Here is a 126,076-nt window from a genome sequence, read left to right on the forward strand (position 1 = left end):
TGTCAGGCTCTGAAAAATGTGGGTTCTCTTCATCTTGGACTTTCTGAATGGGTCTTTTCTTATGGTTACCAACTGTCCCTGTTTGTCTGAGGTTCTCCTCATTGTATAAATGATAATTCCATTCCCAGGAAACCCCTCAATGTTAGTAAAGCAGGATGACTGGTCACTTTAGTTTCTTAGAGAAATGTCCACCTAGATTACCTTGTAAAAGGAGGAATCACTACAAGTGCTCCCTACCTGCTAAACTCGCCTTCTCATCTATTTGGAAAAAGCTGCACAAAGTGCTTCTCCTCATAGCTTGCCAGTATGTGCCCTCTCCCCCTCCCCTTTTTTTCTGGACAGGTATCATATCAAGAAGAAACCATGACAACAAGCCAGCAGGTCCCACAGTCTGAGCAAGGTTCTAGAAATGGAAACACAAAGGCTTCACTGAGGACTAAGCCCTGGACTTAGAAAGCAGAGCCAAAAGGAAGTATCAGCTGCCAGATTCACAGGGTAATAGAAAAGAAGACATATAGCATCACCATGACAACCAGCCTCCAAAGGCCCTCAGCACCTGCTTCTTTCTACACAAGATTTCCCCAAACAGGGACATTTCTTACTTCCTTGTTTTCTTTTCAATAAAGATGTTAATTTTATTTCCCATTTGTGCTTAATGTTCCAGAGGCAATTTAGCCTCTCCTTACTCTCCATCCCTTGCCCATCTCTCCCAAACCTTTTCCCCCCTGTCTCCCCATCCCTCCTTCCCTCTCTTTTGTTGATTCTGCCTGTCCCCACAACTTCCTGTCCCCCTCCTCTTGAGCAATTTTTCTAAGCATCATCTCTCCCGAAACTAAGCCCTCCCCCAGGATGTTTTATTGGTTGCAGTTCTAACAACCTAGTAAGCTTTGATCTTTGCTCTCTGGGTGAGCATTATATGATACTCCCTCCAAAGTCCACATTTTCTGTTCTGCTATCCCCAAGCTGGGGTGGGGGGGGGACACAAAGCAGTAAAACCACTTCAGTCCAAAGAGCAGATGAAAGGAAAAAAGGGCTCCAGAGTCAAGAATACTCAAAGTTTATCACATGCTGACTGTGCCAGGTTCTATTACCACATTTAATCTTCATGACAACCCTGATGGCACAAGTCTTATCTATTATCTCACTTAACAGACGGAGAAACTGAGCCTTAGACTGGTTAAGTGTCTTGTAAGAGGTTACACAACTAGTGAATGATAGAGCAAGGATTTAAACCCAGATAGTCTAGCACTGAAGCCTATTCCTTTTATGACTACTTTCAGAAGAGGTTTAGGGAGGAATTTCCTATCCTGACTCATTGAATGGGAATAGGGTCCAGGAAAACCCTATAATCAGAATTTTTAGAAGGTGTCTGGTAAAAAAAAAAAAAAAAGAAAGAAAGAAAGAAGGTCCTAGACAACAAACACATGCCTTTCTGCTTAGGGGCATGGGAACAGTGGAGGAGAAAAAGGAGCAAGGGAATTGAGGACCCCTCATCGTGAACCTCTTCTCTCTTCAGACACTCAGCTCATGCATTTACTTTCCTTTCTTCATCCAACACACATTCAGCAAGTATGTCTGCTCCTCCTAGCCATGGACACCTTGTTGTAGAAAGACTAGCTCTCCACTTGCCATATCTGAGCTTGTTTCTAAGGATAAAAATACTTGAGAGCTGATTAAAATCATGGTTATAGAAGTACCTGACATGGTGCCTGACACAAGAAGGGCCAACTTTGTAGAGGCCAAATCGCTGCTACACGGGAAAGTTCCACCTGAAACAACAGGGCGGGCATGGAATTCTAGAGATGGAAGGGGTCTGGGACTTCTGAGCCCTGTACCAACTCTCGTAGGAGTGTTCTTTCTCAAAACAAGAGAGACAGTGGGCTTTCATGACCTGTATCTACTTGCCTTTTGTAGGATGCAGCTTCCTCTTTCCAAATTGCTTACTTCTTGTGGTTGAAGAAGAGACCCAGCCATCTGTAGAACACAGCATTTGGTTCTGACACCAATCTTCTATGCTGATGAAGTCTCTGGATAAATAAAGACACTGCTGAGGCAACATCATTTTTTGTCATTATCATTATTATAAGGGGACAACATGTGCCCAAGGGAAGTTGGCCTCACATAACAAGGATTAAAGAAATTGAGTAAAGAGGGGTGGGTAGCAAGATATTCTAAGGAAGTGCATTCATTTCTATTTCTCTTTCTTGCTCTCTCCTCTCTTCTTCTCTCATTTCTCTCCTTGGCTCTTTTTTGGAGGATGGTGGAGGAGAATGAGTTACTGAGTAAACAGTGGAGGAAGCAGTTTGTATGTGCATAACTTAACTGACTTGTGGGTTAATATAAAGGGACTCCCTTGGCCCAACTGCTGAACCCTTACTGCAAAGTAGCAACTCAGGAAGGCCAGATCACTCAGGCCTGTGCTTTGCTGAGAATTCATGGCTACCAGGTGCAGTGCATAATGTAGGTGTGCACATACTTGCCTTGTGGAGAGAGACATAGGGGAAATGTCACACAGCACAACACAAAGGACTGGTTTGAGCTTATGGTAGAAGGCAGTGATGTTATGGGGAACAGCGGCCTTGAGAGCCAAAGTTTCTGAGATCTACTCTCAGCTCTGCACCAAATAGCTAGATTATTTAAGCCTATTGTTTCATTCTTTTTGTCCTTTCTTTGGCTTTCAAAAAGAGGGTATTGGGTTTTATCTCTAGTATACTAGCCATTTCTTTTTCTCTTCTTTTCTTTTCTTTCTTTGTCTCTTCTTTTTAGAGAAAGAGAGCATGTGAGTGGGGGTGCAGTGGGAGGCAAAGGGAGAGGGACAGAGAATCCCAAGCAGTCCCCACACCCAGTGCTGAGCCTTATGTGGGACTTGATCTCATGACCCCGAGATCATGACCTAAGCCAAAATCAAGAGCATCTGCTCAACTGACTGAGCTCCTCAGGCACCTCTATCCTAGCTACTTCTAATATTCAATGACTTGGTGGTTGTGCATGAGATTTTGAGGAGAATTCCAGCTTTTCTTCTTCATTTGCCGCATGCAAATCTCTCTTGTTGGATTTTAGCCACCCTTCCCCATTCTTCACCACACTAATACATTTCAAGCACCAAATGGAAGCCACAAGGCACTTCAAACCACCTGAGAAGGTGGTCAAGGCTCCTACCATCTCTATTCATGGCAGGCTGGGCCAAGCTTCTGCATGAAAACATTAGAAGGAACTTGGGTATCAACTACATTTTCCTTCTACTCAATTCAGGCACAGAGCACGGTTAAAGAAGATAGGTGGCAGGAGGCAGTGGAGCATAGCAGAATCAAGCCCTTTGAGAAAAAAAATAACTGCTGTATTAATTTCATCCATGATTCTTCTGGTAGCTGAAAAGATCCCTTTACCACTTGGAGACTACTTCATCACTAACCACAGCAAAGTTTGATTTGGAAGGAAGTACACTGATTGTGGATTGATTATCCACTGTCCATTAATGTTTTAAGGATCCAGTTTGTTCTCACTTAACTAGAGCAACCACTCGAGGGATAGGCCTGCTAGGCTTTATCTCCTGGCTTTGTGGCAAATTTGTTTGGCCTTTGGGAAAAAGAGCCTATCCCATGGCCAAGCTCTGTGAAAGGCAAGCTGGAAAAAGTGCAGATTTTTTTCCTACAAAGGCATCCAGAGTGTCCTTTGATTCCTGGGAAACCGAGATGCTTGTCCTTCTCTACTCATCTCTAGAGACCAGGGGGTACTGCATGGCAAAATCAAGTCCCATGATGAATTAATCACTGTACTTCCTATTTCCTCCTTTCCCAAATGAAGAGAACTACCTTGATCTTCAGTGGGTATCAGTAAACTTCAGTTCATTTCTGGAAGATAACACTCTGAACGTGCAGGTGGGTAGACGTTTGAATAGATGCAGAGCATTAGAGAGGCCAGAGACTAAATATAGGATTAGATGTAAGATAGGCATCTAAACATTTCCTGGCTACTAACTGCAAAAACAATCCCAGTGTTATCTCTGCTTCAGGCTGTCTTATTGGTTGGCTTGATTTTCACCAACTTGTAAACATAATATAGTTATGTTGGGAAAGTAGAGGCAGAATGAGAGTATGGGTGCAGGATGTCAGGCAGAGAAGACAGAAATGAACAGTATTGTGGGTCTTCATTTTCCAGTCTGTAAAATGGATCTAGGAAAGATCAATAATAGATTAGATTGAAACTAACAGTTAAAGAAACTGCAATGTGCCTAATTATAGTTATGAATCCCATCAACTTGGAACAAAGAATCTTCTCTACCTCTGACAAGTTGAAAGCACTTGAATGCCAGAAACTTTTCTCCCATAGTAATGAGAACTTTTTTTCCAGTCTCCATGGGGACAAAAAAAACTCTCTCATAGTAAGGAGATGAGGAGGGTCCTTTGTGTCATTAGAGTTTATGATAGATTCAGTTCTATCCTAGGATTCAGTTGATGCAATTAACTTGAGCTAAGATTCCCCAAGCACTGGCTTTTTTTTCTGCACTGATTAACAGTACCTTCTCCAAGGTATAGTTTCTGGTCTGAGGTATATCTCTTTAGTTCAGCTTTCTCTAAGAATCTTCTGACTGCTGCTAGTTACTATCTGATCTTGAATAGAATCTCAGCAAACTTTTTTTGCAGGATCTGAGCCACCAAAAAAGAACCACTTCAAATTCTCTCCCTCTAGTAGCTCAGATAAGCTGAGTTCCCCTGTCCATGCTTCCAGTTTCCTCCTGGATGCTTCTCCAAGGCACAAAAATGTTCATCCTTATTCAGTGAACCTTCTAAATGGTTCTCTTCTACTCCATTTTACCATTTCATAGACCTGGTTCTGAACACGGAAAGTAATTCGGTCTCTCAAGTGCCTTTGCTTACAGTGATGCAACAGAGTTGACTTCCCTGGCGCTGTGCCACTGTTTGCCTGAAAATGTCAAGACCTCAGCATCCTATTGGTCTCTCCTGAAACTGGGCCATAATTGATGCTGGTTGAACTGGGTTTGCAGCTGTGAAACAGCACCTGCCTTTGACTCAGCAGTGGGCATACTGCTGTGGAAAGTGAGGGGATTATAGAACACATGGGATAAAGGCAATGTGAAGGTTACAGAAAGAAACTGACAATGGGCAGGAAAGTGAAGTCAGAGTTCTCAAAGCACTGCTCTCTCAGAGTTGGACGATGATGTTGCTGACAGTGCAGGAGTGGGTGTCAGCAAAAGCTGGTGTATGTGACCTGCTGAGGCTTAGAGTAGACTTTTGTCTGATTAGCATCTCTGGTGACTCTTTGGGAGTGACTGCCATTGATTAGAATCTGTTGTTTTGGGCCATATGCAGCATAAATATTGCAAAATTAATTAACTCACTCTGTACAAAGACACGTAGTTCAATTTGGCACCTTACCTAGGGATTCCAATTATTCTGCAAAAATGATTGTGTCTAAACAGGCTTCATTAGTACAGTACACATAGAAGCCATGGCCACAAAGCAATGGACAAGATTCATCTGCACTCAGGATGAAAAGGACTACTTATCACATCCCAATTTCATCATACCCCACAGTCACACTTTTGGATAATAACTGCTGGTTGCAAGGGCATCATCTTCAGATTTTCAAGAAGAGCTCTGTATGTATGTGTGTTCATCTGCATGCACACATGTGTACATATTCAGATAGGAGTGCAAGATTAAGCTAGTGCATTTTTCTTTTTTTTAAGATTTTATTTATTTATTCATGAGAGACACAGAGAGAGAAAGGCAGAGACACAAACCAAGGAGAAGCAGGCTCCATTCAGGAAGCCTGATGTGGGACTCAATCCTGGGACTCTAGGATCACACCCTGGGCCGAAGGCAGGTGCCAAATCACTGAACCACCCAGGGATCCCCAAGCTAGTGCATTTTTCTAATGTTAAATTTCGAAGTCTTGCCATATAAAATTTTCTAGTTTAACTATAACTATATAATTGGTATCATTAATGCAAATTAAGCTTTTTGCCTAATTCTATGTAGTCACCAACTAAACTTTTCCTTACTTCAGTATCCAGGGTCCTATTGCAGCAGACATTGAATTTATTCATGGTAAAACCAAAAAAAGGAAAGACAAAAAAAAAAAAGACAGGAAGGTGGACACAATAACAGGCTAAGGGAAAGAAAGGAAAGACAAAGGCAAAAGAGAGGCAGGGAAGAAAGAGAGAATCCTAAATAACTGGAGGCTACTTGGAGAAGCACCACAACAAGAGTCCTAAATGTGCTGTTAATTCCCCTATCTCTCCTAGCAAGGAGTACACTTATTAGCTAGCAGTCACGAACAAATATGTATGCACCATCAAAGATACTCATGGGGCTTGGACATGTGTATTCTGTTTAGGGTTGGATTATGGGAGGATAAGCTTCTTGGTGGTGGGGGGGGTGTCAAGCAGGTGATGACCTATGTGATGTTACTAGAAGACTGATTCTAGGATGGATGGAAATGAAGTTCATTCCTGTCTGCTGAAAAGTAGTCTCTCTTTTTCCCAGGACATGGAATAAATGCCGAACTCAAATGCTATGAGAGGTACTCAGGCCCTGAGGCACTGCTGATGACCCATGCAGAACCATCTTTGGGAAGTAATTATATTACTACCCCATTAGGATGGAATCTACATAAGGGCATAGACTTCATCTGCTTTGTTCACTGCCGTATGTCCAGTACCTAGGACATCTGGTGTATGATTTGCACTCAATAAATATTTGTTGAGCACATGTATGAATTGGTGGGAATGTAATCTATCCCAAACAGTAAATATTTATTCATCTTTCCAAGTTCTGTTGCTTTTATGTTATGTAAAGGCTTTACAGCTTAAATGGCATGGGTGGTCACAATTTCCGAATATGTGAAGTAAAATATTCATGAACTTGATCACAAGCAAAAACCAATTTACTCTTGAGGAGAGGCATGACATGGTCCTGTTGTCCCTAAAAAAGAATGTTTCAGAGTTATGAGAGCCAAGAGACAAGGAGAGTCAATGCAAACTCTATGGAAACTTTAATGAAAATCTCCTGTATGCCTAGTGAATTGCTCTCAAGTGGCTGGTTGGGTGAGAAATGATTCTGAGGGTCCAGCAGGGGATAAATGGTGCCTACTTGGGTACCAGTCAATATACCTTCCCTGGCTGGAGCCCCACATCTCTGTTATCCCCTGGACACTAAACAGAAAGCCTAGCACAGAGGTGGTACCATTGCTCACTGGTGCTATCTTGGTGTTGATACCTGGTTTTCTTTGAGAACTAGGAGGAGCTCAGTAAACCTCTCTACAGGCTCCCTCCAAGGTCAGATACCTCAGGCTTTGTCTGTAAAACTCATGTCTAAAATATTCCATAAAAAGAAGAAAGGCTAATCTTTGAAACATCAGACTTACACCCTCCAAAAGCCTTAAGAGAGCACACAACATGTCTAACACATCTGTATTTTGTTCTTCCTTCCTCCAGCTGAGTCAAGGACTGTGAAACTCCCAGGGCTACTACTACCCACATACACTATGCAAGTCTCCTTGAGTCTGAGGGTGAAAGGGCTTCCAACCTCGCCGACAGCGCTCCCTTAGCACCAGAAGGTGAGCCTCCACTTTTGAGTAAGCTGTCACATACTTGGAGGTTGAAAATGACCCTGAAAAGTAAAACTCACACACAGCAAAAAGATGCAGGCTTGCTCCTTGGAGATCCAACTGAAACACCCTGGTCCTTGTCAGCAGATTTTTAAAAAGGCATGTTTACCTTTTATTTCACACACACACACACACACACACACACACAGAGCACTACCACCACCACCAAAAAAACTTCTTCCTTCAATGCTTCTGAGAAGTACCTAATGCTCAATGTGAGTTTCACCAGACTGGAGACAGATCTTGCCTTTTGAGGTACCCTTCAAACCAGTTTCTACTTCAGTAAGTAGGACAGGCATTGTGAGGGAGTTGGGTCCAGAAAGGTATGACAAATGACTCTCCAACTTTGTGTCCAAAAGTAAGCCCTAGAAATCACTGAATTAACCAAATAATACACATCCCAACAGATATGCTGCCACTCAGACTGAGGTTTCAGGAAGCCTGCTTGTCAGGAAGGCACAATTGCAATTTTCCTTGCATAGGGCTGAAATGTGACAGACCTTCCCTGGAATGAAACATTTATGAAAATGTGCTTAATCTGTTTTTAGGAGCTCAGTAGTTTTTTCATGATGAAATAATATTTTTCATCCTGAGAAGCATTTTGCCTATTGTAGCTTCTACACAACCTCAACATGACAGTACAGCCAGTTCTCTGGGCCAATGTGGCTGTCAGTTGCAAAACAGAAAAAGGATGTAATACAGTTTGGAATGTGGAGAATCATATCCATCATAGTTTGATGATGAGAAGAGAAAAGGATTATGGAGTAAGGCTGAACACAACTTTGTACCCTTCCAAGGCCAGGAAATGCTGAGGTCATCTTCAGAGAGCATGGCTTCCTGTTAGTGCAAGAACTCTTAAGTGGGCATCTCCCCTGCCTCTTATCAATTCCTAGGAGAAATTACCCAATTCTTTGCCACCTCTTCCTCTCTTCTTCTCCCAAAAAGTTTGTTTCCAGAATCCTAGGAAAGCTGTGCCCCTTCATCATGCCAGTCAGACATTTGATCATCACTGCAGCCTCTCTTAAGAAAGGATCTTTCCTCCCAGCAAGCTGATCCTGCTATGCTCTCACCATTCAGGGATCCCATGGGGCACACAAGAGGTGAGACTGAGACAATGCACCAGTCCCAAGGGGCCTATGACTTCCATTAGCCAAGAATTTCAGACTGAAATTCAGACTGAGTATGAGGCCACAGGCTAAGGGGCAAGGGAATAAAAACTGCTTCCTTATTTCTCATTATTACCATTATCTCATGCTGGCCCTCTCTCGGAGTGTCAAACTTATCATTCTAGTTTGACAAAGATGCAGAGGCACTGGCTCAAGGAAGCATCTCTGAGTGCCCAGGATGCATCTTGTAAGAAACATACACTAATTGCCTATAATGTGCCATGGTATGGGGTGAGCCCCAGGGAGTTGGTGGATAATATGCCTCTGCCCTCAGGGAGCTCATGGTACAACAGGGGAGGGAGGTAAGTAAGCAGGCAACTGTAACTAAGTGTGACGGGTGCTGTGAAGGGGGAAGGCCAAGGTCCTGTGGGAACACACTGGAAGGTCTCCTAACCCAGACTTGGGGGAGGGTGGGGCACTTCAAGAAGTCTTTCTTGAGAAAATAACAATAAAGCTTAGTTTACAGGAATTGGTAGGAGCAGCAGAAAAGTGCTTTGGTAGAGGGAACATGTGAAACTACCTGGAAGCTGGAGAAACAGGTGACTCTAGACACATTAGGACAAGCAGAGTCACCAGATCATGCAGCACCTTGAACTTCAGCCTGAGAGCAGTAGGAAACAGGTGAGGCAGGGGAAATGACATGACTAGGTTTAGCACAAAGAATGAATTACACAGAGGAGACAAGTGCCTCCCCACACCCCACCTGCCCTTAGCTGCCTAATCAGGAGCTCTGCCAGGATAGGTTCCATAAGGCTTGCTTCTGGCCTGCAGCCCTCCATTGGGCATTGTGATGCTTATTAGAAACAAGGAGGGGGATCCCTGGGTGGCGCAGTGGTTTGGCGTCTGCCTTTGGCCCAGGGCGCGATCCTGGAGACCCGGGATCGAATACCACGTTGGGCTCCCGGTGCATGGAGCCCGCTTCTCCCTCTGCCTGTGTCTCTGCCTCTCTCTCTCTCTCTCTGTGACTATCATAAAAAAAAAAAAAAGAAACAAGGAGGGAGGATGAACAGGTGAAAGGGCTGCTAAAAATGTTTTTAGGAAAATTAGTATTTTGGTTTTTGCACTCACTGTTCATATAAACATAAGTTGAGGTTTATAATATCCCTAGTCCCAATTCCAAAAGCCCAGCATCCCTGTCAACATTTCAGTGTGTATTGTTTAAAATAATCTTTCCCTGTCATTTGTAATTTCAAAATTCCTCCTCTTAAAAAAAAAAAAAATTCCTCCTCTTGAGAATAATAAACGCAGCCAAAAGGAGATGCAGTGCAAGTTCTGCCCATTGCTACCATGTCATCATTACTCCCTCAAGCAACACAACAGGCCTCTAGAAGAGCTTGTGACCCCCACAAAACCCTATCTGGTGATGCTGGGGGGGATCATTGCAGTCAGCTCTGGAACTGATCCCTGTAAAGTGTCACCAACTCTTCCCCTGTACACACTCAGAACTCAGCAGAGCTGGTGTGAGAGCTTCTGTTGAATTAAAAAATGAAACCCCTTAGCTTCTCACTGTTGTGATTTAGAAGAGAGTTAGAGAATGGAGCTAACAGGGAGGTTGAGAGATAAACTGGGAATGGAGAGAAAGTGAGGGCCAAAGAAGAGGAGGAAACAGACTCAGAAGGTGAGACACAGGGAAGAAACAAGGAGGGAGGTAGAGATGGAGAAAGGCTAGATGGAGGAAAGTAACAGGGAGAGGGAGGAATAGAGTGGAGAAAAAGTGAGAGAGAGAGAGAGAGAGAGAGAGAGATTAGGGGAGGTCCCAGAGCAGTTGATCTGCTGCCTGGGCAAGTTTGGGGAAGGGTCTAGCAAGAGACCTGTTGCTGCTAAAGCATCTAGATGCTATAAGAAAATGAGCAGAGGCCAGGGAGGAGATATACTTACCATCCTGGGCTCTTTCCTCCATCCAGGGCTTGGTCACCAGGTCATTGCTCTTGGACCCCTTGACTCCTCTGAAGCTTGCAAAGCTTGTTGTGTGCCAGTCCTGCTCTGGCCCTGCCAGGGACACCTATCCCTTCCCACAGCCAAGCTGGGCTGGGGAAAGGGTATCAGGGAAAGGAAGTTTCCAAGAGCTACAGAGGACTGGCCAAGCTCACCAGAGACAACCTGAGAGAGGAAAGCAGGCAGGGAAAAGGATGTGCAACTACAAGGATGAAGGAGATGGGGCAGGCAGACAGATGGACAGACAGACTGACAGGCCGGCAGACCGCATATGAGGAAGATTTTGGAGTTCCTCTGTTTCATCCATGTCCTGCGCCTCCATCCAGAGGGTTGAGGAAAAGCTGCCCCAGCTCTTGGCCTCCCTCTTGCCTCCTGTCAAACCTGAAGCTGTGGGCTTGAGAAAACCCAGTGGCTCTGCCTAAATCCTCTCAGGTCTTTTTCTCCCTCACAAAAATTATTAGGACATTATAGCTCTGGCCCCAGCTTAGCTCCAGGCTAAAAGAGATGCTGCTGGGGAGCTGAGAACAGCGCAGCCTGCATGCACTCCTCCAACTGGAGAGTTAGAAGCTGGACAGAACACCTCCAGCCTGCTCCAAGTGGCAGCCCAAGCTCCTCCACAGCACACACAGATCCCAACACGCTCTGAACCCCACTCCAGCTGTCTGCGACTGTGCCTTTAAATTGCTGCTTTCTGAGGGTGCATCTGGGGGGGAGGTGGGAGGGAGGGAAACTTCTTCCTACAAGTCTCCCTCCTCCCCTCCAAGACTCTCCAGGGTTTGGAGAGTGCTGCCCAAAGAGAATCTCCTTCAGCTCCCTAGGAGGCAGGCTGAGGCCCTCCAGAACCCCAGGCGAGCTAGAGCAAGAGCCGGTAGGGTAGGGTTATCTGTGTCAGGATCATTTCCAGGGGAATAGTTCTGGCCCCTGACTGGTGAAAAGAGCAGAAGAGGAGAGAGAGCGCACAACTCTTAGCCCAGCCCCACGGGCTCCTTGTGAGCAGACCAAGTTGGAGGAAGGCTCTGTATTTTCTGCAGCGTTCCCCTTTGCTGAGATATCCCTCTCACCTTGGCAGCCAGACTAAGAAACTGCTCCAGAGTCCCTGCGGAATGACAACTCTCGTTCCTGTAACCCTCTCCTTCCTTCTCCTCTGGACCCTGCCAGGGCAGGTCCTCTTCAGGTGAGCTGAGTTGGGGTGAGAAGGAGGTGCATGCAAACACTGGCTGGGGGCAGCAGGGGCTTCTGGTACAGTTTCCTCTAAGTTTACAAAAAGCCCACAATCTGGAGGGCTCCAGGTCAGGCACACCCTCCCCCAGTCAGGACCCAGGGAGCCTTTCATGAGGAATGCCAAAGCCCCAGAGCTGGTGGGAAGCCTTCTGCATGGGTGAGAGCTTCCTGGGCCTGGGTAGGGGCTAGGTAGCTGAGCCCCAGAACGGACGCCATCTGTCTTGCCATCCTTTCCTGTCTTCCCACCAGCATGGCCACACACTGCTCAGATTCCTAAAAATGACACCAACATCTGTCAGCTGCCCACCAAAGAGGCTTCGGGTAGCAGGGGTTTGCCCTAAACTGTATCAGAATGAACCTGGGCTGAGGAAACCTTGTCTCCTGTGCAGTCACCCTGCCTGTGCACGCCTGGCTGCTTTCTGTCCTCAAAGGGGCACTGAATAGAAGTCATATTCTGGGTTTTTGAGGGCAAGATATGCTTTGGGCTCCCTGTAAATGTCCCCCTACCCATTCCCACTTTCTCATGAGACCAGGAGCCAGTCTGGGTGGATGGGGTGAGTTGAAGAGGAAAGGTGACTGTGGTTTGGGCTGAACTGGTCTTAAGAAGAGTGCTTCCCAAGGTTGGGCTAGGTGCCACTGCAATATCCTCTTCCTCCTCTTAATTCAAAAAAGCACACCAGGAATACTTGTCTCCGAGGCACCTCCTGCCTCACAGCTTGCGAACACATTGGCTGGCAATATGTGTGGGGCAGCGAACTTCCTAAGAGTGAAAAGTAGCCCAAAGTAGAATGGCAGCTCAGCTGGAGTCAATAGGAGGATGCAGGCAGAGGGGGGAATGCAGCTGGGGCTCATTGGCCCTCCTGGAGGAGAGACTACCTCAAGGCCCTAGCTTTGGTGGTAGAATTCCCACCTGAGCAATTAGAGCAAAACAGGACTTTAGAAAGTCTGGAGTCAAGGTCCATCATTGTAAATATGGAAACTGAGTCCTAGAGATGGGTAGTGACCTGTCCAAGGTCTGCACCCACTAGCAGAATCAGAATTCTCCCCTACCTCACCCCAGGGCCTTGCATGAGCAAGATTTTCAGCTCCAGAACCTCCTGGGTCCTGCCAGTATTTGGGACTTCCCAGGAATGAAAGGGAGGAAAAAGGGGCTGCATCCAGTGACTCTCTTCTCAGGTCCACAGACAAGGTAGCCCCAGAAAAGCTCTGTGACAGGAATTGGGGCCCAAGACAGCTAAGCCCACAGCCTGTTACAGGGTCCTGGGGCTGGAACTACTGGGACAGGTGACCTGAGAATGGGGCTGAAGATGGTGGCAAGAAGAGTCTGGCTGCCCCATGTACAGCGCCATGTGGTCTCCCAGCAGGCAGGTGGCAGGCAGCCAGGAGAAGCACCTGGCCAGCAAGGACACCCTGTGGTGAAGTCACAGACTTCTGCTTGCTCTAGCACCACTGCCAGCCTCCTCGGATTTTCAGAGCCTGCTTAAGCCACCTGCTCTGGCAGCCCCTGCTTGGGGCCACAGTGGCCTCTGTTCCCAGGGTAAGGGCTTCTTCCTGTTCAGAGGATTCAAGGAGGCAGGATACTAGGAGGTCAGAATGTGGTTTCCACTAACCTTCCAGACTCTGGTTCCCTGGCAGCCCATGCTGGGCTGCTTGCATCATAGCATTGTGATAGATGGACTTAGTATTGAAGTTAATAGCTCTGGGTTAGAATCTTGGCTTTACCATTTACTAGCTATGTGATCACAAATGTCACTTTACTTGCTGACCCTCATCTATATAAGAGGGATCATAATAAGCCTTATCTGAGAGGACCAACATGAGGACTAAACTAGATAAGGTAAATAAAGTGTATAGCATGGTGCCTTAGCTATTTTTATTATTTTATTGCTCCTAGTGCATATGATCTATATGGCATGGTATATAGATGCATTGTTAATCAGGGGCCCATTGGCTCAAAGAGCGCTAGACCCAGAAGGACAGCATTAACCCTGCCTCCCAGCCCCAGAGTGTGGCAACAGTAGTGGCAGTGGGGGAGCTAGCTCTAGTGACTAGCATAAAGATGATGGCAGGATGGAGCAGGAGGAGTGGACCCAGCCAGGAGTCTAGCCTGAGCTTAGCCCTGAGCCCTATCCCACCATTCAAGGCTGAGCTCCTGATGCCTAATCTGGCTATTGGCTGGTAAGCAGATAAGCATGTGGAAGGGACTTTGCTGCTCTTAGAAGGAAAATTGTCAGGGAAAAAGGGGCCAGCCTCTAGGTTAGGCCAAAGCACACTGGCCTCTTCCTCAAAATCAAGCTGTTGGGGGGAAAAGATGGAATTTGACCTTCTCAGCATAACCATCCTATTGGAGTCTTTCTCATACTCCTAGAGCCCTGCTTCCTCATCTATTTTGTTGCCAAAGTGAGTTTACAAGCCTGCTGCTGCCCCAACCATGAACTAAGGTCTAGGCCAAAACATAGCTTCCTGCTAGAGCAAACACCAGAAGCCAAGCTTCCCTCTCTAGAAGCTGGATCCCTATTTGCTAGCAGTTCAGTATGAAGGCCAAGCAACTGAAACCAACTCTCAGAGATGCAAATTGTCCTTGAGTCCTTCCCATCTTTGGTTAAGCCAAAATATTACAGCAGCCACATGGAACCCAGAGTCCCATTTTCTCCTATCTTCCTGCCTGATGGGGAGACCAGCCAGAGGTGTGTGGGGACAGGAAATGAGAGGGTCTGTGATAAATGTAGAATACAATTGTCCTCAGACTTCCTTATCTCTCCTGTCTAGGGTGGCCTTGGCAAAAGAGGAAATGAAATCTGGGACCAAGGGACCCCAGCCCATGTCCCCCTCTGATTTCCTGGACAAGCTTATGGGGCGAACATCTGGATATGATGCTAGGATTCGACCCAATTTTAAAGGTAAGAAGCAGTCCTCCTACAAAAACGCTTTCTTCTCCACTTCTTTTGGGAACACACTGCCATGCCAGGCCCTATTGGCTACCCCAAGGACAGGAGGCTGGACATACAGGGATAACGCTAACAGTTCAGGAGCTTCCCTTCCCTATTGCTTATGGGCCTATATAGCTGGCACTGTCTTCTAGCAGTGCCCTGGCCTCAAGCTCAGGGAGGGAGTCCTGGAAACTGCTTGCGGCCTTTTGGAGTGCCCTGCTGATATGGCTGTGTTCTGCGACCCTTAGGCCCACCTGTGAATGTGACTTGCAACATCTTCATCAACAGTTTTGGCTCTGTCACCGAGACTACTATGGTAAGAAGTCTCCCTATTCCCTGTTTCCATTCTTGTGTGAATGGAAGAAACCCACCAGATATCAAGACTTTCCTCCCTCTACTGTCCTCTCCCTGCTTTGTGGTCATGAGATGTCTGAAGTTGGTCACTGGGAGATATCTTTCCCCAGCCTGGGGTTTCAGTGGCTAAAGGCAGACTAGCCTAATGAACAGATGGTCAAGCATAGGAAGTGGCTTGGTACAGAACACAGACTTCAGAATCAGACAACCCTGTGTTCAAATTCTGACAACCATCTAATAGTTGTGTAACAGGTTGTTTAAATCTCCCCTTGTTTCAGTTTCCTCATCTGTAAAATAGGGACCATAACAGTACCCTCCTCACAGTGTTGGTGTAATATTTAAATGAAATGATGCCTATAAAGAAAGCCTTAGCAAAGAACCCAGCTCATAGTAAGTGGTTAATAAATGCTTTCCCCCTTTCCATCTTTGCCATATCAGCACAAAAGCAGGCTCCTTCTCCAGTGAAAAATGCCTACTGCCTCTGAGATGCACTCCCAGCATTTCTTCCTCATGGTCCTCCTTCCCATGTAGGCTTGCTGGGCTCCTGGAATAGTATTGCCTTTGATGGGCCCATCTGTACACCCTCCCAGGACTATCGGGTGAATGTCTTCTTGCGGCAACAGTGGAATGATCCGCGCCTAGCCTACCAAGAATATCCTGATGACTCTTTGGACCTCGATCCCTCTATGCTGGATTCTATCTGGAAGCCAGACCTGTTCTTTGCCAATGAGAAAGGGGCCAACTTCCATGAGGTGACCACAGACAACAAGTTACTGCGCATCTTCAAGAATGGGAATGTGCTCTACAGCATCAGGTGCACCTGATGAGGAGAGTTTGGGTCAAGGGGAAGCAGCCAGATAGAGGCTGAGGGGTGGGAAAAGGATCCCCTGTACCATACCAGGTCCCAGTAAGTTGATGTCATTTCTTTTTTACTGTCCTTGCCAGGCTGACCCTCATTTTATCCTGCCCAATGGACCTCAAGAACTTCCCCATGGACATCCAGACATGCACCATGCAGCTGGAGAGCTGTAAGTGTCTCTAGAGAGTCACAGAGCAAGGTCTGGAATATCAGGTAGTTAACCCCATCCCATGATGTTCCAAATGAGAAAAGGGCAACCCAGAATCAGGACTTATCCAAGCACACGCAGTCAACTGTTGGCATAGATGAGACTAGGAGCCAGGACTCACTAACACCCAACCCAATATGTTTTTCCATCCTCACACTATTTACTGGTTTGGCTATTCTGCGGGCCTGGGGAATGGGACAGCACCAGCTTTACATACAAATGTGCTTGTGCTGGTTGTTAGGGGAGGGGCATTTGAAGGACACCTCCTCTGCCTAAAGATATCCCCTCTCACAGTGCCTGAGATAATTCTACCTTTACTCTCTGTGAGTTAAGACATTCAAAACTACCTATAAAAATGCCAGAGTTGGCAGAGGGGGTACTCTTGAACTCTGGTTCCACATGAACACAGATAACTTTTGTAGAGAAGTGGGAGAAGACAGTTCTACGTATACAACAGTGCCCAGGGTAGCAAAGTCAGCAAAGGGCTACTCTGTGGCAGGGCTGCCAGCTTATGGGGGCTGCCCCAATTGCAGAGAAGTCAAAGGACAACAAGGCTGGACCATCACCTATGTGTACTCTTACCCCATCTCCTGCGTAAGGTGAGACTGTGAAATCAATACACATCCACTTAATCCTCAGAGATTTGTCAGGCTGTTTCCAACATATAATAATAGTGATGGGTAGAATGTGTCCCATGTTGTCAGCTCTTTCGAATGCATAAGCCACTTTCACATTCAGGTTCTTTTTTTTTTTTAATTTATTTTTTATTGGTGTTCAATTTACTAACATACAGAATAACCCCCAGTGCCCGTCACCCATTCACTCCCACCCCCGCCCTCCTCCCCTTCCACCACCCCTAGTTCGTTTCCCAGAGTTAGCAGTCTTTACGTTCTGTCTCCCTTTCTGATATTTCCCACACATTTCTTCCCCCTTCCCTTATATTCCCTTTCACTATTATTTATATTCCCCAAATGAATGAGAACATATAATGTTTGTCCTTCTCCGACTGGCTTACTTCACTCAGCATAATACCCTCCAGTTCCATCCACGTTGAAGCAAATGGTGGGTATTTGTCATTTCTAATAGCTGAGTAATATTCCATTGTATACATAAACCACATCTTCTTTATCCATTCATCTTTCGTTGGACACCGAGGCTCCTTCCACAGTTTGGCTATCGTGGCCATTGCTGCTAGAAACATCGGGGTGCAGGTGTCCCGGCGTTTCATTGCATTTGTATCTTTGGGGTAAATCCCCAACAGTGCAATTGCTGGGTCGTAGGGCAGGTATATTTTTAACTGATTGAGGAACCTCCACACAGTTTTCCAGAGTGGCTGCACCAGTTCACATTCCCACCAACAGTGTATGAGGGTTCCCTTTTCTCCACATCCTCTCCAACATTTGTTGTTTCCTGCCTTGTTAATTTTCCCCATTCTCACTGGTGTGAGGTGGTATCTCATTGTGGTTTTGATTTGTATTTCCCTGATGGCAAGTGATGCAGAGCATTTTCTCATGTGCATGTTGGCCATGTCTATGTCTTCCTCCGTGAGATGTCTGTTCATGTCTTTTGCCCATTTCACGATTGGATTGTTTGTTTCTTTGGTGTTGAGTTTAAGAAGTTCTTTATAGATCTTGGAAACTAGCCCTTTATCTGATATGTCATTTGCAAATATCTTCTCCCATTCTGTAGGTTGTCTTTGAGTTTTGTTGACTGTATCCTTTGCTGTGCAAAAGCTTCTTATCTTGATGAAGTCCCAATAGTTCATTTTTGCTTTTGTTTCTTTTGCCTTCGTGGATGTATCTTGCAAGAAGTTACTATGGCCGAGTTCAAAAAGGGTGTTGCCTGTGTTCTTCTCTAGGATTTTGATGGAATCTTGTCTCACATTTAGATCTTTCATCCATTTTGAGTTTATCTTTGTGTATGGTGAAAGAGAGTGGTCTAGTTTCATTCTTCTGCATGTGGATGTCCAATTTTCCCAGCACCATTTATTGAAGAGACTGTCTTTCTTCCAATGGATAGTCTTTCCTCCTTTATCGAATATTAGTTGCCAATAGGATCCAACAGTACATTAAAAAAATTATTCACCATGACCAAGTAGGATTTATCCCTGGGACACAAGGCTGGTTCAACACCCGTAAAACAATCAATGTGATTCATCATATCAGCAAGAGAAAAACCAAGAACTATATGATCCTCTCATTGGATGCAGAGAAAGCATTTGACAAAATACAGCATCCATTCCTGATCAAAACTCTTCAGAGTGTAGGGATAGAGGGAACATTCCTCGACATCTTAAAAGCCATCTATGAAAAGCCCACAGCAAATATCATTCTCAATGGGGAAGCACTGGGAGCCTTTCCCCTAAGATCAGGAACAAGACAGGGATGTCCACTCTCACCACTGCTATTCAACATAGTACTGGAAGTCCTAGCCTCAGCAATCAGACAACAAAAAGACATTAAAGGCATTCAAATTGGCAAAGAAGAAGTCAAACTCTCCCTCTTCGCCGATGACATGATACTCTACATAGAAAACCCAAAAGTCTCCACCCCAAGATTGCTAGAACTCATACAGCAATTCGGTAGCGTGGCAGGATACAAAATCAATGCCCAGAAGTCAGTGGCATTTCTATACACTAACAATGAGACTGAAGAAAGAGAAATTAAGGAGTCAATCCCATTTACAATTGCACCCAAAAGCATAAGATACCTAGGAATAAACCTAACCAAAGAGGTAAAGGATCTATACCCTCAAAACTATAGAACACTTCTGAAAGAAATTGAGGAAGCCACAAAGAGATGGAAAAATATTCCATGCTCATGGATTGGCAGAATTAATATTGTGAAAATGTCAATGTTACCCAGGGCAATATACACGTTTAATGCAATCCCTATCAAAATACCATGGACTTTCTTCAGAGAGTTAGAACAAATTATTTTAAGATTTGTGTGGAATCAGAAAAGACCCCGAATAGCCAGGGGAATTTTAAAAAAGAAAACCATATCTGGGGGCATCACAATGCCAGATTTCAGGTTGTACTACAAAGCTGTGGTCATCAAGACAGTGTGGTACTGGCACAAAAACAGACACATAGATCAGTGGAACAGAATAGAGAATCCAGAAGTGGACCCTGAACTTTATGGGCAACTAATATTCGATAAAGGAGGAAAGACTATCCATTGGAAGAAACACATTCAGGTTCTTATGGCTGCCTCAAAACAACTTTGAAAAGTAGGTGGAGCATTTTTCAGAAGGAAGAATGAGTTGCCCCGAGTCACATAGCTACTTTGAGTCAAGGCCCTACACTGGACATCTGTGAGCCTCAGTGTTTCTTCTCCCATTTCTACTTGACATGTGTGAATATGGTCATAAAATGGTAGGAGCTTTGACAAACTGCTAGCTATCTGTGAGCAACTTGGCATGTTCAGATGTTAACTCTCAATCTGCCCCAGTTCAGGGCCCTGGCTAGGAGTCTGTGGTGTGCACATTGTCCCATGCGTGACTGGCAGGGTATAAATAGCTCTTTCCTCCCTGGGGTGAGGTTGCAGAAGCCCTGACTCTGAGGCTGGCTCAGCTCAAGACATGTGGCCAGTACACATGCTTACTCCCCTGGATTTGAGATATGGCAGGAGGTTCCCAGCTGGGTTCCTTGACATCATTCCAACTCTTTCGACCTGCTTTCCTAGGTCTGCCAGAATAATTTCTCTCTGTGCCTTTTTAAAGCTTGAGAACTAGGTAGAAGAGGAGTCTGGAGTCTTTCTGATTTACCTACTTAGGATGGGTCCACTTGACCAAGTACCCTCTTCAGAAAGATTTCCCCTTCCAAGATGGGCATGAAGTTCCTAAAACCTAGGCCTTACCTCCTCATCTGTTCTTTTCTGCTAGTTCTAACCCTTTCCCTACCCCCACCCAGCACCACATTCTGCAGCCCTCTGCCATCTCTGTCACTTTTAGTTGGCTACACCATGAATGACCTCGTGTTTGAGTGGCTGGAAGATGCTCCCGCTGTCCAAGTGGCTGAGGGGCTGACTCTGCCCCAGTTTATCTTGCGAGATGAGAAGGACCTAGGCTACTGTACCAAGCACTACAACACAGGTAAAAACCAGGATCTTTACTGACTGTGAGCCACAGAAGGGCCTCCAGATGGGAGGGAAGGGGGCAAGACAGCCAGTTTTTATTGAAAGTGCCAGATGTGCTAAGTGCTTTATATGCCTTATCTCATCATGGTAGGAATTATCAGCCCTATTTTAAATCAATTGCCCAAGTCACACACCTAGAAAACGGCTGACTTAGAATTCAAATCCAGATCTAATTCCAAAGCCTGTATTTTAGTCCCTTTCACATGCTGCAGAGGAAATGGGCCTATCCCAATAAGTGGCAGGAGTGTCTCACCTGTCCTGGGCCCAGCCTGTGGAAGGTGGGGAATCTACATCTGGGAGTAGCCAATGGCTGAGCTAAATCACGAAGCATTAGACTTTAGGGCACTGGCAGGTTTACTATCCACATCTCAAACCACAACCACCATTGCCCAATTCTTGAACTGGCTGTTTTCCCAGGTGTGAAATGTGGGCCAGGAAGTGGAGAAAGGTTGCTTTTCCAGCCTAAACATCTGCTCCCTGTAGCTTCCTGAAGAGCTACTTGTTCCTCAGTTCCCCTGGCAACTTGGAAACAAAGTGCTATGACCCTGAGATAGAAGCCAGAGGCTCAAGAGGGGAGATCCTGGATACCTACTTCCTATGGCATGCTGACATGCTTTGGGTGCCACCCTCTCAATATGTGTGTTGGTGTATATAGTGTGTGCAAAGTAGGGAGAGGAACAGGCCATGAATTTAGAAATGCTGGTGGGAGTGGAAATTGGTAGAACCTTTATTGGGGAGAAAAATGGCAATTTGTATATAGGTCAGTGGTGTTCAAACTCTGCTGTGCATTACATTTTCCTGGGGACCCTGTTAAAATGTTGATTACTAGGCTCTGCCTCTCAGAGATTCTGATTATATGCACTTGGAGTGATGCCCAGAAATCTGCATTTGAACAAGCATCCTTAGGATTCTGATGCAGATGGTCCAGGGGGGCATACTTTGAAAAACTGTAAAAGCTAAAAATTTTTCCCCTACATGTTGATCTAGGAATGTTCATCCAGGAATCCCACTCCTTGGAACTTATTATAAGGAAGTATTCCAAAATACTAGATCACTGCTTATACTAGCAAAAACTTGGCACTGTTCTAAATATCCACTAACAGGACGGAGGTTAAATAAATGACACAGTGTGCTTGGTGGAATATTATCCAGATGTTAAAAAGGATACTTGCAAAATGCTTATATCAACATGGAAAGTACAAGTGGAAAAGGCTAAGATTCACACTTGTATACACAGAATCATTATATTGTGGTAAAAGAAAAAAAAAACAAAAATATGTGTTTAAAATCCTGGGAGGAAATAGCACTAAATGTTGCTAACTTTGAGTGATACAATGGATAAAACCAAGAACTTTGGAATTAGATAAAGCTGAATTTGAATTATAGCTCCACTATCTATAAGTTGGGTACCCTTGAGAAACATAAGTTAATCTCTTTGAGCCTCAGTATCCTTATATGTAAAATGGGAAATAATGATTTCACCTGCTCCAAATAGTTGCTATGGAATTTCAATAAGATAAACTATATAAAGTCAGGGCACTTAGTAGGGCTTGATAAATGTGAGCTTATAAATATCATTGAACTTATAAGCATTATTTTTCTCTAATTCTCACTTTTTTCTTATACTAAATAAGTTTTAATTTTGTAATTAAAATAAAACCACCATAGGGTAACTGTGTGACAGGCATTAAGGATGGCACACAATAAGATGAGCACTGGGTGTTATACTTTATGTTGGCAAGTTGAATTTAAATAAAATTTAAAAGATAAATAAAATAAAACCACCACTACCAAAAATAGATAGGTAGATAGATAGATGATAGATAGGTAAAATGAGGGAAGGAAGAAAGGAAGGAAAGAAAATATGGATACCTAGCAAAGATATGTCATAACAAGAAGCCTGGAGTGAGGTGGACTCAGGGAAGAGTAGGAGATCACAGCATCACACAGTATGTAAAAGCCATAATCAACCATTGATGAAATTACTAGCCTTGAGGAATCAGATCTGATAAGAGTAAGCCTAGCCCAGAATAAAATAGCAATATACACATTCTCTGCTTTTGGCTTTGGTTATCCTATACCCCTGCCATGGGGAGAAGCTCTGAGCTAGGTTTTCTTAGCCTCAGGGCATAGGAATCTAGGTAAAATGAAGATGGCTGGCAGAGGAGGCAGAGCACTGGTACATGTGCTTTGGACCAATGCACTTTTTGGTGGTGGAATAGAATGCTGCTGTCTCACATTCTCTGGGCACCCTCTGCCCACTGTTGAGATCTGGTCTCTGTTAGACACTCCAGATATTTCCTATCCAGCTTTTATTGCTTGCTTGAGACACAGGCCGTGTTTATTTCAGTGAATCATTGTTGCTAGAGCTTCTGGGGTAGCAGCAAGCTCAAGCAAGGCTGCTGAGATTTAGGCAGAGTCTAAATTCATTGCTTTATTAATAATGATAGTATCAACTACCTAAATGTTCAACATCCCAGATACATTATTTAATTCCTACAATGATGGAGTTGATATTGTTGTTGTTCTGTTTTACAGACAAGGAAACTGCAGCTCATATAGCCTGGGTGTTTGTCTGTCACACAGCTAGTGAGTGGAAGGTTTCAGGATTCAAACCCAGGCAGTCTGGCTCTGGAGCCCTTCTGTTCTTAATCCTCTTGCTGTATGGTCAAGTGGAAGGCACTCTGCTGGAAACTAGTGTTTAGAGCAAGAGGTCAAGTCTGAGAGCTTCCTCAGAACGTACATCTGATGCTCCCTGGGGCCATTTTGAAAGGCCCTTTTTTTGCCCAGTTGAGGTACCCAGAGGCTAGCCCACAGAGATAGGGATGCCCTAGTCAGTCCTGCCCCTCGTGCTCAGCTCCAGGCTGGGGACCTGAGGCCTGATATCTCACCTCTTTCCTTGCAGGGAAATTCACCTGCATCGAGGTAAAGTTTCACCTGGAACGGCAGATGGGCTACTATCTGATTCAGATGTACATCCCCAGCCTACTCATCGTCATCCTGTCCTGGGTCTCCTTCTGGATCAACATGGATGCTGCCCCTGCCCGTGTGAGCCTAGGCATCACTACTGTGCTCACCATGACAACTCAGAGCTCTGGCTCTCGGGCCTCTTTGCCTAAGGTGAAGAGACATGCAAGGAACTTGCTTGCTATAGAGCTTCCCATTTCCCATTCATCCTTTGTTCTCTTCTGCTATTTGCCTTAGATTTAAGGTAGAGGAGAGCCACTGAGCAAGAGAAGGTGGCCAGAGTTTTCTCTTCCCCTACAGTATACTGCTAATGATATTGCTAATGTTGTGGAAGCTGGGGTTGTGGGTATTGTCTGGCTAGGGAATGACGGAGACAGTGTCTGACTTACTTTGACTTTCATCAGGAAATGCTAGCATGTCCAAATCAAAAGACTCTTAGCAAGTAGAAAGTCCCATTCTCTCATGGTATTGATGAGGTGAATACAGCCCAAAGGGCATGACCCATAGGAAACAAAAAAAAATACATAAGGATTTTATTTTATTTTATTTTATTTTATTTTATTTTATTTTATTTTATTTTATTTTATTTAAGAGTTTATTTTTGCAAGAGAGAGAAAATGAGCACAAGCCAGGGGAAGGGGTAGAAGAAGAAGCAGAGTCCCTGATGCAGGACTTGATCGCAAGACTCTGCAATCATGACCTAAACCAAAAGCAGATGCTTAACTGACTGAGCCACCCAGGCACCCCAAAATATAAGGATTTTATTTTTTTAAAGATCGTTTATTCATGAGAGACACACAGAGAGAGGCAGAGACATAGACAGAGGGAGAAGCAGGCTCCAACACAGGGAGCCTGATGTGGGACTTCATCCTGGGACTCTGAGATCATGCCCTGAGCCAAAGGTAGACACTCAACCACTGAGCCACTCAGCGGGACTTATAAAGGCCCAAATATAAGGATTTTAAACCAACATCTGTCTCTTATTATGTCAGAAGCTGGACACTATTATGCTCTCTAGAGATCTAGAGATAATGCCCATTCTTTTGGAGTGAAGAAATGGCAGTTAAAGTCAATGGATTCTAAATGTCTGTGGCCTGGCGATGCTTTGATTACACAGAGAGATTTGTGCTTATGAGACTGGGCCCAGATTCTCCCTGCCTTGTGTCTTCATGTAGGGAATTTAGAGGTCACCTCAATGTCCTTACAGTCAGCAAGGCTCTGAAAAATTAGGAGTAAGCTGATTCACTCATTTAATAAATACTTATTGAGCATATACTATGTACCAGACACTGTTCTAGGCCATGGAGAAATAATGGGAAGCAAATGCAACATAGTTACTTGTGGATCTTACTGTGAACATATGCCCTCTCATTTTGATTTGATGGGAACTAGGCCCTGTGATCTCCCATCTCCCAGTGTTTATTCCTAAGAAGATATTTACAGGGGACTTAAACAGGAGGTAATGGAGCATCCATGGTGAATTTACAAATTTGCCATGCTGGTGATGTAGTGGTTAAGAGTAGGAGATAGGAGTCAGGCAGATTTTGGTTTAAGTCCCAGCCTCATCATTTACTGATGGCAATCTTAGGTAATTCCTTAACCTTTCAGTCTCTTTACCTGTGACATGGGAATAAGAATATTATATCTTCCATAGGGTTATTGCAAGAAAAAAGATAATGTATTAACATAGACAATTATAATTGTTAGGTATCTGGGTGAAAAGAATGGAACGGTGGACCTAGGGCTAAAACAGCCAGTGATGTTCCCAATTGTTTTTGAGTTGCTAGAAACCTTTTGAGGTAATCCAAAGGCCTTTAGTGATAAACGATGACAAAACTCTGATTAGAATCAGGTGTCTCAGGGGAAGTTGTCAGAAAGTATTTCCTATAAATGTGTTTCCTAAATGGACAGGCATATTGGAGAGGCTGTGTAAGACAAATGGAGCAAAGGACCAGGGGGGCTGTGATGGCCATGTTGTGGTAGTAGCCTTGTAGGAAGACCAGAGGCAGGAAAGTAGTTCAGACCTTAGAAACCTGCCCTAGTTTATTGCAGCTACCATGCAAGGAGATTCTTCTCTAACCCAGGGAGGTTGCAATTAGTGCCTTATTCTTGCCAAGAGAACTTCCTTTTCCAATCCCCTCCTGTGAGCAAGTACAATCTGTCTGCTCCTAGGACTCACTTAGTGTCCTGATTTGGAAAAAAATGGACTTTGTTGGAGGGTTGTTTGTTTGCAGTATTTGATGTCTTCTCATCAGATTTTGATGACTTTTTGTGGCCTCACTGGCTAGTAAGCAAAATATGTAGGCATTTACCCCAAACTAGACTCATTGGCCAGCCCACAAAGCAATGGACTGAGAAAGCTCCCTTGAGTTTGTGCAATGTTAGATTTAGTGGGAGCCCTAAGGAAAGAGATGGGACAAATTCAGGGGCTTCTAAAAGGCACAGCAATTTCACTCCCAATACAACTCTAGTGTCCAGGATGAGAGAAGCAGAAGCTCACTTGTAATGGAACTCAGCAGGGATGGTCAGTCCTCATGCTCCCAGGTAAACCACTCCTTCCTTGCCTTTATGGGGGCTCCCAAAGGTATTGATGACTGTCTCTTTGGCAGCTCTTAGTCTACACAACTCTGGGTAGCTCAAAACAGGATGGAAGGGCTCAATGGAAGTTTCTGCCAGAGACTGACATATTAGACCTAAAGTTGCAGCAGGGAGGAGGGACACAATTTTCTTGAGAACCTATGCCCTAAATGGCCCACTGCTTCAGGGGCAGGTCATAGTGAGGAGGGCCAAAAGAGCAAACTGAAGCCCACAGAGACAAATACATTGCTAAAGCATCCACTCATCCATCCATCCATTCAAAAAATATTTGCTATGTGCCGGCCACTCAACTAGGCCTGGGGATAGAAGAGTGAACACAGTAGAAACAGTCCCTGCCATCAAACAGCTCACAATCTAGTTAGGGAAATGGCCAAGTGTATTTGATGGATGCTAAGAAGGTGTAGGTAACTTGGGCAACCAACATATAGCAAGGGCAACCAGTCCATACTGGTATGATTAGGGAAGGATTCCCACAGGATGTGGTATCTAAAGTGAACATTTAAAAGTTATCAAGTTAAAAGAGACACACAGAGAGATTGTTTCCTTGGGAAATTACGGAAATAATTTGTCATGGCAGCATACAGACTGCAAGAGGCAAGATGAGGCTGAAGAAGTAGGCAGGGGCTAGAGGTCATGCTAAGGGGAGCATAGACTATATCCTAAAAATAATGGAGAGCCATGAAGGGTTGTAAACAGAGGAATGATATAATCAGATTTACATTTTGAAAACAAAACTCTGACTGCTGTCTGGAGAACAGATTGGAGGTGGCAAACATGGATGCAGGGAGACCATTTGGGAAAGTGTTTGAGTCATTCAAATGAGCTAGGATAGTGAGTGGACAGATTCCACAGATATTTAAAGTGCATTATTGACTCATTCCACAGATATTTAAGGTGCATTATTGACTCATTATTAATAAGGTTTTATTCTTGCAGCTCAAGGTGTCCTTTTCTTTTGATGGTCCAAAGCCTTTATGGACCTCCCTTGTCATTACCTCATTATAGATTTTCATAGCACTTACTCGAAATCCCTGGGGACACAGTGGGACTGGGAGATGGTGAATGAAATAGGATGCCCTCTTAATAGGTGGCAAAGTGGAAACACTAAGGGATACTTAATCAGGGATTCCTAGAAACCCACCACTACCACCTAACTGGAATTGCCTTAAAAGAGATAGATAGGGCAGGTTTTCTCAACCTTAGCACTATTGCCATTTTAGACCTTATAATTGTTGTGTGTATGTATGTATATATGTGTGCCAGGGGAATTACTGTGCATTGTAGGATGTTTAGCAGCGGATCTGCCCTCCATCCACTAGATGCCAGTAATAACCCTTGCCAAAATTGTGCAACCAAAAAATGTTTCTAAAAATTGCCAAATGCCACTTAGGTGAGGAGGTGAGGTGGAAGGGGGCATCACAGGTTAAGAACCACTAAGGTTATCCAGTGAGACCTGCTCCTTACCTGGAAACTGTAGTACCCTCACTGTTCAACAAAACTGGTGAAAGAGGTTGTCTGTCATGAATCCTACTCCTACTGGGGAGCCCTATGAGGTGGGCTCAGCAGCTCAAAACTATGTAAGGAATCCATCTGGCTGAGGTGGTGATAGGACTTCATAAACCTAAGTTCTATACTCCTCCCAGCCCCATCCAGCCAAAACCCCACTCTAGGAGAGGTAAGTGTTCAATCTTTATGAAGGAAATGGGAGGGGAAAGTACTTAAAGGCTTCCAAGGCAAGTAGTGGGAGAGCCCTAAGAACTGGATAGGTAGAGGCCAACAGTACCTTGAAAATTAAAGAAGTATCCATAGCCAGGGGTTGGATTGTACTTCCTTGGGCCACTGAGTTCAATTCTTCAGCAAGGCCTCTCATAAAGATCAACAGGAAAAACCATAGCCAAGAGAATTATGGAGGTGGAGGAAAAGGAAGGAATTCCTAGTTGGATATTGAGACTGCAGCCTAGATGAATGGTAGTGCCACAGAATTGAAAGCCCAGAACCTCCAAATCCTACTGCCACATTCTTACTGGGTAATCTTGGTTATGACTTTTCTTCTTTAGGTTTCAAGTGTCCTCACATGTTTCATGTGGGAATAACCAACCCTACCCAGTTTCCATCAGAACTGTGAGGACCCTAGGAGATAACAGAGGGCAAACAAATACACTGTTCATGTTCATTACTGTTTATTGAAGAAGAAAATTAGAAGAAAATAAGAATGAAAAGAATAATAAGCAGAATCAGGAACAGAAGTATGAAAAGAATAAAGAAAGAAAGGAAAAGAAGTATAGGGAGGAAAGGCAGATAGGAGTGGAGGGTGGAGAGTACAGAGAAGTGAATGATGATGGGTAGCCCTATCTCCTTGATATGGGCCTTCAGGCAATGGAACATATTGTGGAAATCTTCTTTAACAACCAGAAGAAATTCAGGATAAAACTGAAAAATAGCAGGCAGTTGATATGGGCTGGCAAACCACTGGATAGGCCATAGAAGGACTCCAAAAAGATTGATTGTTCTGTTGGTGGATGTTGCAGGTGTCCTATGTGAAGGCAATTGACATCTGGATGGCTGTGTGTTTGCTCTTCGTGTTCTCTGCCCTCCTGGAGTACGCTGCTGTCAATTTTGTCTCTTGTCAGCATAAGGAATTCATACGACTTCGAAGAAGGCAGAGACGCCAACGCATGGTAATTATAACTAGGGAGGGGCCCATTTCCTTTCTCCTTTGGACTCCTTCCTCCCTACTACTCCTCCCATAAACCAAGACTCCATATAGGGCTACAAGGACTAAACAATGATTGTCTAGGATTGTCTAGGATTGCCTAGTCCAGGCAATCAGGAACCCTGGATTCTAGTCCTAAACTGATCACAGATAGGCTAAGTACTTTACCCTCTTTGATTCCATTTCTTTATATGTCCAATGGGACATTAATCCCTGTAGAGCATTCTAGTAGAGTGATTAAGAGCATGGATACACAGGGCCCTGGCTGGCTCAGTCAGAAGTGTATGTGACTCTTGATCTTGGGGTCATGAGGTTGAGCCCCATGTTTGCTATAGAGATCACTTAAAAATAAATAAATAAACTTTAAAAGAGAGAACATGGGCACAGTGCCTGATACATAGTAACCACTGAAAAAAAGGTTAGCTCATATTAGAATAATATCAATTTAGTTAATATGAGATTATTTTGAGAATTAGTAATGGCTGCTCCTGGCTCTCCCCTCACCCAGGAGGAAGATAACCCAGATTGCCATATTTTGATTGGTGGTTAAGAATTCAAGAGTCAGGCATGGGGGCCTTTCTAGGGGACCATTATAAAAGGGTTCCTATAGCTAAGCTGGAATTGAAAAAAAAAAAAAAACACAACACTACTTGCCTCTTCTGGCTGTTGGATTTCTTCACCTTGCTCTTCTTCTTTTTTTTTTTTTTTTAAAGCGGGCTCCATGCAGGGAGCCCGATGTGGGACTCGACCCTGGGTCTCCAGGATCACGCCCTGGGCCGAAGGCGGCGCTAAACCGCTGAGCCACCCAGCTGCCCCTTCACCTTGCTCTTCAATGGGTGCATCAGAGTTGTTGGATGTATCAGAGTTGTTGGGTATAAGCTGTTGTTCTCCCTCACTCTTGTTAACCCCATTTCTTCTACAGTAGAATGATCACCTGGGGGAAATAGAGAGCTTGCGGCCCTGCACAACAGGTCATTTGCCCCTCCCCATTACCCAGACAATGGGTGCTAGATACATGGTCATGACAACAGGGGTGCTTAGGCTACTCTCAAAGAAGCAAGTGCCTAATTATGAGCAAAGTCAAAAGCCTTTGCTGAGCCACATACTGGCCCCTTAATCATCAGACACAGTTCTGGTCTACCTTGAGCTCTGACTCCTTGTTTTCTGCCCAATCTGGGGGATCTAAAGCCAGAGGAGATACACTATGACCTCTGAGGGGAGAGAAAATGATGATCTGACCCCAGTGGCTCCAGCCTACCTAGCACTAAGTCTTTTCTCTCTTTGTAATAACTATCCCACACCCCCGCTGCTCCTGGGGTGCCCCGACTATATGTCCACACTAAAAATATCTTTAAAACTACCTCCGGGATCTCATATCCCTGGGAAGATCCCTTTCTGCTAAGAGCAGGGCTCCTGCCTTATCTATTGGTTTGTCGGAATGTATCAGTTCTTGCCTGAACTTTAGTCGGGCTCTGGGAAACACGCCCTCTAGTGGATTGATCCACAACTGCATCTCTTTGAGTAGGATTCCTTCAAGAGACTTAAAGCCTTTCCTATCCCATTACTGAGGATTAGAAAAAATATACACACTTGGCAGAAGGGAAAGAAAAGGAAATGCTCCCTTGGGGACCTGAGTGGCTCAGTGGTTGAGCATCTATCTGCCTTTGCCTCAGGTCACGGTCCTGGGGTCCTGGGATTGAGTCCCACATCAGGCTCTGCAGGGAGCCTGCTTCTCCCTCTGTCTATGTCTCTGCCTCTCTCTCTCTGTGTCTCTCATGAATAAATGGATAAAATCTTTTTTTAAAAAAAGAAAGAAAATGCTCCCTTTTCTAAGCAAACTCTCCACCTCACCCCCTTTAGCTGTGTTAAATCTGCCCGCAAGTACCAAAATCTTATTTTTGTAGGGACTTTGATTTTGATGCCTTCTGAATTCCTACCTTGCAAAAATATTAAGAGCAGGCTGCCAACCAGTTCCAGTGTCCTTTTGCTAACTAAATTGCCTGTGTGGATGTTTCAGCAACAGAAGACTGCTGTGTTTACTGTAGAGCTATTCCAGGTTGACCCTAGTCCCGTCCGCTTCCCTGCACCTCTCCAGCCCCCAACTGCACAGCCCGTCTCCTCCTGGTCATATATAAGTTGATCCTGATGTCATAATGGAGTCTGTCATAACCAGTGCTCAATTATTACAACGTTGTAGCAGCAGCCTAGGCCCTGCTTAGGCTCCTGGATCCTGCCAGAAAGTGGGTTGGGCTTAATATTAATGTAAATAAAACCTGAAAATCAAAACCTGTGCCTAAATTAGCCCATGTCCCTTTTTGAGTTCCATAAAGCCATTTCTATCCCAGCAAAACTGGAGCAAGAATCCTGGAGGTCACTGAGCAAGCTGAAAAAGTTGATGCAGTTTATATATTTCCAGAACCTCTCTCTGCGCCCTGCCATTGCAGGTAGAAAAGCAAAGGCCTTTGGTCTAAGAGGAGTCCTCTTAGGGAAGGGGAGAGCATCCATGATTTTCCGCGAGCCCTTAGCCAGGAGCAAGTTAGGAGTATTTTAGGAGCCAGCCAGCTCCTGGTTTAATCGTGTTCTTCTCTAATCTCTCCTCAACCACCCATCTCTACTGCATGGTGGTTTCCTTCCATGTCACTGTCTAAAGTAGTTTAATTTCTTTTCCATATATTTCTACTTTGTCTTCCAAGCTAGGCTTATACTTCACAGAGAAGAGCCTTTCTTTTTTATAACCTCAACAGGACCTAGTACCAGGCTCTGGACATAGCAGCCACATTGCCCATTCCACCAACATTTGCAGGCTGATTGGAGAGGGCTCTTTTTCAAGCTAGACAGAGAGGAAGCCTTGCCATTATCCACAGAATAACTTGAGAAATTGAAGAAATTTCAAAATACTGCCAAGTCCTCTCAGGGGTTTGGTCCTAGAACCCTACTTGCCTCTCTCCATCTCCCAGCACCCCCATTCTTCAGTCTCTTCTTTTTATTCACTCAATTATATCACTGAATACCTATCACTTTTTTCCCATCTACACACCTTACCTCCCACACTGTGTATTCCTTCCCCAATTTGGTTTTGGAATATCTTTACTGTCTAGTTCCCCAGCCCTCCTCCCCTATAGATAGCTGCAACAAAAATATTCTATTTCAACAGCCATGGAAGCCACAAAGTGATGTTTAAGTCTCTATTATCTCTCCCAACACACACACACACACACACACACACACACACACACCACACACACACATACACACTCCTCATAATTTGGTTTAAATAGATAATATTCATATTTGGGACCCCCACCCTTGGATTTTAGGCCACTTGTCTTTGCTCCCCCAACTGCAAGTGGTACAATATGTTAAAATCAAAAAGAGCTAAGGGCAGCTTACTCTAGTAGTCATATTTTTTATCCCATGTGAGATGACTTTTTTTTCCAGCCTGGGAAATATATCCAAATAATTCTCTTTAGATTTACTATGATTGGAGAAAAGAAAAGGTAATTAAATCTATAGAAACAGAAATAGCTGTTGGATTCAACTTTCTCTTTCAGAACCTTTTGCAAACAAATATATTCTACCCTTTATCATCTAGCTTAGGGGCTGAGGAGAACAGAATGAGTAGTAGAAAACTGGGGGTGTGAGGGATCCTGAAATGGAAAACAAAAGAGCAAATAATTTTATTTACTCCCTCATTTTTCAATTACTTGGAAGATGTTTTGTTTACCTCTGGTTCTTCATTTCTAACATGGGTCCAGCATACACTATGCAGGAAAAGCGTGAAAATGAACTAGAAAATACAAGTTAGGTGAGCCAAGGCCTTTGGTGACAGGTTATGGAGGTAACTTTGAGCAGAAAGCTAAAGCTGCCCCACTATAACTCAGGGTCAAAACACAGCCACAGAAGTGAATTGCCTCTGGCTTATACACCTATAACTCTCTCCACAGAGACTGCAAAATTAAAAATTGAGTAGCAAAGCTCTCTGGTTGGCTGATTTAGAGAGATTCTTTCCTATGCCAAAAGTGCCACTTTTTCTAGACGCTGACGGGCATCAGGCCATTGTGCAGGGGTGGGGCAAGGAGTGATCATTTTTCCTGCCAAGCACTTTGTAACTGAGTAAGACTCTCTTCTGAGTAGACTCTTCAGTTTGAGACCCTGAAAGGATGCTGGCTTCATGAGAACAAAGCTATTTCCTGTCCTATATTCTGAAGCATGTGGCTCATCTGACCATTCATTCATTCAACTGATATCTACTGGGTGCCTACTAGATGCCAGGCACTGTGCTGGGGACATGGCAGTAAATAAGACCAATGCCCTTTCCGAGGTTTGTCCTATGAGCCCACAGGAAGCAGAGAAATATGGGATCTGTTGGTGAATCTGTGGCCTGAGGTTGCCTGCCCCTGATGCCCAGTGACAGGCTCAACTTTCTAGTGATGTAATAATCAAGGGCTACTGGGACCCACCACACCAATATCTCACCTACAAAGTCACTTTTCAATGTGTTACCAAGTTGTAGAGATCCCATTATAAAGACCCTATGATGTCTTACTAACTGTACAATGTGTGTAAACCTACTTCATCCACATTTTATGTGTATTGATGGTATATCTATTCAATAAACATGTACACTATTCTGTTTTAGCCCTGAATGTCCTGAGTCTCAGGAAGACCTCAGTCCTGGGCAAATCAAGAAGGTAGTTGGTATCATCCCACAAGGGGACATTTCACTTCAGGTGATTTCTTAGATAGCAGAAGCTTTTACTCCTGTGAATATCAACACTTTCAAAAATTGTAACCATCTTTGATTACAGTATTTTTAGGTTCTGGTATATACTTACCTGTCTTCTAATTTCCAGGCTGCAAACCGTCACTTCTGATGGCAATGTGTGCTTTAGAAGTAGACAAAATTAGGCATGTCTGGGTTGTATATACACTAAGAGTAAATAGGTTCTGAATGGGGGCCTAAAGGGTTCTCATATGAGTAAAGCTCTCTCTCTCTCTCTCTCTCTCTCTCTCTATTGATGACTTAGGGGCTTTGGTCATTTTTTTCCCTCTTTATTTCCTTCTATGTCTCCCTCTCATTCTCCCTCTATTTCTATTTCCAGCTCTCTCTTTCTGTCCTTACTTCCTGGCTCTTCAGCTGTTACAGCTACTTATGGTTCTCAGCTGACTATTGGATAAATGAACGTTGTGTAGTCTGCTACATTTCTTTTTTTTATAGTTTTTTTTTAATTTTTTAAAATTTATTTATGATAGTCACAGAGAGAGAGAGAGAGAGAGAGGCAGAAACACAGGCAGAGGGAGAAGCAGGCTCCATGCACCGGGAGCCCCATGTGGGATTCGATCCCGGGTCTCCAGGATCGCGCCCTGGGCCAAAGGCAGGCGCTAAACCGCTGCGCCACCCAGGGATCCCGCTGCTACATTTCTTAATGCTGATATAAAATTTACTTCCCCAGTGGGAACATGTTCGTCATAATGCATATATTGTAAATAAATGGAATGTGCACTGGATAATAAATGTTATCCTAGATGTACTGACCCTTTGTCAAAATCTGCTGATTTGCAGAGAAGCACATATATTTATAATAATCAATTTTACCCTAATTTGGATGACCCACTAGGTTATTTAAAGCTTTTGTAATTTTCAGCTTTGAGTTGAGATAAACAATTTTTAAAGGTACTATATACAAGGAGAATTAATTTTGCAGCTTTTGAAAGTCATTAAAGTCAAGTTCACCAAGTCTAAATATCTTAGCTATCCATTCTAAAGGTTTTATTGTTCTATTTATTCTGTTGATTACCAGTCAGAGATAACTTGACATTGAGATATCCTTCTCACAGTGGGTTGGCACGTCACTGGGTTTTAAATGACTCTAAATAATTCTATACATTTTAAAAAGGCAGCTTGGGGTTTGTCTGCAAATGGAATCATAATATATACCATATATACTGTGCATAGCTGCTTAGCATACATCTATCTCATGAATAGTATTGTGCCCATAAAAAAGCATGCAGTGGGCCTGTGTACCCATCCACCTGTCTGCATAGCATCACCTATGAGATATCTGTGTGTGGCCTAGTCTTTATTCCTCTGCCTTAGAGCTATAACCTCAAATTCTGTGTTTCATGTAATTCAGGAGGAAGATATCATCCGAGAGAATCGCTTCTATTTCCATGGCTATGGCCTGGGCCACTGCTTGCAGGCAAGGGATGGAGGCCTAATGGAAGGTTCTGGCATTTACACCCCCCAACCTCCAGCCCCTCTTCTAAGAGAAAAAAAAACCATGCGGAAACTCTATGTGGACCAAGCCAAGCAGATTGACACCATCTCCCGGGCTGTCTTCCCTTTCACTTTCCTCATCTTCAACACCTTCTACTGGGTTGTCTATAAAGTGCTATGGTCAGAAGATATTCACCAGGCACTGTGAATAGGGTGAAGGCTAGAGAGTGCAGCTGTTGGCTTCCTGCTTCCTCCTGAGTGGGCCTTCTCCCTCCATTAGATTCCATCAGGGGCTTGGGCAATTCATTTCTGATCTCCCACTCAAAACCTCAATGGCCAATCTCAAAGCTATGTGGGTCTACACTGCATGATGCCAATGGTGGCTGTACTTAGAAAGATGGCTTCTCTGCTCTAATCTGGTTCTTCTCCTTGTTATCCTATTTCTCACAAGAGTAAGATTTGGCCATGTTCCTGGGGCAGGGATGGTATTCTTCCCTTGCTGGAGCCTCTCTGTTTTCCAATTCTCCAATGGAGAATATTCAGACCATTGCTGCTATATTCTGGCATTTGTTATCTTAACTTGTATGATTCTTTGCTCTGCCACCTTCCACCCAGACTGACCTTTACTCTGCCTTCTGTCCCTCCCACCACAGACTCAAATAAGGAGTCTTTCCCATCCACAAGTGATGCCCTGTGTGACCCAGTTTTCCTTGACTGTGGGAGGAAAGCAAGGTGATAGGTTCCCTACCTCTCAGCAAGGTTGAAACAGTCATGGACTACTCTGAGGTAAGGCGTTGCTATATGACTCAACAGAGAGGTCTTCAATCTCACAGGATGCGCAACACTGTCAGAATTGGGGAAGGAATCTTGGACTCTCAAAAAAGCCACCATTCCAGATCCATCTGAGCTTCCAGTTCTCAGAAATATTTGTTTTATTCCCTAACTAGTATGGTGGCAAAGTGTGTTTGGCTTCTTGGGAGTGTAAAAAAAGAAAAATGCTTACTCTTTAAGAAACTTACTCAACGATGCTAGAAAACTTTCAAGAAAAGTGAGATTCAAGGTAGTAGGACCCAGTAGATGTAAAATATAGAAACTATTCTCAGAGAATCTTTTGTTGCCTGGGCTTTCATTTGTTTCTTCTTTTTCTCCAAAGTCTCTTTATTTCCCAGGACTCCTCATTTTCTGCTTGCTCCTTAATCTTCTTTCAGTGAGCAAATAATAGTGCCATCCAACCTTGCCTAGGATAAAGTAGGCTTCAAGCTTTCTGGAAAGAAACTAGGCATATAGAAGACCCCTATCCTGGACAAAACATTGGCTCTGCCAACCTCACGGTAGTAGTCGTAAAAGTTAAAGAGTTACAAGTTGTAGTTATTTCTTAACCCTTCTCTTATTCCCTTCTCATTCCACAGTGAAGAAGGGTAGCAGTCAGAGCTACCAGAAATGTCAGAATAGAGAAGGTATGGAAGAGCCCATTTCAGGCCTAAAATACCACTGGGACATGGGGAAGCATGGGTCTGGTATTCTGAATCCTTTCAAGTGACATGAATATGAAGAATAAAAAGGGAATATTAAAGTACAGAGCTAACAGCTGGAAGACAGGTGATCAAATGACCTCTTAAATATCTTGTCCTTTTCTCTGGACCTAGAATAATTAACTATGTAAGTCCAATCTTTCTCCCTCCCTCTCCCTCCCTGTTTCCTTTCTCCATACCCTTTCTTCCCTCCCTCAATTTGTCAAAATGGTGTTCCAAATTGAAAGTCAATAAATCTAATGACCAAAGTAAATCCTATACTCAAAGCGAGAGCTCATCTTTCTTTCCCCCTTTTTCCTATTGAGCTTGTCTGCTCTTTCCTGTTCCCTGAGATACTCTTCTTGTCTGTCTCTTGGCTTTGAGGAGAGCATTCTGAGCTGACCAGGGCAGCTGGACCAGGAGTTAATCTTGCTGATGGTATTAATGATAACTCTGGTGCTAATGAGATTCAAAACTAAAGGACTGGCTTAAGGCAGGAGATTAAATTAAGAGGGCAGAGAGTTCCTGTTTTCCCATTTCTGTCCAGGTAGTGCCCATCAATGAGAGGCTACAAGCAATACCCCTTTGAAAGGAGCAGAGAGTATCTCTTTGATACTCTCCATGGCAGGGCTGGAGTGTCAGGCTACTGCAGCCCGAAGGCGGGGGTAGCGGGGGTGGACTATGGAGATGAGCTTACTGCACAGAGCTCTACTTGTTAAAGATCTTGTCCAGATGGGCCAAACTGCACAAATCTGCCCTGTTGGAAGTCTCAAGAACAATGCCCTGGAGACAGCCACAGCACTGAGCAATAGAGCCTGCCCAACTGGGACTCAGATCAGGCATCAGCTGGTGCTGGGAGCCAAAGAAGCCAAAGTACCAACCAACATAATAGCCCAAAGGAGTCCACAAAGCTACTCAGAGGCAATGCCAGGTGGAAGGTACTGTCCCTCTCTATCAGAGCCCCCAAGTGGAGAAGGGAGACACATGGTGTCAGCAACAAGTGCAAGTGGCTTTCATTTTCCTCACCCCTTCCCACACATATACAGAGGAAGGAAGAAGGGAAAATCGGGTCCCACTGGAAACATCTGACACCTAGCAATCCATTTAATCATGACATTCTTGAACTTGGACTCTTTTCACCACAGTGAATTGGCAAGAGGTGATAGAAGAGACTCACCTGAAGGTCACTTCCTTTTACCCTCATAGTACTTACTCCTCCAGAGATCTGGAGGAACTACTGGATCCTACTTTCTGACTGAACCACATATGAAAGTGATTTTAAGTTTTAAAACAGCATTTTTTTTCCTTTTTTTAAAAAGTAAGCTTCACACCCAACATGGGGCCTGAACTGATGACCCTGAGATCAAGAGTCATGCTCCACCGACTAAGCCAGCCAGGTGTCCCAAAACAGCATATTTTCTAAAGGAGAAAAAACTTCCTACATAAATAAAGTGCTTTGGTGTTTCATTAATTCATTGTTAATCTTTAATGTCAGTTAAATATTTTATACATATATTTTTCCAGAGAAAAGGCTTTATTCAGTTGTGGTGGCTATCTGCACCTCCATTTACCCTTCAGTTTGCCCTGCTCTTTGGAAAACCAGTGTTCTGTCTTCCTCTTTTCCCTCAATCCACTAACAGGGTCTCTTGCTCTCCCAGAATTCACAATCAAATCAAAAAGAGCTTTTCACATGGAAAAAAAGTAGTGAATACAATTTATTTATTTTACTTTTTCCTATAAGCCTTTTCCACCACCTATCACCAAAGATCTGACACTCTTTTAATTGAAATAATGACTCTTGAAATTATATTCTCTTTTCACTGAGCCATGCAAATATCACAACTTTGTCCAGAACCTTATCTCCTGGGAATCTTTATATGTATCCCCACTTGCCTCTCTCTATTCTCAATTTACTATTATCAACATTATTATTATTATTATTAATCTTATTTCTGGCTGTCAAAATCTTAAATTCAATCCACTGTGCTGATATTAAAGATCTTCATAGGCTCCACTGCTGATGAAAGACAAATAAGCCAAGCATGCGAACTATCAAGGGATTAGGAACCCAGGTAGTATTATCACTTGCTGGATGGAAGAAATGTAGAATAAGCTCTCTGATGGCAGGGACTGCATTTTACACAGCTTTTTAGTTCACACAGCTCCTGATATATAGCAATACTCAATATGTATATATATAATTGAAAGCATGACTTCTCACATGGTTTGTTATAGGCTACATTTTTTAAAAGATTTTATTTATTTATTAATGAGACACACACACACACACACAGAGAGAGAGAGAGAGAGAGAGAGGCAGAGACACAGGCAGAGGGAGAAGCAGGTTCCACGCAAGGAGCCGCACGTGGGACTGGATCCCAGGTCTCCAGGATCAGGCCCCAGGCCAAAGGCGGTGCTAAACCTCCGAGCCACCTCAGGAGCCTATAGGCTACATTTCTATTCATTCCCTTTCCATTAACCTATTGAATGCAGAAAAGTAGACCTGGAAGGGGACTTATCAAATCACATAGAGTTCACACACACATGGGCACACACACACATACACACACACCCAAGCTGGTCTTTGGGTATAACGGAACCAAAGTTAAAAAAAATAAATAAAAATAAAAACAATGCAACAAATTGCATTGTTGAATAAAGAATGATAATGATCTGATTAAACTATTCCAAATATGAAGACTAGTATCAAGCTATATTTCAAAAACCAATCATCAGATGAAAACTGTCAATGACAAGTGAGTACAGAAGTGGGGATTTGGGCAGTACAATAATATGCCTCTCCCAATCCACATGCTGTTCCCACCAGAAAGCCAGTTATCCCTGAAGGGATAGCAATTAGGCTGTTCTTCCTAGCCCTACACTGCTTGCTCCATTATACTTGATATCTAGGATAACATTTACAACCTACAGACTTGGGCTAGTGGCATCAGAACAGCTTGTTAGTGAATCTCACGCCAAGAGGAAGAAGGATACCTGAACCAGGAGCTTTCTCATTCAGAGTATTCTCTGCATGGAGGGACAAAGTATGCCTGCTGAAAAAGTCACATGGAAACTCAGCTGTTGCCATTCTGCCTGAGTAGTTGTGTTGTTGTTGTTGTTTTTCCCAGTCTCTGCTTTCACCATGAGGCTTTCTATAAATGCCCAGGCTACATTATACTGTGTGATGCATTATTAAAAAGTACTTACTCTCATCATCAATTCCCTGGAATAAGGGCAATTCTTAGTACTACTTAAATTCGAGGAACATTTTTGCATCACAGAGCTGGATCTAGAAATATTCTCTGTTTAATAGCTTCCATTCATAACAGCATAGTGATTAAAAGCATGGTTTGGTACCAGACAGAGCCTGGGTTTGCATTACAGGTCCAGTTATCAGTAGATACGGGCTCTTGGGCAAGTGACTTCACCTCTCTCAGCCTCAGTTTCCTCCTCTAAAGGGTCATATGAAGGCTCTGAAAGATCCAGGACACAATAACTATGTGGCCTTGAACAAATCATTGAACTGATGATTTGTGATTCAATGTCCATGCCTGTTAAATGAAGGTGATAATAGTATCTACCTCATAGGGTTGTTGTGGGAATAAAAATGAGATAACTCAGGCAAAGTGCTTAACTTAGTGCTTGGCACATAGTATAAGTGCTTAATAAAGATTAGCTATTACATGATCAGACCACATCATCACATTTTGTCTTTATACCTGTTAAATTCCTAGCATACGAACCAGATTGAAACTTCAGATTTCCATTTTGTGTGTCTCATTTTACTGAGTCCACACTCACAAAAAGGGCCAAGTTAAAATCACCTCTCTTTTATATTTTCTTTTTTTTTTAATTTTTTTTTTATTTATTTATGATAGGCATGCAGTGAGAGAGAGAGAGGCAGAGACACAGGCAGAGGGAGAAGCAGGCTCCATGCACCGGGAGCCCGACGCGGGACTCGATCCCGGGTCTCCAGGATCGCGCCCTGGGCCAAAGGCAAGCGCCAAATCGCTGCGGCCACCCAGGGATCCCCTCTCTTTTATATTTTCAATCACTCCACTGTCACTGGGTTCTTCCTGCATACAACACGCTTACAAATTATGTATCATGACCAAATGCTTAACCTCTTTCTGAGCCTTAGCTTTTTCAGAGAGAAAGAAGAAGGAAGAGGAGGTGGAGTAGAAGGAGGAAGAACAAAGGGAGGAGAAAAGTAGGGATGAGAGGGAAAGAGAGGGCTGGGGAGGGAGGGAAGAGAAAGAGGGAAAATCTCTCCCATTTACAATGAAAAACAAGGGGGCACCTGGCTAGCTCAGTTGGTTAAGCACCCGATTCAAGATTTCAGCTTGGGTCCTGGTCTCAGGGTCATGGGTTTCAGCCCTGCATTGGGCTCCCCACTCAACAAGGAGTCTGCTTGAGATTCTCTCTCTCCCTCTCCCACTGGCCTTCCCCCTGCTCTTTCTCTCTAAAAATAAGATAAAATAATCTTTTTTAAAAAATAAAATAAAATGAAAAACAGGGGCACCTGGGTGGCTCAATCCGTAAAGCATCTGGCTTTTTTTCATTTATTTATTTTTTTTAATTTTTATTTATTTATGATAGTCACAGAGAGAGAGAGAGAGAGAGAGAGGCAGAGACACAGGCAGAGGGAGAAGCAGGCTCCATGCACCGAGAGCCCGATGTGGGATTCGATCCTGGGTCTCCAGGATCACACCCTGGGCCAGAAGCAGGCGCTAACCTGCAGCGCCACCCAGGGATCCCTCATTTATTTATTTTAGAGAGAGAGAGAGAGAGAGAAAGTAGAGGCCAGGGCGGGGGGGGGGGGGGAGCGGTGGTGGCAGCAGGACAGAGGCAGAGAGAATCCCATTGAGCCTGACACAGGGCTCAATCTCACAACACTGAGATCACGACCTGAGCCAAAACCAAGAGTTGGAAGCTCAACTGATTATGTCCCCCAGGTGCCCCATGCATCCAACTCTTGACCTCAGGTCAGGTCTTGATTGCAGGATTGTGAATTGAAGCCCTATGCTGGGCTCCACATGGGGCATGGAGGCTACTTAAAAAAATATAAGGGCACTTGGCTGCCTCAGTCAGTGGAGCATCTGACTCTTGATCTCAGGGTTGTGGGTTTGAGCCCCACGTTGGGTATAGAGATTACTTAAAGATAAAATCATTTAAAAAATGAAAAATTTGGGTGCCTGGGTGGCTCAATAAGTTAAGTGTCTGCCTTCAGCTCAAGTCATGATCCCAGGGTCCTGGGATGGAGCCCCATATCTGACTTTCTGCTCAGTGGAGAGTCTGCTTCTCCCCTCACTCTATGCACATGCTCTCTCTCTCAAATAAATAAATAAAATCTTTTTAAAAGTGAAAACTAAAATCAAAACCACCTTCATTTGACCCTGAATTTCCCTATAACCATCGATCTATTCCTCCATTTCTATTCATCACCAAGTTTCTTAAAAGGGGTATCCTTATTAGATGTTTCCACATGCTCATGACTATCATTTACACTTTAACACACTGTAATTTATCCTCTACTTCCTTCCCTTAACTCCCTCCTAAAAGTACTTTTCCCATGTTCTTCACTCTGTCTCCTTAATTGCTATATCAAGTCAATACTTTTCTGTCATAATCTTTCATGATTTCCTGTAAGGTATGTCAGAGTTCTCACAGCTTCTTTGAAATTCTTCTTCTGGCTTTCATTCTCCAGTTTCTTCTCTTCCTTCTCTGGTGACTGTTTCTTGCTGTTCCTTATTCTCCAGGATTTCAACTTTGGCTTTCACCTCTCCTTGTTGCCCACTTACCACGTGGCTGTTCTCAACTATTTCCTTGGCTGTGATAACCTGTATGCAAATGATTCTTGAATTTCTGCCTTCAGTTCAGACTCTCCACCAATCTAGTCCTATTTTCCAATTCTCTGTTGAATCTTTCCACTGGATATCCCACAAATACCTCAAATTCACATGCCTACAGCCAAACAATTCAAAATCTCTTTCAAATTTCTTCCTCCACTCACTCTGCCAATCTTACCAGTCTTGATCAGTGGGACTTCCACCTACCCAGTCCCTAAGCCAGAAACCTGGAAGTTGTCCTTGACAATCCCTTCTTCCATAGCCCTCAGATAAAATCAATCACCAAGTCCTGTTGAGTCCAACTTTCAAATATTTTGAAGTCTGTCCCTCCTGTATTCTCCTTGACTTCATCTTGGTTCAGTTTTTGATTCCAGTATGACTTTGTATCTTTCACACTATTGTCAACTTGACCTTTCTAAAACACAAATTTATTTATTCCTTGCTTTGAATCCATCAATAGTTCCTACTCTCTTCAGAAAAAGTCCACATTCCTTAAATTGATGTCCAAGATATTTTCTGCTCTGGCCCCTGCCAGTTCCTCCAGCCTCTTCTCTCATCAATCCTCTTGCTCCCTAAATGTACCCTGCATTGGGCCATGCCGACTTACCCAAAGATCCCTGAACCCAATAATTCATTCTGTTTTATGTTCTGTGCCTTTACTGTTCCCTAGGCTTTTATTTTTTATTTTTTTTTTTAATTTTTTTTATTTATTTATGATAGTCACACACAGAGAGAGAGAGAGAGGCAGAGACATAGGCAGAGGGAGAAGCAGGCTCCATGCACCGGGAGCCCGACGTGGGATTCGATCCCGGGTCTCCAGGATCGCGCCCTAGGCCAAAGGCAGGCGCCAAACCGCTGCGCCACCCAGGGATCCCTCCCTAGGCTTTTAAATGCCCTCCTATGACCTCTTCAACCTGAGCTCCTTACTCATATGTCAATACTAACCAGATAATCACATTCTCTGTGTAGCCATCTCAAACCCCTGTTACTCCAACATCCAGACAAATTTGGGTTCTCCAATAACACTCTGTATATATTTACAGTAAGATTATATATAGTATTTTATATACTTTATTTATATTATTTATTTATAGTAAGATTATATAGGGTTTTTTTTTGTCTGTTTCCCTCATATATAAGTTTGAGGTCAAGGATTATCATGTATTTATCTTACAACTTTCAGAAGTAATTCGTTTAACAGGTCAAGGCGTGTTACAACAGTATTATTTGGATATTAGTATATAAGAAGACCTTGTTTTTTGAAAATAGTCCAATATGAAGGGCAGTCATGACAAAGAAATTGAGCAATTGCGTATCTTTCTGACTCTATGCTTGCCTTCAAATTATCAACCCACAGAAGTCCTGAATCTCTATTGACCTCCCTCCCCTTTCACTTACTGACAAGGCTTTGTTGACTGATCAGCCTTCAATTGCAGTTTTATCAGTCCTCAATATAACACTAATCCCTAACTACTTCAGGCAGTGAGAATCATTGTTATAAAGACAGCCTTGAACATCAGAAGGGCATGAATGCTTGGGAACTTTGGTCACAGTACACATTTGCTATTTTGACTGCGTTCACTGCTATTCCCACACAGAGAAACAAACAATTGGCTCTTTTAGAAAACTAATCTCTCATGAGATTACCCATAAGGCAACTGGGTCAATGGATCACAATGTCTTAGAATCCTAGAACCTGCACAACAGACCTGGAAGGGCCTTCCTAGATCATTTAGTCTGATCTGCTCATCAGACAACATGGGGACACTGAGGGCCCCCAGGCCCTAGGTGTAATTCCCTTTTATCCCCAACTTAGTTGAAGCTAAGAAAGGAAATAATGGAATAGAAAGGGAAGGACCAAAGTGTGTCATAATGTATCAGCTTCAGAGGCTCATTTCTGAGACTGCTGTGACACATAGACTACAGAAGATATAAAGGCCAAAGGTAATCTGTAGTTGAGGAAACTGTCTTTGTGATGACCATTCAGTCCCCAATCTCTGCCATGTTAATCATTGGCTCATACCCATAGTACATATCCACAGTCCCCATAGAAAGAGGATAGCACAAATCTTGGCACAGTCAGAATATTACAGGTATAAAATGGCCATGCCAATGGGCACCTGACTGACTCAGTTGGTAGAGCATGCAACTCTTGATCTTGGGGTTGTAAGTTTGAGCCCCACAGTGGGTGTGGAGATTACTTAAAAATAAAATAATTTTAAAAAACGGTCATGCTGGGACACCTGAGTGGCTCAGTGGTTGAGTGTCTGCCTTTGGTTCAGGGTGTGATCCCAGGGTTCCGGGATAGAGTCCCTCATTGGGCTACCCATGGGGAGTCTGCTTCTCCTTCTGCCTGTGTCTCTGCCTCCCTCTGTGTGTCTCTCATGAATAAATAAATAAAATCTTTTTTTTTAATGGTCATGCCAAGCTCCAAATTCTATAAACTCATTGTCCTCTACGGTTCCCTTGTGAATTTATTAGTGAATCCCTTAGGCTTATACTTGTTTTAGCTTTTCCCTAGAAGAAACATAACTTGTTATCACCATTTGAATTGCCTAAGCTTCAGGTTGGTCTTTTAAGGAAGGATACAATATGGTTTCAGAATACATTGTTGTCCTTCTGTGAAATATACTCAATTGATTTCTTCCTGCTCATCTCTTAGGATTTCAATTCCAGGTTTATGAACCATCTTCACTCAAGGCCACCTAACAGAGTAGAGCAATGAATTATGGACATTTACATCATTCATGTCTATCTGCTACTTATATATTCTCTCTCTTTGATATCCTGGTAGTGGATTCATGTTCATGGGAAAGGATTTAAGGGAGAAAGAGAGGGTCAAAACTAATGAATGGGGGATCCCTGGGTGGCTCAGAGGTTTAGGGCCCGCCTTCGGCCCAGGGGTGATCCTGAAGTCCCAGGATCAGGTCCCACGTTGGGCTCCCTGCATGGAGCCTGCTTCTCCCTCTGCCTGTGTCTCTGCCTCTCTCTCTCTCTCTCTCTCTCTCGAATAAATAAGTAAAATCTTTTAAAAAACAACTAACGAATGTATCTTCAAAATGTCACTGATACCATGCTTGATGTTATTCCTCAATCAAGAGATAACAAGTTAGGACTATAGCTACAAAACAGTATCCATTTCTTCCTTTTACTCTTCCTTGGAGCAAAGCAGAGGCACACAAGGATATCCTTTCTGATGTCCCCATTTGCTATCTTCCTAACCACTTAGGAGATGAATCTAAGGTGAAAAGAAACCACCCCCTGGCATTAATGTCTACCCTAAGGTGAGGTAGACATTTCTGATTATCTTTGGAAGGTTTCTTGGAGCCACATTTTTGTTTCAGCTTCTCTCAGGGGACAGGACAACTCTTCGATTTTTATTGAAAAATCTAATTCTTGGACTGCCTGGGTGGCTCAGTGGTTGAGTGTCTGCCTTTGGCTCAAGGCATTATCCCAAGTTCTGGGATCTGCATCAGGTTCCCTGCAGGGAGCCTACTTCTACCTCTGCCTATGTCTCTGCCTCTCTCTGTGTGTTTCTTATGAATAAATAAATAAAATATTTTTTTAAAAAATAAAAATCTAATTCTTTTTATTGTCATTCCTTGAGTTCCTCCACTTTGGTTTGCTCTAGGGGTACACCCTGAAGATCTGTTTGCCTTTTTAGGCCCAGTGTCATAAGGTTAAGGAATGGCTATTCCCTGAATGCCCTTCCAGACATACTCCGCCTTGCCATTTAACCTCCTTATGGAACGATAAAAGTCTACTGTGAGTCAGCATAAGGAATCCATTCTGAGGGATCCCTGGGTGGCACAGCGGTTTGGCGCCTGCCTTTGGCCCAGGGCGCGATCCTGGAGCCCTGGGATCAAATCCCACGTCAGGCTCCCGGTGCATGGAGCCTGCTTCTCCCTCTGCCTATGTCTCTGCCTCTCTCTCTCTCTCTGTGTGTGTGTGTGTGTGACTATCGTAAATAAATAAATAATTTTTTTAAAAAAGGAATCCATTCTGAGTCCGACTCCCAGTTTTACAAAGGACCTAACCCTGAGATTCAGGCTCCTAGTGCCCTGAAAAAATCTCCCTAGTTGAGTGAAGGTAAAGCAAAATCCCTCAGTAGAAATTTGTAGGTATCAAGTGAGTGATCAGTATGGAGTTCAGTTGTGAACTCCATTAAGGTAGGAATACCTTCTTCATCTGTAACTAAGAGCACAGTGCTTGAAACAATGGAGGTGGGCAATAAATACTAGCTGAATGAATAAATGAAAGTGCTAAAGTAAGTGCTTTTGGCTCTAGTGCCAAATCTCTCTGGTTGGAGTAGTCAATGTGTAAGTTTTCTTGTGTTTTTGGAGGAGTAAGTAGTAGTGGGAACAGGTATGAGAAGAAGATGAGTCCACAAGATAATTGGGAGGCTAGAGCTTGTGGGAAGCTGAGGTTGGAGCTCTTTGGGTTTTGTTTGAATAGTTTTTTGGTTGTTTTTTAAAAGTCAGTGTTATGTAATTCTTTCCTCATTCCAAAGCAAAAACTTTTAAAACTTTCTCTTTGCTCCGAGATGTAAGAACAATCTCTTTGGGCTGGCTTTCACCTACCAATATTGCCTCATCTCCCTTGGATTCATTCATAAATGTTTGTGGGGCACCTACCACAATATCCCAGGCATTGTGCTAAATATATGTGCAACACAGTGAAGAAGAAACATAGCCCCTGCCTCAGAGGGCTTATATTCTGGTGGAGGAGACAAATGTGGACTAAGTTATTAGAGAATAATAAAATGGAGAAAATGTGGAAGTATTATGGAAATATTTAAGAGAGGGACTTGATCTAGTTGTGGTCAAAATTTGGGGAAGGGATGTCCTAGAAGGCTTCCCTGAGACAGGGACATTTAAGATATGACTTAAAAGAGAAGTAAGAGAGATGGAAGGAGGAAGGACCTAAAGAGAGGCAAAAGAAAAGAAAGGGTCTGGGAGGAGAGTTTTAAAGAAGGAAGTGATATAACAGATTTGCATTTTGCAAAGAATATTCTGAGTGCAATGTGGGGATAAAATTGTAGGGAGACAGGAGTAGGTCATTAGTTGAAAATAATCATGGCGTAAAAAGTGGAAAATAGTGGGTGCTAGAGGAACATAAAGCAAAGATACTTAACCTGGAGATCAAGAAAGTCTTCCTGAAGACATAACATTTCAAGTGAGACCCAAAGTCTGGGTTAGCTATGGTGAGGAGTTTGGGGGTGAGGAGTTGAAGAAAGTCTCTGACACAATGACCTTCTGCTTTAGCCAAAGAAGCTATCATTTTTGTAATACTTTGGTCCCAACTTGGAATGCCAACTGCCTTTTTCTTCTAGGCAAATCATGTCTATCTTTCTAAGGCCACCTTTCAAACCCACCTTCTCTGATCATGCCCAGATATGGCTTCTCTTGCTTCTAAACTCCTATTCCATGTTTGTCACTTAGCATTTTAAAATACACTATTTAGTATTTTTACTTTACACATATCCCTGTAAGATCCTTGAATTTACAAACTGTCTTCTATTCTGGCATCATCCTGGATACCTAGCCCTTAAGTTACTCTCATTAAATGAATAAATGGCTGGCTCAGTTGGTGGAGCATGCAACTCTTGATCTCAGGGTCATGAGTTCAAGCCCCATGATAGGTGTGGAGCCTGCTTTAAAAAAAGGATGATGCATGAATGAATGAATGAGTGAATGAGTGAGTGAATGAGGCACTATAGTCCCACAGGCCTCCTTTAGTAACTATTACCTGTGAAGCTGACAAGGAAAGGAGTCTGCTTTCTCTAAATGATTTCTGTTAACTTGCATCCAAAGACCTAAAATTTGAAATCGACAGCTCCTTCCCACTGGTCACTGCTTCTCACCCCCTTCCAATCCTGCACCCCTCTCACCACCACCACCACCTTCTATTGTTTCTTCTGTCTTCTGGTTCTCAGCCAGGATGAGAAAATGGTCTAGCTGTCCTCAGAGACTTACGCCAGCCTGGACGGCTCTGCAGTGCCATGAAGGGCCAGGACTTTTGTTTACAGCTGGGACCATGGTGAGGTGGTGAGCACAGCTGACAGCCCCACTCTGGAGTAAACATCAATCTTCCTCTGTCCTCCCAGCCAAGTTTCACAGACCAGCTCTATTGAAAGCTGGCAGCACCCGCCTGGGTCTCACTGACATCCCACCCACAACTCTGGCCTAGGAGCAGCTGAGTGAATCTCGGCTTTGTACCTTTTTAGGAACTTCCCTTGCTCTCTTCTCTGTCCCCAGTTTCTAATCATGTTACCTCCACCTTCAGGGCCTTGAAAGAACATGTCCTCCTCGGTCCCCACACCCTAACAATGCTCCACCTCTCCGACCATATCTCACTTCCAGCAGTGTACTAACACCCTTCTTTGCTCAGTGACACAGTAAAAACACAAGAACCCAATCACATAGCTTTCAATATGCACCTTATGGAGCCTACCTTTCCAAGCTCAGCAGACAGGCTTCCAGGTTCTTGGACAAGAGTGCATGTATGTGTGCGTGTATGTATGTGCCTGTATGTTTATATACTCTTTGCCTTCAGATGGCTTTCCCAAATGTTTTAAAACCTGCAAATCAGATAGGGCCTAGAGTCTTCAAAGAATACTTTTTGAGATTCCAAGTGAGATCCTCTTCACCACATATTCTGCTGCCTGGCTCCCTCCTTCCATAGTAGCTTTGGCCTCTCCAGTACTCACCTGGGATATGAAGACTTTTTACACTACTAGCTGCCTCTTGCCCCCAAGTTCCCTTTGCCCGTGATTCTCTGCTGGCTAACAGAGCTTTAATCAATTACCTGATACCAATTTCCATGGTTTTCAAACTCCCCTACTCCCAAATGCCCAAGAGATATGATATACCTCTTTCACTAATAGTGGTTCATTACAACAGCTTCTTCAGGGGTCTGGTAGAGGGGGACTGCAGTCCCTAGGAGATTCTCCTTCTAGGAGACCTTATCAGAACTTCTGATGCACAGGCGTTTTCAATTTAAAATCTCCCCTCTCCATATTTTTACATGGCACATCACAACTAAAGGGATGTACATCCCTAGGTTAATTAGTACTCTTCTAAAGAGAAACCTATGTGTGTTCTCCTCCCCATGACTAATGAAACACTTTTTGTTGTTGTTGTTTTTAACTGTTTTATTATGGAAGACTTCAAAAAATACACAAAATTAGAAAGAATGGTATAATGAACCCCCATGTACCCATCATAAAGCTTCAACAATCTGAAGATGTACCACTCTAAGTACTGCTGGTTTGTCCTCTAATATGTCAGCTGAAGTCTCAAAAGACATAGCTTTTGTCATTCCTAATAAAATGGGGACTGTGGGTGCAGGTTATAAGCATAAACAAGTTATCTTTGGGAAACTGGCTCAAGGCATTTTGTTGAGGCAATGATCAGATTATAGGAGTCAACCCACACTGGTGAAAATCAGTCCCCATTTCTGTTGGTTGCTGTGTAACAAGGATTACTTAACATGATGATTGCAAGTAAAGCCTGTGGTTCACAAAACCGCAAATTTCAGGATATTGCATGCTAAGCTACTGACTCAGGAAGGGGAAACCAAGGCTTTATGTGCAAGCTTGGCATTCCAGGGTCACCCAAGGACTACATTGATTAGATTTAGGGTCTCAGTCATCTGAAGCAAACTCTTTCTACTTAAATGGATGGATCAGTTGAAGTAGGGGAGGCTTGATTATAGGAGGAGAGAGGATCTAGAAGAGAACAAATACCTTAAAAGGATAAAACATTCCCATGACTATTTCCATCCTTTGCCTTGTCATTGGCTAGCAAACTAGACTAATACAGACTAATCTGCTGAATGGTTTGTGAAATCCCTATATAATGAGGCAGGTATAAATGGATAGGAAAACATTATTTTTTTAAAGATTTTATTTATTCATTCATGAGAGACAGAGAGAGAGAGAGAGAAAGAGACAGGCAGAGGGAGAAGCAGGCTCCACATGCAGGGAACCCGATGCGGAACTGGATCCCAGAACCCCAGGATCACGCCCTGGGCTGAAGGCAGGCGCCAAACTACTGAGCCACCCAGGGAGCCCCGAAAAACATTATTATTAAAGAAATACCATTTTTCTTAGCCTTAAACTATTCAGGTTTTTTAACTTTTAAATTAACCAATGTCTTTTAAAAATCACCTAATAAGCTAGTCAGAACCAAATGAAAAAATATCAAAATAACCTAAAAAGGCAACAATTTAATCTATTATCCAGAACCATGAGAGGACACTATATACTCTCCAGAACAGACTGACACTATCTTCCAGATCTAGCAAGGCTCTTATCCACCAGGCAAGAGCAACAGATACTGTTAGGCAGGGCAGGTTGCCTCTGTACAAGGGTCCCCAACAAGAGGCAAAACGTGGAAGCTGAAATTCATTCTTTCACTGTCTTGGTGGAGCTCCAACAACTCTGAGAAAGAAAAGTATTATTCTCATTGTTTCACTGGAGTGGACACTTCTTTACAATTTGTTTGCCCCCAGGTGGCTCATGTTTCTAATTAACACAAAGGCATTGTATGAGCAAATGGTAGCCTTGAAAATTAATGTAGCCATTTAGTGTTCCCTCTGAAGGCTGGGACCATAAACAGACCCTATCTGGACTTGGGTCTTGAAGCCAAACAAAAAGTATCCTAGGAAACCCTTGAAACAGATTGCGAAGACAATGATTCAACTATAAATGCAAAAGGAAGAAGAGTAACTTGCATTTTCTGAGGACCCACTAAGAGTCAGGAATCTGTTGAAGCTTTATCCTACTTAGTAAGTAAAAGGAGCAGGAGAGTCTTCACATTGGAGAGGGTAGGACTGCATAAAGAAAAAAAAAAAACATGGGCTTTGGAGTCAGAAAGACGTTTGAATGTTTGCTCTGCCATTTACTAGTTGGCAACCTGAAGTGAGTACTTAACTTCTCTGGGCTTCAGTGAAGATTCAGTAAGATAACAAATGTAAAGAACTGAGCACACTGCTGTGATACACAGAAGGCATTCAGTTCCTATGTCTTTTTCTGCTACTACCCTGACTCCAAAGTTAATTCACCATATTCACATCCTTTGCCTTGAGATCTTATTCAACAGAGTAGAACATAATGATGGGTCCACTAGAGAGAATATTGGAGTGAGAGTCAGGAGATGTAGGTTCCAATGCCAGACATATCCTCTGTTATAGTACGTAAGGTAGGTTACTCTCCTATCCTGACTGTCAATAAAGCAGGAGAACATACATAACTCTAACTGTCAAAAGGAAAAAGTAAAGGAAATCACTTTTCTTGGCCACCTACCATGAATTATACACTATGCTAAGTCCTTTTACATACTTTATATACTCTATTTTTTATTTTATTTATTTATTCACAAGACACACACACAGAGAGAGGCAAAGACACAGGCAGAGGGAGAAGCAGACTCCCTGTGGGGAGCCTGATGCAGGACTCGATCCCAGGACCCCAAGATCATGACCTGAACCCAAGGCAAATGCTCAACCACTGAACCACCCAGGGATCCCCATACTTTATATACTCTAAATCAGCACTGTACCATAGAGCTTTCTAGGATGGTGGGAATGTTCTCTATCTGTTGATGTCCCAGATGATACTAATACTAGCCATAAGTAGCTATTGGGCCCTTGAAATGTGGTTAGGACAACTGAAAAACTGAATTTTTCATTTTACTTAACTTTCATTCGAATTTAAATATCCACGTGTCTAGTGGCTACTGTTTTAGATACTGCAGCTGTAACATGATGAAGCAGGAATATTTGTTCCCACCTAACATACGGTAAAACTGAGGCTCAGAAAAGTTAAAGAACATGATAAAAGTTACATAAACAGCAAGAAACTAAACAAGATTCAAAACGGAGCAATAGAAAGTTTAGCAGGATCCCAGGATCCGGGATAGAGTCCCACATCGGGCTCCTTGAGGGGAGCCTGCTTCTCCCTCTGCCTGTGTGTGTGTGTGTGTCTCTCTCTCTCTCATGAATAAACAAATGAAATCTTTTTTTAAAAAAAGAAAGTTTAGCAGGGTAGTACTGTCAGATATAAAAGGAATTACCCAGACTCTACCACTTACAAGTTGTGTGACCAAAGGAAAATAATTATAGTCTCTAGAACTCATTTTCATTATCTATAAAATGATAATCATCACCTAATTTACAGGCCTATTGTTGGGATTAATATATATAGAGCTATATAGTGTGTCCCATAATAGGCTTTCAACAACTGTTTCTTCACCACCCCGATTTCTCTCCTACACATAGAAGAGCTTCAGACATAAACTAAAAAAGAGAAGTGTAGGGTAGAGAGAGCATTTGGGAAATATAAAAGCAAGAAGGGAAACACTTATGAGCTTTATGTGATATCTTATTATAGAATAGATATGAGAGGGTATGAAATCAAGATATTTCCACTTATTTGGTTTGCTTTCCTGCCGTCTTCTTGGTACTCTAGTCAATGTTATTCAAAGTAGCAAACAAAGAATCTGTAACGTATTTTGAGGCCCAGAAAGACAAGATATTATAGCTGATCAACAAGAACTGACAAGGGCCTGGGCTGGAGAAGCAGGCAAAGTTCAAATCCTGACTTCCATACTTGTGCACACTGAGAAAACAATCGAACATCACTATATGTTAGTTTTAAATCTTAAAATGTGTCTGATAATATGCAGGGTGTTGTATGTCTGAAACTAATATACTATACTTCAATAAAAAAGGACAAAAATTTTTGAAAAAATATACAGGGTGTCTCAATAGCTATCATTACCTCGCTCTACATTCTGCAGCACCCTCTAGTGGAGTGTACAAAAATCAACATCGCATTTCTCCCTTCCAAAGCAGTGGTTTTAACTTCAGGATACATTGGAATCACAAGAACAGTGTAACAGAGATTACCAAACTCTACCCCTAGGATTTCTGATTCATTAGGTTTGAGGTGGGGCCTGAACATCTGAATTTCTGACAACTTCCCCAAAAGTGATTATAATGCTACCAGTGTGTCTAAGAACCACAGCTCTAAATCTCGACCCTCTTGAAAGCCATCTAGGAAAAGCCCACAGCAAATATCATTCTTAATGGGGAAACACTGGGAGCCTTTCCCCTAAGATCAGGAACAAGACAGGGATGTCAAATCTCACCACTGCTATTCAACATAGTACTAGAAGTCCTAGCCTCAGCAATCAGACAACAAAAAGAAATAAAAGGCATTCGAATTGGCAAAGAAGAAGTCAAATCTCCCTCTTCGCAGATGACATGATACTACACATAGAAGACCCAAAAGACTCCATCCCAAGATTGCTAGAACTCATACAGCAATTTGGCAGTGTGGCAGGATACAAAATCAATGCCCAGAAGTCAGTGTCATTTTTATACACTAACAATGAGATGGAAGAAAGAGAAATTAAGGAGTCAATCCCATTTACAATTTCACCCAAAAGCGTAAGATACCTAGGAATAAACCTAACCAAAGAGGTGAAGGATCTATACCCTAAAAACTACAGAACACTTCTGAAAGAAATTGAGGAAGACACAAAGAGATGGAAAAATATTCCATGCTTATGGATTGGAAGAATTAATATTGTGAAAATGTCAATGCTATCTAGGGCAATTTACACATTTAATGCAATCCCTATCAAAATACCATGGACTTTCTTCAGAAAGTTGGAACAAATCATCTTAAGATTTGTGTGGAATCAGAAAAGACCCCGAATAGCCAGGGGAATATTTAAAAAGAAAACCATAGCTGATGGCATCACAATGCCAGATTTCAGGTTGTACTACAAAGCTGTGGTCACCAAGACAGTATGGTACTGGCACAAAAACAGACACCTAGATCAATGGAACAGAATAGAGAACCCAGAAGTGGACCCTGAACTTTATGGTCAACTAATATTCGACAAAGGAGGAAAGACTATCCACTGGAAAAAAGACAGTCTCTTCAATAAATGGTGCTGGGAAAATTGGACATCCACATGCAGAAGAATGAAACTAGACCATTCTGTTACACCATACACAAAGATAAACTCAAAATGGATGAAAGATCTAAATGTGAGACAAGATTCCATTAAAATCCTAGAGGAGAACACAGGCAACACCCTTTTTGAACTTGGCCACAGCAATTTCTTGCAAGATACATCCATGAAGGCAAGAGAAACAAAAGCAAAAATGAACTATTGGGACTTCATCAAGATAAGAAGCTTTTGCACAGCAAAAGAACAGTCCACAAAACTAAAAGACAACCTACAGAATGGGAGAAGATATTTGCAAATGACGTATCAGATAAAGGGCTAGTTTCCAAGATCTATAAAGAACTTATTCAACTCAACACCAAAGAAACAAACAATCCAATCATGAAATGGGCAAAAGACATGAAGAGAAATCTCACAGAGGAAGACAGACATGGCCAACAAGCACCTGAGAAAATGCTCCGCATCACTTGCCATCAGAGAAATACAAATCAAAACCACAATGAGATACCACCTCACACCAGTGAAAATGGGGAAAATTAACAAGGCAGGAAACAACAAATGTAGAGGATGTGAAGAAAGGGGAACGCTCTTGCACTGTTGGTGGGAATGTGAACTGGTACAGCCACTCTGCAAAACTGTGTGGAGGTTCCTCAAAGAGTTAAAAATAGATCTGCCCTACAAGCCAGCAATTGCACTGCTGGGGATTTACCCCCGAAGATACAGATGCAGTGAAACGCCGGGACACCTGCACCTCGATGTTTCTAGCAGCAATGTCCACAATAGCCAAATGGTGGAAGGAGCCTCAGTGTCCATCGAAAGATGAATGGATAAAGAAGATATGGTCTATGTATACAATGGAATATTACTCAGCCATTAGAAACGACAAATACCCACCATTTGCTTATACACGGTTGGAACTCAAGGGTATTATGCTGAGTGAAATAAGTCAATCGGAGAAGGACAAACATTATATGGTCTCATTCATTTGGGGAATATAAAAATAGTGAAAGGGTATAAAGGGGAAAGGAGAAGAAATGAGTGGGAAATATCAGAAAGGGAGACAGAACATGAGAGACTCCTAACTCTGGGAAACGATCAAGGGGTGGTAGAAAGGGAGGTGGGCGGGGGCTGGGGGTGACTGGGTGACGGGCACTGAGGGGGGCACTTGATGAGATGAGCACTGGGTGTTGTGCTATATGTTGGCAAATTGAACTCCAATAAAAAAAATAGATAAATAAATAAATAAATATAAAAACAAATCTCGGCCCTCACCCCTCTGTGTGTGCGTGTGCACATGCATGCATGCACACAAGTGTATATGATTGATAATTTAAAAATATTAATTTTTGTTTTGTTGAAGTTTATTTATTCACCCATCTAATAAGGAATTTGTGAGGAATAAAAGAATATCCATGTATAGGATATGACACAGGATCTAAAATATAGAAAGCATGCAGAAACCTGAGTATCAGTGAACATAAATCGTCTACTCAAGGTCTCACAGCTAGTAAGCCGGGAATTAAAATTAAGTCTCTAACTCCAAAGACATAACAAAGTGTAGCAGTACCACTACAAAAAATAGGGTGCAAACACACTTATTTAATAAAAATTTGAAGAGAAAAAGATCAGTTTTCAATATCAGGGTCCAAGTTCTTATCTGTCTTTATTGACTAAATATCCACCTACATTTTCCACTGGGGAGTGTTGTTAGCATTGGAAAAGATGCACAGAAAAGATTCAGATCTTCATGGGCATCAGTGCCTGGGGTCATTGATCAATTCTGACCCCACAAAAAGGCAAGGAAGAAAGGAAAGAGGGCTGGAGGGGAGAATTTTTTTAAAGAAGAAATAAGGAAAAACATATGAATCTAGAGCTATAGTTCTCTGTCTGGTTGGGCTAATTACAAATGTTAATTTGATTTTTCCTTAGCAATGAAAGATATACATGACCTCTATACATTGTGGAATTCAACAAATCAGAAAGGGGGGTAAAGGGATCCCTGGGTGGCGCAGCGGTTTAGCGCCTGCCTTTGGCCCAGGGCGCGATCCTGGAGACCCGGGATCAAATCCCACATCGGGCTCCTGGTGCATGGAGCCTGCTTCTCCCTCTGCCTATGTCTCTGCCTCTCTCTCTCTCTCTCTCTCTCTCTGTGACTATCATAAATAAATAAAAATTTAAAAAAAAAATCTAAAAAAAAGAAAGGGGGGGAAAAATCCCAGGATTCCAGGGACTAACAGCCAATCCTTTGCTGGGATTTGGTGGCATCTAGTGGCAGATTCAGGAGGTATAAACCTCACCCAGAGAACTTTCTGGAAAACTAGCTGAGTGCTACTTGCCTGAAGGGCACTGTGCTTGGAGATCAAAACAAAAAGGTAAGAGAGCCTCAGCTTCTACAGAAATTGAGAGTCTCTATGTGTGTGTGTGTATGTGTATATATATATATATATATATATATATATAGAGAGAGAGAGAGAGAGAGAGAGAGAGAGAGAAACTGAAGGGGAAGGTTATCACATACAGATATTTGAGGCAGAAAATTGTGTTTGTGCCAACAGAATGGCAGGCAACGTTGGAGGGGGGAGAGAGGATACTAGGGAACCGAAAAAAAAAGCTGCTCTTTGGAATTGCTAAGATGGGAACGTTTGACTCTTACCTTTTGGACGGCTATGGTTTAAAACAGGATTTTGGCAAGAGAAAAAACGTGGGAAGCAAGTGTATTTTTACGGTCTGAAATTAAATCGCTAGGAGAGGTAAAAATATTCCTGGCAAATGCTCTTTATTGGTTATGGTCGCCTTGACTTATTTTCTTTTTCATTAGAACAATTTTCAAACTTATAGAAAAGTAGAGAATATTCTGTACACAGCGCGCGTGCACGCGCACATGCACATACGCATGTGCGCGCGCATACACGCACGCCCGGATTCCAGGACACACGCCGACCCCAACGCTGTCTCTCAACGCTAGGGGCGCACGCCTGCGCACAGACACCACCTCCAACGCCACGAGGGCTGCCGCGCGCACATCCCAATCTCAAGGCCACGGGAGCTCGCCCGCGCACACAGAGGCCCCAACACCACGCCCACACACACCCACCACCCCAGCTTGTACACACATTAAAACACCCGCTCTGTTTTCTTTTTCACTCCGATAGTTGCGCAAGAGGTTGGGGGCGTGGCCCCAAATTTGACCTCGCGCTTCCCCACTCGCGGGAACCTTAGCTCATTTCCGCCCATCCTGTTTCCGCAGGCCACGTAGGCACTTCCTTTCCCAGTGGAAAAAAAAAACCCATAATGCCTCCCTGCAGGGGGAAAAAAAAAAAAAAAAACTCTGGCCAGGGGAACTCTGGGTCGTGAAAATAGGCCACGTGAACACCCTGCCCTATAGACTTATGACCCAACGGCTGTCGCGCTTTTGAAGGGCGGGCTAAGAACCTAAGAGGGCAAGCGTCATTGGCCAGAGCCTTCTCTAAAGCAGAAAGATGATTGGTTTGCTTCAAGCCTTAACCGTGAAGAAGCAGGTTGCTAGCACCCGCCTTTACTGCGGCGAAGAGTCATCGCTGACGTGTTAGGCTTCGTCCAATCATTTGGTTATGGAACATTCTAAAACTTAGACAAGACGATTATCATTGGCTGGAGACCATAAGCCCGCCTCCAGGGTGACGTGTCTGCCTATGGATATCAGTTGCCAGAGAAACCTGGCTTTACTATGGCGGTTGGAGGGACGGCAGTGATCACACGTCGGCTGCTGGAAAGAACTGGATTCTCGTTTCAGGTTTCGGGGTGGGGGTGGGGTGAAAGGGTTGATGGTTTATTTCTATCGTCGCATATATTGACAATATTAAGTAGTGCCTTCACAGTTGGGCAGAGCTGCTTTCAAATTCCTACTCGCCAACGCCCAGCTTGGGCTGGCTCCTGTTCTTTCAGTGTCTCGGTTTCCATGTTTGTAAAATGGTGATAGTGATAGTATCTACCTCAGAGACGTGTACCTCAGAGGCTTGTACTGTGTATTAGTGCGTATAAGACGCTTAATACCAATCCTGGTTCCGAAAGATATTCGCTATTATTGTGGAGTGAAAAACCCGCGTAATAGAATGAGAAAAAAAACAAATTGTGTAAATTTGTTCATTACAGTGCTTTTTCTGCTCATCAGATTCTTCTTATAAGAAATTTGAGCTTTAAAAGAGACATATCAATCTTTGCCGATGAAATAATTTACTATTTGAGAATTAGCTCAAAATAGCGGGGATTGGAATTTTCCATATTGAAAAGTTTAAAAGGCGGGGGGTGGGGGAGATGGAGAACGAGAGCGATGAGGAGATGAACCACATGCGATGAGTAGGCCTTGTTTGGATCCTGATTTGAACACACCAACTTAAAAACACTTTAAGATGCATCGGGAAAATTTGAAAATGGATTTGATGTGTTTTTTTTTTTTTAAGGAATTGAAGTCAATTTTTTAGACGTTATAATGGTATTAATGGTTGTGTTTTCAAATTATCTTTATTTTGTAGAGGTATATAGGAAAATATTTGTGGATTAAGTAATAAAATGTCGGAGAATGACTTCAAATACGTTGATGACTGGGATTTGCTTCAAGATAATCTCAGCGGTAGAGGGAAGTGGGGAAGGGTATAGATGAAACAAAACTGGCCCTAAGTTAATAATTGTTTGAGCTAAGTGATGGGGCATATGAGGTTCCTTTTATTATTCCGTCATCCTTGGTATGTGTTTGACATTTTCTGTAATAAAATACATAAAATCAGCTATTCAGTGAGCTTAAAAAAAATCGGAGTGGGGGGAGCAGTGGGTGGGGTTATAGATAAAGCAAGATGGCCTTCAGTTGGTAATTGTTGAAGCTGGGTGATTGGTATAGGTTTATAATACTCTTCCTTCTACATTTTTATTCATTTGAAATTATCCTTATTAAAAAGTATAAAAATACAGTTACTTTATCAAAAATAAGGATAAATGTACAATAAATTTGAAAATATAACCACAAAAAAGGAAAAAGACACATTTGTACATTATTTATCAGCAGTGGTGTCCTTTGTGTGTGATAAAATGCATTGGTTGATGGAGAAAAAAAGGATCTCATATCTTTTTACTTTATGTCCTTTTCTGTCCCCTTCTTTGACCTTCCAGGCCAACATCAGAAAAGCTAAGTTTGCTGTATAATAAGGATCAGAAGATCTGATCCTGATTGCAGAACCATCCCTGATTACAGAATCTGAGTAAGTGCCTCCCTTCTCCTGGTCTCAATTTTCAAACAAGATAATTCCACATAACCTTCCTAACTGTCCAGGAATATTTTGAAGATTAATAAGCCCCTATCTGGGAAAGCACTCTAAATTCTAAGAAGGGAAAGATGAAGCTAAGTCCACTGGTGATTCCAGTATAGCAAGGACCCAAACAACAGAGGACTGTATGATCTTACATTCTTTGATAAAAGATATTATACTTGATACCCTATAGTTAGTTTCATATATATATATATATATATATATTTGAAATTTTTATGGCATCTCATGTACAACATAATTTAATGGTTGAGAGCAAATACTGACTTCTTAATTTGGATTCTATCTCTACCACTTATGTGATCCTGGGCAAGATACTTAACTCCCTTTGTTGCTAAATTACCTAATGTGTAAAATAGAAATGATAATAGTTCTAGTTTGTAGGATTTTTGAAGAGATTTTGTGTAAAGTACCAGGACAGTGCTTGGCATATATAAGTGTTTGGTTTAATAATAATTATGGTTCTGTTAGTCATTCTGGTACATCCTGGTTTACACACACATAAACTCTAAACTTCTAAAAGCAGTGGATTCTTCTGTTTGGAAATGTAAAAAAATTAATACTGTTGGTTTCTTTCCTGATTTTTCCAGAAGCAGCAGTTACCATAGAACTGAATTCTGAAATTACGACTTCTGGTTTGTCTTAACAATCTAGAAAGATTTTGAGTTTATTGATCATATTTATTATAAGAGAATTTCCAGGAGCTATAATTTTAACTAGGAAATAATAACTATATTCAGTGTGTTAACAGCTTTTGTGTCATTCCTCCTTCGTCTCAGACTCAAAAAATATGTTAAACAGAAAGGAAGTATTCCAAGATTCAGAGGAGAATGGATAATAAATGTAACTGGCATGGTATATGTGTATTAGAAGGTTTATTCCAACAAACCATAGGAGATGTTGTTCACATTCATTGTGATACACCCATACCAAAATGCTAGCCTTAGGAGTCTGCATTCCTAAATGGCCCATCACTTGCATGAGATGAAGGAAGGTTTTTTTCAGTTACTTGAGAGCTTCATTTTCCCATGGAGTCACTATATTTTCCTTGTAACTTTTTTTTTGCCCCTTCTGAAAACTGGGTTGCAGAGGAGGGCGCTGCCATGGTGGAAAAGATGGAGTAGATGGGTAGGCACAAAACCCCTTTACAGGAGGCCATTTGGAGAATTATTAAGGGCAAAAGGCAGGGAGGTGGGCTGTTAAGCTGGTATGAGCTTAGAGAAGGCAAGGTCCAGGGTATCCTGAAATGGAAAAAGCCTCAGAGAGGAAAAGGACCTTGACCTGTGCCTCCCAAGAATGGGCAGAACCTAGAAGGGGAGGGGGGAACAGTCTGAATGGTATGCCTACAAAATGTATGATACACAGTGATACTTTACTGAAAAGTCCAGCTGTGTGGGATCTAAGGATAAAAATCAAAATCACTGAATTTTAAATATATATATTTTTATACAGGTTTTTAGTCATGTAATATGTGAATATATTATCTTCATAATGAAAAAGTTTTAAGTAATACAGAATAGGCTCGGGTTTCCATTTCTTCACTTCCAATTCTCTTACTCTCCAGAGTTAACTGCTATTAGTTTTATTCCCTTTGAGATCTCTAAATTATGTACCCTGTTTAAAAACATACATATATATATAAAATACTGTTTTGTGTTTTCTTTTACATAAATATGGTATCACACTATAAGTATTATTTTGCAACTTGCTATTTTTATTCAGTAGATTATCTTGGATGTCTTCATGGCCATTCATGGAGTTCTATTTGATTCCTTTCAACAGTGGTATTCTTTTAACTAGCATGATAATCCATTTAAGGAAAAAAATACCTTTTATCTTTCTAAATCACTAGTGATAGTCCTCCAGGTTTACTCCAGTGTTTTGCTATTACAAATAACTCCTCAAACATCCTTGGAAACCATTTACAAGTATTAGAATATTCTAGGGCAACATCTGTGTCTTTATGATAATTAAACCAATGTAATACTGGTGTGAGAACAGACATCACTGTGACAGAACAGGTGACCTAAAAATGGTAATAACCTTTAAAAATTGAATAATCAGAAATCATTGGGAAGAGTACCTTAAAAGATGCATGTACATCTAGGAATTTAAAATGTCCTATGATAGAATTTCAAATCAGTGAGGAAAGGATGACCTCTTCAATAATTAATAATAGGAAAAGTTATGTATTTGGAATAATCTAGGCATACCAAGAAATATAGGAAATCATGCTTATTGATTTGAGAACGTTTTCCCTAGATGTGACCTAAATGCCAAAGGTCACAAAGGAGAAGGTTGACATATTTGTCTGTGTGATACGTACATGCACACACAGACAGACCCAGAGAAGGAAAAGGAGTTTGGAAAAAATATTTCCAACATACCCAAGAAAACTTAGGATTTGATTGTTAGAAATCAATAAAGGAAGCAAACAACCTAACTGAAAGAGAACAAAAACATTCACATAAGAAAAAGATACACATGAAAATATGAAAGATACTCCATGATATTACTACATACTATAAGCAAAAAAAAAGTTTCCAAAAGATGTTTATCCTATGTTGTTGAAGGTATAGGTGAATGAACTTTAATGTTTTTGCTGGGAGTACAAATTAGAGGGGTTCTTTGCAAATTAAATTTGCCTTTATCTCCTCAAAGTTTAAACAGTTCTTCTGAGAATAATTCTGAAATTCCTAATGCTCTAATATATCTGTACACTTAGGTCTATTATAGCATTTCTATAATAATGAAGGAAACTTAATGTTGATTAATAAGGGACTGGTTAAATTCTGGCACATCAAGATAGAGTGATGTGGATATTAAAAAGAATGAGCTAGGTGTGTGTGGACAAAATGATGCCCACAGTGATAAAAGGTATGGGGCAATATGTCTCATCTTTGCCAAATCAAATATAAAATACACATTTAGTTTTAAAGATACGTATTCGTGTGAGTATGTACATAAGATCTGAAAGCCTACACACTCATTCTGGGATGGGGGTGGGTAAAGGGAGAATTCCTCCATCTTTATGTATTTTGGAATTTATATATACATATGTAAAAGAAAGATTACCTACAAAATTAACTACTTGGGCAAAATACAGATTTTCAGTTCATAATTTACAAAATAAATTCTGGATAATTAAGAAATTAAAATCTAAAACCTCCATTAGTATGACATCATTTAACACTGGAAGGAAAAACTAATATTTCATTATATAAAACTTTAAAATCTTAACATCGAGCTTTGTAAAAGAAGATTAGGGGAAATAATTGTCCCAGACTGACAACTCTTGATATATAAAAAGATCCTATAGATGTTACAGTCACTAAAACCCAATTGAATGGGCACAGGACAAAAGCCTATATACCCAATAGATGCTTTTTAAATGTTAAAGCATCTCTAGTAAATGGAAACAGTAAACATTTTATCAAATTTTGTAAATGAGCCTAGCCATTGCTCACCAGAGTATAAGTGATAGTTTTACACACTACTTGTAAGGTTAGAAATTAGTACAGCATGGGGGAAGTAATTTGGCAACATGTTATTACCTCTTGACCCACTAAATCTGCATCTGTAAATATTAAATAATAGGAAATAGGACAGAAATGTAGTAGTTATTACAGGGTAAATTGAAGGGGAATCACTTTCCACAAAGGTTAGATTAAGGTATGACCATTTGATGATAAACAGCTCTCCAGATTTACATATATTATGTTACGTGGGGAAAATAACCAGTGGTGATATCGATTTTTTTTAGGGAGGATTAGATGTGATGTCCAATATAAGCTCACCTCTGTTTAAATGAGAATTTACACAGAAAATAAAAAGAACTAGGCCAAACCCACAAATGTGTTTTCTCAATGTCTGGCTTATCTTAGAGCTGACTTATAGAAAACAAGTGGAAAAATACTTGATGACCTGTCCCTAATTTGTGCCTCCATTTTCTTGATGTGTTGAATTTCTTCCTCGCTTGGATTCACCTAAGTGTTGCTCTGAAATATATACAGTACAAATAACAAGACCTGTGGCAAGTAGATTAATGGTGTAGTTCTGTAACCAAAACTAACACAAGATGTTTAATAAACTTTGGAGTACTAATGTTAGCTTCATACGGTATTGGAGATGGAAGAGAAATGTGGACTAGTGTTGGAGAGTTAGGAAGGAAATAGGACTTGTGTGGTATTTAGATGGAGACAAGGGAGAGCATGATGGGAGCAAAGAGTAGGTATACTAAGCCAGTAAACAACATTAGTAAAACCTGAAACTCAAGACAATCTAGCAAACTCAAAGTTTAAAGTGGCCCCAAATTAATCTATAGTGTAAACTTTTTAAATGAATGTGCACAGCACATCTGTCATTGACCATGGAAGCAGTGTTAATCTGGGAAGGGAGGTACAAAGTGCAAAGCTGTCCAGAAACTTGTATTAAAAGTGGAACCAGACATCAAAAAGGCAGGTATTCCCTTCTTTTGATGTCTGATTTCTGACTTTCAGGTAGGAATAGTTGCTTGTTTGGTCTGTAGGATACTTAATAAAAATAAAAGTACTGGGATGCCTGGGTGGCTCAAGTGGTTGAGCGTCTGCCTTTGGCTCGGCGTGATCCCAGGATTCTGAGATTGAGTCCCGCATTGGGCTCCCTGAGTGGAGCCTGCTTCTCTCTGCCTGCCCCTCCCTCCCTCTCTCTCTCTCTCTCTCTCTCTCATGAGTAAATAAATCTTAAAAAAGTACTGAGAATTTCTGTAAAGGCTATTTTTGTGGCGTTTTTAAAGATTTTATTTATTTACTCATGAGTGACAGAGGCAGAGAAACAGGCAGAGGGAGAAGCAGGCTCCATGCAGGGAGCCCAATGCGAGATTCAATCCCAGGACCCCAGGATCATGCCCTGGGCCAAAGGCAGGCGTTAAACCACTTAGCCACCCAGGGATCCCCTATTTTTGTGGCTTTATTCACTGTCGCAAACGTTGACTTGTGGTACAGGTACTTCTCTATATAATGTCAGACATTTCATTGAGACTTCATGAGTGATAGAAGAATTTGTAGAGAGTAACAGAATTCACCCAGTTAATTAGAACCAGGTAGAATTTGTTTTTCATAGTTTTCCTATGAATGAATATATGTAATTAGTGCCAACGATGTACAGTAGATTCAGCTATCATTTTCAAGTTCCTCAGTAAGGAATTGCTGATGACCGTGAGACTTCCAAAAATCTTCCTGTCCAACCTGGCCTTACTTCTGTTTTACACTGGCTGGCACTGAGCCATCTTGCTTTCTTTAGTTGATATTTTAATTATTCCCTTTGTTTTGTGGAAACTTTGCACTATATTAGCTCTGAGGTAGGTTTTCTGTATTTAACTAAAAACTCTGATACACTCAGATACTTTGTCCCCTGTCCTGGTCACAATGAATGTTTGTTTAGAAATATTTTTGTATGCTTGATAGCTTATAGTGTAATGCCATGACACACTGGTCACTGACCGTTCACAGGATGTGTCTGTATATCCCTCTCAGGCAGGTTTCTGATTCCCACAGGTTCTGTATCCGTATTCACAGATTTTGATGCTCTCTGAGGACCACCTTTGCCCTTTATTTTCTACTCTTTGGGTACTTTTACTTAGAGGATATCGTTTGCTTCATGAAAGCCCTAGCACTCGGGCCTCTTTCTAATAACTGGTTTCCCTGATTCTAGGTTCTAGTTGACTAGCATTTTTTACCTCTATTTCCCCCAACAGGGCTTTCCTGACACCTGCTCACATCATTTTAAGGGTAGGGATTGGCTGAGGGGCTTTTTCTGTGGGTGAAAGTCCACAGTTAACCAAAGAAACCTGGTTTAAGGCTGATCCACCATCATCCCTCATTTCTTACCAGAGGTTACACCGATTTTAACAGTCTGGTATTTATTCACCTAGGTACTTATGCATTTGTACATAACAGTTTAAAACAGGAATTTGATCACACACTACATAAGAATTATATGAGACTGATTGTTACTTCCCGACCTGTGCTATCTTTTTGGGATCCTATTGTACATATTATGCAATATGCCTATTTACCCAATAATGTAGAATTGAGCATCTTTCCATGTTCATACGTGGTTCTCTGCTTAATTCATTTGAATGTTCTTCCATAGTTTGCATACATAATTTATATTACCACTTTCCTATTGAATATTTGTGTTTCCAGTTCTTCAGTATTAAAAACACCACTGCAGTGAACATCTTTATATCCATATTCACATGTATTCCCATAAGATACTTTGCTAGCGGGATCCCTGGGTGGCTCAGCGGTTGAGCACCTGCCTTCGGCCCAGGGCATGATCCTGGAGTTCCGGGATCAAGTCCCACGTCGGGCTCCCTGCATCGAGCCTGCTTCTCCCTCTGCCTGTGTCTCTCTGCCTCTCTCTCTCTGTGTGTCTCTCATGAATAAATAAAATCTTAAAAAAATAAATAAAACGTTGAAAGATAGTAAACTTAAAAAAAAAAGATACTTCGCTAGCTATTTAGCCAAATCATATTTATGAAGTTCTTAAGAACCTGTGAAATCAAAAAAAAAAAAAGAACCTGTGAAATCTGAGGGTAGTTTCCCTCATTCCATAGATGAAAAAAAGAGACTAAGAGAGCATACATATTTTGCCCAAGTCCTCACAACTTTTAAAAGGCAGAGCCTAAATGAAGTAGGTCTAACAGTGGAACTTACATATTTTCTCTGATATTACAGTTGCAAACCACATGGTCAAAAAATTAGATTTTTAAAAATTTTTTTCTGAATTAAAGTTTATCTTCATTGCAGATACCTGTTTTCCTTTCTAGGTTGTGTCTTCCGCCTCATCCTTCCAGACCATCCCAGGAGATTTGGGAGGTTCCATCTGGGAAAACACTAGGAGTACTTGGAAGGGAAAGAAGGAAGAGGATTATGTAAGTCAAAAAAATTGCTTCCTGTGTCACACTATAAGAATCATAGCCCCCTATTTTTCATCTTTATCTTACTAGTTCCCTCTGCTGCATTTTATACTGTACATTATCCCTTTCCTTTCTTAAAACTCTTTGACTTATTTGGCTTCCAAAATAACATTCTCCTAATTCTTCTATGGCTGCTCTGACCATTTTTGTGTTGTTTTTGGTCTCTGCTAATCCCTTAAATACCATTCTTTTAGGTTTTTCCAGAATTTCATACTTTGGTTCAGTTTTTCTTCCTCTTCTGTCCATGAATGATTTTGATGGCTTTCCTAGCTTCCAGTAGTAGCTGTGTGATGATTACCCTCAGATCTCCATTTCAGGCTCTGACCTTCACCTGAGCTTTAAAGTTAAATATCTAACTTTACATCTCACACGTAGTAGATCCAGTACTGAAGTTCTTTCCTCTCTAATCCACTTCCTCCTCCTCTAGATGCAGTCTTATTTGGTGATAGTACTAATGACCTAATCACCCATTCTCAAAACCTGGGAGTCATCACTGACTTCTCTCTGATTTATCACCTTCTCCAACAAGCTAATACTGACAGTGGTGTCATGTACCATTTCTTGTTTGCTCCAAAATACTCTGTGCCTATAACCGTCATTGTACTAACCTCGTTTTTTTAATTGTCACCTTAGATTTAAACCCTAGGACCTAGCATAGTATCTGTCCCAAAGCAGATAGGCAATAATGTATGATAACTAATTGAATAGATGTATTTGTACAAAGCCACCTTTGACTGCTCCCTCTTCTTCATTTACCAATTTTTGTATTCAGTTTCCCTTGACTCTTATCACCCTAGTTCAGGATTACTTGGACTCCTACAAAAACATTTACTGCTACTCATTTTGCCTCCAGTCAACTAATCTTTCTTTGTTCTTTTATCTTGTCATTTATCCTGTTCAGACAGTTTTAATTTCAATTCCACTGCCTTTTGTAGTTTCTTTTCCATTTAATTTATTTTTTTTCTAAAATTATATTTCTGTCTTTGGAGTGGCACCAAAAAACTAACTTATGGGCAAGTCTGATGAGCGATTGGATGGGGTGAGTAGTGGTTGGTAGTGAAAATCAAAAAGAGGGTGGAAGTAGTAAGTCAGTCACTTACAAATGATCCTGAACTAGGATTTGAAATCTAAATTCCAAGAAAATAGCTTGTGTTTTACTGTGGTAGGCCTTTATGAAGTAGTATGTGTTAAAGGTCACGATAGAAAACAACGAAGTAAAATATTTTATATATTACAGTGGTTGGAATAAAAACAGGGTTGAATGAGTTCCAGAAAGCAGGGTTCTCAAACTCGTGGACAACAATCTGCAGAAGAAGACAACTTCAAAAAACCAACTAGAAGTAATATGCAGAGAAGTAAGATGAGAGGGGCCTCCTCAGGAAAGAAGACTGCTGGTCCACAGCAGAAGAATCTGGAACCAGCTCTCCCAGGCAGATGGGGGGGTCGCTCTGCAGAGAACCCCCCTTCAGGATCAGTGAGGAAGACCAGAAAGAACAAACAGAAGACACCTGGAAACGGTGATGGTGGCAGTACCAGTGAAGCACCCCAGCCACCTCGGAAGAAAAGGGCCCGGGCAGACCCCACTGTTGAAAGTGAGGAGGCATTTAAGAATAGAATGGAAGTTAAAGTGAAGATTCCTGAAGAATTAAAACCATGGCTTGTTGAGGACTGGGACTTAGTTACCAGGCAGAAGCAGCTGTTTCAACTCCCTGCTAAGAAAAATGTAGATGCTATTCTGGAAGAGTATGCAAATTGTAAGAAGTCGCAGGGAAATGTTGATAATAAGGAGTATGCAGTTAATGAAGTTGTGGCAGGAATAAAAGAATATTTCAATGTGATGTTGGGCACTCAGCTGCTCTACAAATTTGAGAGGCCCCAGTATGCTGAAATTCTCTTGGCTCACCCTGATGCACCAATGTCCCAGGTTTATGGAGCCCCACACCTACTGAGATTATTTGTAAGAATTGGAGCAATGTTGGCGTATACGCCCCTTGATGAGAAGAGCCTTGCATTATTGTTGGGCTATTTGCATGATTTCCTAAAATATCTGGCAAAGAATGCTACATCTCTGTTTACTGCCAGTGATTACAAAGTGGCTTCGGCTGAGTACCACCGCAAAGCCCTGTGAGGGTCTACTGACCACTCACTGTTATGTCTGGTATCTGTAAACACTCTTTTCGTTCTTAGTCTTTTTCTTGTATAATTGATGTTCTTTAAAATTGTTAATGTATAACAGGGCTTATGTTTCAGTTTGTTTTCTGTTGTGTTTTTAAACAGAAAATGAAAGGAGTACAAGCTCCTTTTCTCATTTCAAAGTTGCTACCAGTGTACGCAGTAATTAGACGAAGAAGAAACATTCAGTAGAACATTTTATTGCCTAGTTGACAACATTGCTTGAATGCTGGTGGTTCTATCCCTTTGACACTACACAATTTTCTAATATGTGTTAATGCTATGTGACAAAATGCCCTGATTCCTAGTGCCAAAGGTTCAACTTAATGTATATACCTGAAAACCCATGCATTTGTGCTCTTTTTTTTATGGTGCTTGAAGTAAAACAGCCCATCCTCTGCAAGTCCATCTATGTTGTTCCTTAGGCATTCTATCTTTGCTCAAATTGTTGAAGGATGGTGATTTGTTTCATGGTTTTTGTATTTGAGTCTAATGCACGTTCTAACATGATAGAGGCAATGCATTATTGTGTAGCCACGGTTTTCTGGAGAAGTTGATATTTTAGGAATTGTATTTCAGATCTTAAATAAAATTTGTTTCTAAATTTCAAAGCAAGTATTTTGCAGCATGCCTTTAATATTATTGAGGCTGACTAGTCCGCGGGCTCGGGAAAGATCTAGGTGGTATCAGAGAGTTCTGACTCCCAGTAAAAGAATTCCTTTTTCTGTTGGGTGTGGCAGCCAGGAGTATGCTGTCATTGCCAGTTCCCCTCCTCTTCCCTCATTGTGGCTTCTCAGAGTGACTGCTTTCTAGTGCTGCTTATAAGAACTCCTTGCCCCTGTGAATTGGGCTGGCATAACAGAATATTTAGTGGATACTATAATAGTTCCTTACACTTACGCAGAGCTTTGCTCTTGACCACAAAAGAAAATATGGGCAGCCACCTTCAGAAATACTTAACAGATTTTGGACCAAGGATGGCCGCTTTCCCTAGTTCCAACATTGAGTTCATGTTCTGTTTTTATAATCCCTTAGACATAATAGTGGGAATCTAGAGTAGGGGATTTGTGGAGGAGGGTTGATGGATGTCTATGATTATAAATCCATTCTATAAGGAAATTTACCAAACCAAGTTTTGTTTCATGACACTGTTTTTTTACTTCTATGGTAAAAACATAAATTATCATGGTTACTGGAGAGATTTTAGAAAATACAGTAAGAACAAATCTGGAAATGAGTCCTGTATGATCCTCCTAGATCAGTCAGGGTCCCAGCAGGAAATAAATTTTATTCAAATCGATGATTTGAGAAGTTTAATAGAGAATTTTTTCCCAAGTTGTCAACAGAGGAGTAAAGTCATGGTGTGTATTAGTTTGCTAGGGCTGCCACATCAAAGTATCATAAACTAGGTGGCTTAAACAACAGAAATTTATTTTCTCATAGTTACAGAGTCTAGAAGTCCAAAATCAAGATGCTGGCAGGGTTGGTTTCTTCTGAGGCCTCTCCTTGGCTTGTAGATGGCTGCCTTCCTGTGACTTCACATGGTCCTTAACCTGTGTACCTGTCTGTCCCAATCTCTTCTAAGGAGGCCTAATGACCCCATTTTAACTTAACTGCCTGTAAAGATTCCAACTCCAAACACAGTCCCATTCTAAGGTACTGGGGGGTTAAGATTTCACAATATGAATTTAGAGGTCACACAATTCAGCCTGCAATATGGTGTTACCTATAAGCTAATAGTAGAGTAGGAGGGGAGGAGGGAGTGATTACTCGTTGGTAGTTGTATAGAAAGGGCCACCTGACAGTAGCTGTGATCTGGACGATGCACTTAGTTCACAGAGACCTCAAAGAATCCAGGATGGCATATAAAATACCTGAATTCACTCTTCTTGGTATTACCCTTTAACCAAAATGGAAGCCAAAGGAAGTAAAGTCTTTGATGTGATCTATATTGGTAAGCTTGGTGGACACAACACAGAGGAAAAATGGATCAGAGGGGACAACTAAAAGATTTCTAGCACACGCATAACTGAAATAACCAGAGTTCATATTTTGCCATAGTCTTAGAACTATTATGTCCTCTGAGGGACCTAGGGCCTAGCCAACTAGAAGATTTCTTAAGGACTCGTAACATTTAGAGGACAGTTGTGTAATAGTTTATAACACTCACAAAACACTGTGTTTCCTTCGTTCCTGAAACTTTGAATAGGAGGCATAGCAAACAGATGGATCTTAGCTCACACACTTGAACATGTTAGAAATACCAAATTTTAAAATTGCCTTTAGGGGTGCCTGGGTGGCTCAGTTGGTTAAGTGTCCAACTCTTGGTTTTGACCCATCATGATCTTATGGGTTGTGGGATCGAGCCCTACATTATACTCTGCACTCAGAGTCTGAAGATTCTCATCCTCTGACCCTCCCCTGTGCACATGCATGTGCATGCATTCACATTCTCTCAAGTCTTTTAAAGATACTATTTAGGGATCCCTGGGTGGTGCAGCGGTTTAGCGCCTGCCTTTGGCCCAGGGCGCGATCCTGGAGACCCAGGATCGAATCCCACGTCGGGCTCCCGGTGCATGGAGCCTGCTTCTCCCTCTGCCTGTGTCTCTGCCTCTCTCTCTATCTCTGTGTGACTATCATAAATAAATAAAAATTAAAAAAAAAAGATACTATTCACCAATTCATGAGACACAGACATAGGCAGAGAGAGAAGCAGGCTCCGGTGGAGAGCCCAATGTGGGACTCGATCCCAGGACCCAGGGATCATGCCCTGAGCTGAAGGCAGACACTCAACCACTGAGCCACCCAGGTGTCCCCAAATAAATCTTTTAAAAAATGAATTGCCTTCAAATGAACATAAATAAAATCCTGACATTCAACTGTAGCATGTTGATGAGATGTCTGCTTCAGTTGTTATTAGGGATTCCCTGTCTCCATTAGTTGTATAGACATCCGTACAACTAACCAACTAACAACTAGCACCAAAGCTTTCGATTCCCAGAAGCTTTAGATTCCCACTGTCAGATGTCTGTTTGTACTGGTGAGGGATCAGATGTTTATTTACTGAATTAGCATGATTTCTTCAGATCCCCTGCTTCTATCCAACCCTCTGGATTAGGGGAAGACTAGGTGCCCAGCTTTCCTGAGCCCACCATAGTCTTCCTTGGATCCTGATCTGGAAAAATACTCATGTCTCCACTACTGGAAGGACCCACAAACCCTGACCTCTTCTCTTGTTGCCTTCAGATGCCCTCCATTCCCATTCAGGGACATCTGGCTTGATTTTATCAAGTAATATAATCCTTTTCAAGACATAAAGGCCACCAGCTTCAAGCAGCTTCTACTTCCAGCTCTGCCACAAATCTCCCTCTCCTTCTCTGTAGGAAATGGGGTGAGAGAAAAACTTAAGATCACAATACATATGTTAATATCCCAATGACTGAAAATTCAGTAATTTCCAGTGAAGTTCATATGTGATTTCTTTTTACCTTAGCTGATTTCTAATTAACTGCTTTATTTTTAAAGGCAACACCTTAGGCATATTCAGGAGAGGCTTAAAGTACTTGATTAGGACCTAAACCAGGCCATCTCGTTTTACTGATAAAAGAGGGCAATTATAATAAATGTAAGCAAACTATTATCAGAATCTGTTGATTTAGTGTTTCTATTTTGAAACTACACAGGTGATATAGTTTCATCTAGCCATCTTTTTTTTTAAGATTTTATTTATTCATGAGAGAGGCAGAGGCATAGGCAGAGGGAGAAGCAAACTCCCTATGGGCAGCCTGATGCAAGACTCGATCCCAGGACCCCAGGATCACGACCTGAGCCAAAGGCAGACTCTCAACTACTGAGTGACCCGGGTGCCCCTCATCTAGCTATCTTGATGACTAAATGGCCTCCCTTCTAAAACTGAAGGGTGGATCTGAGAGTTTATTTATCCCATGAGATTCAGCACTTAGCTAACATAGTGGTTCCATAATAGTTCTAATTGTTACTTATTTTCATTAGTATTATTATCAACATAAATAAGCCCATTTTCCATCCAGGAGAATGTATGTGGATTGGTATAGAAGCATGTTGTGAAATAACTCTCATGACACCCATAAAACACTTAGAAAGCATTGAAGGTAGCCATTATATAGAAGGCTTGTTTTGCCTAAGTCAAATTTCTGGCACAGAATAATTGTCTTTCCTTTCTCCCTTCCCAAAAGAAAAGGGTGAAGACTATATTCCTAAGATCTGTGGTTCTTAACCTGAGGTCTCTAGATATTTAAGGGACTTTAAGGATACCATTAAGAATTGAAGAGCTGGGATCCCTGGGTGGTGCAGCGGTTTAGCGCCTGCCTTTGGCCCAGGGCGCGATCCTGGAGACCCGGGATCGAATCCCACATCGGGCTCCCGGTGCATGGAGCCTGCTTCTCCCTCTGCCTTTGTCTCTGGCGCTCTCTCTCTCTCTGTCTCTCAGTCTTTCATGAATAAATAAATAAATAAAATCTTAAAAAAAAAAAAAAGAATTGAAGAGCTCATGGGCTGCCTAGGTGGTTCAGTCCACTAAGCATCTGACTCTTGATTTTAGCTCAGGTCATGGTCTTAGGGTCTTAGCATGGAGTCTGCATAAGACTCTCTCCCTCTCTGCCCTTCCCCCTGCTCTTTCAAAAAAAAAAAAAAGGAATTGGAGAGCTGTTTTCTTGACTTTCTTCTTTTTTTCTTAATTTGTTAATTCATTATGAAGGTAACACTTAGCTGAGCTTTTTCTAGAATCAAATGAAATAATATATTTAAATATGCATCATGAGCTATGAACAGTAATAATGGTTAACAGTTTGTGTATAGAAATTCCAGTTATCAGAATTTGTGCCTATGTTTTTTTGAACAAAAAAATTCAAAATATAAAAGTGTAGGGATCCCTGGGTGGCGCAGCGGTTTGGCGCCTGCCTTTGGCCCAGGGCGTGATCCTGAAGACCTGGGATCGAATCCCACATCAGGCTCCCGGTGCATGGAGCCTGCTTCTCCCTCTGCCTGTGTCTCTGCCTCTCTCTCTCTCTCTCTGTGACTATCATAAATAAATAAATAAAATATTTTTTTAAAAAAATAAAAGTGTATAAGGAAGAGGATAGAAGTTGGAGATAGTCTATATTTTGCTTAAAAATATAGTTAATTTAGAAAAAATGTTAGGATACACACTAAAAAATAGAATGTGCTTATCAAATAAGAAAAAAACAAAAATAGAATGTGTAAATTCCAAATTTCCAGAGAAAACTCCCTTGGTCCAACACAAGGCAGGAAAAGAGAGGAAGGGGGAAATGCAAAGAAAAAACATGATAAACAGAAAACACAAAATAGGAAGGCAGAAATATAACTATATCAATAATAATAATGTAAAAATAATAAATGTAGATAGATTAAACTCATAGTAAAAGAAAATCTCAGATTGGATTTTTTTCAAGGCACAGAATGTAGTTTCATGCTATTTTTCAAAGATGCCCTTAAAATTATCCATAAAAGTTCAAAATAAAAGGATGAAAGAATATATATTAGGTAAATACTAAGCAAAAGAAAGCTAGTGTAGCAAAATTAATGCAAAAACACAGTAGCATGACACATCACAAACATCATACCAAGCAGTGGTAGTCAATCTACTGAGCAAGAACAACTGGTGAGATACAACCAAAATGCAACTTTACTTCTGTCTAGTACTTTTAAGTTTTACCCAGGCCCCGTGGTTTTGCTGCTCACTCCAAAGAGCCCTACAGTCACTTTAAATAACAAATCAAGCTTCATTTCAGTGACTATAACCCCCAGCCTCTAATAAAAAAGAATCCTCTGAACTCAATTTAGGGTTAAACCTCTCTTCCCTCAGCTGGCACCAAATTCAGATGGACCTCCCACCTTAGGGTAAGGTATGTGCTCATTTTCTTTTCTTTCCCCATCCTCCCCAGCTTGTTAATTTTGACTTCAGACCTGTCTAGAGTTGAAGGGAGGGAGTAGACAGCTCTTTACAGTTGTGTAGTAAGTTTGGCTTTGTGCTTTCTGGGTCTAGCTGACATTTAAAGCAGACTCACCTGAGGATCCTCCATTGCAACTCTTGTCTCAAAAGCTAAACATTCTATTGCTCTTTTCTCTTCAACTCTGGGTTTTCCAGCTGTCCATTCCATATAGTTTCTCTGGTAGAATCCATATCATCCCCAAATAATTCTCTTCAGCTGGTCCCCTAATACCAAACAGATTGTTCTGCAAGACCCACTTTTGGTATATGAGAAACACTCATATATCTTTTGCCCCCAATAAATTGGGAATATAGACATCCCAATACAGTCACCTCTCCTTTGCTCCCACCATCACAGTTGCATTATCTAGCACATAAGATTTCTCATGCTGCTAGGAGCCTGGGTGGCCCAGTCGGTTAAGCGTCTGCCTTTTGCTCAGGTCATGATCTCGGGGTCCTGAGATCAAGCCCCCCATTGGGCTCTCTGCTCTGCGTGGAGCCTGCTTCTTCCTGTGCTGCTCCCCCTGCTTGTGCTCTCTCTCAAAAATAATTTTAAAAAAATAAAAATACATAAAAATAAAATCTTTAGAAAAAAAAGATTTTTCATGCTGGATTCAGATCCCATTTCACAATGCCTCCAAACTCCACAAGATACATATCAAGTTTCTTGGGGTCCAGCTGAAGGCTGGGGTGAAGGAGAAAGCACCCCAGCTCTCCCTCCTTGGATGCCCACTCCAAAGAAATCCTCCTCACAAAAACTCTTTATCTCTTCTCTCTTGACCCTTTTAGTCCTCCTTGTAAGTTTTAGAGCTGCTTAGTTATTTCCTCTGAAAATCTGGCTTTAGAATTTCATATCTGTTAATTCTTGGTACAAAAGAGGAAACTTAAAATTTAACATCCTTCATGCATATTTAAACCAACCAATCTCCCAGTCCTGGAAGGTTAAAGGTTTAAAAAAACATAAGTGGTATGAATATGGGTTTGGGAGCATGACAAACCTAGGTTAGAGTACAGACTTAACTAGATTTAGGGCATTGGAAAATATACTCCTTAAGTTGTTTCTCCTTCATGTGAGGAATGCTACCTGCCTTACAGGGTTCTTATGGTTGTTTTTTTAAAGATTTTTTTTATTTATTTATTTATTTATTTATTTATTTATTTATTTATTTTTTATTTTATTTGAGAGAGAACACAAGCTGGGGTGGGGGACAAAGAGAGAGAGAGAAGGAAACTCCCTACTGAGCAGGGAGTCACAACACGGGGCTTGATCCCAGGACCCTAAGATCATGACCCGAGCCAAAGGCAGACATTCAACTGACTGAGCCACCCAGGCGCCCCCCTTAGTGGGTTTTAAGAGACTCAACCCAAAATACCAAACACTGCATCTGGCCCTTAGTGGGCACTCAAGCAAATGTTAGGTTTCTTCCCATCTTGCCTTTTCCCTTCCTTGAAAAACATGCCTTTGACACTCTCTACCATAAAGAACATTTGTAAATGTAACAAGGGGAGATACAGATATGCTCTTCAGTGCCATCTCTGTAGTCCAAAATAAGTTGTCTAATGTATACAGTATAGGAAAAGGGATGATATTATCATACCACTTTCATTTTGGGAGTTATCTATCTAATGGAGTTGAAGGTAGGGGACACAATCATCATGCTATTGAACTGGATCATATGTTTTCCCGAACCTGAATTTTAACTTCTAGGTTAAAAATCAATAAAACATTCATACTAAGAGCTCCAGAACTTCACATTGAGAGTTGCCAAACTCATCAACAGCTACAGGACCTGGTAATATACTTCCCCTCTTCTGACTTCATCTATCAAAGATGGAAAAAACTACTGATGTTATTTAATGTGTGAGACACTAAGTGGTCTGTATAATAGTTGACATAAACCCCACAACAACCCTAAGGAAAAGTAATGTGATTATACCCTTTTAAGAAAAGGGACACAGAAGCTACAGACACAGAGCTAAAAGTGGTAGACCTGGGACTTGAACACAGTTAGTTAAACTCTTTATTATACTAGCCTGCCTCTTGGGAAAAAAAGGTAACTATTAAGAAATGTGAAACTTGGCAGCTCATCTATGAAAGTACCCTGACACTATTATCAGTTCAGGCCCTCCTAAAGCAAATGCCAAGACAAGAGTAGACATACAAGAGATTTATTGGGGAAACATTATGAAAGATAAAAGAGGAGGGAGCAGGAGATGGGGAGAGTCTTTAGATTGTGATCCATGTCTCACACTGGTGAAAAGAGAGGTAAGGAGGGAGGATTAGTCAGGAAGAGTACCAGACTGCAGTGCAATCATGAGAAAATCTGTACCAGGCCAATGGAGAGTACAAGCAAAGATTAAGGAGTCCACCAATGAGCAGCAATGATGCAGCTCTAGATGCACAACTGTGCTCAGTTATAGTGTGGGAGCAATCTGCAGAAAGTGTGGCCTTAGCATAAATGTCAGGGGAGCTCCAAAGGCTATCACAGACCTGGTGAGTTTTTCCTGGTGGTCATCCACATACCTCCTACTGATTGGAGCCTGAATTTTTGCAAGGTGCCTGAAGCTGATCTCTTCTACATTAAGCCACCAGAGGGGCTGCCACTCTCAAGCACTGTCACCTAAAAGCCTGGGTATCCTGGTTAGCAGAAGGCTCTATCCAGGGTCTGGGACCCTCAATACTTTCCTTTCTGGAGGTGGCTAGGCAAGCTGCATCTTGGACATGTGATGGGAATACCAGCCTTCTGTGTGAGCAGGAAGTGGTAAGAACCCCAGAGAACCAGGCTGTGGAGGCTGCTGGCCATCCACCACCAAGGCCCCTGGCCCCAAATCATGGACAGAGCCTGCAATGCATAGGGATGTTCACACAGGAGGTAAAACCCCTTTTCTCCTAAGTTGTTGGACCACGTGTCTTTGCAAGTTCCCTTTACCTGGAGTCTCCTCTGACTCTGGGTCTGGGCTGACACATACATCAGAGGCACTGCATGCACAGAGCAATGTTCATTGCAGAATCACCAAAATAGGCTGGGGCACATCTGAGCCCTTTGGGGTGTCTACACAAGGTGGGTAGTAGAGGGATGGGTGAGGTCTTGTCTGAGCTGAGGTCTAGCTCCATTTGTGGAAAAGCTAATTCATTAAACTCAGAAAAGAGCCAGCTCCTGCTTCAGCCCCAAGCTACCTGGTCAGACCCAGGTCAGACATCAGCCTACTCAAAGACTATCCCAACCAATGTTTCCAGTTAGGAATCCTTGAGACTTTTTTCTCCTCCCTACAGAAAAGGAGGGAAAGGCAAGTGCTCTGACCTGCAATGTTGCCTCCAGGTAAGTGTGTCCAGGATAATCTGGCCATCAGTCTCAGAGGGTTTGGTGCCTGCTGCAGGCTGGAGCAGAAACCAAAATCAGAACCCCCCCCCCCCCCCCCGGAGAGGAGTGTGACTTGGGTGAGCCTTTCCACATCCTACCTGAGCACCACCACTCTGAGCACCAGGGGAGTGGATTCTTCCTATCTTGTCAAACTGGCACAGTGAGCCTCTGGAAACTTATCTCACTCCAGCTGGAAGCTAGCCTGACCAGCAGACATCAGGCTGCCGTGACCTTGAAGAACGGTCTGGAGACATGAAGGTCCCCCCAGATGGCATCACAGTGAACATCAAAAGCCAAGGGCACATTCATTTTTCTTACTTTGCTTCACAGATAATTTTCTTATATTACACGTGTCACTTTTTCTTTACAACTTGTTATTTTTTTGTTTCAGTGCTTTAGAAAAGCATTCCCCCTTGAATTCTTATGAGTATTTTCTTTTAGTTTCTTTTCCTCACTTTATAGTTTACATCCTCTCTAGGCACACAGAAAACCATACTTCATATTCCCATAGCACCCCCAGCCTCTTGCTGTTGAATAAGGCCACACGACCAGTCTCAGCCAATTAGCTCTGCACAGCAGTGATTTATATTACTTCTAGACCACTATTTTATTTTTTTTTATCTTTTTTTTTAATATATTTTTTTTAATTTTTATTTATTTATGATAGTCACAGAGAGAGAGAGAGAGGCAGAGACACAGGCAGAGGGAGAAGCAGGCTCCATGCACCGGGAGCCTGACGTGGGAATCGATCCCGGGTCTCCAGGATCGCGCCCTGGGCCAAAGGCAGGCGCCAAACCGCTGCGCCACCCAGGGATCCCTAGACCACTATTTTAAAGGAGTGAGAGATATCCATGACACTCTCCACTTGCCAATGACCAGCGATGTTCCAGATAGTGGAGCCTCTGTCACCTGGGATCCCTGACAGACTGGGAAGCAGAACCCTCTCTCGACCTTCACCAACATATGTTGGGCATTTATTGTGTGCTTGAAATAAACCTTTGCTGTGTTAAGCCACAGGGGTTTGGCATTGTTACCCCAGGATAAGTTTAGCTTAATCTGACAAACACAGCAATGGCTCTCAAAATTTAGAGTGCAATGGTCACTTGTGAAACTTGTTAAAATGCCTATTATGTCACAAAAAATATACTGGGGGACAGACTTACGGCTTAGTGATGATTACTCATTTAGCTGATTTAATAGATCCTTTAAAATTGTATACATTTCCATTTTAATCTTATAGTATTTGTTACCCAGGTAGTAGAGATTCTCTTCAGAAAAACAGAAGACACAAGCAAAAAGGAAAATTAACATAAGTATCCAGAATTCTAACACACAGAGACATTGCTAACCTTCCGATGTTAACATGTCAGGAATTTTCCTGTGAAAATAGACTATCTTAGGAATGAAAAAAGAATCCATAGTACTCCTTTCAAGAGAGCTCTATCCACTCTCCTAAACAACCCCCACCCCTAAGGCGCGCGCACGCACACACACACACACACATACACACACACACACACACACACACACGGGGCAGAACACAAACACACGCACGCGCAGAAGTGTACACTTCAGGGCAAGAGTGTAGGGAATGCAGTCCCAGAAAGGATTGTCCGCCCGCCCCCACCCCTGGGGGCTACATGTACCAGCCATGCTCGCGCCCATCTGCTGAGATCTGGGGTGCTTACCTCACTTTCTCCATCTTTCGCTGGACAAGTCCACATCCTCCGCACTAGGAAGGTGGCACCCATGCAGGGTTCCCGCCCACCTCCCCAGCATTCCCCATTGGCCACCATTTTCTGAATTTAAATGGGTAGAGGGCGTGGCTGCGGTGTGAGAAGTGCAGAACTGGACCTGCGTGGGGGGCAGGAGGGATTGGTCCCCTGACCTTCCTTTTACCTTTCCAGTGACTTGCAGGTGGCTCCCACCTTCACACTGACTTGCGGGGAACCTAGGCATCCAGCTTGCTTTCAATGCAACAGGGAGTTGGTACCTAAACCTGACCGCCCATTTCCTCCCCGGAAGCCTCCCCTAAGCCCCTTATACTAGCTTTTTTTTTTTTTTTAAGATTTATTTATTTATTTATTTATTTATTTATTTATGAGAGATCGGGAGAAGCAGGCTCCATGTCGGGAGCCCGACGCGGGACTCGATCCTGGAGTTCCGGGATCGCGCCCTGGGCCAAAGGCAGGCGCCAAACCGCTGAGCCACTCAGGGATCCCCCCCCTTATACTAGTTTTTAAAAATTATGTATCAGGGGATGCCTGGGTGGCTTAGCTGTTGAGCGTCTGAACTTCGGCTGGGGGCATGATCCTGGAATCTGTATTGAGTCCTGCATCCGGCTCCCTCTGGGGAGCCTCCTTCGCCCACCGCCTGTGTCTCTGCCTCTCTCTCTGTGTCTCTCATGAATAAACAAATAAAATCCTTTAAAAAATTGTCAGTTTTGTCCTATACGATTATTATTATTACTGATAGTAATATCCACCTACATCCAGTTTGTCATTAGAAAATAGAAAAGAGCTATCTGTTGTCGTTTGGGAAACAGCCAGTAGATTGGACTGTGTGTGGGGGTAAACAATCCAGCCACCTGTTTTCCTTGTTCAGTAATAACACAAATATAGATCCTTTAGGCACCCACTTATTTGGAAGTTTGAAATGTACAGAGCAGCTGGAGGCTCCTCTTGTGGGGGAGAGGAGGTTGGTTTTCCATGAAGTCAGGCTCTAAGGTCATATAATCTCATAATACCAAGGACACCTTGGAATTTCAGATTTTAAAAGCTGGTCACAATGTTCTGGTCTTCAAAATTATTATTATTCAACCTCCACAGTTGATCTATCTCCCATTTCTCCACCACAATTCACATCCTTATTAACCCTTTCCAATTACAACCCAAAATGTCCTACTACTTACCACCCCAGAGATAGATGTAGGTTGTGGAGTTTGAAACTTACAATTTGGAGGACCGTCTTTAAGAAAAGAAGCACTAGGGATCCCTGGGTGGCGCAGCGGTTTGGCGCCTGCTTTTGGCCCAGGGCGCGATCCTGGAGACCCGGGATCAAATCCCACGTCGGGCTCCCGGTGCATGGAGCCTGCTTCTCCCTCTGCCTATGTCTCTGCCTCTCTCTCTGTGTGTGACTATCATAAATAAATAAAAATTTAAAAAAAGAAAAAAAAAAGAAAAGAAGCATTAAAAAGGCATGTGTGATGCAGGCAATTAGGTACCAAAATTAATACTTATTTGTAATGAACAAAGAAATTATAAAATTTGGGCAGCTGACATATATGAAACATCCCAATTTCTATAGAATTGACACAAAATGAACAAACGTTTTACAATTTTTAAAAGTAAAAAGTGTTTTATTCAAGCCCAAGTTAGGACAGCTGCCTGGGAAACATGCTCTTCATAGGAAAGAAAGCATTCAGGAGAATGAATAGTTTTTACAGGGTTATATACTTTTTACATCTTAGAAAAACTCAAAAGACTATATCATATCAGCAGGAAATCACAAGTTTTATTGTAAAGGAATGCAGGGAGTAGGAACAATGATCAATATCTCAAGGATAAGATGGTTTTCCTTTAGGCCACTCATTCACAAAGTAGATATACAATGCATGAATGGTGGGCCATAAATCAGACTTTTGGTTTGAACAAAGTTTGTATACAGTCATGTTGACTTAGAAAGAAATCTAAAATGACTTCCCTTGTTTATCAGGCCTTTAGAGTTTTTCTCTCATCCCAAATAATATTTTTATTAACTGCCTGGTACACCTCTGATTTCCCCCCCACAATTTTTTGGCTATAAACCCTTTGATCCTCTCTTCATATGACATCTTCATAATATCATTTTTCCTAGTGAAAATGTTAAGATAATTCAACCTTTCCTTTGCATGATTAATCAATTTATTATGATTATTGATAAAAGTTTGAACTTTACTACTTATTATTGTTGATAGGCAAATTTTTAGTATTGTCAAATTTCAGTAAACTGCTGTCAACTTCTATCAAGTTTCTTATGTGGGCTTAAGATTTATTTTAGATTTTATTGTGCAAATTTTTATCTTAAATATTCTTAATAATGACACAGTGCCATGTCAATGTCCTAAAGGGAGCAGAATTTGCCACCCCAAAATATGTCTCTTTGGCATATTTGGCAAGAGTTTATTTTAGGCTGATCCTCCTTTAAAAAAAAAAAAACAACATCCACAGGAAAAGTTCTGAAAGCTGAATACAAGTTACCCTTTTGAAAGAGGAATTTGTGTTTATAAGGGAAATCTGAATTCGTAAGGGATCTCCCTCCATTTGCCAGGGGGAAAAAAAGGATGACTAATTCTCTAGAAATTCTTGGGGTATGTCTCTGGCTAAGTTGGTGGAGCATGATCCTATAGCGTGCAGAGACTACTAAAACACACACACACACTCTCTCTCTCTCTCTCTAGACTCTTAACAACGGCAAAGGCAAAGACCTAAATCTGCATAACAACCTTAAGATAGTTTACTGTGCTTTGCCTTGTAATCTCCCTTAACTGACTCCCAACATCTTCCTTTGTCTTTATCTGGAGTTGGTATATAAGATGGTGACTTGGGCCATTTTGGGGAGTTACTCAGTTTTCCTGGGTTTCTCCCATGTTATTAAACTTATTTCATTTTCTCTTGTTAATCATTTATTACAGGGGGTAGCGGAGGTCTCAGCCAAGAACCCAGAAGAGTGAAGGGAAAATTATTTTTCTTCCCCTACCCTTCAAGTTCATCCAGCTGAACTAAGAATTAGATTTACTTGAGACAGGTTAGCAGGGGTGGGGGAAGCTTTATTATGTGCATACAGAGGCCCAGTAATGAAATTGAGACCTAAAGAAATGAACAAAGCTGCTACTTTTTAGACAAAAAGACGGAATAAATCTGTGAGGAATTGATAAGACAATGAAAACTTAGCATTGGGCTTCAAATCAGCAAAGAATTCTAAACAGAATTTGGTCTGGGATAGTAAATTAGTAAAAAAAAAAATAACAAGAATTGTTTCTACAGCTTTCTCAACCATGCATTCCCTATCTCTGGTGATAAGAATGTTTCTTTTTACCTCCTGGAACAGGGAGGGTATATTTCACCTAGGAGATTTATTTTCTGATTTTAGGAGGACATAGGAGGATCTGAACATTCTTCCTGCACAGGCTGTCTCTTAAGTAACTTTTACTTAAAATAATCATATGCCAAAGATGCCTGGCTGGCTCAGTTGGTAGAGCATGTGACTCTTGATCTTAAGGTATTGAGTTCCAGCACCATGTTGGGAGTAGAAAAATGAAATAGATAAATAAATAATAATATGCCAAAGTGGCACATTTTGGGGCAGCCTGCCCTTGGCCCCTACAATGGTATCTTGTCAATGTCAGTGTTTCATGCTGAATAACCAAGAAATTAATATTAACCTGTGTAGATATGATTGGGCAAAACCACAAGCATGGTTGGTATAACAAAGGCAGGAATCCATTTTTGATCAATCATATTGTACATATAGGACAGCATAGAAGTCAAGACTAAAAAAAATTCTTGGAATCAGGAAATGAAGTAGGAAATAGTGTCAAATGCTAGCAAGTGGCTAGTGTTAAACAATCATGCTTTTAATTTGAGCTATAAGATTTGTTCATGGTTCACTAAGCATACAAAATGCATTAAGAATGCAGCATTAGGCTCATTAGCCTTCAACTCGCACAACCCTAGTTTGAATCCTAGAGTTTCTACTCACCACCTTATGAAGCTTACTAGTATTTACTTAATTATACCTAGAAGGCTGAGAAGCACATGGATAAATTATCCAAGTAAACCTAAACTAAATGTAAGTCCAAATCAACTTCCTCTTAGCTGATCCAAAACATGTCCACATTCATCTCACCAGTAAAAATGTGACAGGAAGTAGGAGTGGAAGAAGACAATAGTCTTAAGTTGTAGTCAATATTCTTGTTTAACCTAACTTTACAAAAATATGTGGCATCTAGCATGGCCTCTATATTAATTTTCTATTGCCATGTAACAAAATACCAAACTTAGCTGTTTAAATTAACACCTATTTATTTGGCTCACAGATTGGTAAATCGGAAGTCTAGATGTGTTATGACTGTGTTCCTTGCTCAGGATCTCTTAAGGCTGAAATCAAGGTGTCAGCCAGGCTGCATTCTCATATGGAGCTTAGAGCCCTTTTGCAAGCTTACATGATTGTGGCAGAATTCAGTTTCTTGTGGTTGTAGGATTGAGATCATACTTTGCTCTTAGTAGCTGGAGCCATTCTCAGTTTAGATGTTACCCACATTCCTTGCCACATGGCCCCTCTATCTTCAAAGCCAAAAGTGGAAAAGTCTCCTGATGTTGAATTCCTTTCATGCTTCAAATCTCTCTGATATGAGGAAGGGTAATCTCTTTAAGCGTTCATCCAATTAGGTTATGTCCACTTAGTAACTGCCATTTTGATTAACTCAATGATTTGAGACTCTGATAACATCTGTAAAATCTCTTCTGCCATGTAATATAACATAATCACAGGTGTGATACCTCATATTCACAGATTCCATCTAAAACCAAGAGGAGGGAATTTGGAAATCATATAAGTGTTAAGGTCACTGAGGGGACCATCTTAGAATTTTGCCAACTATAACCCGTCCCAGAGGCTTATATGGTGCCCATATGAATCCAAGGGCCATGAAACGTAAGCTTCATTAGCTTCAAGGTGAATTCACCTCTGCATTACCTCCACACATTCTGAGTTTTTCAGTTCACCTATACAATTTTATTCTGCTGATGGGACCCCTCAACCTCACAACCATACACAATTGTGAATTAGATACTGCTTACAGTTCTAATGGAAGTTATAAACTAAATTGGCCAACAATGATTTTGCATTTACCTAGATTGGGGATAATAGCCTTACATCTTGGGCATGCAGTGAAAGGCAATCATGATTTCTTATATATCCACCAGAGTATGTCAGATTGAGGCTAGATAGGTTGGAAGAGACACAAAGAAATGGTACTTGTTCTTTAGAGACCTTTGGGAACCTCATTACTTTGCCTGCTATGTACCCCACATGAGAATGGTTGCTTTGCATAGGATAGTGGGCTATTCCACACATGCCCTCTCAGCAGTCTGTGAGGTAGGGATTATTAGCAAGTCTTCAAATAAGAATTTGGGGAGAACAATGTCCAGTGTGGATCAGAGTTATTAGAGAAAAATTTAAAAAGTAAGTGACCAAATTAATCTGCCTTATTTTCTGATTTCATGTTGTCATTCTCCTCAAGTACTCTAGATGGTAATCCCACAATCCATTGAATAATCTTACATTCTATATCTTGACATTCAAGGCTCTTCAGGATACAACCTGAGTCACATATTCTCAGCTTTCCCAACTATTTTTCCCCTGCTACAGCCAAAAGAAACCCCAAATCAGTGTGACCCAAACATGCTTTATACTTCTCCACTTTGTGCTCTTGCTGTGTCATTATCCTAAAACAAGAAATTCCCTTATACCTGACAGTATAAAGGAATAGGAATGGCACCCAGTGCTCATCCCATCAAGTGCTGGAGAGGATGTGGAGAAAAGGGAGCCCTCTTGCACTGTTGGTGGGAATGTGAACTGGTGCAGCCACTCTGGAAAACTGTGTGGAGGTTCCTCAGAGTTAAAAATAGATCTGCCCTACGACCCAGCAATTGCACTGGTGGGGATTTACCCTAAAGATACAGATGCAGTGAAATGGCAGGATACCTGCACCCCAATGTTTATAGCAGCAATGTCCACCATAGCCAAACTATGGAAGGAGCCTCAGTGTCCATCAACAGATGAATGGATAAAAAGGATGTGGTCAAAAAAAAAAAAAAAGAAGATGTGGTCTATGTATACAATGGAATATTACCCAGCCATTAGAAACGACAAATACCCACCATTTGCTTCTACGTGGATGGAACTGGAGGGTATTATGCTGAGTGAAATAAGTCAATCGGAGAAGGACAAACATTACATGATCTCATTCATTTGGGGAATATAAAAAATAGTGAAAGGGAATAAAGGGGAAAGGAGAGAAAATGAGTGGGAAATATCAGTGAGGGTGACAGAACATGAGAGACTCCTAGCTCTGGGAAACGAACAAGGGGTAGTGGAAAGGGAGGTGCGTGGGGGGATGGGGTGACTGCGTGACGGGCTGAGGGGGGCACTTGATGGGATGAGCACTGGGTGTTATACTATATGTTGGCAAATCAAACTCCAATCAAATAAATATACAAAAGAAAAAAAGGAATAGGAATGGCAATATAAAGGAAAGTGTATCTCATGAAGGAATTGTTTCTTGTTATGTTTCAGGAACACACAATAGAGTACAGGTGCTGAGAGCCATGAGAATCCAGCCCTATGACAGCAAAGCTTTCATGCCACCATTACTTCTAGAGAAAACCATTGCTTGGTTTGTAGTCTTATGTCTGGTTTCATCACTTATGGTACATACATGATTTCCTTCACTTTGAACACTTTTGATCCCTTCCTCCATCCTTTCTCATGCCTCCCCTTTTGCTATAAGTACCTCAATTTGTTTCCATGCACTCTTTGAATAAATATTATAGAACTTTCCCTCTACCAAACTGAATGTAGTTGGAAATATTCTCCTCCCAGTGAAGTAGATCTTTAACAGCCTTTCTCTCTCTCTCTCTCTCTCTCTCTCTTTCTCTCTCTCTCTCACACACCCACACCAAAAAGCCCTTAAGTGGACTGCATTGAAAACTCCTCTCAAGAGCAAACACAGAAGAGAGGCATTCTGAGTGCAATCATAGAGAAAATGTCAAAGCTTACAGCCTGGGGCACCAAGGTGGCGCAGTCAGTTAAGCATTTGACTCTTGGTTTCGGGTTCAGGGCTATAAGATCAAGCTCTGTGTCAGGTATGCTTAAGACTCTCTCCTTTCTTTCTTCCTCTGCCCCTCTGCACGGTGCACTTGCATACTGTCTCTCTCTCTCTCTCTCTCAAATAACTAAATCTTAAAAAAAAAAAAAGCTTACAGCTTGGACATTAGGTCTTGGTGAAGTGGTTGACTGAGTAACAGATGTGTTGCCCTGTAGGTTAGTCCAAAATTCTCTCTGAAAGCTGACAGGATTGGGAGATTAAAAAGCAGTGTACCCACAGTTCTTTGCTCCTTTGACTTGGTGAGCATTTCATATTACCGATGAACACCACCAAGCTTTGGCCATACCACCATGATATACAAGGCACAGAATGGGTTGCTTCATTCACTCACATGCACTATCATCCCTTTTATATCCTTTGCATGGTATATTTGCTATCTTAGTAGTACCCAATCTCACACTACTTTGAACCAAACCCAAATCTTCCTTCTTGCACATCTCTGAATTTAGACTAGACTAAAAATTTAGAAATAAAAATTTGTAAATGCTGGGCAGCCTGGGTGGCTCAGCGGTTTGGCGCTTGCCTTTGGCCCAGGGTGTGATCCTGAAGACCAGGGATTGAGTCCCACATCGGGCTCCCTGCATGGAGCCTGCTCCTCCCTCTGCCTGTGTTTCTGCCTCTCTCTCTCTCTCTCTCTCTCTCTCTCTCTCTGTGTGTGTCTCTCATGAATAAATAAATAAATAATCTTTTAAAAAAATTTGTAAATGCTATATGGATAAAATTTTATAAATCTGTTTTTGACCTCATTTGCAGATGAGAAAATAGAAACAGAAGAAGATTAAATATATGGCTAAATTCATCTAGCAAGCCAAGAAAGAGATTGGCCCTGGAACCATGTCTGTGGTATCCCAACTATTCTTACTAGATTCCTTGACTAGCCTATATAATTCAGGAGAGACTTGTTCCCCACATCTCACCTTCCAGAGTTTTTCAGAATACATTATAGGAATCTTCCCCTGGTGAAACCTGCTAACAGAAAAGTGGGCTCCAGGTGCATTTACAGGCAGCCAGGGTGGACAGTACAGGCCTTTTCGCATGGCAGGAGCTGAAGGTATCAGAAAGCAGGCAGGGCAGCCATGCAGGCAAGGGGGAGGGCAGTCAGCCCCTGGCAGCTGCTGCCATGACAGGAGTCTCCAGGGGCATGGCCTTTCTCTGGGGAATCTGAGGAAGCCAAGGGTGGGTTTCTGGGATTCCTGTTCTCTGGTGAGGCTGCACTTCTGTGGCAGAAACACAGCCTCCCTCCCTCAGAGCCTCTCTACAGCACAGATTCCATGGAGGTCTGGTTTCACTTTGCAGGGCCTGTCTGCATGGAGTTGAGGAGTAATGCCCTCTCCAGCTCAGAGGTTCCCCCTCGCCTCTGCATTCTTTCCTAATGACACCCACAGCAGTATTTTGGTCTCAAGACTAGCTGCTGTGGATTGCAGCAGGCCCCTTCTAGCCTGTAGCTCTCAGGCTCTCCCCTACTCTTGCCCCAGGGGAAATAACCAAGTGGGAAGTGCAATGACAAGAGCCTTCTCTTTTCTGCTTCTGGCCTCATCCTAACTGGGGCTTCTCTCTCTCTCTCTCTCTCTCTCTCTCTCTATCTCTATCTCTATCTCTATCTCTATCTCCGTCCCTTCCCCTCCCCCCCTTCTCTGCTTATGCTCAGAGAAACAAGGAAGGGGCTCTGAGGAAAGGTAGGGTAGCAACCCAAGATGCTGGGAAACACTCAGGGACTGGGAAAGCAGATCCAACTTGGGCCAGAGGGAGGCAGTACCAGGCCCTGGGCTGGGCAGGACCCAGGCTGTCACTTGCTGGAGGGCTCTGGAGGCCTAGGAGACTTCTACCCCTCTTCAGGCCTCTGTTCATGTCCTTCTTCTCCTTAAAAGGTGGAGGAAGGAGTTATGGTACAACAATGCAGGATGTCCCTTCCAGCTCCAGGATGCTAGGAGTTCAATGCTGCCTACCATGGTGAGGAGGAGCAGTGGGGACTTCTTCAGATTGTGGGTGCACTGCTGCTTTTCCTGGAAGCCAGACAAGGTCAGAGCCCAGAACTTGTCCTATGCTGGCCTTCCCTCCTGGGCCCCAACATACACTCACAGCCTTACTCTTGGCCTCCAGGACTCTCAGAAGGGCCCAGGATAACCCAAGTCTGAGATATGGATGACAGGGGTTGGAATAGAGCAGATAGATTCATAATATTGGATATTTGGTCCAAAGAAATGTATATTTAATTATTGTTTTTCTGTCTTCTGTCCTGTATATGCTGATTAATAAGACACAAATGTCCCTGAGGAGTTTATTGACTTATAGGGTACATAGATGTCTAAATGTGGTTTTAACTCATGATGATAATAAAGTCTGAGTCACCTGGTGATTTAGGAGCACTAGGAAAGGACACCTAACTCAGCTTGCTCTGGTAACTGTCAGGGAAGTCCTCTAGGAGCAAGTGATACTTTAGTTGAGTTTTAATGATTGAATAGGATTTTGCTTAACAGAGAAGGAAAGGTCAGTCTAAATAGAAGGGCAGGAAAAGGTTTGAGGCAAAGGCATGGAGGCTTGGCCACAGAGGTCTAACTGGACCAGACTAGTCAATGTCTGACGAGAATTCAGATGACAAATGTCCATTACAGAGGCCAGTTTGGCAGTGTACCCTAAATGTACCATATAACCACACAGTCTCCCTTCTCGACACTGAGAAATACTCGTACATATGCACAGGGAGGAATGCAGAAAAAAGATAGCATATTTCTTTTCTTTTTTTTTAACCTTTTTATTTATTTATTTATTTATTTATTTATTTATTTATTTATTTAGAGTTCAATTTGCTAACATATAGCATAACACCCAGTGCTCATCACATTAAGTGCCCCCCTCAGTGCCCCATCCCCCCGCCCACTTGCCTTTCCACCACCCCTTGTTCGTTTCCCAGAGTTAGGAGTCTCTCATGTTCTGTCTCCCTTTCTGATATTTCCCACTCATTTTTCTCCTTTCCCCTTTATTCTCTTTCACTATATTTTATATTCCCCAAATGAATGAGACCATATAATGTTTGTCCTTCTCCGATTGACTTATTTCACTCAGCATAATACCCTCCAGTTCTATCCACGACGAAGCAAATGGTGGGTATTTGTCATTTCTAATGGCTGGGTAATATTCCATTGTATACATAAACCACATCTTCTTTATCCATTCATCTGTTGATGGACACTGAGGCTCCTTCCATAGTTTGGATATTGTGGATATTGCTGCTAGAAACATCGGGGTGCAGGTGTCCTGGCATTTCACCGTATCTGTAAAAGATAGCATATTTCTAATAGCAAAGCATTGGAAACCATCTCAATCTCTATCACTAAGGAATAAACTACAGTATGTTCGTTCATACTATGCAATATATGCAGGAGTTACATATGACCTAAATCTATAGATCTAGCATTGTTTTTTTTGAGCACAGGACATAATGAACTCAGTTCTGACACTGAAGGAGTGTCAGATCCCACAGGTTAAGGGCTCAGTCCCACAAGACTGCACCCCACTCCCTTCAGATGCCAACCTTAAGTCCAGGTTATCATTAGTGCTTCTGACCTACTAGATCAGAGGTTCCTACGACTCCACTCCATCCTGAGATTCAATTAACTTGCTACATTGATTCATATTTACTTATGTTTTATAGTTTATTACAAAGGATATTATAAAGGATACAGATGAATAACTGGATGTAAAGGTATAAAGGGTGAGGTCCAAAAGGGTCCCAAATGGAGGAGCTTCTTTCCTCATAGACCTGGGGTGTGCCACCATCCCAGGATGTGGAAGCATTCACCAACATGGAAGCTCATCAAATCTTGTTGTTCAAAACCTTTCATATAGCTTAGTCTGCAGCCTTCCCCACCTTCCCCTTCCCAGAAGTTGGTGAGAGGGACTGAAAGTTCAAGTTGGTCTTTCTAGTAACCAGTGCAATCTTGAGGCTACCAAAGGGCCCAATCCTAGATCAATTTATGAGAATAAACTCAAAAGGAGGTCTTCATGAATGACAAAAGACATTCTTTTTTTTAAGACATTCTTATCACTCCGGAAATTATAAGGGTTTGAGGAGTTTTATGCCAGGAACTGGGGACAAAAACCAAATGTATTTCTTATTATATATATCACAATAGGTAACAACATGGATAGATTTCCAAGACACAGTTGAGAAAAAAAAAAAGAAAAGAAAAGAAAAGAAAAGAAAAAAAAGAAAAGAAAAGAAAAGGAAAAAGAACACTTGATTGACGTTTGGGGACACCGGGGTGGCTCAGCGGTTGAGAAGGTCTGCCTTCAATTCAGGGCGTGATCCCAGGAGTCTGGAATCTCCCTGTGAGGAGCCTGCTTTTCCCTCTGCCTGTCTCTGCCTCTTTCTGTGTGTCTCTCATGAATAAATAAAATCTTTTTTTAAAAAAGAACATTTGGTGAATGAAATGTAAGGTACAAGGCCATTTATATAATGTCATTTAGATTCTATGAACATATATATATGTGTGTACATCTGTGTACAAGCATGTGTGTATGTGATTTGTGTCCTCTCATGTGAATTACCTCTTCACGTACTTTGCTCATCTTCCATTGGGTGAGTAGAGATTTGTAGTTTTCAAAGATATCTCTAAATCTGTAATATGTTTTAAATATTTCATCCCAATTTCTTTTGTGCCATTTAATATTATTTGAGATTTTTCTTAAAAGATTTTGAAAGACATAATTCCTTATTATTATTTTTTAGTTGCAAAAGCATGCTTGTAGGGGCAGCTGGCTGGCTCAGTTGGAAGAGCATGCAACTCTGGATTTTGGGGTCGTGAGTTCCAGCCCCACATGTGTGTAGAGATTACTAAAAACAAAACAAAACAAAACAAAAAACCTTAATTTTTTTTAAAAAAGCATGCTTGTAGCAAAAAATTCAAGCTCAACAAGAGTGGGGCGTGAGGGTGGGAGAGTGTTCCCAACTTCTCTGAACTCCAAAGATGAATATCCTTATACTCAACAATAAGAAAGAAGGTATGAAATTTTAGAAATAATACATAATGGTTAAGAGTTCTGACTTAGGAGTCAGACAAATTTGAGTTCAAATCCAGATTCCTCCACTTACTGGCTGTGTGATACTGTACAAGAAACCCAGATTTTTTTTAGCTTCAGTTTCCTCATATATACTAAGGATATATACTAAAGTAATAATGCCTTCCTCAATGAGTTGTAATGATTAAAGAAGATCCCAAATATAAAGTACTTGGCCCAAAGTAGTTTCTTGATCATTTTGAATTTCTTTCCCCAACTCCAAACAAAGCTGGTGTTCTTTCCTCAATCTTATGTTCTTTGGGGGATCTGTTCATTCATGTGGCCTTCAGACATAGGCTTCTGAGATCAAAGAGAACAAGTTTATCTTCACTATAGACATCACCATCAAGGGGTATGGTTGATGGAATACCCATATAGATGAATGTCATGGCATATGTGCTAAGAAAAATAAAAAATAAATAAGAATAAATAAAATATATGCTATAAGATATAACTACAAATATATAAATAACACACAAAAGTATTTGAATATATACTTTATTAACATAAAAGGAGATATACACACAATGCTAAGCACATACATGTCAATATTAACAATTATCTTCTCTAGGTAGAGGAACTATAGGTAATTTAAATGTTTTATACCTTCATACATATGCTGATTTTTCTGGTAGAAACATAACTTCCACAATCAGAAAAAATTCAAAATAGTATAAGACCTTTCAGTTTAAACATACACACATGGGCACACACATACTTATCTTGACTTTAGACAGGGAAAAATCCTCTAAGTATACTTCGCTTCTTGTGCTGTCTCAACCCCCAAGAAGAGATTGATACTGTGTCAGTCCAGTGTGAGTCAGGGTTGAGGTATTCTCTCCAGTATCAAGTCGTCTTCTTCCCCCACCCTCCCGTAGTTTCACTACTTTCCTTTGTTAGCTGTGTTCAAATCATAGTTCTGGCTCTGGTCACCAGATGGCGTGCTTACTTCTAGTTTCTAAATACTATTTATGTATTTATTTATGTATTTATGTATTTTTATTTTCTTTTTTTTAAGTTACTAGCTTTTTATTTTCAGCAGCTGAAACAACTTCTTTGTACTCCAGTTTCCTCATCTTGTTAGAAGCAAAAACTCCTCTCTGTAGCATTCCAGCTGTTCTCTCTTTAAATCTCAGTCAAATTCATAGGTTTTCAGGATGATTTGAAAGTTATCTAGGTAAGTTGATGGGGACGGATGACTTGGGGACTCCTCTGCCGTATTGCCCTGTCTCCAATATTTTTTATTTTCTAAACACTATTTAAAAACCACTATTGTCTTGGTAAACAAGTTTAAAGAAAAACTTATTTTTTTACACATAGGTTATGAATCAGTACATTTACTACAGTCCCACTTTTGTTTGAAAAATACATATTCATAGAAAAGGGTAGAAGGGTATACAATTGGATTCTTCATTCATTTAATTCAATAAGTATTCAAAGGGTCCTTCCCACATGTCAGATACCACCAGCCACAATACATATTTTCATGCCAATCTCTTTTCCCAACTCTAGATGCTTAAATTGAACTGCCTACCAGACATCTCTGTCTGGAGAAAAATATGTAAAAACTCACTCAAATGCACAAACCAACAAGGACATAATACTTCATGAGTCTAAATCAATTATTCCCTAAGACCCAAAAATCTACAATCTAAATTGGAGGCAATGTGGGATGCCTAGCTGGCTCAGTTTGGGAGCATATGATTCTTGACCCCAGAATTGTGAGGTTGAGCCCCAGGTTGGGTATAGAGCTTACTTTTAATTAATTAGTTAAATAAATAAATTGGAGTGTGTAGAGTGGGGAGAACCCAAAATCTGATTCAGACAAATCTGAATTAGAACACATGATGTGTCTCTTATTTATCTGTATAATTTTATTATTTATTCATGAAAATAATTGAGTTTGGGTTAGTATTTCTGAATGGGAGAGGACGGAATCTCAGGGTATTTTATAAGGAGCCAGAACCTGATCTCTCAGGTATGCTACCTCATACTGAGTGGCTCTCACTCTCAAGCACTGTCACCTAAAAGCCAGATCATTCTGGTTAAAAGAGGGCTTTCTTCAGGGTCTGGGACCCCAAATGCTTTTTGCTCTGGCATTGACGAGGCAAGCTGCTTCTTAGACATGTGATGGGAATACCAGCCTTCTGTGTGAGCAGGAAGTGGTAAGAACCCCAGAGAACCAGGCTGTGGAGGCTGCTGGCCATCCACCACCAAGGCCCCTGGCCCCCAAATCATGGACAGAGCCTACAATGCATAGAGATGTTCACACAGGAGGTGAAACCCCTTTTCTTCTAAGTTGTTGGACCACGTGTCTTTGCAAGTTCCCTTTACCTGGAGTCTCCTCTGACTCTGGGTCTGGGCTGACACATACATCAGAGGCACTGCATGCACAGAGCAATGTTCATTGCAGAATCACCAAAATAGGCTGGGGCACATCTGAGCCCTTTGGGGTGTCTACACAAGGTGGGTAGTAGAGGGATGGGTGAGGTCTTGTCTGAGCTGAGGTCTAGCTCCATTTGTGGAAAAGCTAATTCATTAAACTCAGAAAAGAGCCAGCTCCTGCTTCAGCCCCAAGCTACCTGGTCAGACCCAGGTCAGACATCAGCCTACTCAAAGACTATCCCAACCAATGTTTCCAGTTAGGAATCCTTGAGACTTTTTTCTCCTCCCTACAGAAAAGGAAGGAAAGGCAAGTGCTCTGACCTGCAATGGGGACAGTTGTTGCCTCCAGGTAAGTGTGTCCAGGATAATCTGGCCATCAGTCTCAGAGGGTTTGGTGCCTGCTGCAGGCTGGAGCAGAAACCAAAATCAGACCCCCCCCCCCCGGAGAGGAGTGTGACTTGGGTGAGCCTTTCCATATCTTACCTGAGCACCACCACTCTGAGCACCAGGGGAGTGGATTCTTCCTATCTTGTCAAACTGGCACAGTGAGCCTCTGGAAATTTATCTCACTCCAGCTGGAAGCTAGCCTGACCAGCAGACATCAGGCTGCCATGACTTTGAAGAATGGTCTGGAGACATGGAGATCCCCCAAAATGGCATCATACAGTGGAAATTAAAAAAATTATAGGTCAAGAGCACAGGACTGGCTTACAATTTTGTGAGATGATTACTAAAAGACTTTAAATTTATTTCTGATCCATTTTACTAACTGGAAGGAAGGAATGAAAAGCAGTACATAATATTAGTCGTGGAAAATGTATCTTGCTTTTTTTATTATCCTCTTAGCTTTTTATTCTGTGTACGGTCTTGCTTCACTGCAAGAAATCTAAATTTTATGTAGTAAAATGGATGACATTGTTTTTAGTTTCTTATAAATGTGCTTGGACAAGACTTTCACTTTTTAAAAAAGATTTTATTTATTTATTCATGAGAGACACAGAGAGAGAGGCAGAGACATAGGCAGAGGGAGAAGCAGGCTCCCTGTGGGGAGCCCGATGTGGAACTCAATTCCAGGACCCCAGGATCACTACCTGAGGCAAAGGCAGACGCTCAACCACTGAACCACCCAGGCACCCCAGACTTTCACTTTTTTAAAAAAAGTTAATTCTACACCCAGTGTAGAGGTTGAACTCAGAATGCCCAGGATCAAGAGTTGCATGCTCTACGGACTGAGCCAGCCAGGTGACCCAAGCCTTTCACTCTTTTAAATTCTTTTTTTTTTTTTTTAATTTTTATTTTTTTAATTTTTATTTATTTATGATAGTTACAGAGAGAGAGAGAGAGAGGCAGAGACACAGGCAGAGGGAGAAGCAGGCTCCATGCACCGGGAGCCCGATGTGGGATTCGATCCCGGGTCTCCAGGATCACGCCCTGGGCCAAAGGCAGGCGCCAAACCGCTGCGCCACCAGGGATCCCTCACTCTTTTAAATTCTGATACAGTCATCTGCATCTTCTTCGATCTATGTCACAATTTATTTTTACTAAAACCAGAAGTATATTTCATATAGCAGTGGATGTCTAACTTGTGTGCTAATTGACAGAAAAGGAAATTTAATGGGTTTGGGGTAGAGCCCAGGTCTTTGCATTTTTTATAAGACAAATGCTGATATAGAGAATTTGTAAATAATTTTAATGTTGAATTTGGGGAAACAATTCCTCCCCCCAATAATCCTTCTGAAATCGCAAATCATACATTCTAGAGAGGTAAACACACTGAAGCTACATAGTCAATCAAACAAACTCACAGTTCATGACTGGGTCGTAATTTCCAAAATCATTAATCACTATCCATGTTCCTAGAATTAATAGGATAAGTAAAACAAAATCTTAGGTGTTATAGGTGTATTTTTAGAAACCATAATATCTGATACACACATACATATGTATGTATGTGTATATACATATATAGTAGTTTCGTGATTTATAAAGTACTTTTGAATGTTTCTTGGTGATGAGGGGCAGGGTAAAGAGAAATGTCCTAGCTTGATCTAAGTCTGACTTTCCTCTTTAATTTATACAAGGTGAGCAAATATGCCAGAAAACCCTTGGGAGAGAATTCACCCTAAGGCAAATATTAGGCACCTAAAACCATAGCCATTTTTTGAAATTGGTTGGGAGGTTCCAATCCTGAATATACATCATTATAGCTGGCCACAGATCTGTCTTGTAGCCCAGGTCTCAGTGAATTCATGTTTGAATCCAGTGGGGGAAAGATGAGGCCTTCAGGAAAAAGGGGACTATTTTGCCAAGAATTCTTTAAGACATTGAGGTTTAAGCAGCACTGGGATGATATGCACCTGGGTAAGTATAATATTAAAACTGACGGAGAGGCATTCTCCACTTATCTGTAGGAGACACAGTTCAGCTTTGGTCCAGAAGGGACTCCAGAGCAATCAGTGAAGCTTTGCAACTGGAGGACCCAGGCACCTTGGCTGTGGGGAGTGGGCATGGTAAGAACAGGACCCAGAAGAAGGGGCTGCTGTGCCCAGCAGATGTGCCAGTATCCAAGAGAAGAGAATAGCAGGATAGAAATAGAATGTGGCAGTCACCTGGAATCTCACAGCAATTATTTGTGAGTTTAAGTGAAACCTCCTTTGGGTTCTAACCCCTGTATTTGAAAGGTATCTATAGGGGTTGTGAGTCCTATGTGTACAAGTGGGGGAAACAAGGCAGCTCTAGGATCTTCACTTTATTAGGCTCCACAGCAGCTTTTTTTTTTTAAAGATTTATTCATTTATTTATGATAGACATAGAGAGAGAGAGAGGCAGAGACACAGGAGAAGGGAAAAGCAGGCTCCACTCCGGGAGCCCGACATGGGACTCGATCCTGGGACTCCAGGATCACGCCCTGGGCCAAAGGCAGGCGCCAAACCGCTGAGCCACCCAGGGATCCCCTCCACAGCAGCTTTTAAGTCAAACATTATTCCTCTTTAAATGGGAAAATAGTGACTATTAAATAGAAGTACCAAGTTTGTTTCTCTGCGTGATATTTAAAAGAATCATGGAATTAGGGCATCTGGGTGGCTCAGTCCATTAAGCATGTAGCTCTTGATCTTAGCTTAGATCTTGATTTCAGGGTCTTGAGTTCAAGCTCCCATTGGGTTCCATCCTGGGCATGGAGCCTACTTAAAAACAAACATGAGATTTACTTTTCTTTAAAGTTCTGACAAGTATTTATTAAGTGCCACATTGTCTTTATAAGCTGATTGACAGGTTTTTATGTTTTTCCCATTATATTTTTTGCAATGAAAGTAACATGTTTGTCTTTAAAAATTAGTTCTGATGAAGCAAAAATGAAAAAACAAACCAAAACACCTATTACCGCACAGATAGCCACTGTTAAGCCATTTAAGTATATACTTTTTTCTTTGCATATTAATATATAAATATACATTTTTTACAAAAATGAGATGCAACATATACTTTTTGAAAATTGTTTTTTTCACTTCACAATATATAATGTACATCTTTTCATGCAAATGGGTGAGACTCATGATTGAAAAAGGGAGACTTGCAGCTTGTGGGTGGGGAAAACCCAATTTTATGCCAGTTACAAGTGAAATACCTAAACTAAAGCCACACGAAAAGTTAAAAATGAGATGGGGAAAGGTATACGAGAAAATGCAACGTTCAGGTGGCAATACTTGTATCAGGCAAAACAGAATTAAAGCCGAATACATTAAATAGGATAAGGACGGTTCCGTCTTGCCTTCCAATGCATGACCATCAGTTTGTTCCGTACTCTTTTCATTTCTTCCATCTCCTCTGCTACCTTTATCATCTCCTCATTGCTTAAATTTCTGCCATGTATGTCCCCTCTAAATTGCGGGCGAGAGCGAGCCAGCCTCTCTTTAAAGCTTCCTTCTTCTAGCTTATGTTTTCCCACTCCACAAGGAGGCTGCTCCATGGGAGGGCGCTCCTCAAAAAGGTCCCTTCTAGAAAGGCGCTCCTGAGGAGGGCGCTCTTCGGACACGAGCATCTCGGGAAGGAGCTCGGGAAGGAGCTCCTCGGGAAAGAACTCCTCCTCCGACGACTGCTCCTCGGAAGACGGTTCCTCCGGAGACTGCTTTTCAGGAGAGTGCTCCACAGGAGGCCGCTCCTCATCAGTCTTGGGTGCGCTCTGTGGCTGTTCTTCATTTTCTTTGCAGGATTTTTCCATGTTGAGGGGGGTCTTTATCTACAGTTATTCATAGAAGACAAGGCAGAGTCGAGTCAACACACTTGGCGGCTGCATCAAAACCCCAGCCCCGGGTTCTCATACCTGCCTTTTCCCGAGTCGAGGCCCAGGTTCCCCCACCCTACGCTGGTCGAGGGGCTCTCCGGCCCTGGAGACCCCGCTGCGTCCCACCCTGCCCTCAGCCTCCCTAGCCCCCAGCCTCCCTCGCCCCCTCCTTTCCGAAAGCCCACCATTTTCCCAGCAGGCCTTGCCACAGGCCTCTCCCGCAGTGGCAGGGGCGGGGCGCGCCGGCGGTGCTGCCGACTCGGTTCCCATCAGCGTCCTCCCACGTATCCCATCCCAGGTCACTGCCCAGCCCTTCCCCGACCTGGACCTCTCCTGGCGGTTTTTTCTAGGCGCCCTCTTCTCCAGGCGCGCCCCTGTGACCTGCAGACCTGCAGACCTGCAGACAGACGCCAAGACAGGGTAGGGGGCGGGGAGTGGGGAGGAGGGAAGGACTGACTGACATACCGTCCCTTTCTGGACACTAGCCGCCGCTCCCACGCCAGCCCCCTCTGTTTCCCCTCCCCCATACTCCACCTTAAGCTTCGTCCTCCGTGCCCCACCACCCCGCAGTGCTCGTCATTTCTTTTCCAAGCGGCAAGTGGAAGCCAAAGATTACTTAGAAACTGTTTCTAGGTATCTATGTCTTCCAGGCCCCCCCCCCCACTCATCTCTCCACCTCACCCCAAGACCACCATTTTCTGCACCGAAATGTGGGCGCGGCGGGGCGGGGCTGGATATAGGGAAAGGCCTGGTACTCTCTGCCATCCCGATCCCAGAGGTTACTGGGCAGCACCGACACATACCGATTTCAGAAGACCGAGGGGACTTACTTCCTTCTGCTTTTCCCCTCGACCAAAGGGCAGTAGGCAGACGGTGTCTGGACAGGCAAAAAGGACCAGGAGAGAGGGACTTGGGCAGACATAGGCTCCTGGTCACGTGAGGGCCCCGCGTCACCGCCGAGCTCAGATCCCCAGTTACCACTTTGACCGCCGGCGGCCGTGCTGCAGCCTTGCCAGTGTTTTCCTAGCTCATAACACATCAGGCATCGTCACTCACCTCTTTGTTTATATTTGCTTTTTCCTGGTTACCAGAGACAGCATCCAGTCTTGGGAGTTACTGCCTTTTCTTCTCTGCCGCTTACTCTGATATCACCTCTCTCCCTTATTCCATATTCTCCCGTTGTCAGCCACCAAGGTCCAATATTTCCCCTGTAGTCCAGATCCTGCACTGAAATTTGACTATTTTCCCCTAATGAATTCCACCTTTCCCAGCTTTAATCCACATCCCTAACTCCATCGTGTCCATGTAGGCTCTATGAACATGATTTACATCTCTTGTCACTTTTGTGGATGATATGCTTTCACTTTTCCATGACTTTAAGGATTTTTTAAAAAGATTTTATTTATTTCACTCAGCATAATACCCTCCAGTTTATTAATGAGATAGGCAGAGACACAGGTAGAGGGAGAAGTAGGCTCCATGCAAGGACTCTGACGTGGGACTCCAGGATCAGGCCCTGGGCTGGAGGCGGAGCTAAACTGCTGAGCCACCGGGGCTGCCCAACTTTAAGGATTTTTTTGAGCCCCCCCAAACTTGCATCACAGATAGAGGCTCCAGTCTAAATTAGTATTCAGTTCTAGAACTTTGCTTGTGAAGTATGTAAATTAAAAACATGATTTTCGTAAGTCAAATTATACATTTGTCCATCTAAGTACAAATAATTTAAAAACTTATCTGTAATGGAAGCATTTTTTTGTGGAGAGTGTGGCATTATTATATATGTGTGTATATATATACACACTATTTTTCTAAAAAATTAAGTAAACTCTGCACCACATATGAGGCTTGAACTCATGATCTCAAGGTCAAGTGTCACATGCTCCACTGACTGAGGCAGCCAGGCACCTCTATATACATTATTATGTGTGTGTGTGTATACACACATGCACACATATATAGCATATATATGTATACATATGTGTATTCTGTGTATATATATATGCTCTTCAGTAGTTATTCATAATAAAGAGATTTTTCTGGTACTCTAAATTCTTACTTAACCAGCCACCTCTTGGTGTTGCTGGTTAAGGAAGTGTATATTAATTCATTAAATCAGCAAATACCTGGATCCTGGGACGGCTGTACCCAAAAGATTCAGTACAGAAGATATTCATATCCAACTATGCATTAATTCTGTTGACCACACACTGAGTAACAGGATTAAAATCATATTAATATACTCAATTGTCATTACAAGTATGTATGTTTGGATCTAATGGTGTTTTATTATCTTCAACCTCATGCCTGCATCTTCTCTACTCATATCAGCCTGGATGCTACTTTCTCATGCAGGTGTCTTTTCTTCCAGAGAGCAGACTATAACTGTCCTCTCTGTATTTTATACTTTTAGGGTTAGTGGCTATCAGATCTGTAAGGATTATGGGATTTTTTTTTTCAAACCCAGGCTGTCTAGTAAGTTTCCAAACAGAAATTCATATGGGAATTTTCCTATTTTAAGAGCTTTCTATCACTTTTCTCCAACATCTAATTTACTTTGTGTTGAGATAGCAGCAAGACAAATATTAGTTCACTTTTGTGTCTTTTCCTTAACTGTTTTACTTTTCAGTTTTTCAGTGTGTCTTTTAAAATCCAAGTTTCACTATACCATCTTTATTCTTTTTACCAAAGGTTGGCTTCATCACTTGTATAGTTTCTTTCCAAGAGAGGACCCCATTTTATTTGTTTCTTCATTTCTATCCTTTTTTCCCCCCTTACATCCTGTGATAGAGAACTCACTACCTTAAAAGACAACATTGAAATTTCATTCAGTTTTAATCATTCAGAGTAGTTTTTTCTTTTTAAAAATTTCATGTATTTTTTAGGAACGCCTGGGTAGCTCAGTGGTTGAGCATCTGCCTTCAGTTCACAGCGTGATCATGTGATCATGAGAGGCAAAGAGAGGCAGAGACATACACAGAGGGAGAAGCAGGCTCCCCGTGAGGAGCTTGATGGGGGACTTGATCCCAGGACCCCAGGCTCACAACCTGAGCCAAAGGCATATGCTCAACCACTGAGCCACCCAGGTGTTCCCAAAGTAGTTTTTTTCTTTTATTGAGCGGGTAACTGCCTCCCAGTAGTTTACATATATTGGTATTGGTTCTGCCCTCTGGAGTAGTATGAAACAAAAATAAAGTAACAAAAGTGCCCTTTATCCTTGATAGTCTGACACTGCCGGAGTTAATATTCTAGTTCTTTCCCCTTCCCAGCTGCGAGACACACTGGGCAATCTACTAGAACTTTCTGTGGATTAATTTCCTCATCTGCAAAATTGGATACATGATAGTACCTACCTCATGGGATTGGTAAAATGAGTAAATAAGTCTATAGTAAAAGGACTTGGAAAGGTGCCAGTACATAAAAAGCACTCTATAAGCGTTAACTATAATAGAAATAGTAATAATAATAATAATAATAGTATGACCTAATGCTAATAATACTAATTTTTGTTTTTTAATTTTTAAAAAAATTAACGATTGAGCACTTATGCCAGCTATTGTGCTAAGCATTTTCAATATGCTGTCTCATTTAATCCTTAAGCAATTATATTCTCACCAAGATTTTCTTATTTAGGCTTAACCTCCCCAGTTATTTCAGTTCTTTCTGATATGGTATACTTTATCACAGTCTCTCACCATCCTACACGTTCCTGAATTTGTAAATGCCTCTGAAAATACTGACTGTTCTGCCTAGTGTAGAATGGAGTGGTCTTATCACACCTTAATTCTAGGATAGCCATTATACATCTGTAGATGCATCCTAAGATCATAGATTTTGTGGATGCCATATCACATGGTTGAATCCACTTTAATTGCAATCACCTGACACCCCCAAATCTGTTCCACACATCCCTGTTAATAAACTTACATAAATCATTTTAATTTAAAAGACTTTAATTTAAAAAAGACTAATTTAGTAAACATTCAGTGTAAAATTACTTTCAGCTGTACAACATAGTGATTCAACAATTCTATTACTCAGTGCTCATCAAGATAAATATACTCTTAATCTCTTTCACCTATTTCAACCATCCCTTCACCCACTTCCCCTTGTTTATTCTCTATAGTTAAGAGTGTGTTTTTTGGCTTATGTTTTTTTCTTTGTTCATTTGTTTCTTAAGTTCTACATATGAATTAAATCATGTGATATTTGTCTTTCTCTGACTGGCTTGTTTCACTTAGCATAATACTCTCTAGTTCCATCCATGTTGCAAATGGCAAGAACTAATTTTTTTTATGGCTGAATAATACACACACACACACACCATGTCTTCTTTATCCATTAATCTATTGATGGACACTTGGGCTGCTTCCATAGTTTGGCTATTGTAAATGATGCTGCAAAAATACATAAGGGTGTATATATGTAAATGATTTTAATTTTATCCCAAATATAGAAACTTCTGTTTTTCTGAGTTAAATGTTGTCTATTAGATTCACTCTCTAATTCTTTGAATCCAAATTTTATCATTCAGTACATTAGCTACAAAATATTAATTTAAAGTATGCCATTAGTACTGAATAGGATGATAAATTCAGCAAGGAGATCTAACTACAAATGAAAAAATTACTTTCCTCTGTTGGGTTTGGCAGCCAGGAGTGTCCCTGCCAGGCCAGTACCCCATCTTTCCTCTCTCAGTGTGACTTTGTAGGGTGGGATTACTTTCTAGTGCTGCTGATAGAAGACACAGTTGCCCCTGAAAGCTCCCCAACTGGTATAAATTAAACCTTGTTGAGGATTTGGTAAACATGGGGGTCAGACAAGGGAGGTATAGAGAACTAGAATGAGGAACGGAAGGAAGAATGAAAACAGTGTCTGCATTGGCTCTAAGTCTCTGTCTGACAGTAACTGATTTTGGTTTCCTTGAGAGGAAGGGCACTCAATAGGAAATAGAGTGAAGGTGGTTCTGCCATGGTGGCAACCATTTGTTCCAAAGGAATGTGGTCTGCTCTTTGTGTGTGGTTGGGGTGGGTGCTATGAAATAACCCTTCTTATGGATTTGATTTGATACTGCTGACATAGGGTCCTATGAGGACATGTTGCTTGGCTCACAACTGCTAGAAAGGAGTTAAGTCCAAGAAATGCCATTTTAAAGGTGAGATAATAAATACTCTGGGAGATTACAAATTGTTCCGATGGAAACGCAGATGGTAGTTGCCAAGATAGGATTGAAATCCTGGCAGTATGATGTAAGAGATGGAACCTTTAAAAACCTTATAAAACTGCGCCTGGTCAGTGGGCTTTAGGCGCATTTACATGTAGCCAGGGTGGACAGTACAGGCCTTTTTGCGTAGCAGGAGCTGAAGGTATCAGAAAGCAGGTAGGGCAGCCATGCAGGCAAGGGGGAGGGCAGTCAGCCCCTGGCAGCTGCTGCCATGACAGGAGTCACCAGGGGCATGGCCTTTCTCTGGGGAATCTGAGGAAGCCAAGGGTGAGTTTCTGGGATTCCTGTTCTCTGGTGAGGCTGCACTTCTGTGGCAGAAACACAGCCTCCCTCCCTCAGAGCCTCTCTACAGCACAGATTCCATGGAGGTCTGGTTTCACTTTGCAGGGCCTGTCTGCATGGAGTTGAGGAGTAATGCCCTCTCCAGCTCAGAGGTTCCCCCTCGCCTCTGCATTCTTTCCTAATGACACCCACAGCAGTATTTTGGTCTCAAGACTAGCTGCTGTGGATTGCAGCAGGCCCCTTCTAGCCTGTAGCTCTCAGGCTCTCCCCTACTCTTGCCCCAGGGGAAATAACCAAGTGGGAAGTGCAATGACAAGAGCCTTCTCTTTTCTGCTTCTGGCCTCATCCTAACTGGGGCTTCTCTCTCTCTCTCTCTCTCTCTCTCACTATCTCTATCTCTATCTCTATCTCTATCTCTATCTCCGTCCCTTCCCCTCCCCCCCTTCTCTGCTTATGCTCAGAGAAACAAGGAAGGGGCTCTGAGGAAAGGTAGGGTAGCAACCCAAGATGCTGGGAAACACTCAGGGACTGGGAAAGCAGATCCAACTTGGGCCAGAGGGAGGCAGTACCAGGCCCTGGGCTGGGCAGGACCCAGGCTGTCACTTGCTGGAGGGCTCTGGAGGCCTAGGAGACTTCTACCCCTCTTCAGGCCTCTGTTCATGTCCTTCTTCTCCTTAAAAGGTGGAGGAAGGAGTTATGGTACAACAATGCAGGATGTCCCTTCCAGCTCCAGGATGCTAGGAGTTCAATGCTGCCTACCATGGTGAGGAGGAGCAGTGGGGACTTCTTCAGATTGTGGGTGTGCTGCTGCTTTTCCCGGAAGCCAGACAAGGTCAGAGCTCAGAACTTGTCCTATGCTGGCCTTCCCTGCTGGGCCCCAACATATACACTCACAGCCTTACTCTTGGCCTCCAGGACTCTCAGAAGGGCCCAGAACAACCCCAGTCTGAGGTCTGGATGACAGAGATTGGGGTGGAGGCACAGTAGGCTACATAATTTGTGAGGCCCTTATTCAAAGAGCAAGGGAAAAATACCTTTAAAGGGACTAAAATATAAAGCTTTTCTTTCTCCTGTGGTCTCTCTTTTGACTTTTCCTTTATTTTAAATAGATTTCACTTTTTAGAACAATTTTAGATTCGCAGAGAAATTAAGAAGATATAGAAAATTCCAATATATTCACATCCAATAGCACCTTACATTAATACGGTACATTTGTTATAACTAATGAACCAATATTGACATATTATCATTAGTTGAAGTTTATACTTTATTAAAATTTCCTTTGTTTTTTACCTAATGCCCTTTTTCTACTTCTGGGCCCCATCCAGAATGCCACATTACTTTTAGCTGTCATATCTCCTTGGGCTCCCCTTGGCTATAACAGTTTCTCAGACTTTCTCTGATTTTGATGCTATTTACAATATCTAATGGGATTTGGCTAATGGTTTTCTCTTGGTTACACTGGAATTATGGGTTTGGGGGAGGAACATCACGGAGAGAAAGTACGATTTCATCACATCATATCAAGGCTACATGCTGTCAATAGGATTTATGACCATGGATATTGACCTTGACATGGTGCTTTGTATTTATTATATACAATTTTGGGGATGCCTACGTGGCTCAGTGGTTGAGTGTCTGCCTTTGGCTCAGGGCATGATCCCGGAGTCCTGGGATTGACTCCTGCATCAGGCTCCCTGCATGGAGCCTGCTTCTCCCTCTGCCTGTGTCTCTGCCTCTCTGTGTGTGTCTCTCATGAATATATAAATGAAGTCTTTTTTTTTTTAAGAATTCTATAGTTCATCATTGTATTCTTTAATGTCAGTTTTTTTTTTAAATTTTATTTATTCATGAGAGGAGAGAGAGAGAGAGAGACAGGCACAGAGACACAGGCAGAGAGAGAAGCAGGCTCCATGCAGGGAGCCTGACGCGGGGCTCGATCCCAGGTCTCCAGGATCACGCTCTGGGCCAAAGGCAGCGCTAAACCACTGAGCCACTTGGGCTGCCCTAATGCCGGTTTTAAATGCAAGCACAAGAGCATTTGACTCATATACAGAATCACCAAAATTGCACAATTCATCTTTTATAGTTTGTATATGCATATGTATTTGCTTCTTACCAGAGTAATGGAAATGCACGAAACTAAACTTTTTATTTCTTTTCTTGATGCATGCATGTATGCACATTCTCTGAAAGGACTGAAGGGAGAAGGAGCTCTGGGTTGCTTTTCTGTTTTAAAGATTTTTTTAAATTTATGTACTCTGTACAACCAACATGGGGCTTGAACTCAGAACCGTGAGATCAAGAGTTGCAGGCTCTTCTGACTGAACAAAACAGATGCCCCTCCCTTTCCTTCTTTGTTATCATTTTCAATATAAGTGGTTGGCAGATACAGAGAAGTTACAAAAATGAATGTGATTGGGTTTCTTAGTCATCTGTGTTTCTTAGAATGTATTCTGTGTTGGAAGTAAGTTCTGAATGGAACCAAAAGGATAGCCTCTCTTGGCAATTAGCAGTCATAGAATTGACATGCTCACCATTTACTTGTTCCAATGCATCACGGAAAATCTTTGTATGGTTTTGGTAACAGGATAATAGTGGCCTCATAAAATAAGTGGGGAGGTATTCACTTCTATTTTTTTGGAAAAGTTTGTGAAGCAGTGGTACTCATTTTTGTCTTTATACGTTTGTTAGAATTCACCAGTGAATTCTGGAACTAGTCTTTTCCATATCAGTAGCTTTTTGTTTACTAATTAATTCTCTTATTATAGGTGTGTTCATATTTGCTATTTCATTTGGAGTGCGTTTTGGTAGTTTGTGTCTTTCTAAGAATTTGTCCATGTCATCTAAATTAATGTATTGGCATTCATAGTATTCCTTCATAGTCCTTTTATTTCTATAAAGTCAATAGTGATGTCCTCTCTTTCATTTCTGACTCTAGTAATTTGAGTTTTCTTTCTTTCTTTTTTCCCCTGAGTAATTAATCTAAAGGTTTGTCGATTTTGTTGATATTTATAGAGAATCGGTTTTTGGTTCTATTGATTTTCTCTATTGTTTTTTTTTCTATTCTTTGTTTCATTAGTATCTGTCTAGTCTTTTTTAATGTCCTCCTTCTATTCACTATAGTTTTAATGCTTGCCTTCTATTTGCTTTAGGTTTAGTTTGCTCTTTTTCAGAGTGTTTAAGGTAGAAGGTTAGGTTATTGATTTATGATGGTTCTCTTAATTTTTTATTTAAAAGATTTTATTTATTTATTCATGAGAGACACACAGAGAAAGAGGCAGAAACACAGGAAGAGGAAGAAGCAGGCTCCATGCAAGGAGCCCGATGTGTGACTTGAACCCAGGAATCTGAAATCACACCCTGAGCCAAAGGCAGGCACTCAACTGCTGAGCCACCTAGGTGTCCTGGTTCTCTTCTTTTAAAATATTTTATTTATTTGATGGAGAGAGAGAGCACAAGTGGGGGGAGTGGCAGGCACAGGGAGAGGGAGAAGCAGGCTCCCAACAGAGCAGGAAGCCCAATGCAAGACTTGATCTCAGGAACCTTGGATTATGACCTGCACCAAAGGCAGACACTTGAAGATCAGGTGCCCAAGATATTTCTTTTTCTTTTTTTTTTACTATTTTATTTATTTATTCATGAGAGACCCAGAGAGAGAGAGAGAGAGGGAGAGAGAGAGAGAGAGAGAGAGAGAGAGAGGCAGGCAGAGACACACACAGGCAGAGGAAGAAGCAAGCTCCATGCAGGGAGCCCGACGTGGGACTGGATCCTGGGTCTCCAGGATTACACCCTGGGCTGAAGGCGGCACTAAACCGCTGAGCCACCCGGGCTGCCCGATATTTCTTTTTCTTTAAGATTTTATTTATTTATTTGAGAAAGAGAGAGTGAGTGAGTGAGAGAGAGAGAGAGTGCATGCACATGAGTGGGTGAGGGACAGAGGGACAAGCAGACTTTCCACTGAGCATGGATCCTGATGTGGCGCTTGATCCTAGGACTCTGAGATTGTGACCTGAGCTGAAGTCAGATGCTTAACTAACTGAGCCACCCAGACACCGTTTTCTTTTTTTTAATAGGTATTTACAGCAATAAATGTTCATCTAAGCATGCTTTGGAGGCATCCCATAAGTTTTGGCATATTGTATCTTCAGTTGCATTCATCTCAATATATTTTGTAATTTCCCTTTTGATTTCTTCTTTGACACATTAGTTATTTAGGAGTAGTTGTTTAATTTCCACATATTTGTGATTTTCCTAAATTTCATTCTGTTTTTGTTTCTACTTTTATTCTGTATTAGCAGAAAACATACTTAGTATTATTTCTAATCTTTCAAATTTATGGTGGTTTGTTTTGTTGCCTAGCATATGGTCTATTCTGGAGTATGTTGTTCCATGTGCACTTGAGAAGAATATATATCCTCTTACTAGTGGGTGGGGTATTCTATAGATGGTGATTAGTTCTAGTTGGTTTATAATGTTGTTCAAGTCTTCTATTTTCAGGGCAGCTGGGTGGCTCAGTCAGTTGAGCAACTGCCTTTGGCTCAGGTCATGATCCCAGGCCCTGCATCAGGCTCCCTGATCAGTGGGTAGCTCCCCCTGCTTTGCACTCATTGTGTGTGTCTCTCTCTGTCAAATAAATAAAGTCTTTTTTTAAGTCTTCTATTTTCTTTTTTAAAAAGTAATCTCTGCCCTCAATGTGACTTTGACCTCATGACCCTGAGATCAAGAGTCTTATGCTCTATCACCTTAGCCAGCCATGAGCCCCAAGTCTTCTATTTTCTTGTTGATCTTCTGCCTAATTGTTTTATCCATTATTAAAAGTTGAAAGTCAGGTGAATGGGTGGCTCAATGGGTTAAGCATCTGCCTTCTGCTCAGGTCATGTTTCTGGGGTCCTGGGATGGTGTCCTGCATCAAGCTCCCAGCTCCATGGGGAGGCTGCTTCTCCCCCTCCCTACCATTCCCCCTGCTTGTACTCTCTCTCTTTCTCTGTCAAATAAATAAATAAATAAAATCTTTAAAAAAATAAAATAAAAATTGAAAGTTTCCAATTTTTATCATTGAATTGTCTATTTCTCCCTTCATTTTTGTCAGTTTTTCTTCATGTATTTTGATGGTCTCTATTAAGTGCATATATATTTATAGCTATTATAGCTTTCTAATATATTGATCCTTTTATTATTATTATACATCTCATTTATTATTATTATACATCTCTATAAAAATTTTTTGTTCTAAAGTCTATTTTGGGGGGATCCTTGGGTGGCGCAGCGGTTTAGTGCCTGCCTTTGGCCCAGGGCGCGATCCTGGAGACCCGGGATCGAGTCCCACATCGGGCTCTCGGTGCATGAAGCCTGCTTCTCCCTCTGCCTATGTCTCTGCCTCTCTCTCTCTCTCTCTCTCTGTGACTATCATAAATAAATAAAAATAAAAAAAATAAAAAAATAAAAAAAATAAAGTCTATTTTGTCTGATTATTACTATAGCTACTCTAGCTTACTTGTGGTTGCTGTTTGTATATCATTTTTATCCTTTTACTTTCAATCTATTTATATTTTTTAATTTAAAATGTGCCTCCTGTAAATAGCATATTACTAGGTTTCGGGTTTTTTATATTCAATCTGACAACGCTGCCTTTTTTTTTTGATAGTTCAATCATACTTCATTATCAGTTAAATAGTTGAATTTACATCTGCAATTTTACTTTTTGTTATCTATATGTCACATACCTTTTTGTCCCTTTATTCTTCTTTTGCATTAAGTGAATGCTTTCTAATGTTGCATTTTAGTTTTATTAATGATTTATATATATATATATGTTGTCTTTAGTGTTTGCTGTTGTGCTTACCATATACATATCAAATTATCAAAATCAGCTTCAGATTTATACTAATTTAATTCTAGTGAGATCTGGAAATATTACTTCCATGTAACTGTATTCCACTGATTTTATTGTTATGTATAATACACCTATACATCTTGTAAACCCAACAATACACTGTTATAATTATTACTTTGTGTAATTTTATATATTTTAAAGACTCACAAAGAAGAAAAGAAAGCAAGTATATATTGATAACTTTTTTTGTGTTAACCTTATATATAATTTCTGGATCTCTTCACTTGGTTCCTAGGGATTTGAGTTACCATTGGGAGTCATTTTCTTAGCCAATATAGCACTTAATTGTATGTCACATTTCTCTGAGGCTTTGTACATTTTTCTTCAGCCCTTTTCTGTCTGTTGTTCAGATTGCTTAATCTCTATCAGTCTATCTTCAAAGTCACTATTTACTCTTCCAGTTCAAATATACTGTTGAATTTTTCACTTCAGTCATTGTATGTTTTAATTCCTGAATTTCCACTTGTACTTATTTAAAAAATAATTTTATTGATATTCTATATTTGATTACACATTGTCATCATATCTTCCTTTCTTCTTCAATCTGGAATCACATTTATAGTGGCTACTTTATTTTTTAAATATTTTATTTATTTATTTATTCATTTATTTATTTATTCAGACAGAGAGAGAGAGGCAAAGACAGAGGAAGAAGCAGGCTCCTGACGGGGAGCCCAATGCGAGACTCATCCCAGGACCCTGGGATCACACCTGAGCCAAAGGCAGATACCCCACCACTGAGCCAACCAGGCACCCCTTAGTGGCTACTTTAAAGTCTTTTAAAATATGATATCTGGTCACTCTTACAGGCAGTTTCTGTTGCCTACTTTTTTTCTGATATATGGGTCATACTTTCCTGTTTCTTTGTAGATCTCATAATATTTTGTTGGAAACTGGACATTTTAGATAATATGTTGTAGCAACTCTGGATATCGGCTCCTCCTTCTCCCCATTTGGGGCTTTTTTTTTTTTTTGGTTATTTTTTATGTTTGTTTAGTGGCTAGCTGGATTATTTGATAACTTATCTTAGATAATTCAGCTAGTAGCTAAACAAATAATGCCTGTGTCCACACAGTGTGAAATCTCTAACATTGTTCCTTAGTGGGCATAGTTTAAGGTATGCTCACAGTCACCGTGGGATGACAGTGGTTTTCACAGGGCTCTCTTTGTCTATTTCCCTGACCACACAAACCTGTCAAGCACCACTAATTGTGTGCTGATTGCACTATTGTTTTCAACAATGCCCTGAGGCATAAATTGTTCTACAGACTGAGATTAGTTCTGCTTCCAGGTCTTCTCTTAGCTCTCTCTTTCACAGGTTTTCTCTGGTAAATGAGCTGACCTACAGTTTAGTCTCTATCTCCAATGAATCTACCATGTCCTCTCAATTGCTTTTCACCATGTGTGGTGTTACCTGGCACTACTTCTGACACCAAAGGCAATGTGTTTTTCAACACTAACGGATTCTCTGATTCTTCAACACCAACTGACTTTCCTACAATTCAATCCAGTTCTGGCACGAAGTCACCATTAAGCGCAGACCTCATAGGTTAGGGGCTCAATTTTGTAAGAATGCCCCCACTTTAGACACTAGCCATAAATGGGGTGCCCAGGCTACCCACACTTCTGCCCAGCCAACTACAAATTTGTAGATTCCCATGACCCCCTCTTCAATTTCAGTACTTACTAGAACAACTCACAGATCTCAAGAAAGTGCTTTAGTTGCTGGTACTGGTTTATTTTAAAGGGTACAACTCTGAAACAGCTAAAGGGAAGAGAAAGAGAGGACGAGGTATTGGGGAGTAGGGAGTGGTGCAGGATTTCCATGCCCTCTCCAAGCACACCATTTCCCAGCACATTGATGTGTTCACCAACCTGGAAGCTCCCCAGACCCTGTCATTTAGGGAAGTTTGTGGATATTTCATTATGTAGGCATGATTGAATAAATCATTGGTCATTGGTAATTGAATTCAATCTCTAGCCCTTCTCCCAAGGAAGTGGGGAGGTAGGACTGAACGTTCCAACCTTTTAATAATTTGTTTGGTCTTTCTGGTGACCAGCCCCATTCTGAAGATATCTAGGGGCCTGTGAGTCAGCTTTAGGCTTGATCTCCACACACTGTTGCAAATGAAGTCATCTCTTTTGGGAAGAGATTTAAAGTTCTCTGTTAGACAGCCTGCTTCTACCCCCAGATAAAATACCTGAGCCATGGCTCTGGAGTTTGCAGTGTTTATTTTATATTAACACAAAATATACCTTCAAATAATATTATATGACTTCATGGATAATGGAAGAAGTTTACAACCATGTATTCCCCCCCTCATCCTTTTCTCTATTGTCTTATTTTTACTTCTACATATAAGTACACAGTACATTGTTATTTTTATTGTATAATCATTTCTCATTAACTGTGTGCTTGAGATATAGTTTATATGCTGTATAATTCACTCATGTAAAGTGTGCAAATCAGTGGTTTTCAGTGTATCCATAGGGTTAGCAACCATCATCTGATCTAATTTTAGAATGTATTTATTTTCTCAGGGCACCTGAGTGGCTCAGTTGGTTAAGTATCTGCCTTCAGCTCAGGTCATGATGGGATAGAGCCTTGCAGCTCTGCATCCTTGGGCCCTCTGCTCAGTGGGGAGCCTGCTGCTCTCTCTTTCCCTCTGCTGCTCCCCTGCTTGTGCTCTTGTGCTCTCTCTGTCAAATAAATAAATAAAATATTTAAAAAGAACATTTTTATTATTCCAAAAAGAAACCTGGTATTCATCACCGATCATTTTCTTTCACTACCCTACTGCCAGCCCCAAGCAACCACTAATCTACTTTCTATCTCTACAGATTTGCTGATATGGCAATTTCTTAGAAATTGAATAATATAATACAGGGCTTTTTGTGACTGACTTCTTTCACTAGCATATTGTTTTCAGGGTTTATCCATGTGGTAGCATGTATCAGTACTTCTTCCTTTTATTGTCAAATATATTCTATTATATGATATACCATATATTTAATCCACTCATCAATTGATAGACATTTGCGGTTTTTCTAATTTTTCTCTTGGCTGTTATAAACAATGCTGCTATGAACAGTTGTGTTCAAGTTTTATGTAACCATATATTTTTATTTTTCTGGGGTATATACCAAGGACTAGAATTGCTGGGTCATATGATAAGTCTATGTTTAACATTTTGAAGTATTACCAATCTGTCTTCTAAATTGGGTGCAGCATTTTACATTCCCATCAGCAATGTTTAAGGGATCCAGTTTCTCATCATCCTTGCCAAAACTTTTCATTTTGCCATCATGTTGTAAATGAATTGTAATCTCCTTTTGGTTCTGATTTGCATTTCCCTAATGATTAATGATATTGAGCTTTTTTTTAATGTACCTATGAGTTATCTATATGTCTTTGGAGAAATGTCTATTCAAATAATTTGCCCGTTTTTAAATTGTGTCATTTGTCTTCTTATGGTTGAATTTCCAGAGTTCTTTTTTTTTTTTTTTCAGAGTTCTTTATATATTCTGGAAATTAGTTCTTTATCAAATATATGATTTGCAAGTACTCTTTCCCATTCTTTGGGTTGTCTTTTCACTGTCTTAATGGTATTATTGGAAGCACAAAACTTTTTTTTTAAAGATTTTATTTATTTATTCATGAGAGACACACAGAGAGAAAGGCAGAGACATAGGCAGAGGGAGAAGCAGGCTCCCCACAAGGAGCCCAATGTGGGACTCGATTCCAGACACCAGGATCATGACCTGAGCTGAAGGCAGATGCAACCACTAAGTCACCCAGGCATCCCAAGCACAAAACTCTTTTATTTTGATAATGTCTAATATATCCCATTTTTGTCACACATACTAAGCATTATTAAACCCAAGGTCATGAAGATTTCCTCCTATTTTTTTAAGAGTTTTATCATTTTAGCTCTCATATAAATACTTATGACCCAGATTGAGCGAATTTTGTGTATCTGTGATGTAGTGGTCTAAATTAAATCTGTGGCATGTGGCTATCCAATTGTCCCACCACTTTAGTTTCAAACTATTCTTTCCCCTTCAATTATTTGGCATATTTGTCAAACACCAATTGACCTGCTTTTCCCTCTCCCTCCCCTCCCCTCCCCTCCCCAACTTGTTCTCTCTCTCTCTCTATCAAATAAATAAATAAATAAATAAATAAATAAAATCTTTAAAAAAAAAACAATTGACCTTCAGTATGAGGGCTTATTCTTAGGCTCTCGGTTCTTTTTCATTGATCTACATATCTGTAGTACCTCATTGCAGTACCACACCATCTTAATTACTGTTATTTTGTCATAAGTTTTGAAATTAGGAAGTGTGAGCTAGCCAATGTTATTTTTTCTTAGGTTATTTTGTCTGTTCTGGGTCCCATGAATTTGTAATTATTTTGTCATTTTCTACATAGAAGCCAGATGGGATTTTGATAGATTGCACTGAACCCGTAGATCAATTAGAGAATATTGCCATCTAAACAATACTGTCTTTCAGTCCTTGAACATGGGATTTCCCTTCATTTAGGTCTTCTTTATTGTTTTAGTTTTTAAAAGATTTATTTATTTGAGAGTGGGAGAGCCTGAGGGGCAGGGGGAAAGAGAGAATCCTGGGCAGATTCCCCGTTGAGCGTGTGACCCCCGTGCCCACCACCCCTCTCCCACACCCTGAGATCATGACCTGAGCCAAATCAAGAGTTGGATACTTAACTGACTGAGCCACCCAGGCACAGTTCTTTATTTTCTTTTAACAACATTTTGTGTTTTCAGTTTGTAAGTCTGGCATTTCTTTTGTTAGATACATTCCAAACAATGTTTTGTTTTGTTTTTTTGTTTTGTTTTTGATGCCACTGTAAATGGAATTATTTTCTCAAATTCACTTTCAGATTGTTAATTTCTAATGTAAAGAAATGCAATTGACTTTTATATATTGATATTGTATCCTGCCACAGTGTTCCTCTAATATATTCATTCTAATAGTTTTTTTAATGGGTTCCTTAGGATTTGCCATATATGATTATGTTAGACATTTGGGGTTTTTCTAATTTTTCTCTTCAAATAGGGATCCTTTTACTTATTTCCTAACTGGATGCATTTTTTAAATAAAGATTTTATTTATTCACGAGAGACAGAGAGAGGCAGAGGGAGAAGCAAGCTCCATGCAGGGAGCCTGACGTGGGTTTCCACTCGATTCTGGGTCTCCAGCATCATGCCCTAGGCGGAAGGTGGCGCTAAACCACCTGAGCCACCGGGGCTGCCCTGGATGCTTTTTTATTTCTTTTTCTTGACTAATTGCCCTGGCTATAATTTGTAGTACAATCTGTAGAAATGGCAAGAGAGGACATCCTCATCTTGTTTCTGTTCTTATAAGGAACATTTTTAGTCTTTCTCCCTTAAGTGTGATGTAAGCAGCATGTTTTTGTTAGATGTCCTTTATGAAGTTGAAGTTCTTTTGTATTCCTAGTTTGTTAAATATTTTTAACATGACAGGGTGCTGGATTTTGTCAAATATTTTTTCTGCATCTGTTGAGATGATCTTGTGGTTTTTGGCTTTCATTCTGTTAATATGGTGACTTGTATTGACTTTTGTGCATTATACTAAATTTACATTTCTGGGATAAATTCCACTTGGTCATTGGGTATAATAATTTTTATATATTGCTAGATTCAGTTTGCTAGTAATTTGTTGAAGATTTTACATCTAATTTATGAAAGGTATTGGTCTGTAGTTTTATTATATCTAGTCTTGTTTTGGTATCAGAGTGCTACTAGTCTCACAGAATTAATTGGAAAATGTTTCTCCCTCTTCTATATCATTACTGTAATCATAATCATATTGAAAAATTTACTATGAGGAAGAATACATGTCTAGAAATTATGAAATATATTTATAAACTTCCCAATCCATACAATGTTAGTGTAATAAGCAGTCCACAATTGCTTACTTCTTAATTTTTATTAGAAATTCCTGGGGCACTTAGCTAGCTCAGTTGGTTAAGCATATGCTTTGCACTCAGGTTATGATCTAGGGGTCCTGGGATTGAGCCCCACATCAGGCTCCCTGTTCAGTGGGTACTCTGCCTCTCTCTCTAACCCTCCTCCCGCTCGTGCTCTCTCTCTTGCTCTTTCAAATAAGTAAAAATATTTTAAAAATTACTAAAAAAAGAAATTATAATTTCTAAGGATTAAGAATGCTAATCAATATATGTCAATTAAAACTACTAGAAATATTAAGGGTGAAAGGAAACAACTATGTATGAAAAGTAAGTAAGGAAAATAGAGTGTTTTTAAAATTTTTTATTTAAATTCAGGTCATCTGGGTGGCTCAGTGGTTGAGCATCTGCCTTTGGCTCAGGTCGTGATCCCGGGGTCCTAGGATAGATCTCTTCCCTGTAGGAAGCCTGCTCCTCTCTCTGCCTATGTCTCTGCCTCTCTATCTGTGTCTCTCATGAATAAATAAATAAAATCTTAAAAAAATTTTTTTATTTGAATTCAATTTAGTTAACATATAGTGTATTATTAATATTGGGGATAGAATTTATGGATTCATAAGTTGCATATGACACCCAGTGCCCATTATATCAAGTGCCTTCCTTAATGCCCATCACCCATTTACCCCATCCCCCCTTCCACCTCCCCTCTAGCAACTCTGTTTCCAATAGTTAAGAGTCTCTTCTGATTTGCCTCCCTCTCTATTCTTATTTTTCCTTCCCTTCCCTTAAGTTCATCTTTTTTGTTTCTTAAATTCTACATACAAGTGAAATTGATGGGGGAACAGAGGACTAGCTGAGGACAAAGCAGGAGCCCTGGGGGGGGTGGGCAGCACATTGATAAGTTCTTGAAATGGGCAAAGGGACATTCCTCTACAATGTTAATACTTTGCTAAGGGCAAAAGGCAATCTTAGCTTGACCTCCAGGATCCTGTAAGTCTACTTTATTTTTTTTTCTGTAAGTCTACTTTAACACATAAAAATTCCTTTAGAAATTTCCCTTTATCTCTAAACCACCAAGATACATGTTGGCAAACATCCTCCAAGCACATGGCCCACTGATATATATCTGAAGGGTCTAATGACTCAGGTTTTATTAGATGGTAATAAGTTTCCTTTTCCCAACAATAGCTAGCCCCCTCAATGTCCTGGAAACCTTGCTTCCAAAATTCCTTACACAGTACACTATCCTCAAACCCCTCCCAACTCCCAGGTTTATAATCAGCCACCCCTCACAGGCCCAGGGCAGTAGCTTTTCCTGTCCACAGGTCTTGTCCCTGTGCTTTAATAAAACCACAATTTTGCACCAAAGACATCTCAAGAATTCTTTCTTGGTCGTTGGCTCTGGACCTCACCCCACCAAACCTCACCTATATTCCAAAACTTCATCAAAATCATTTGGTATTTGACTTTTTCTCTGACTTATTTATTTCACTTAGCATAATATAGGGTATGTTTTTTGATTAAGGAAAGGTATGAAGGACTTGTTTTTGCTAAGGGAAAAAGAGAGTAATTTTGTCCTAAAGTAGAATGACTGGTGGTTCCAGAATGAGAAAGAGGAAAATACAGGACAAAAACTGAATGGATAGGTTTGTGCAAAAGGAATCTTGAGAAACAAATTTTATGTGTGGTCAAGCTGGCTAAGATTAGAATAGATTTATTTATAGGTTTTTAAAGAATGAGCCTTAATATCAAAAGTACACTGGTGCAAAATTAGAGTTTGTTTTTCTCTCTGTCAAAAAGATAAAGTTTTCTGGACTATTGGTTGGCTCTTGATAAGAGATTGTGAAATGTTTTTCTTTACCTTTTGGGTAACCTGCCTGGGAAGCAAAGATTTTGTCTTGCCAAAATAATTTCTGTTGTCTTTATCAAGGTCTTTGATTACAGGAGAGAACTGAGTCTTCTCAATATGAAAAAGAATTATATTTTATTTTTACATTGTAACCTTCTGTATTTGCCTTGGAAATCTCCTATTGTCACTTTGATTAAATAAATAAATATGGTTTCATAATGATCTGTAATCCTATTTAATAAAATGTTCAAATATTTTTACATTAATTTTTTAAAGATTTTATTTATTTCTGAGAATGCACAGAGAGGAGAGAAAGAAGCAGAGACACAGGCAGAGGGAGAAGCAGGCGCCATGCAAGGAGCCCGACGTGGGACTCGATCCCAGGTCTCCAGGATCAAGCCCTGGGCCGAAGGCGGCACTAAACCGCTTGAGCCACCCGGGCTGCCCTATTTTTACATTTCTGACAACTTTTCAAAATAAAATGTTAAATAGAATCTTTTTTACCTCAAGCTAACTTTGAGATTTCCTAGAGGTCCCTGGAAAAATCTCAAAATATTTTTCTCTCATCTTGTAAAAGAGAGATGTTAAACTAATTAGGCTTATTTGGTATGTTAAGTTACATGGACAGCATTGCCAAATAAGAAGGGATGATAAGCCTTCTTAGGTGTCATATATATATATATATGTATATATATATATGTATATATATATATATATAAAACTATTATAAATATTCTAGAATTGTTTGAAGTTCATAGAAATTTGTCAATATGGTCATTGTTCAGTTTTTATCTTAAATTGCCATATGCCACAGAAAAAACTAAATTTCCTTTTCAAATAAACTCTCATCAGATCTTTGACCACAGTCATTTTTTAAGTCATTTTATCATTTGCAGACAATTATTATTTTACTCTGATGCTTTTGCAGAAGTGTTTCATCCTCAGAGAGATTCAGGATAGGACTCTGACAAGTACTCTAGAATACATTGTTCTGATCATTGTAACATCATACCACTAACTAGATAAGAATTTCTAGACTCTAATGGAAAAATTAGATCCAAGTAGAACAAGAATTAACATGGTATTTAATGAGCTGGTGAGGATGATTATAATTTTTATGACTTTTTGTTTGAAACAATTCTGGTTCTTTAATGTTTTGTTTTCCAGATTTTTATATTTTCTTTTAAGCTCCATAATTTGGTAAATTATTCTTTTATAAACAAAATAAAAATATTTATCTTTTCTCCCTACTTGACTGATCCTTCCAGAAATTGGAAATGCTTAGTGGGTTTTTTGTGTTTTGTTTTGTTTTGTTTTACTTCTGTGGCAATAAAACAACTTGCATACGTTCAACAAAAATCTGTTTTCCTTGTAACAGGACACAATTGAAAACATTGGTTATATTACCAAGGCTTTGACTAGAATGTCATAGTTGAGAATGATCTGCATAAAACCAGATATGACCAAACAGCTTCAAAAAACCAGATATGACCAGACAGCTTTAAGAAACTAAGATTGACTTTATGGACCCAATAAAGCCCCTTGGAAAGACTGCCTGATACCTTCCTTACAGGGTTCCCAGCTATATCCGGTAATAAAGATCACACCTTGAGGCCCCAGAAATACCAGGATATTTAAGGGACCTTTAGGGAAGAGAGGAATTCACCCAAATCTATAGGTTATTTCAGATGACATCTGGCAAATACTTGGTTTGGCTTTCTAACCTTGAGAGGCTTTTAAAAGTTCAATCTGATCCAGCAATTGCACTATTAGATATTTACCCAAAGAATACAAGAATACTAATTCAAGGGATACACGCACCCTGATATTTATAGCAGCATTATCTACAACAGCCAAATTATGAAAACAACTCAAGTGTCCATCAACTAATGAATGGATAAAGAAGATACGGTAATACATATACAGTGGAATATTAGCCATAAAAAAGAATGAAATCTTGCCATTTGCAATGTCATGGATGAAGCTAGAGAGTATTATGTTAAGCGAAATAAGTCAGAGAAACACAAATACCATATGATTTCACTTATATGTGGAATTTAAGAAATAAACGAGCAAAGGGAGAAAAGGAGAGGCAAACCAAGAAACAGACTCTTAACTATAGAGAACAAACTGGTGGTTGCCAGAGGGAATGTGGGTGGGGGAATGGGTTAAATAGGTGATAGGTATTAAAGAGAGCACTTGTGTGTTGTATGGAAGTGTTGAATCACTATATTGTACAGCTGAAACTAGTATTACACTGTATGTTAACTAACTGGAATTTAAATAAGAACTTTTTAAAAAGTCCAATCTGAGATTCATTATTTTTAAGTTTTTATTTATTTATTTATTTAAAAGAGAGAGAGAGAGAGAGAGAGAGAGAGTGAGTGAGCATGAGCAGAGCATAGGAGAAGCAGACTCCCTGTTGGCCAGGGAGCCTGATGCGGGGCTTCATTCCAGGACCTTGAGATCATGACCTGAGCTATAGGCAGACATTTACCCAACTGAGCCACCCAGGTGCCCCTGAAGTTCCTTATAAATAGTTTTAGCAGGGAGACTTAAAAATAGCCTATATGGTCAATCACTATTCTTGCTGTACTTCTATAAATAATCAGGCCAATTTTAATAAGACTAGACTTATTTTTGAAACAAATTATTCTGTGATTATGTTTCCTAGAAATATTGGCAAATGTAGAGAGAAAAGTTTTGTTTCATAGAAAACTATAACATTTTTGTGAATATTAGATTCTAGTTTTGTTTATCTTTTTTGAGGTTTTGTTATCAATCTGTAAACTGACTAAATGATGAGTTTTTCTAATTTTTCTAAATATCTGGCTACAGTTCACCAAACTAATGTTTACAACTTTCTCCCATCTTTCTGACCTGGAATCACTAAGAACAGAGTGCCCTGGATTCTTGTTGAAAGAGATCATACTAGGTCTTCTTCACTACCCACATGGCACCAACTTCAGGGCTTTGAACCTTAGGTCAACATTTCCCAATTAAAAAGGTCTCTTCCAGGAGCTTCGTGGTCACTCAGTTGGTTAAGCGGCTGAATATTGGGCTTGGCTCAGGTTGTGATCCCAGGGTCATGAGATTCACCCCAGTGGAGGACTGTGCACTCAATGTGCAGTCTGCTTGGGATTCTATCCCTCTTCCTCTCTCTCTCCCCACACTCTCTCTCTCAAACAAATAAAATTAAATAAATAAATAGGGTATCTCTAGACTTTTTCAATTGCACACCAGCTGGAGATCTAAAATTAACTAGGGAAGTTCTCCGCAGAAGCACATGGCATCTTGAGGTGGACAACTCTCCCAATATCATGGATCAAGATATTATTTTATTTTTTAATACCTCTTTTTTTAAGATTTTATTTTATTTATTTGTCAGAGAGAGAACGCAGGCAGAGGGAGAAGCAGGCTCTCCGCTGAGCAAGGAGCCTGGTGCAGGACTTTTTTTTAAAAGATTTTATTTATTCATGAGAGACACACAGAAAGAGGCAGAGACATAGGCAGAGGGAGAAGCAGGCTTCTTGTGGGGAGTCCGAGGCAGGACTCGATCCCAGGAGCCCGGGATCAGGACCTGAGCCAAAGGTAGATGCTCAACCACTGAGCCTCCCAGGTGCCCCCTGCTGCAGGACTTAATCCCAGGACCCCAGGATCATGGCCTGAGCTGAAGGCAGACACTTAACTGACTGAGCCACCCAGGTGCCTGCTTTGGTAGTTTTAGATAATAGATTTGCTTTAGATTACTTGTTGTCTGAATAAGGAGGAGTTTGTGCCATAGCAAATGAAGTGGCACTAATGACTTGGTAGCCTAATTAACCAAACTAAAACCTAAACCAGAGTCAATTCCTATAAATACCTCAAGATTAAGAACAACCAATCACAAATAGCCAATTAGGCTTCCCAGATAATACAACCACTTAAGATATCCAATTAAATAATTTCCTCACTTTGCTTCTGCATCTTCTCTAAAAATCCTGCCCCTATCTCATGTCTGTGGAGTACTCCTAACCTCTTCCAATTTGACACTGTTTGATTTGAGTTGATGTGTTCTCAAAATTTTAAAGATGTGTTCTGAAGCTTTTAAAAAAATGTTACTATGCCTCAGTTTATCTTTTAACGATACATTGGGAGGTTTATAAAGTATTGGCATTTACTGTTCTTTAATCGTTGTTAGATGTAAAGAAAAAAAAGCATTCTTGTGTGTCTCCTCTACTCTCAGTATTTCACTACGACACTATTTCACTCTGACATATGTGTGGGTTTTCTATGCATCAAGCAGTTCTGCAACAGCTGCTGGGTGCCCTATGTGTTAACTACTCAATTCTGACACTGTCTACCAGGAGATAGCATCATATCCCACAGGTAGTGTAGTTCTACAACCCTGCACCCTTCCCCACTTCAGATGCCAATTCCAAGTCCAAGATACCATGCTTCTGACTGACTGGCTATAGATTGGAGGCTCCCATGACCCCCACCGCAGGTTTAATGAATTTTCTAGAGCAGCTCATAGAACTCAGGAAACCATTTTACTTACTAGATTACCATTTTATTAAAAAAGGATATAACTCGGGCAGCCCCAGTGGCTCAGTGGTTTAGTGCCGCCTTCTGCCCAGGGCCTGAGCCTGGGGACCCGGGCTTGAGTCCCATGTCAGGTTCCCAGCATGGAGCCTGCTTCTCCCTTTGCCTGTGTCTCTGTGTCTCTCTTTCTCTAGGTCTCTCGTGAATAAATGGATAAAAAATAAAATCTTTTTTTAAAAAAGGATATAACTCAGGAACAGCCAAATAGAAGAGATGCATAGGGCAAGGTATGTGGGAAAGGATGTATAGCTTCCATGCCTTCTCTGGGAAGAGAAAAAAAAGAAAGACAACAGTTGCCAACTGGAAAGCTTCTTGAACCCCATATTCAGGGATTTGTTTGGAGGCTTCGTTACAAAGGCATGATTGATTAAATTATCAGCCATTGGCAATTAACTCAACCTCTAGCCCCCTTTCCTTCCCCTGAAGTGAGATAGGGAGAGGATGAGCTGAAAGTTCCACCCCTCTAATTAGAGTTGGTTCTCTTGGCAACTAGCCTCCATCCTTAGATTACCTAGGGACTTTTCAAAGGTCGCCTCATTAATATAAACTGATATGGTTGAAAAGGACTTGTTATGAATAATAAGACACCTTTATCGTTCTCATCTCTTAGGAAGTTCAAAGGGTTTTAGGAGCTCTGTGCCAGGGGCAGGATAGAGACCTGTTATATTTATTTCTTATTATAAACCACAATATCACAGTAGAGTTCCTCCGTACAGCTTTCTGATCCTGGGCTTTTCTTTGAAGGAAGTTTTTGGTGTTTTGCTTTGTTTTTTTAAATAAAAAATTCCATCTCTTGTTATAGGTCTATTCAGTCTTTGTATTTCTTCTTGACTTGGTTTTGGTAGTTTAAGTCCTTCTAGGAATGTCCAGTTCATCTAGGTTATGTAATTCATTTTCATACAATTATTTATAATATTGCCTTACAATCTTTTTTTAGTTGTATTAGGTTGATAGTGGTGTCCTTTCTTTCATTCCTGATTTTATTAATGTGAATCTTCTCACTCTTCTCTTTTTGTTGTTCAGTGCAGTTAATAATTTGTTGCTTTTGTTCTTTTCAAAGAACCAAATTTTGGATTCATTGATTTTCTTTACTGTTTTTGTGTCCACTATCTCATTAATTTCTACTCTAATCTTTTAATTCCCTGCCTTCAACTTACTTTGTATTCAGTTTGGTATTCTTTTCATAGTTTCTTAAGGTGGAAGATTATTGAGGTTTTTCTTCTTTTAAAAATATGAGTGTTTATAGCTACAATTTTTTTCTCTAGGTTTTGCTTTAGCTGCATCTCATAAGTTTTGGTATCTCGTGTTTTCATTTTCTTTCATCTCAGATTATTGTGTAATCCCCTCCCTTTTTGACCTATTGGTTTTCTAGGAGTGTGTTTTTTATTCCTGAATATTTGTGAATTCCCCACATGCACTCATGTTCTTGATTTCTAATTTCATGCCATTTTGGTCATAGAACATGTTTGTATGATTTTAATACATTAAAATATTTGAGACTTATCCTATGGTTTAACATAAGTATTGGGATAAAAGTAGAACTAAACCAAAGCAAACAGAAGGAAGGAAATGATAAAGATTAGTGTGAAAATAAATGTAATAGAGTACATAAATAAAGATAATGAAAATAAAGATGAAAATAAAGATGATGAAACCAAATTAATTCTTTAAAAAGATCAACAAAATTAATAAACTATTAGCTACACTTACTAAGAAAAAACAAGAAGTTTCTCATTACTAAAATCAGGAACATTTTTAAGTAGGGACATCATTGCTGACTTTACAGAAATTAAGAGGATTATAAGGGAAATCTATGAACAATTACAAGTCAACAAACTAGATAATCTATAAGAAATGAACATTTTTCTAAAAAGATATACTGTACTGAAGTTGATTCAAGAAGAATTAGAAAATCTGAATAGACCTATACAAGTAAAGACCTTGAATTAGTAATACAAATAACTTCACAAAGAAAAGTCCAGGCTGAAAGAGCTTCCTCAGTTTATTCTACAAATTTTTAAAGAAAAACTAATAATAAACCTTTAATATTCTTCCAAAAATAGGAGAGAGGACACTTTTCAATACATTCAATAATGTAGGGATTACCCTGATACCAAACCAGATAAAAATATCAAAAAAGACAACTATAAATCAATATCCCTTATGGATATAGACACTAAATACTAAAAAAATAATCCAGCATCGTATACAAAGGTTACCATGACCAAGTGGAATTCACCCCAGGAATGCAAGCTCATTTGACATGTGAAAATCAATCAACATAAAATGCCATATCAATACATTAAAGAAAAAAATCACATGTCATCTCACTAGACACAGAAAAAGCATTTGACAAAATGAGAACTCCTCAACCTGATAAAGATATAATGTAATTACACCTTACATTATACTTATGGTGAAAGATTTAATGTGGGGCTCCATCTCAGGACCCTGAGATCATAACCTGAGCTGAAACCAAGAGTTGGATCCTTAACCGTCTGAGCCACCTGGGTGCTCTGAGTCTGATCTTTTCCTATGCTGCCTCTGACAAATAATATTTTCCTAAGAGCCTGTGAAAACTGGTTAGCATAAGGTGCTCTCTCTCCAGGTCCTGAACCCTAAATTTCTTTGGTGTTAGATGGGCAAGTCCCTCCTTGAAAAAGTAATTGAGATAACTAGAATTCTGTACAGACAAGGAGGGGCTCAGAGAGTCAAGATTCGAACAATTTTGACCGTGTGCCAATGAGTAACAATCAGGATGCTATAACCTTGAAGAACAGTCAGCAGGCATAAGTAGTCCAGAAAATAAAACCAAAAGCAAAAAAAATTGTTTTAGAAATGAAGCTTTTAAAATTTATTTAATTTTAGAGAGGGAGAGGAAAAGAGAATTCATGCACACGCTTGGGGGAGAGGAAGAGGGAGAGAATTTTTCACGCAGACCCCTCGTTGAGTGATGAGCCCCACTCCAGGCTTGATCCCACAACCCATGAGATCATGACCTGAGTCAAAACCAAGAGTCAGATACTTAACTGACTGAGCCACCCAATTGCCCCCTCCCAAAAATTTTTAATGAGGGCACAGTTTGGCTTAATCGTTTTGTGAGTTGATCACAGAAAAAGAACTTCGAATTTCAGACAAATTTCAGTAAAATTGTATGGAGGGAATGCAAGGCATTAGATGTTCAGTTACTTAGTTACAAGCTACAGAAAGCAACTCTGGCTAATTTAAGCAGAAAGAGAATGTATTAAAGGGTGTTGGGTGGCCTTGGGATGGGGATGGAGCTAGAAGAGACAAATGATAAGGCTTAAAGTTCCTATAGCTAGGAACAACATCCAGAAAAACATGTGAGAATCAATCTGATTACCGTCTCTATAGTTTTGTTTTTTCCAGAATGTCTTATAAATGGAAGCAAACTAGAGTATAGCCTTTTTTTGGTCTGGCTTCTTTCACTTAGCCTAATGAATTTGAGTCATTCATGTTTTTGCATGAACCAGTAGTTTTTTCTTGTTATCCATTCACCATTTGGGGGATATCTGGATTGTTTCCAGTTTTGAGCTCTTATGAATAAAGTTACTA

General features: G+C 41.3%; 4 protein-coding genes across 7 annotated transcripts; 3 read left to right on the forward strand and 1 right to left on the reverse strand.

Annotated features, from left to right (window-relative positions):
* Positions 1–11,520: 11,520 nt before the first annotated feature.
* On the forward strand, positions 11,521–37,860 carry LOC144307728 (glycine receptor subunit alpha-4). The gene is made up of 9 exons (XM_077887691.1): positions 11,521–11,907; positions 14,724–14,854; positions 15,133–15,200; positions 15,829–16,052; positions 16,184–16,266; positions 20,260–20,400; positions 23,350–23,564; positions 28,538–28,687; positions 34,857–37,860. The coding sequence occupies exons 1-9, from the start codon at positions 11,837–11,839 to the stop codon at positions 35,145–35,147; spliced, it is 1,374 nt and encodes a 457-aa protein (XP_077743817.1). The 5' UTR covers positions 11,521–11,836; the 3' UTR covers positions 35,148–37,860.
* Positions 37,861–56,576: 18,716 nt separating this feature from the next.
* Positions 56,577–69,328, forward strand: MORF4L2 (mortality factor 4 like 2). 2 transcript variants are annotated; one of them, XM_077889243.1, is made up of 4 exons: positions 56,577–56,655; positions 59,426–59,514; positions 66,392–66,496; positions 67,779–69,328. In XM_077889243.1, exon 4 carries the CDS (start codon positions 67,803–67,805, stop codon positions 68,667–68,669), a length of 867 nt encoding a protein of 288 aa, XP_077745369.1. In that variant the 5' UTR covers positions 56,577–56,655; positions 59,426–59,514; positions 66,392–66,496; positions 67,779–67,802; the 3' UTR covers positions 68,670–69,328. The 2 variants fall into 2 exon arrangements, with proteins under 2 accessions (XP_077745369.1, XP_077745368.1); XM_077889242.1 differs by lacking the exon at positions 56,577–56,655 and adding an exon at positions 57,886–58,055.
* Positions 69,329–77,186: 7,858 nt separating this feature from the next.
* Positions 77,187–91,109, forward strand: LOC144307959 (uncharacterized). The gene is made up of 3 exons (XM_077888052.1): positions 77,187–78,022; positions 86,402–86,501; positions 88,862–91,109. The coding sequence occupies exons 1-3, from the start codon at positions 78,010–78,012 to the stop codon at positions 89,115–89,117; spliced, it is 369 nt and encodes a 122-aa protein (XP_077744178.1). The 5' UTR covers positions 77,187–78,009; the 3' UTR covers positions 89,118–91,109.
* Positions 91,110–97,640: 6,531 nt separating this feature from the next.
* On the reverse strand, positions 97,641–99,697 carry TCEAL1 (transcription elongation factor A like 1). 3 transcript variants are annotated; one of them, XM_077888581.1, is made up of 3 exons: positions 99,549–99,697; positions 99,041–99,115; positions 97,641–98,673 (listed from the first exon to the last, which is right to left on the reverse strand). In XM_077888581.1, exon 3 carries the CDS (start codon positions 98,653–98,655, stop codon positions 98,176–98,178), a length of 480 nt encoding a protein of 159 aa, XP_077744707.1. In that variant the 5' UTR covers positions 98,656–98,673; positions 99,041–99,115; positions 99,549–99,697; the 3' UTR covers positions 97,641–98,175. The 3 variants fall into 3 exon arrangements, with proteins under 3 accessions (XP_077744707.1, XP_077744705.1, XP_077744706.1); XM_077888579.1 differs by having other exon boundaries at positions 99,522–99,679; XM_077888580.1 differs by lacking the exon at positions 99,041–99,115 and having other exon boundaries at positions 99,522–99,678.
* Between the last annotated feature and the right edge of the window lie 26,379 nt (positions 99,698–126,076).

This window comes from Canis aureus, chromosome X, assembly GCF_053574225.1.
Source record: "Canis aureus isolate CA01 chromosome X, VMU_Caureus_v.1.0, whole genome shotgun sequence".
NCBI lineage: Eukaryota > Metazoa > Chordata > Mammalia > Carnivora > Canidae > Canis > Canis aureus.

What these genes read in the sequence shown, in the direction of transcription:
- TCEAL1 (XM_077888581.1), bottom strand. Translation starts at nt 98,655, where the DNA reads ATGGAAAAATCCTGCAAAGAAAATGAAGAACAGCCACAGAGCGCACCC.
- LOC144307728 (XM_077887691.1), top strand. Translation starts at nt 11,837, where the DNA reads ATGACAACTCTCGTTCCTGTAACCCTCTCCTTCCTTCTCCTCTGGACC. An exon ending in GATTCGACCCAATTTTAAAG is followed by an intron (nt 14,855 to 15,132) that starts GTAAGAAGCAGT and finishes TGCGACCCTTAG; the next exon opens with GCCCACCTGTGAATGTGACT. An exon ending in GGCAGAGACGCCAACGCATG is followed by an intron (nt 28,688 to 34,856) that starts GTAATTATAACT and finishes CATGTAATTCAG; the next exon opens with GAGGAAGATATCATCCGAGA.
- LOC144307959 (XM_077888052.1), top strand. An exon ending in CTAGAGAAAACCATTGCTTG is followed by an intron (nt 86,502 to 88,861) that starts GTTTGTAGTCTT and finishes TCTCCTTAAAAG; the next exon opens with GTGGAGGAAGGAGTTATGGT.
- MORF4L2 (XM_077889243.1), top strand. Translation starts at nt 67,803, where the DNA reads ATGAGTTCCAGAAAGCAGGGTTCTCAAACTCGTGGACAACAATCTGCA.